Below are 121,896 nucleotides of genomic sequence, written 5' to 3' on the forward strand. Positions count from 1 at the left end.
TACCCCACACATACAATTATCTGAAGGTCCCTCAGTCGAGCAGGGAATTTCAAACACATATTCAACCACAAAGATCAGGGAGGTTTTCCAATGCCTCACAAAGGGTACCTATTGGTAGATGGTAAAACAAAAAAAAGCAGACATTGAATATCCCTTTGAGCATGGTGAAGTTATTAATTACACTTTGGATGGTGTATCAATACACTCAGTCGCTACAAAGATGTCACGCTGGTATAAATTATTCGGGAGACAGGCGCAGGAATGCGTAATCGTTTTTTTTTTTTTTTACTATGCCCCGAATTACGGCGTGCCATGTAAAGGCACAGGGACGAAGACCAAACAAACACGTAACAAAAACACAGGGTTGAAACCCAAACAAAAGAGCGAGGAGTACATAGAATAAATAACACTAACGCACAATGATTATCGCACGTGAAGAGACCCGTAGTCATCTGCGCAATCCACAAAGGCATGAAAGCCCAAAACACACAGTACAGATACTTACACGCAATAATGGACATAGTAACAATAATCGACCGGACAATGGTGAACAAAGGGCACATATATAAATACAATCAGTGGGAATAGGGGCCAGGTGTACGCAATGAAAGTTCCAGAGGGATCTGTGACAAAAGATACAAGCGTCCTTCCTAACTCAGTTGCGGCAGAGGAAGGAAATTGCTCAGGGATTTCATCATGAGGCCAATGATGACTTTAAAACAGTTACAGAGTTTAATGGCTGTGACAGGAGAAAACTGAGGATGGATCAACAACATTGTAGTTACTCCAAAATACTAACCTAATTGACAGAGTGAAAAGAAGGATCCTGTTTGCAACAAGGCACTAAAGTACTACTGCAAAAAATTTGGTAAAGTAATTCACTTTTTGTCCTAAATACAAAGTGTTATTTTGGGGGGAAATCCAACACAACCCATTACTGAGTACCGCTGTACAAACTATTGTCTCAGGGGTGTGAATACTTTTGTAAATGTTATATTTCTGTATTTCTGTTATATTTCTGTATTTCATTTTCAACAGATTTACAAACATTTCTAAAAACATGTTTTCACTTTGTCATCATGGAGTATTGTGTGTAGATGGGTGAGCACATTTTTTTATGTAATCAATTTTGAAAGGCTGTAAAACAAAATGTGGAATAGGTCAAGGAGTATGAATACTTTCTGAAGGCATTGTAGGTTGATTATGATATCATTGTGGTGGTGATAACTGTCCACAACTGTTTTACAAGTACCAGCTCTGATACCACAACTGATATCAGTATAAGTACAAGACACACATAGTGTCTGAGGGAGTAATAACACAGTCCCACCTGTGATCAAATACTAAAGATCCAACCGATGTATTCCCCCAAAACACTGCTCCGACACTATCCCAAGAAGAAACCGCAATGAAACAAAGAGAACGAGAACCTAAAGAAAAGTGCAGACGCATCCAACTCCGGAGCAATTACCCATGAAGCAACTTCTCAGCTCTCTGTGTCAGGCATGTCACAAAGTTATGGCAGGAGTAGAAAATATGCGGATTTAAACAAACGATTTTAATCAAGGCTGCAAGCGGCCGAGCCGGGCTGGGTGTCAGCCTTGATTTATTACCAGTAGACTATTAATGCACCACGAGGTGAGGGGGTCGCTGGCAGAGGAATAAAGGGATGGGGAGAGAGAGGGAGGGGTGGGGTGGGGGTAGAGGAGAGTGGGGGGAGGGAGGAAGGAGAGAAATAGAGAGCGAGGGAGCGGGAAAGAGAGAGTGCGAGGGAGCGAGGAAGAGGGGGAGAGAGAGGGAGAGATTTTCAGGTCTCAAAGAAACTATTGAACATGTAAACACCCCTGTCTTTCTTTCTTCCCTTCATTCTCTCTCTTTTCCTCCCTCCCTCCCACCACCCACGTCTTCACGGTCTGACAGGGTGAGGAAGGAGGAGAGACAGACGAGAGGGAGGGAGAGGGATGGAAATTAAGGAATGGAGTCTGTTTTATGTGTGTGTGTGATTTGTCAAGGATTATTGGTGTTCTTGTGTGAGTGTACGTGAATGTGTGTGTGTTCATCTGTCTCTACAATGAACATTAAAGGTAGACCTCCTGTATGGGATTTAATACTTTAATACAACAGTGTGTGTGTGTGTGTGTGTGTGTGTGTGTGTGTGTGTGTGTGTGTGTGTGTGTGTGTGTGTGTGTGTGTGTGTGTGTGTGTTTCTGGGAAGTGAGTGCTCGTTTAGCAGGTGTTCCTTCCTTGGTTGGATGTGTATGTTGAGCCCTCTGTGTGAGAGAGCTGAATAAGGCTGTTCTTCTCTCACCTCTTTATGGCTCTTTCACTTTATCCCCCCCCCCCCCCTCTCTCTCTTTCCTTCTCCATCTCTCTTTCATTCAGTGCACTATATAGGATTGGGTATAGGTTGCCACAGCCTCAGCCTTTGGGACATAGACACAGTGCTGAGCAGTGGTGGAAAAAGTACCCAATTGTCATACTTGAGTAAAAGTAAAGATACCTTAGTAGAAAATTACTCAAGTAAAAGGGAAAGTTACCCAGTAAAATAGTACTTAAGTAAAAGTCTAAAAGTATTTGGTTTTAAATATAAATATCAAAAGTAAATATAATTGCTAAAACATACTTAAGTATCAAATGTAAAAGTATAAAACATTTCAAATTCATATATCAAGCAAACCAGACGACATTTTCTAGTTTTTTTTAATTTACGGATAGCTAGGGGCATACTCTAACTCTCAGCAATCATTTACAAACGAACCATGTGTGTTTAGTGAATCCACCAGATCAGAGGCAGTAGGGATGACCAGGGATGTTCTCTTGAGAAGTGCGTGAATTGGACCATTTTCCTGTCCTGCTAAGCATTCAAAATGTACTTTTGGGTGTCAATGAAAATATATGGAGTAAAAGGTAGATTATTTTCAAGGAATGTAGTGAAGTAAAAGTAAAATATAAATAGTAAAGTAAAGTACAAATACCACAAAAAACTGCTTAACCTCTCTAGGGTACGTGGGACGGTAGCGTCCCACCTCGTCAACAGCCAGTAAAACTGCAGGGCGCCAAATTCAAAACAACAGAAATCCAATAATTAATATTCCTCAAACATACATGTATTTAACACCATTTTAAAGATACACTTGTTGTAAATCCAGCCACAATGTCCGATTTCAAAAAGGCTTCTTTTTTTTACGACGAAAGCAAACCAAACGATTATGTTAGGTCAGAGCCAAGTCACAGAAAAACACAGCCATTTTTCCAGCCAAAGAGAGGAGTCACAAAAATCAGAAATATAGATAAAATCAATCACTGTCCTTTGACACTCATAGGACTTCATGTTACACAATACATGTATGTTTTGTTCGGTAAAGTTCATATTTATATCCAAAAATCTCATTTTACATTGGCGCGTTATGTTCAGTAGTTACAAAACATCCGGTGATTTTGCAGAGAGCCACATCAATTTACAGAAATACTCATAATAAACATTGCTAAAAGATACAACTGTCATGCATGGAATTTTAGATCCACTTCTCCTTAATGCAACCGCTGTGTCAGATTTCAAAAAAACTTTACGGAAAAAGCACACCATGCAATAATCTGAGTACGGCGCTCAGAGATCAAAACAACCCAAACAGATATCCGCCATGTTGTGTAGTCAACAGAAGTCAGAAATAGCATTATAAATATTAACTTACCTTTGATGATCTTCATCAGAATGCACTCCCAGGAATCCCAGTTCTGAAATAAATGTTTGTTTTGTTCGATAATGTCCATCATTTATGTCCAAATACATCCTTTTTGTTAGCGCGTTCAGTACACAATCCAAACTCACGACGCGCAATCACTAGGAGCAGACGAAAAGTCTAAAAGTTCCGTTACAGTCCATAGAAACATGTCAAACAATGTATAGAATCAATCTTTAGGATGTTGTTAACATAAATCATCAATAATGTTCCAACCGGAGAATTCCTTTGTCTGTAGAATTTTCAATGGAACGCAAGCTAACTCTTATGTGAACGCGCGAGACAGCTCGTGGCTCTCTGGCAGATCTCTGACTCATTCCACTCTCATTCACCCCCACTTCACAGTAGAAGCATCAAACAAGGTTCTAAAGACTGTTGACATCTATTTGTTTTATTTGTTTTATTTAAAAAAAATCATAATACAAAAATCAACTTACATTGCTACATCAAACATGTCTAACAAACCAGACACAGGTATTAACAATACTCAAACATACAAAAAATATCAATAAAATAATACAAAAATAAACCATTTAAGTGCAATTCTATTCACTCTGAAAATATCTTATTATGATTCATGAAGATGTTATTTTTGTTGTTATTCACTAGGGTTAATGTTTTAATAAGATAATTAAATTCAATCAGAGAAATGTGTAATTTTGGTATGGAATTTTGGAATTTTTGTTTGTGTATAAGGTATTTGGCAACAAGAATTTTAAAAATTAACAATAATTTCAGTGGTTTTGTTATCATTGCAATAGTAACATATTATATCGTTCATGTCAAAAATATAGGCAGTGTTCAAAATGGTAAATAAGTACTTTGCAAGGTTTTCCCAAAATTCTGACACAAATTTACATTCAAAGAACAAGTGAGACAGATTCTCAGCTTCTTTTTGACCGAAAACACAGATATCATCAATAGCCACAAATTTGGAAATCATAGAATTACATGGATATATCTTATGTAAAATTTTGAAGTGCACTTCCTTAACTTTGTTTGGTATACAGTATTTGTAAGGCCTTAACCATGCATTTTTCCAGACAATGTCAAGAATAAGCATGTTCCAGAAAAACTTTCCTCGGTGTAAGTTGGTTTTGTGAATGAAGAATTTGTCTTATATATTTATTACAACAAGATCTCTCAAGTAAGCCCACGCCTTCCAATCTGAGTTATGGATAAACTTTGTGATCATTCCCAAAATTAAGATGAGTTTTCATAAGTGTAGTTAGACCACTGGGAATGGCTTTGATCACAGAAATAAACTCTCTGAAAGGTATTGGAAACTCTTTCAATGTTAGAAATTGTTCATATGTGACAATATTACCCTTGTTGTCAAAAATATCAAGAACAAAGTCAATATTCCTCTCATGCCAGCTGGGGTAGAACAATGACTTATTCCTTACAGTTATGTCTGAATTATTCCACAAAAGAGCTTTATGTGGGGAAAAATTGTGCAGGAAACATATTTTCCAGGCCATTAAAGCTTGTTGGTGAAACCTAGCCAATTTAGTAGGTAATCTTTCAGGAATATAATTACATTTCAGTAAAAATTGAAGACCTCCCAATTTATTAAACACATGATTTGGAATGAAATACCATATTGAATCAGTATTGATCAAACATTTTTTCAACCAGTTTATCTTGAAAATGTTATTTACGCCAACAAAATCCAACACTTCTAGACCGCCATTCAGCTCTTTTGTTAGAAAGGACAGATTTTTGTAGTTTATTTTTCCAGATGAAGTCAAGAAAGGTCTTGATCTCTTTACAAGTAGCTGGATTTACACATAACGATAATGAGGGGTACACAGAAAGAGACAGTCCTTCTGCCTTGGACAGAAGTACTCTCCCAAGTATAGAAAGATCTCTTTGTAGCCAATTATTAAATATATTTTTAGTTCTCTTAATTTTAGGAGAGAAATTCAAATGTTGTCTGACTAAGTGTTTTTTGACAGATGTATTCCTAAACATTTTTTACACAGTCCTTTACAGGAATATTTCTATTTCTTTATCATCAGAGTCAAAAAAACCCACAAGATTTCACATTCAGCATTAATTCTGATGCAATAGAAAATGCAGTTATAGCATTAAGGGCATGGGCAACCTGGTCTTTGTCTCTTAAGAAGAGAGTAGTATCATCAGCCAGTTGGGAGATTTTGATTTCTTTGTTAAAAATGGTTAAAGCCATATACATTTGCATTATTCAGAATATCTATAGATAGAAGTTGCATGCTCTTCACCCGATCGCTGCCTGCACCTGCCCGCCTGTCCAACATCACTACTCTGGACGGCTCTGACTTAGAATACGTGGACAACTACAAATACCTAGGTGTCTGGTTAGACTGTAAGCTCTCCTTCCAGACCCACATCAAACATCTCCAATCCAAAGTTAAATCTAGAATTGGCTTTCTATTTCGCAACAAAGCATCCTTCACTCATGCTGCCAAACATACCCTTGTAAAACTGACCATCCTACCAATCCTCGACTTCCGTTTTGTCACCAAAGCCCCATATCCTACCCACCATTGCGACCTGTACGCTCTCGTTGGCTGGCCCTCGCTTCATACTCGTCGCCAAACCCACTGGCTCCATGTCATCTACAAGACCCTGCTAGGTAAAGTCCCCCCTTATCTCAGCTCGCTGGTCACCATAGCATCACCCACCTGTAGCACGTGCTCCAGCAGGTATATCTCTCTGGTCACCCCCAAAACCAATTCTTTCTTTGGCCGCCTCTCCTTCCAGTTCTCTGCTGCCAATGACTGGAACGAACTACAAAAATCTCTGAAACTGGAAACACTTATCTCCCTCACTAGCTTTAAGCACCAACTGTCAGAGCAGCTCACAGATTACTGCACCTGTACATAGCCCACCTATAATTTAGCCCAAACAACTACCTCTTTCCCTACTGTATTTACTTTATTTATTTTGCTCCTTTGCACCCCATTATTTTTATTTCTACTTTGCACATTCTTCCACTGCAAATCTACCATTCCAGTGTTTTACTTGCTATATTTATGTTTACTTTGCCACCATGGCCTTTTTTTGCCTTTACCTCCCTTATCTCACCTCATTTGCTCACATTGTATATAGACTGTTTATACTGTAGTATTGACTGTATGTTTGTTTTACTCCATGTGTAACTCTGTGTCGTTGTATGTGTTGAACTGCTTTGCTTTATCTTGGCCAGGTCGCAATTGTAAATGAGAACTTGTTCTCAACTTGCCTACCTGGTTAAATAAAGGTGAAATAAATAAAATAAAAAAAGTTCCACAACCAAAATGAATAAAAATGGCGAAATTGGGCATCCCTGTCGTACACTTCTGTTGATACTAAATCTTTTGGAAATATTAAGGTTTAGTAGCACATAACTATTTATATCTTTGTAAAACATGCAAATGACTTTAATACAATTTTCACCAAATCCAAAAAGTTTAAGAGACCTAAAGAGAAATTCATGTTCAATTGTGTCAAAGGCTTCACAGAAGTCCAAAAATAGGATGACCGCATCTGAGTCAATTGCATCTGAATAATCTATAAAGCCCAAGGCTAAACGAATGTTAGAGCTTATGTGACGGCTCTTCATAAATCCTGTTTGAGTCTCATTTATAATGGTATCTATTCCTTTCTTTAATCTTTTGGCATAAACCAGAGCAATCCATTTGTAATCAACATTTAATAAAGTAATTGGTCTCCAATTGTCAATGAGAGAAGGGTCTTTATCAGGCTTCGGAATCAATTAAATAAGGCCCAGTTTCATGGTGGAGATCATTTCCCCATTTTTAATGCAATCTTGAAACATTCAAAATCGGGTCTTCTAGTAGCTCCCAAAACTGTCTATAGAATTCAACTGACAAGCCATCAGGCCAAGTGATTTCCCTTTTTTCATTGAATTCAGAGCCTCTAATTTCTTCAATTGACAGGTGAATCGCAAACTGAGTGGAAATCATCCTCAATTATAGGAACATAATTCTGAATGTGGCAAATGTAGCTTTCACAACCATCTTCCTGAAATTGAGAGCTGTAAAGGTTTTCATAAAAGGAATTGACTGATGATGATATTGTAATGGGATCTTTGCATAAAACATCGTTCATTTTGAGTGCAGTTATAGATTTTCTTCTGTAGTTTTCTCTTTTCAAGTGCAAAAAAGTAACTAGTGTTTCTTTCCCCCTCTTCAATCCATTTTGCTCTTGACCTTACAAAGGCGCCCTTTGCCAGATCCGTGTAAATCTGTTCTAATTCTAGTTGTAAAGACCTGAACACAGACTCCTCTTCTTCAGATAGATTATCTTTCTTTAGAAAACTGTCAAGCTTGCTCATCATCTCCTTTTCTCTAAGGTTCTTTAATTGCATCAGCTCTTTGGCGTGTTTAATGGCTACCACTCTGACTTTATATTTGAAGAATTCCCATCTACTTCCATGACCCAAGTCTTTTCTTGCAAAAATATCTTTAGCTAATGATTTGATGTTTTCAATGAGATCAGTATTTTTAAGAAGTGTGTTGTTAAATTTCCAATATCCTCAAGTACCTTTTGATTTTTTAGTAGCTTGTAAATTCAGGGAAATCAAGTGATGATCAGAAAAGGGAGCCAACTGAAGATCTACATCTATAACAAATTGTAACAAGAAATGAGAAATTAGGAATAAATCTATTCTAGATTTACGTGACATAGTTTTGTTGGTCCAGGTATAACCCTTAGCATCCGGATTAAAATAATGCCAGGCATCCTCAACACAGAGATCCTTGCATAATGTAATGATAATGTTACTATTTTGAGGGTTTTGACTCGTTCTAGGAGGAGCGTTCTACAATCAGCAAGGTGCATCAGGTGTTTCATTAAAATTCCCCGAAATAATTAGAAAAGCCTCCGAGTATTTGTTGCTTAAATCCTGTACTTTCCTGGTAAATTGGGTAAAAGGGGTCTTATTAGGAGCATGTGAGTTATGTCCGTATACATTACAGATTATGAAAATATAATTGTCAAGTTTAACAGTTACTATGACTCATCTGCCATCTTATGAAGATGTGGATTCTAGAATGTCACCTTTAAACTTGTGAATAAGTGTCAAAAGTGATTTGATCCATGACTGAAATGGGCCATATCTCCCCATTGTGCTTTCCAAAATGTCTAATCACTTTCACCCAAATGAGTTTCCTGAAGAAGGACAAAATCTGCGTTACTGCGTTTACAGTATAAAAATAAAGCTTTCCTTTTTGTAGGATTTCTAAAGAAATAAAAAATACTTCTCTAGCATTCAGACTAACGATATTGAGTGAATTGAAAACGAACTCCTGCATTAAATAAGAAAGAACACAAATTAGATAACAACTACTAATGTGAACAGTAAAACAATAAAAACAAACAGTGAACCTTGAGAGGATTACTCCGACGGAAAACTACACTCAGCTGAGGTAGCGGTGGTTAACAGAATAACACATCTACAGTGCCTTGCGAAAGTATTCGGCCCCCTTGAACTTTGCGACCTTTTGCCACATTTCAGGCTTCAAACATAAAGATATAAAACTGTATTTTTTTGTGAAGAATCAACAACAAGTGGGACACAATCATGAAATGGAACGACATTTATTGGATATTTCAAACTTTTTTAACAAATCAAAAACTGAAAAATTGGGCGTGCAAAATTATTCAGCCCCCTTAAGTTAATACTTTGTAGCGCCACCCATTTGCTGCGATTACAGCTGTAAGTCGCTTGGGGTATGTCTCTATCAGTTTTGCACATCGAGAGACTGAATTTTTTTCCCATTCCTCCTTGCAAAACAGCTCGAGCTCAGTGAGGTTGGATGGAGAGAATTTGTGAACAGCAGTTTTCAGTTCTTTCCACGGATTCTCGATTGGATTCAGGTCTGGACTTTGACTTGGCCATTCTAACACCTGGATATGTTTATTTTTGAACCATTCCATTGTAGATTTTGCTTTATGTTTTGGATCATTGTCTTGTTGGAAGACAAATCTCTGTCCCAGTCTCAGGTCTTTTGCAGACTCCATCAGGTTTTCTTCCAGAATGGTCCTGTATATATTATGTTTGTCTTCATTTATTTGGTCAGGCCAGGGTGTGACAAGGGTTTTTGTGGTGCGTTTTTGTCTTAGGGTTTTGTGGGGTGTCTAGCATAGTCTATGGCTGCCTGAGGCGGTTCTCAATCAGAGTCAGGTGATTCTCGTTGTCTCTGATTGGGAACCATATTTAGGTAGCCTGGGTTTCACTGTGTGTTTGTGGGTGATTGTTCCTGTCTCTGTTTGTTGTCACAAGATAGGCTGTATAGGTTTTCGCGTTACGTTTGTTGTTTTGTATTTGTTCGTTTGTTCTTCTTCATTTAAGAACATGAGTAACCACCACGCTGCATTTTGGTCCGCTCCTCTTTCAACAGACGAACGTCGTTACACCCAAACCATGATGCTGCCACCACCATGTTTGACAGTGGGGATGGTGTGTTCAGTGTGATGAGCTGTGTTGCTTTTACGTCAAACATAACGTTTTGCATTGTTGCCAAAAAGTTCAATTTTGGTTTCATCTGACCAGAGCACCTTCTTCCACATGTTTGGTGTGTCTCCCAGGTGGCTTGCTAAAAAAGTTTGAAATATCCAATAAATGTCGTTCCACTTCATGATTGTGTCCCACTTGTTGTTGATTCTTCACAAAAAAATACAGTTTTATATCTTTATGTTTGAAGCCTGAAATGTGGCAAAAGGTCGCAAAGTTCAAGGGGGCCGAATACTTTCGCAAGGCACTGTATTTACTTCCTTTTCTTTGGCAAGTGTTCATCAGTTGTAGTTCGAACGGTACATTTATATCGTGGCAGTACTCATGGTAGTACTCACAGTTCCAATTTGGTTAATGTCAACAGAGTTACCCAGTAATCATTCTTCCTTCGATAAACGCGTGTGGGACCTTCTTTCCCTCTTGTAGCGCCTTCTGTATAAGCGGCCACAGTTTCTCTCTGGCAGCCTGATCCTGCGGTATCAGAGCTTCTTTGATGCGGAGCTTCTTCTCGTCCAGAAACTTGTTCCCCTTGGCCATTTGATGTCCATATGATGTCCCTGTAATGGCGCATAGTTAAGCGCAATATGATATTGCGAGGGGGTCCATCAGATCTTCGTTTCCCAAGTCGATGTACCACATCAATCACGTCTCTTAGCCTGTCTTTGATGCACGGAGCCACTTTTCCCAGGATATTAATGACTACTTCTCTAATATCCTCTCCCTCTACCTCTTTTACACCTTGGATTTTCAGATTCCACCTGCGAGAGTACCTTTGAAGTCCAGCTACATTCTTTTTTTTTTCTCTTTTCTTTAATTTTTGTATTTATTTTACCCCTTTTTCTCCCCAATTTCGTGGTATCCAATTGTTGTAGTAGCTACTATCTTGTCTCATCGCTACAACTCCCGTACGGGCTCGGGAGAGACGAAGGTTGAAAGTCATGCGTCCTCCGATACACAACCCAACCAAGCCGCACTGCTTCTTAACACAGCACGCATCCAACCCGGAAGCCAGCCGCACCAATGCGCCGGAGGAAACACCGTGCACCTGGCCACCTTGGTTAGCGCACACTGCGCCCAGCCCGCCACAGGAGTCGCTGGTGCGCGATGAGACAAGGACACCCCTACCGACCAAGCCCTCCCTAACCCGGGCGACGCTAGGCCAATTGTGCGTCGCCCCACGGACCTCCCGGTCGCGGCCGGTTACGACAGAGCCTGGGCGCGAACCCAGGAACTCTGATGGCACAGCTGGCGCTGCAGTACAGCGCCCTTAACCACTGCGCCACCCGGGAGGCCCAGTCCAGCTACATTCTCACAAAGCTCATTATTTTTGGATTGCATTTTCTTCAACTCATTCTCTAGGAACGTTATCTTTTCCTTGTTCTCGCTCACAATTGTGTGTAGTTGAGTGACAGTTTCTGACAAATTATCGATCTTCTTTGATGTTTCTTCGGTAGCCCGCTCTATGATGGACAATTTGGAGAGTGCAGCATCTTGTTTAGTAGACAGGGACTGGATTGCAGAGAAAGGTTCCGACATGGAAATGTCTTCTTTTACTTTTTTCACCAGTGGATTTTTACTTGGGATCTGAGGTAAAGAGGTTGCAAGGATCTCATCCTGGTCAGTTTTGTTCTTTCTCTTGCTTGAGTTCCCGGCTTCTTGTGTATCCATGCTGCTCTGGTTCTCGTTGTGGCTAGCTAGCATGTCTGCCGTCTTCTGTGAGACTTGGATATTTCATCTGCTCTTGTCTTTCTGTCGTGTTCTTCCCATTCAACTTGACAAAAACTAACTCTAAACTTATCACATGTCCATAAAATATTAATTAATAGCCAATATTTGACTGTTAACCACCTAACCCTCAATGTTACTTTAAAGAGCGAGAAAACACTCCCTCTCACAGCAACGCCATCTTGGTCCCCACTGTTGACATTTAGTGGAAGCCTTAGGAAGTACAATATGACCCCATAGACACTGTGTATTCGATAGGCCAGGAGTTGAAAAACTACAAACCTCAGATTTCCCACTTCCTGGTTGGATTTTTTCTCAGGTTTTTGCCTGCCATATGAGTTCTGTTATACTCACAGACATCATTCAACCAGTTTTAGAAACGTCAGAGTGTTTTCTATCCAAATCCACAAATTATATGCATCTTCTATTCTATATGCATATTTATGGCTGAGTAGCAGGCAGTTTAATTTGGGCACGCTTTTCATCCAAAATTCCCAATGCTGCCCCCTACCCTAGAGAAGTTAATTAGTACTCTATAGTATTTTTACTTAAGTACTTTACACCACTGGTGCTGAGTGAGCGTGACTGTGACTGTGTTTCAGGCTTTGAGGAGGGAGCATGTCACTGACCTGACAGGAGGAATCAACCCTCTTTACATACACACACACACACGCATGCACGCACGCACACACACTTACACTTCTAAACATCAGGATTGGACCCTTTTTTTCAATTTTCGCCTAAAATGACATACCCAAATCTAACTGCCTGTAGCTCAGGACCTGAAGCAAGGATATGCATATTATTGATACCATTTGAAAGGAAACACTTTGAAGTTTGTGGAAAAGTGAATTGAATGTAGGAGAATATAATACATTAGATCTGGTAAAAGATGATACAAAGAAAAAAACATGTGTTTTTGAATTGCAAGAGAAAGGCCAAAATGTAATATGCCAGGTTAGGCACAATTTAGATTTTGGCCACCAGATGGTGTTTTAGATTGATTCAATGAACCATTGCATTTCTGCTCAAAATGTTGTATCAAGACTGCCCAATCCTGTAGAGGATAACCTCTGCTCTGCCTTTCTGTCTGGAATTTCTTTGCTAAAATATGTATTGAAATGAAATGTTCATATGGGGGGAATTCTGACCTGAGTTAAGGCATGTAAATGGAAAGTAATTCCCTTTTTATGCACTTTTCTCTCTATGCGTATTCACCCTCTATTCTTTAGGGGTGGAAATTAAGGTGTGGCAGAGGTGTGTCTACAGATACACCATATTCTGACCTTGATTTAATTCCTTCAGAATTCCAACACCTTTACGCACAATGAATAAGGTCAAGCAACATGTTGGTTCCATGTTGAAAAAACATCTACTTTTTTGGGGGGGGGGGGGGGGGTAGAAATAACAGCATTCTGGCTTCCCGAGTGGCGCAGTGGCGGGCAGGGCGCCTGCAGGTTGACTTCAGTCGTCAGTGCTTGAGGCGTTTCTACAGATCTGGGTTCGATCCTAGGCTCTGTCACATCCGGCTGTGACCGGGAGTCCCATAGGACGGCGCACAATTGGCCCAGCGTTGTCTAGGTTATGGGAGGGTTTGGTCGGGGGGGGCTTTACTTGGCTCATCGCGCTCTAGTGACTCCTTGAGGTGGGCCGTGCGCCTGCAGGCTGACCTCGGTCATCAATTGAACGGTGCCTTAATTTATAATGTCTCGAATGTTTTGATTATATGCCCAGACTAGACTATGTCAATCTCGACAAACAGACAATACATCCTTCCCCAGCATGTAGGCTTACCCAGTATAGAAGGCTTGGCTTGACAATCTCCGAATGTCTTTAAACTTTTTTATGTTTTGTAACATATGTCTCTTTCCATTCATCAATTGGTTGATGCACAGAATGGATTGATTGACAGATTGATTTTATTTATCAGTTAATTTATATACAGTGCCTTCGGAAAGTATTCAAACCCCTTTTCCCACTTCAAGTTATGTTACAGCCGTATTCTAAAATAGATTAAACTATTATTTTCCTCATCAATCTACACACCATACCCCATAATGACAAAGCAAAAACAGGTTTTTTGAAATTTTAACAAATGTATTAAAAGTAAAAGACAGAAATACCTTATTTACATAAATATTCAGACCCTTTGCTATGAGAGTTGTGCATCCTGTTTCTATTAACCATCATTGAAATGTTTCTACAACTTGATTAGAGTCCACCTGTGGTAAATTCAATTGACTAGACAAGATTTGGAAAGGCACACACATGTCTATATAAGGTCCCACAGTTGGCAGTGCATGTCAGAGCAAAAACCATGCTGAAGCAATTGTCCGTAGAGCTCAGAGACAAGATTATGTCAAAGCACAGATCTGGGGAAGGCTACCAAAACATTTCTGCAGCATTAAAAGTCTCCAAGAAAACAGCGGCCTCCATCATTCTTAAATGGAAGACTCTTGCTAGAGCTGGCCGCCAGGACAAACTGAGCAATCGGGGGAGAAGGGCCTTGGTCAGGGGGGTGACCAAGAACCCAATGGTCACTCTGACAGAGCTCCAGAGTTCCTCTGAGGAGATGGGAGAACCTTCTAGAAGGACAAACATCTCCGCAGCACTCCACCATCAGGCCTTAATGGCCAGACGGAAAACACTCCTCAGTAAAAGGCACATGAGTTTGTCAAAAGGCACCTAAAGACTCTCAGGCCATGAGAAACAAGATTTGCTGGTCTGATGAAACCAAGATCAAACTCTTTGGCCTCAATGCCAAGCATCACGTCTGGAGGAAACCTGGCACCATCCCTACGGTGAAGCATGGTGGTGGCTGAATCATGCGGTGGGGATGTTTTTCAGCAGCAGGGACTAGGAGACTAGTCAGGATTGAGGGAAAGATGAACGGAGAAAAGTAGTAGATATCCTTGATGAAAACCTACTCCAGAACACTCAGGACCTCAGACTGGGGCGAAGATTCATCTTCCAACAGGACAAAGACCCTAAGCACACAGCCAAGATAATTCAGGATTGGCTTCGGGACAAATCTCTGAATGTCCTTGAGTGGCCCAGCCAGAGCCCGGACTTGAACCCGGTCGAATATCTCTGGAGAGACCTGAAAATGGCTGTGCAGTGACACTCCCCATCCAACCTGACAGAGCTTGAGAGGATCTGGAGAAAAGAATAGGAGACACTCCCCAAATACAGTTGTGCCAAGCTTGTAGCATCATACCCAAGAAGACTCGAGGCTGTAATCGCTTCCAAAGGTGCTTCAACAAAGTGCTGAGTAAAGGGCCTGAATACTTATGTAAATGTGTTTTAATATTTGAAAACATTTCTAAAAACCTGTTTTTGCTTTGTCATTATGGGGTATCGTGTGTAGATTGTTGGGGGAGGACTATTTAATCCATTTTAGAATAAGGCTGTAACGTAATAAAATGTGGAAAACTGTGTACTTAAAAACACTATTCTTTGCGTTTTGATGTGTAGCATATGCATTTTTTTTTGGGGGGGGGGGGGTGTAGGCTACTTTCCTAAAACAATAATTGTCCACCTCATGGTTCAGCTGTGAGAACTAAATGTATGAGGGCATTGCGTGAAAAGACCTATAGGTGTCACACCTGCTCCCGCTCTCCATCTCCTGCTCTCGATGGTGCCAGACTGCCTATCATTACGCACACCTGTACCCTTCGCTACGCGCACCTGTGCCACGTTGGACACACCTGACGTCTATCGTTATTTAACTGTCTGTTTCCTCTGTTTGGTCCCTGTGTCTGCACTGATGTCATTAATTTGTCCCCTGTCCAGACATTGTTCCTATCCTGTTTCATGTCCATTATGTATTAAATGTTCTCCCTGTACCTGCTTCCTGTCTCCAGCGTTGATCCTTACAGAATGCAGACACCACAATTGGAAGCATCAGGATGGCCTGTGGTTTTGTTGGTGATGTCGGGTCCGGGTGCCGTTTTCGATGGAACCTGGTGTGCCTCAGCTAGCTCGTCAGGCTTCCATGCCCTAGCTGGCCCGAGAGGCTTTTCTTGCCCGGCGGGCTCGGCAGGCACCCACCCCACGTCATGCCAGCAATTAGGCTTTCACGCCTCAACCGGATCGTCAGGCACCCACGCCTCAGCCGGTTCATCCGGCTTCCACGTCTCAGCGGGATAATCAGGCATTCATGCCTCAACCGGATCGTCAGGCCCCCATGCCTCAGCTGGTTTACCAGGCTCCCACGCCTCTGCTGGTTTGTTGGGCTTTTAAGCCCCAGCAGGCTTGTCCAGTGCCCAGGCCTGGGCCGGCCCGTCAGGCTCGCCCAGTTGGGACACCGTGTGGCGCCCCTAGAGGGGGGGTACTGTCACGGCTGCTCCGGTTCTCCCTCTCCTGCGCTCAATTACGCACACCTGTCCCCTTCGTTACGCGCACCTGCACCTCATTGGACCCACCTGAACTCTATCGTTATTTGATTGCCTCCACTTTATCTGTCTGTTTCCTCTGTTTGGTCCCTGTGTCTGTACTTATGCCGTTACTTTGTCCCCTGTCCAGACGTTGTTCCTGTACTGTTTCATGTCCGTTATGTAAAATGTTCTCCCTGTACCTGCTTCCTGTGTCCAGCGTCGATCCTTACAATAGGCTTATGTATCCACTGTATGATATTCATATTTTATATATACAGTACCAGTCAAAAGTTTGGACACACGTACTCATTCCAGGGTTCTTATTTATTTTTTACTATTTTCTACATTGTAGAGTAATAGTGAAGACATCAAAACTACGAAATAACACATATGGCTCATGTAGTAACCAAAAACGTGTTAAACAAATCAAAATATATTTTATATTTGAGATTCTTCAAAGTAGCCACCCTTTGCCTTGATGACAGTTTTGCACACTCTTGGCATTCTCTCAACCAGCTTCACCTGGAATGCTTGGAACAGTCTTGAAGGAGTTCCCACATATGTTGAGCATTTGTTGGCTGCTTTTCCTTCACTCTGCGGTCCGACTCATCCTAACCAATCTCAATTTGGTTGAGGTCGGGTGATTGTGGAAGCCAGGTCGTCTGATGCAGCACTCCATCACTCTCCTTCTTGGTCAAATAGCCCTTACAGAATTAATTAAACCACCATTTTCTTAAATTCTAACTAAAAGGTTCACCGTATTTAATGTTGTCGACAATTTCGTACCACTAAACAGCTATTGATTTAGAACGACAGAGAGCAAGTCGCAAAGAAAATAGGAGTTGCCTACACTACTTCAACATCATCAAATCACCTCTGCTTAGTCCAGTCCTTTCTCAAATAGTGGGGCGCGTCCCCCTGGGGGGCTCGGAGCGATGCCAGGGGGGGCGCGTGTGACCCCGGGGAACATGCTTTCTTTTGCCACAGGGAGTAGTTTTTTTTGCACCGAACAAGAGCACACAGCACAGAGCAGGAGATATGAAGTGCAGATAACAAACCCTTAACAGACACCATGGAAAAATATTTAACAGGGATGAAAAGAAAGGTGGAGAGAGACGGAGATAATGAGACAAACGTAAGTCTCCCAAAAGCTAAGACGAGGAAATATGACGAAGCGTATGTAGCGCTTGGCTTCACTGTGACTACGGTGGGAGAGGAGGAAAGACCGGTATGTTTACTGTGTCTAAACATTTTGGCAGCGGACAGCATGAAGCCAAATAAATTAAGGCGTCACTTAAAGACATTACACCCCAATCACGCTGATAAGCTGCTTGAGTTTTTTCAGCGAAAACGTGCCGAATATTGCCAACAATCGTCCCGCTTTGTGAATGCTACTTAAGTAAACCAGCTAGCACTGTTAGCATCATATTAGGGGAGGTACCAAATTGCTCAGTGTAACAAAAAAACACTCCACAGCAGAGGAGTTGATACTGCCTGCAGCATTAGACATGGTCTCTGTCATGCTGGATGATGCATATAAACTATCCCTCTGTCCAATGATACTGTCGGCAGACGTATAAATGACATTGCTAACGATCTTAAAGAACAGCTGGTAGATAAACTCAAAGACAAACGTTTTGCCTTACAGTTCGATGAAGCAACTGACAGCAACAAAGACTGTTTGTTTATCGCTTATGTACGTTTTGACATGACAAACTCCCTGTGTGAGGATCTACTGTTTTGTAAATACTTTATGTCAGAGACAGAACCACAGCTGAAGAGCTATTCAAAATGCTGGACTGCTTCCTGACTGAGAATGGGCTAAAGTGGGAGAACTGCATTGGTGTTTGCAGTGATGGTGCACAGACCATGGCAATGATGAGAAAAGGACTTTGGGCACTCATCAAGAAGGCCTCACCTAATGCTGAGTGGACACACTGTGTTATACACAGAGAAGTACTGGCATCAAGGTACCTTTCCTCTGAATTAAGTGAGGTTATGACTGACATTGTAGGTGTAGTCAATTTTATAAAGACCAGACAACTAAAAACAAGAGTCTTCTCTGCTATTTGTGAGGAGATGGGAGCTGAACATCAAGCTGTTCTGTTTCACAGTGAACCAAGGTGGCTGTCACGAGGAAAAGTCTTATCCCGAGTTTTTGAGCTCAGAGAGCAGATAAGAATGTTTTCGGGGCAGGAGCACAAGTATGACCTTGCAGAAAAATTTTGTGATGAGAACCTCCTGGCAAAACTGGCCTACCTGAGTGACATATTTGGAAAGCTAAATTAACTAAATCTACAGCTTCAAGGGAAAGATAAACACCTCCCTCAGGTCACAGACAAGATCAGCTCTTTCACTCGAAAGCTTGCAATGTCGGGCAGGCGACTTGATGAAAGAAATACTGATTCATTCGAGAACCTGCATGAATTTGTTGACACTACTGACTATGATGCCACCTCAGTGATTCCATATATTAAGGAGCATATTTCATCACTGATGGGATTCTTTTAAAAGTATTTCCCTGAAAACAGGGATGAGATCAGAGATCCTTTCAATGCACCAGCTCCAACTGGTTTCAGCTCTGCAGAGGAGGACCAGTTCATTGATATGACGTCTGACTCCACATTGAGACTGAGGTTCACATCACAGACACTGAGTGAATTCTGGCTGAGTGTAGAGAGGCAGTATCCACTCTTAGGGCAGAGGGCCATGGGCATTCTTCTTCCTTTTGCAACATCTTATCTTTGTGAGACTGGCTTCTCTGCTGTTGCTGCACTGAAGACCAAGTACAGGTCCCAGCTAAACATTGAGCAGGAGCTGAGAGTTGCAGTATCATGCTTCAAACCCCGCTTCGAAAAACTGTGCTCTGCAAAATGTGCTCATTGTAGCCATTAATCTCGACTTCCTCATTTTGAGTTTTAAAAATCAGCACAAATCGTTTTATTTTTTTGTTGTTTTATAGGTCAAAGTGTTTCATATATTGTGCTCCTGAGTTAATGTTGCTGATCAATTTGAATTTATTTGTATTTATTTATTAGATTTTATTTTATTTTTCAGTATCAAATGCTCAAAAGATGTTTACAGTTTAAATAAGGGTTAAAAAAAATTACATTTCAGGCAAATTTATACTATTTACAGTCACGGTGGGGAGTTGGGGGGCGCGACATGTTTACTTCTTCCTAGAGGGGGCATAACAGAAAATAATTGAGAAGCACTGGCTTAGTCTAATATAGGGACAACCAAAAACGATTAGTCCAATCAACTTAAGCTTAATATGATGTGTGTGTGTGTGTGTGTGTGTGTGTGTGTGTGTGTGTGTGTGTGTGTGTGTGTGTGTGTGTGTGTGTGTGTGTATGTGTGTGTGTGTGTGTGTGTGTGTGTGTGTGTGTGTGTGTGTGTGTGTGTGTGTGTGTGTGTGTGTGTGTGTGTGCATTTGTGCAACTAAAAAAAAAGACTCACCCTACTTGTAGAGAAATGCCAATGCCATCCACCTCTCTTTCATATGTCACTCTGTCATACAGTACACACTTTTATTTTTTGTTGTCCTAGGCTACCTGGCTAAAATGCTTGCTCGCTAGCCTAACTTCCACTCATGGGCAACGTTACCTTGTTAACATTAGCCTTCTACATCTAGCTACATATTGAACTTCCATCCTCTTAGGCCAGGGGCACAACAATGTATGAGTTAATGGTTGGATCAGAATGCCCGTTATAATCATTGGCCAGTACAGAGAATTAAGTAAAACCACAAGTCCAAATCCCATCCATGGCTAATTTAGGACTATTATGGACTACTATGACTATTTTAGCTAGCTAGCTTCTTATGGCTGGGGGCAGTATTGAGTAGCTTGGATGAATAAGGTGCCCAGAGTAAACTGCCTGCTCCTCAGTCCCAGTTGCAAATATATGCATAGTATTAGTATATCTGGATAGAAAACACTCTGAAGTTTCTAAAACTGTTTGAATGATGTCTGTGAGTATAACAGAACTCATATGGCAGGCAAAAACCTGAGAAAAAAATCCAAACAGGAAGTGGGAAATCTGAGGTTGGTCGATTTTCAACTCAGCTCCTATTGACGACACTTCCTAAGGCTTCCACTAGATGTCAACCGTATTTAGAAACTTGTTTGAGGCTTCTACTATGAAAGGGGACTGAATGAGAGGGGAATGAGTCAGAGGTCTGCCAGCAGCCACGAGGTGGTCACGCGCATTCACATGAGAGGTAGCTCCCGTTCCATTCGCTTTACTGAAGACAAAGGAATTCTCCAGTTGGAACATTATTGAAGATTTATGTTAAAAACGTCCCAATGATTGATTCTATACATCGTTTGACATGTTTCTACGGACTGTAATGGAACTTTTTGACATTTCGTCTGCAACTAGTGAACGCGCTTCATGAGTTTTTATTTGTTTACCAAACGCGCTAACAAAAGTAGCTATTTGGACATAAATGATGGACATTATCGAACAAATCAAACATTTACTGTGGAACTGGGATTCCTGGGAGTGCATTCTGGTGAAGATCATCAAAGGTAAGTGAATATTTATAATGTTATTTCGGACTTCTGTTGACTGCACTATATGGTGGATATCTTTTTGGCTTGATGGGTCTCTGAGCGCCGTACTCAGATTATTGCATGGTTTGCTTTTTCTGTAAAGCTTTTTTGAAATCTGACACAGTGGTTGCATTAAGGAGAAGCTTCTCTATATTTCCATGTATAACACTTGTATTTTCATCAACATTTATAATGAGTATTTCTGTAAATTGATGTGGCTCTCTGCAAAATCACTGATGTTTTTGGAACTACTGAACATAACGCGCCAATGGATACTGAGATTTTTTTATATAAATATGAACTTTATTTATGTATTGTATAACATGAAGTCCTATGAGTGTCATCTGATGAAGATCATCAAAGGTTAGTGATTAATTCTATCTCTATTTCAGATTTTTGTGACTCCACTCTTTTGCTGGAAAAATGGCTGTGTTTTTCTGTGACAGTGGTATGCAGGGTGGTATGCTGCTGGCTATATTTGAGTCTGACGAGAAAATACAAATTAAGCTTAGATAAATGTACTGAAAACCCTATTGAATGAAAAGTCCAAGAGAAAATATTTTGGCCTGCAAGTGGGAGGGTTTTCAGAATTACATTGTTTCAGCACCCGCAAGGGAACAACGCCTGGTGGTAAGTCTGAATACCAGTGTAGGAAAGGCCTGCATAAGAAAAGCGTACATTTCCTATGTCTGAATTGGGCCCCAGGAGCATAGCAAGAACAGATGATTGGTTGTGTGTGTTTTTGCATGCTTGCGCATGTGTATGTGCTTGCGCAGGTGTGTGTGTGTATATCTGTGTCTATAGATAGTAAATATCAGTGGGTTGGTCCACTGAACGTCTTCCCTGAAACACTCTGCTGAGCAATCAGCCACAGATTCCTGTCACGACGGGAACAAGCCCGGCCCATACCGTGTCTCCATGAGACTGTCAATCATTTGGTCCCCTGTCAGGGCACCTGACACCAGCCTGACAGCCCAGAATGTCTCCATCAGCCCCTCATCCCCTCTCCCTCTCTTACCTCATCTCATCGCCTTCTTTCTCCCTCCCTCTCTCAGCCCTTGTCTGGCCAATTCCTTACTGGTCAGCAACTGTCAAGAAACATGTGCAGGGTTTCAGTAGTGTGTGTGGCATGCATGTGTGTGTGTGTGTGTGTGTGTGTGTGTGTGTGTGTGTGTGTGTGTGTGTGTGTGTGTGTGTGTGTGTGTGTGTGTGTGTGTGTGTGTGTGTGTGTGTGTGTGTGTGTGTGTGTGTGGTTTGAGCTTGTGTATTTGTGTTTGGGTCAGTGAATGAGGACTGAAGTGAGCTTGTTTTGATCCTCTCTCATCACCAGTTTGGCAGCTCGCTATGTCTGTCTGTCTCCCTCTCCTTCTTTCTTCTTCTCTCTCTCTCTCCCTCTCCATCTCTCTGTCACTTGTCTCTCAAAGACAGATGAGAAGCTGTCATCCTGTGAAGAAGTGTGTGTGTGTGTGTGTGTGTGTGTGTGTGTGTGTGTGTGTGTGTGTGTGTGTGTGTGTGTGTGTGTGTGTGTGTGTGCATGTGTGAGTGTGTTTGTGTGTATGTTTGTGTGTCTGTTCAGCTCTGTGTGGCTGAATCAATCTGAGTTCAAACAAGGTGGAAACATACATTGATAAGGCAGTTAATGAAGTAATTGACAGGATCGATGCAGACCTCTGGGGGACAATGAGCTCCATTGTGTGTGTGCATGTGTGTGTGCGTGCTGCAGGCATGTGCACAGATAGGGGTCTAGGGGTGCCTGAGCACCTGCCCGTTGGCCTTCCTATGAGAAACGCACCCTTTCAGATTGGTGGGATTGTATAATGAATACATTTTTTATTTTGCTTTTTGTCTCTTTTCTCTCCTGTTATTTTACATTTAAATAATTGGCTAACAAATATATTCAAATATATCCCTCCACGCTCCTCTACCCCCATGCGAGTGAACACTGCACTCATCCTGCTGCTGCAGGCAGAAGCTACCGTTGCTGAGCGGTAGTATGATTAGTGGCTGCTTTTTGAGTTGCATGTGGTCTTTCACAGTCAGGGACAGGGAAGGGTTTAATTCAGTAGGCCTACGAGGCAGTTGTTAGCAGCAGAACAAACTCCAATCACAGGTTAAAAAAAAGTAGCTAAATTGTTTCAACTGCATAGTTTACAGTTAGATAGCTAACAAGGTGATATACACATCATCTACATTCGCTATGATCAGTTGATAGCCCACCCTTCTTTCCCTTCTCTGTGAGCAAAAGGCTACGTACTGTTCTCTGCTCCCTCCACTCCCTCATCCATCACATTGACAGCACAATGAAACAATGATGTCATCCCACTGCATAGGGCCTTCCAACTTGTTTATGTCTTATAGTCTGAGGAATGTCAAGCAGGAATAATAGACTGTAATGCAATGATTGATTTATACTTTTTTTTAGAGTGATTGAAGACTACTACATACTACTCCGACGGTACATATCCATAAACACTCTTCAGCCAGCAATGATATCAGAGAATCATAGTCAACTCCCTGCTGTTTGGTAGGTTAAATGCTGTTTGCAGAATTGTTAGGGGACAAAACATGAATTAGTGTAACTGCAATTGCTTTCAGCAATGGCCACACACACCGTGTTCAGAATTAGGTTTGGTACTAACAAGATACCGTAGACCTTGAATCTCTTGAACTTCTCGTCTCATAAGGACACAGACACGTTATGAATATGTATCACATGTATACATAGCTAGTGGATTAACATCTATCTACCGCTCTCTCTCGACCTCCCCGGCTCTTCGCTCCTAGTCCCTCTGTCTTCCTCTCTTCCCTCTCTCCTCTCAGCTGTTCAAATATTACCCTTCTATTTATACTCTGCTTGGGGAAATATTTACCCATGGCTGTTGGAGCAGAAGGATATGAATGGGCATCATTTCAGCTTGTCAAATTAGCCGCCCCTCACTGCCTGCTAATGTCTCTGTAATTGGAATGCTGGCAGGGACGGTGGTCTGCTTGCTCTGCTCCGTGCCGCGCTGTGTTGTCATGTGGGTCACGTGTTGGTAATGCCGCTAGCTGCTGGGAGGTGGTGGTGTGTGTGTGTGTGTGCTTGTGTGTGTGTGTGGTGGAGCAGAGATTGGCTGCCTGCACCACGGGTGGTGATGTTATGCCATTGTTTTGGGCCACGTTGGTAACTGTTGTCATGTAGCTAGGCCTGTTGTGTCGTGTCGTGTTCTATGGGGCTATTTATGGATATTGAGTGGATGATAATCCGGCAAAGACTGACAATGTGTTGTCATAAAAACTTATCAGGCAGATGTTAGTGCTTATGTGATGACAAGCTGAAATGCTGGAGTGGGAAGGACAGACACGACATAATATCAAGATAGCAACACAATAGAAACACATACTGTAGCATTTCTCCTTAGGTGAGGTATAAAGTGGAGAGAGAGAGCGAGAGACAGGTGGGGAGAGAATAGGGTGAGAGAGAGGGAGGAAAGAAGAAAGGCAGCCGTGCTGATATTGATCTTCTGGCAAAGAGATTGATAGAGCAATAAAGAGCTGAAGAGAGGAGAGGAGAGACGAGAAGAGGGGAGAGGGGAGGGGAGGAGGGCGGGGATGACGGGAAGGTGAGAGGGAGGATTGGAGGGCAAGAGATGGATGGATGGACATCTGGCTCACCGGCATTAATAAGTAAGGGGAGAGAGGGAGGGAAAGAGAGATGGAGGGAGAGAAAGAGACGATACATTACTGTGAAAAATGGAGGTGCTGTTGATGAGGTGGCCAGAGAGTGACATCATTTTAGAGGTTAGAGTGCAGACGCCTCCAGTTCTTAATTGGGTCAAGGAGAGGAGAACGAGAGAACGAGGGACAGGTCTGAACGATGGATTAGTATGGGGAGGGAGTGGTAAAGGGGAAAAGAGAGAAGGGAGAAGAGAGAAGGGGCGAGGGAAAGAGCGAGAAAGAGAGGGAGAGAGAGGGCTCACTGATTGGATTTTATATCGTGCTTGGTTTTTCTTCGGGCCCATGCGTTACACAGTAGCCAGCTCAGACACCAAAGGTGACCCCCAGCTGCCTAATGGCACAATACATATTCTTTAATGAAGTCACCACCAGGGCCCCACCATGCCTGAACTGTGTATCTCCGCTGCTCTTTCTCTCTCTCAAGCACACACACATACATGCATACACACACGCACACATGCACGCACACACCCACACACACAAACCCCAGTACGCAGGGAAACACAATCCTAAATTACCTTGGGTGATGCATAAAGCTTTCACGCAACATTGAGTAGGAAATTAGTAACAGTAAGGGGGGCCCGAGACAAAGTCAAGGCAAAACGTGCCGATATATCGTCCAAAACACTGGCTTCGAGGGCATTATTCACTTTTATACAACAAAATCATTAAAATAATGATTGACATATTTTCATTAAAAAAGTTGTTTTGATTCATTTATTAATACTGTTTCAGCCTTCCACGAGATATAGTCCCAAAACACATCTCTAAGGTTACCACCCAAGCCGTCTGGTCGTTCGTTCCATCGGTTCGGTTGCTAGTTCGTTCTAAATGTTCCATTGCCATACTGGCTGGCAACGTTCTTATCCCTTGCTTGCTAGCTAGCCAACTACGGCTAACTTACAGTCACGTCAAAAAGTGCAGGCAGAATAACAGCAAAGTAGCTGCATTTGCATTTGTTTAAGCTGTTTTCTAGTGACATTTATTTGGATACATTCATAACAATGAGCTAATGATGCGTGATTTCGCCTGGCATAGAAAATGTACTCTCTAGTCAGGACACTGTTGTTCAGAGGAGCTATCCAACGACACAGCGAACACACTCACTTCAAACTGAAGCGGGAAAAACAGCAAACAAGCTGCACATTTCGTTTGATCTGTTTTCTATTGACATTTCTTTGTACATATCCATACAAATGATGCCAGGTGATTCATGATTTCGACTGGCTGAGAAAGGCTGCCTGCCTGTCTGTCTCGTCCTGACTCCAGACATGTTCATTACTATGGGACAGCTGGCGATCGAATTTCAATATTGAAAATGTTCGCGAGACAGACAGCAAGGTTTATATTGTTGAAAATCAAAGTCTAAAAGAAATGTGAGATAATGTCTAGATGCTTTTTAAAGTGGAGAACAACGTCATACATTTTCTGGCTGGGCTGGTGAGATGCACAGAGGATCAACGTCACAGCTTTAGCCAGTTGTAACCTGTGGAATAGACACCGGCTGGAATGTGATTTTAACCAATCAGCATCCAGGATTAGACCCACCCGTTGTATGAAATAGAATATGTCCTCACAGGACTCATTCAAAGAGAGGCCATTTTACATGTCCTACTTAATTCAATTAAGAGAGTTTTCTACCCCTCACTCTGTCTCTCTCTAGTTTTATCATGTGGAGCAGCAGGTATAATTTAATAAGAGGTGTGTACAGAGTGAATATGTCAGAGTGTGTGGTGTGTGTGCGCGTGTGTACGTGCGTGTGTATGAGCAGAGGACAGACAGTATCATTACAGAGAGGGTGTGGTGGTGACACATGATGCAATGCCCAGGCAGCATTGATCTGGCCTCTGCAATGGTGAGGTGTCTGGGTAAGCCTTACAGATGGAGTGTTTGTGTGTGTGTGTGTGTGTGTGTGTGTGTGTGTGTGTGTGTGTGTGCGCGTGCGTGCGTGCGTGCGCGCGTGCGTGCGTGTGTGTGAGATGTATGGGTGCGTGGCAAGGCGGCCGGGCACAGCCATCACTCAGTTACGGAGGACTAATGGAGGGGACGAGGCAGACAGCCGCTGATGGATGGCCTGTCCCAGCACACACAAACACACACACAACGCAACTCCACAGTGGCACTCATCAGATAACAGCACTAATGTCTGACCTCCTTAACTCTGCACATGCCCTTCACCTGGAGAGAGACAGTGAGAGAGGAGGGAGAGGGAGTTAGGGGGGGCATAGAGGGGGGACAGGGATATAGAGAGGGGGGGAGAGAAAGAGAAAGAGAGATACTTTTATTCATGAGAGCTTTACACAGCATCTATGGGTATTAACCCTTTTTGCCTTGTATTTTCCCCTTAGAGTGGAAGCAGTGCAACTAAAATGTGTATTGCTGCGTTGTTGGCACATCTAAAAGTCTGCCAATAGGATCTCAGTTCCCCTTTTGCATCACCACAGATTCTAAACATGATGGACTCACAAACACACACACAACTAGTATGGCACCAACAGGCATACTGTACATACATACACACGATGCATAGAACAGACAGACATACGCACATGCAAAACACACTCTCAAAAAAAGAGTCTCACACACACACACCTGCGCACACAGCGAGTGACCCACATGTGTTTCATATTGCTGTAGCCGCAATACACGGCTTCCTTCACTCTCCATTAGGTTCCATCTGAATGAAATGCTCAGAGACATTAAGGTAATGTTACAGGCCAATAAAGTATTTAAAGACCCCTGGGGCTAGTTGTGCAGGGGACTGCAGGGAGGGGAGAGTACAGGGGAATGCTGGGGGGAGAGAGGACAGGGGAGGCTGGGGGGAGAGAGGACAGGGGAGACTGGGGGGGGGGGGGCAGGGGAGGCTGGGGGGAGAGGTGGCACAATACAGACCTCCCCTCCCTCTGTTATATAGGCACAATAGGCCTTAACAACACGACACAGTAGGCCTTAACAACACAACACAGTAGGCCTTAACAACACGACACAGTAGGCCTTAACAACACGACACAGTAGGCCTTAACAACACGACACAGTAGGCCTTAACAACATGACACAGTAGGCCTTAACACACGACAGGCCATAACAATTTAAAGACCCCTGGGGCTGGCCGTGCAGGGGACTGCAGGGAGAGGAGAGGACAGGGGAGGCTGGGGGGGAGAGGACAGGGGAGGCTGGGGGGGAGAGGACAGGGGAGGCTGGGTGGGAGAGGACAGGGGAGGCTGGGGGGGAGAGGTGGCACAATACAGACCTCCCCTCCCTCTGTTATATATTCATGTCTGCTTTCTCTTAGGGCTCTATTCAACAGAACACAGTAGGTCCTACCCAACACCACACGACACAGTAGGCCTACAGAACTCGACATGGTAGGTCTACACAACAACACAACATGACAAAGTAGGCCTACACAACACAACACTACACAGTAGGCCTAAACAACACAACACAGTAGGCCTACACAACACAACACGACACAGTAGGCCTAAACAACAAAACACAGTAGGCCTACACAACACAACACGACACGGTAGGCCTAAACAACACAACCCAGTAGACCTACACAACACAACACGACACAGTAGGCCTACACAACACAACACAGTAGGCCCACACAACACAACACGATACAGTAGGCCTAAACAACACAAGCCCCCTCATAAACCACTGTATTTATTTATTTATTTTGCTATTTTGCACCCCAGTATTTCTACTTTTCACACTCATCTACTGTCAAATCTACCATTCCAGTATTTTAATTGCTATATTGTATTTACTTCGCCACCATGGCCTATTTATTGCCTTTACCTCCCTTATTTCACCTCATTTGCTCACATCGTATATAGACTTGTTTATACTGTATTATTGACTGTATGTTTGTTTTGCTCCATGTGTAACTCTGTGTCGTTGTATGTGTCGAACTGCTTTGCTTTATCTTGGCCAGGTCGCAGTTGTAAATGAGAACTGGTTCTCAACTTGCCTACCTGGTTAAATAAAGGTGAAATAAAATAAATAAACAAATAAAAACATCAACCCTCAGCGCAAGAAGGGTGCGTTTTTTACTTTAATGAGTCCAAATGCATTAAAAATGTGTTGAGGCTTGGTAGACTAGAGGAGTTGGAGGAGAAGGATGGATATTTGTCTGGTGCTATTGATTTCTCACAAGCTTTTATTGCATCTCAGCGACGGCTAATGCCCCCAGATCCTGCTACACTGTGAATTATTAAACACACTGTTTTGTTTTGTGTCAGCTGGAAAGTAATTCGAGATTTGTGACGCTGATATCTGATGATGTGGTATGGGAGTAAAGTGTTTATTCTCGGGAATTGGACTGACGTAGACGATGATGAGAGGTCAGCATCGCTGGCTGCTAATGTGGTAAGTCAATATCAAGTTTGGGAGAAGTCAGCAGGCTTGCGTCCCAAATGGCACTGTATTCCCTACAGTGCACTACTTTTTGACCAGATCCGTATAGGCCCTGGTCAAAAGTAGTGCACTAAAATAGGGAATAGGGTGTAATTTGGGACACGGCGAAGGACAGTGATCTTACTGCTTAGTGGCTGGACACGTTCCAACATTGTCCTGGTGTCGCAGGCTTCATCTATAACCTGACAGATATGAGTAACCTAAGAGAATGTGGGATGACAGATTCACCCCTCATATCATACAGTATCATGGAGCGCGCAATGGGTGTAAAAAAAAAAAGAACACAAAATGAAGCAAGAAACACAACTGAGTGAAACAGAGCGACCGTAAAAAGATATGGAGAAGAAGATAAAAGAGGTAGAGAGAGAGAGAGAGAGAGAGAGAGAACCGGAGAGGAGTTAAGATTCAGGGCCGCACGGCGGCAGAGGGAGCTATCATTACCATACATCAGGAAAATAAATGAGGCTTTCAGCGGGCCGTAATAAGAGTTTGATAAATCATCAGGCCAGAATTAACTAGACGTCAAAACAATGTGAGTAGGCTGATGGATGGGGGAGGAGGGGCTGATGGCACAGATTAGTCTGGCTGGGACTGGGCAGGACCGACCGGGCAAGGAGGGGAGTGAAGGGGTGAGAGCCTGACAAGGTCGAGTGAGGTGGGGTGAGGATGGATGGGGTGGGAGCACAAGGACATAGGGGTGTTTTTGGCAGCCATGCAAGCTTTATAGAACAGAATAGGTTGTAAGGAGAGGAATACAGAGAGGGTTCGTAGAATGAGTTCAGCAAGAAATAGAGAAAAGGAAGTTTTATTTGAAGCTCTACATTCCAGACTTTTGTCATTCCTTTGTCATCCAGACAATGTAGGTCAGATTTGAGACTCCACAGTGATTGTAGTACACAGCAGCTGATTGTATACTGTAGCACTAGACAACCCCTTGATTATTCCATACTCAATGCTGTTACGTTGTGTCCAAGTGATTTGTCACAGGACAGGAGAGTGATTTGGGGTGTGTGTGTGTGTGCGTGCGTGTGTTGGGGGTTGGTTATCAGGCTTCTGATCATGAGCCTGGTTAACACTGTAGCAGCCATTACATTAGGGCGGTGTGTCACAGCTTGTGCCATGTCCTCTCTCTCTCTCTCGTTCCCTCTCTATCCTTCCCTAGCCGACGGGGGGAGCTTTAATTGCGCAACGCTGACCTTTCCTGAGTCGCCGTGACAACCCTGTCGGCAGCAACGGGAGGTGACGGTGGCCCGATTAGTGGTGACAGTGCCGGGCGGGCGGCACCCGGGCATGGCTAATTGGGCCCCATCATCCTCAGCGCTAGTTAGAGAGGAGAGGAGACCAGAGCACTGCCAGGCTCCAGGGGAGCCATGTCCACTCTCACTCTCCTCAATTCCTGCCTGCTTGCTCTGACTGTGTGTGTGTGTGGGGAGGAGGGGAGTTTGTGTGTGTTTGTGTGTGTGTGTTGCGACGTGCGCACATCCCATCCCAATGTGTATGAAACTGTGTGTGTGGCCGTCTGTCTGAGTGTGTGTTAGTGATGCATGGGTTGACTCATAACCGCAGTCCCCGAGGTTCTATCCTCAGGGCGGGGCGGGTTTAGGGTCATGAAATACTGTGTGGATGAAGAGCGGGTGGGTAGCGGGTGGGTTGAATAAAGAGAAACAATGCAAAAAATCCATAAATGTAAAATTCTTGTGCAATTTATATCTACCATATAGGCTACATTGAGTTTTTTTCTTTCATTATTTGTCTCTGATGTTAGTGTGTAACCGAAGCCGAAGAGAAAAGCTGTGAAACGCTGCCAGTTGAAGTTGAAGTAGTCTAATGTTTGGGAAGGATTTGGTGAAGTGTTAAAAGAGGGCGATAGCAGCTCCGGCTGTGTTATATGTGATTATTGTGAGGCACTATACCCGTTGGACAGTCACAAGACTTCAAAACGACACGTCAAGGGAACTGTACTGTTCAGATGGGTTAAATGGAACAGCAGCCGAACTGAAATCTGGACACTGGTTGTAGCCTAGCATAACAAGAGCTCCCGCAGAATGAAGCATTTCTTGCAGTACAATTATACACCAAATGTACATTTTGACTCGGGAACAGGAGGGGAGAAGTATTATTTATTTATTTGAGAGAATGAATGCACGGTTAGGGACCGTAGGTAATGGTGATGGTGCTTTCTTTATCAGCATCATAAAAGCTGAAACAAAGGCCTATCAAAAAATAGATTCGCTATAGAGCTATAGATTTGACTATAGAGCGCATTTTCTATATCTGCGGGATAAGGTCGGGTGCGGGTCTCAGATTTTCTCTTCATCACATACTATAGTCGGGCGGACGCGGACAGGTTATTAGCAATTGCGGGTAGGTGCGGGTGAATCAACAGCTGACCAGCTTATCACTAGTGTGTTAGTTCAGTAGGAGAGGGCCTAACTGGAATGGAGCTAGATTGAACAGAACGAGGCACAATGACGACATGACGCTCAGAAGATAATTATGTCCCACACTCTCTCTCTCTCCCTACCCTACCGCCTGGTGACATCTCTCTGTGTGCAGCTGAGGGGGACGTGGCCTGGGGCCTGAAGCTGGGCAGGGGGATGGAGAACGAAGGATGTGTACTCAGACCTGCAGTCACTGGGCAGATGGCCCTGCCCCTACACTTTTATTTAAAAAAAAAGGTGGTACCTGGAACCAAAGAGGGTTCTCCCATGGGGACAGCCCAAGAATCCATTTGGAACCATATTTTCTAAGAGTGTAGGCCTGGATGGGCCCTCAGCCTACCCAAAACTGGAACTGTGTGCAACTGTACGATGTCTATCTTTACCATTGTATGTGTACAGCCGGTCTGCACACTGTTTCTGCAGACTGTGTGTTGTCTACAGTCTTGTACTAGGTTTTCTTGTCATGTGTGTCCATACTGTGATTTACTCTGGGTGGATGTGTTTCAGTGTAAAGCCTTCCTCAGTTTACGTACTTAATGAGCTATGATGAATAATAGTCAGATCTAGCCTGCCCATTCTGTCAGTCAGTATGTCTGTCTGACTGTCTGTCATTGCATTTGAACATTATCCAGTCAGTCAGTCAGTCAGTCAGCCAGTCAGTCAGTCAGTCAGTCTATCTGTCTGTCTGTCCATTTGAACATTATCCAGTCAGTCAGTCAGTCAGTCAGTCTGTCTATCTGTCTGTCTCTCCATTTGAACATTATCCAGTCAGTCAGTTGGTCAGTCTGTCCGTCCGTTTGAACCTTATCCAGTCAGTCAGTCTATCTGTCTGTCCGTCCATTTGAACCTTATCCAGTCAGTCAGTCTATCTGTCTGTCCGTCCATTTGAACATTATCCAGTCAGTCAGTAAGTCCACCTGAGGCCCCCATCTAGGAGAGATGTTTTCTCAAAACATATGTGTCTCCAATTCAGGCTCTTCATTTCAGGCCAAAACAAAGTGTGCTTTGCATTCTGATTTAATCCATACCAACCAACCACGCTGCTGGGGGACTAATTCCTGGAAACCATCTAAACATGTAGATTAAGGGAATTGGATAAGACCCCCACCCTTGACCTACGGTACGTCCCAAATGGCACCTAGTTCTCTATATAGTGCACTACTTCTGATCCAAGCCCGATGGGGTGAAAGTAGTGCACTATAAAATTGAATAGGGTAGCATTTGGGAGGCACCTTTATTATTAGGATAAAAAAATTAGACTTCAGTATGACGTTTAAGTGGTTGAATGACAAGCGGTGGTTCTAATGGTCCCCATCTGTTGCAGTAATGAAGCCACTCGTCTGAATGAGGTATTTTAATTAAATGTACTGTATTAGCCTTGATACGTTGCTTATCAGCAGTCACAGTCGTTATGCAAATGCAATAAAGATTGGCGTGCAGCTTTGTAATTAATAACAGAGATGTTAGCAACTGGCTCCCAGCTAAGTTCCCGTCAAGTGTTCAAATGAGAGAGAAAGAAAATGAGGTCCCCTCATCTGAAATCCTACCCCCTCTTATGGCCACTCGTCCTCTGAGGTGTTTAGGCATTCTACATGCTTTTGTACTACATCATTGTACAATCTATGTCTTCTGAGATGCAATCTAACTAATACAATTGTACAATCTATGTCTTCTGCGATATAATCTAGCTACTGTTGCCTAACCCCATTCCGTACAAATTTGCGCAACCGCTGCATTCAAACGAGGCTGCAATGAAAACGAATGGGACCGTAGCGACTGTGTTGGCATGAAAATCTGGGGTGTGAACTACGTTTCTATTCAAGCGTTGATTGACACGATGTTGGCCCGATATTATTGGCGAAAAGTTGAAGCTGTACGTTGAATTGTGACGTGTCATGACGTAACGTACAGCAGGCATAATGCAACTCTTTCTGTGTCGTACAGCCTCTCTCCACCAGGTGTAGCGCTTCTCTGCCAGATTAAAAATAAGAACGGAACAGGGAGAAGGTAAGGGGAGGATACCTAGTCAATTGTACAACTGAATGCATTCATTTTCTTTTAGCGTTATCGCTGCAAGCCAACATGACTCTCAAAAGCCCCGACAGCCGCTGTTAATGTCTGAAGATCACTTTAGCGCCGCCCTAAAACCCAGAATCAAATTCGACACAAACCTTCAAATAGGTATGTAATGACACATTATATAAACTCTTTATAGTTCTTATTTACATTTTAGAGGTGATAAGTTGGACCGATTGGGTGAAAGAAGCCATTTCCCCACACGGCTTATCTCCCCCTTTCCCTGTCGCGCAGTAGGTTTCACTTCCCCAACAGTCATTTTTAAAAAGACCCGACGGAACTCATTGCCTTCTTCAGTCATGCAAAGACGGGCAGCATGAAGGTTTTCGTCCTTGATTTTGCCAGAAAGTAGAGAAATTGAAAGTATCTTATGTCCCCTTCTCATGTCGTCTTCTATTGTTGTACTCGTCCTATGTTCAGAAGTAGCTAGTGATGTTGAGAGAAATCATAATGTGGGGGAAAAGCTGGAGTGAAGACAACACAAATCTGCCATCTCTGTTACATCTCTACTCTGACATGTCTTTCTTCAGGGGGGGGGCGGTATGTGGGCGGGGCTGTGTGCCTCTCTCTGACCCTGCGGTCATTAATCTCACTCCCTGTCAGGATAATAGACACTGATGGACGGGTCAGTGTTTGCCCACTACACACGCACACGCACACACACACACACACACACACACACACTGGCACCTCTCGCTGCTGACAGCTTCAAACCCACACACATACTCATTCAGTTACTCATTCACAGCGGCTGACAGACTTAAAAGGACCCATTCAATGAACGGTCCTGAACCTGCCCTGTGTGTGTGCGTGCGTGTGTTATACTCTCTGTAGAGGCCGCAGCACTGCCCAGTCACCTCTTACCCCCTCTGCTGTTCACTCACAGCATATCTGTCTGTTTGTCAAATGATATACTGCCAGAGACCTGTTCAAATTGGGTAAAAACAGCTCCTCTCCTCCCTCTAAGCTGTCCTTCCCTCCCTCCTCCCCCTCTTGTCCAGCCAGCTCAGGCCCTCCACATTTCCAAGCAATTACTTCATGTTGATTTAGCTGTCATTGGGGGCATGTGTTTTAACATGATTTATAGACTGCAGCCCGGTGCCAGTTGACTTGCGATAAATTTAACAATATTGAAAAAGGCTCATTTGCTTAGCATTACATTAGAGGATAGATGATTTCTACACAAAGTCATGTAAATGAGTTTAAAGAGGGCCCATCACTCATCATGTCATGTAGCCAATCCCATTATTATTTATGACTATAATTGCCTCATGTTTCCTCAGGCCAAAGCGTACAACTCGTGTGTGGTGACAGCTCCACTCTGGCACAGGCTGAGGGAGAGGGATAGTGTGTGTATGTGTGTGTGTGTTCCTTTGCAAGCAGCATGGAGCTTTCTGTTGACTGTGTGTGTATGCCAGAACAAAAAAAGAGAACCTTGCTGTGAGTTGAATGTCCACTGTGTTATCTTCAGGCACAGGCTGTCACTTACAATCTAAACAGCATGGTGACAGTTTCAACCAATTAGAAAATTAACCTCTCTCTGGAGAAAAATACCCATCGACCCAGCAGTCACTGGTGTGTCTGTGTGTTTTGGCGCATATGTGTGTGTGTGTGCATGTGTGCATGCTTGTGTGCAGGCCTATGTGTGTGTGTGTGTGTGTGTGTGTGTGCGCGCGCTTGCACGTGCGCATGCACGTGGGCGTATCTGGCTAGGCGGAAGGAGCCAGTGCTCTCTATGTTATCTAATGGAGCTCCATATCAGGAGGTGAAGCTGATTGGACCAACCTCTTTACACAGATACAACCCTTCTCACATACACTGCTGTCATACACACTTAGACCCAACACACACACTAGCAAATCTTAAAATGGTGTTGAACATAAATTCTTCAGTATACAGTAATGTACTCCATGTCTATGTACCATATACCTCATTCACTCTGAGGTCAACTCTGACTATGAGAACACAGCTGAGGCTGGCCCATTGCATCGTGCACTTGCTCAGATATGTCATAACACTGCTACTTACATGTGCCTCTGTCAAACATGTCAGCCCCAAACCATAACAAAGATAAAGGACTGCTTTCATAGCCCGGCCCAAGTGTGTGTTGACATTGCAGCTGAGGCATTATTTGATTGGCACAGTGATCTGCACGTCTATGCCAATTACATTGTAATCAGGCTTTATAGAGTCCGTGGCTCTATCATGGTCTAGAGCTGGGGGGTAGAGGGGTAGAGGGCAGGGCACAGAGATAATGAGAGAAAAGCCTAGGGGATTCAAGCACTGTCTGGCAGAGCTACTAGTCCCTAAGGCTGCCTGGTTAACTCCGTGTAAGGGCATTGTAGTTCACCAGTCTTACTAGATCCTTGTATTATTGCAGTTCGCAAGTCAAATACATAACTTTTGTATTGTACTGGATATCTGTATGCTTTCATGACAGTCCTAAGCCATTGCATTTATCAGGCTCCAAAACCAAGGGACAAATATTCACAGCACAGTCCCTGCAGAGAGAATACACTATAGGGTATATCCATGGTAAAATGTGTGCAAAACAAAAGCCATTGACTTCAAAGTTTAACTAACTATACAACTCAAGCACAAGGACTAGTTTGAATAATTTACACAGAAAATTTCACAAAAACACATTTACTGGAATAACTGTGCAGATGCAATGTTTGGTAACAGAATTATGGTAAAATCACCATCCGTTTTTTATTCGACCATGTTTCCCCAAAATTGTTAAATATCTGCTCTGAAATTAAGATGTCTGCAGAAAGAATGGGGTGTCAGCTATGACATGACACCGTGAGTTTGACATTTTTTATTTTGGCTATTGAATTGAACTATAGTAGGTGAAGTAAGGATTTTCAATGCGACCCATTGCATATGACTAAATAAAAATCTAATCTAATCTAGAGTGGAGTTCAGTACAGTAGATATGTTCAGTACATTACATTATACTGTACTCTAGTGTGCTCTATTGCAGGGTTTGCAAAGGTACTAAGGGAGGGGATATTTGGGGGGATTTTTTAAACATGAAAATCGATAGCTACAACTAGGGTTGCAAAGGGTTGGAGAATTTCCGGCAAATTTCCAGAATTTCCCAGAAATTTTCCATGTGAAGTTAAGCCCGGGAATTTGGGGAATTTTGCTTAAATTCATCCAAAAAGTTAGCTTATAACAGTGGCATATTTTGGTTAAACTATCCCCAATTCAATGGAATTGCAACCCTCTGCATGCACAGTACATTCTTCCCTCACATGTGCAGTGCACTCTTCCATGACATGAACAGCTGATTCTCAAGATCTTGCACACAAATGAGATGCTATTGAGCCCACACTACTACACCGTCTGAGCCAAGGACTACATGCTTTCTGGTAAGTTTTGATTATAATACAGGGTGGGGTGAATATATTTTATATGACATACAGTGGGGAGAACAAGTATTTGACACACTGCCGATTTTGCAGGTTTTCCTACTTACAAAGCATGTAGAGGTCTGTAATTTTTATCATAGGTACACTTCAACTGTGAGAGACGGAATCTAAAACAAAAATACAGAAAATCACATTGTATGATTTTTAAGTAATTAATTTACATGTTATTGCATGACATAAGTATTTGATACATCAGAAAAGCAGAACTTAATATTTGGTACAGAAACCTTTGTTTGCAATTACAGAGATCATACGTTTCCTGTAGTTCTTGACCAGGTTTGCACACACTGCAGCAGGGATTTTGGCCCACTCCTCCATACAGACCTTCTCCAGATCCTTCAGGTTTCGGGGCTGTCGCTGGGAAATAAGGACTTTCAGCTCCCTCCAAAGATTTTCTATTGGGTTCAGGTCTGGAGACTGGCTCGGCCACTCCAGGACATTGAGATGCTTCTTACAGAGCCACTCCTTAGTTGCCCTGGCTGTGTGTTTCGGGTCGTTGTCATGCTGGAAGACCCAGCCACGACCCATCTTCAATGCTCTTACTGAGGGCAGGAGGTTGTTGGCCAAGATCTCGCAATACATGGCCCCATCCATCCTCCCCTCAATACGGTGCAGTCGTCCTGTCCCCTTTCTACCTCCATGCTTCATGGTTGGGATGGTGTTCTTGGGGTTGTACTCATCCTTCTTCTTCCTCCAAACACGGCAAGTGGAGTTTAGACCAAAAAGCTCAATGTTTGTCTCATCAGATCACATGACCTTCTCCCATTCCTCCTCTGGATCATCCAGATGGTCATAGGCAAACTTCAGATGGGCCTGGACATGCGTTGGCTTGAGCAGGGGGACCTTGCGTGCGCTGCAGGATTTGAATCCATGACGGCGTAGTGTGTTACTAATGGTTTTCTTTGAGTCTGTGGTCCCAGCTCTCTTCAGGTCATTGACCAGGTCCTGCCGTGTAGTTCTGGGCTGATCCCTCACCTTCCTCATGATCATTGATGCCCCACGAGGTAAGATCTTGCATGGAGTCCCAGACCGAGGGTGATTGACCGTCATCTTGAACTTCTTCCATTTTCTAATAATTGCGCCAACAGTTGTTGCCTTCTCACCAAGCTGCTTGCCTATTGTCCTGTAGCCCATCCCAGCCTTGTGCAGGGCTACAATTTTATCCCTGATGTTCTTACACAGCTCTCTAGTCTTGGTTGGAGTCTGTTTGATTGAGTGTGTCTGATATATTGAGGTGTCTTTTATACAGGTAACGAGTTCAAACAGGTTCAGTTATTACAGGTAATGAGTGGAGAACAGAAGGGCTTCTTAAAGAAAAACTAACAGGTCTGTGAGAGCCGGAATTCTTACTGGTTGGAAGGTGATCAAATACTTATGTCATGCAAAAAAAATGCTAATTAATTATTTAAAAATCATACAATGTGATTTTCTGGATTTTTGTTGTTTTCGTCTCTCACAGTTGAAGTGTACCTATGATAAAAATTACAGACCTCTACATGCTTTGTAAGTAGGAAAACCTGCCAAATCAGCAGTGTATCACTTGTTCTCCTCACTGTACGCAATTTTTTGTTAACTATTAAATAGAAGCTTACAGCAAAGTGAGTTTAAATCATTTTTAACTTGTTAACAATTTCTGCTAGTTAATTTAGCTTTTTTGTCGGTTTTAGCTTGCTTGAGCTTGCTAACTGAGGAGTGTTTATTCACCCGTTTCCATACATCTTCCATTTTAAAACATTTATCTTACAAAGGAGTTGTTTAATCTAACTGCTTAACTATTTATCTGTACAGAATTGTTTTGTTTTTTTTTTACTCATTTTTTTCTAATCTTTACAGGACAAAGCCACGGGCACTATCTGATGTGTGAAGACATTTTGCTGCAGCTAATGTAGAAGGTAAAGTTGTGTACATTTGCAAATACCGTGCCAAATCATATGTGAAGAATGCAACAAAGATGCAGAATCATCTGGCCAAGTGCATAAAGTTCCCTCAGTGCTCACAACAAGCAACCTCTGACAAAAGTCCCTCTACTTCTATTCGAGGTGAAAATGATGAATCAGACACCTTATCGATAGCAACAGCTCATGGTCCTCCTGAAATCAGATTTTTTTTGGACTCAATGGAGGAACGTAGTCAGAGAAATGCTGATGAATGTCTTACTCAAGATGTGTATGCAATTGGTTCACCTCTGTTGCTCACAGGCAATGTGTATTGGAAGAGATTTCTGAATATTCTTCATACAGCATACACACCTCCAACCAGACATGCTTTAACTACTAATTTGCTGGATGCAGAGTTCAACAGAGTTCAAGTGAAGGTCAAGCAAATTATAGAGAAAGCAGACTGTATTGCAATCATCTCTGATGGGTGGTCGAATGTTTGTGGGCAAGGAATAATTAACTACATCATCTCCATCCCTCAACCAATATTACACAAGAGCACAGACACAAGGGACAACAGATACACTGGTCTCTACATTGCAGATGAGTTGAAGGCAATCATCAATGACCTTGGACCACAGAAGGTATTTGCACTGGTGACAGACAGCGCTGCAAACATGAAGGCTGCTTGGTCTAAAGTGGAGGAGTCCTACCCTCACATCACACCCATTGGCTGTGCTGCTCATTCATTGACTCTGCTCCTCAAGGACATCATGGCACTGAAAACAATGGATACATTCTACAAGAGAGCCAAGGAAATGGTTAGGAATGTGAAGGGTCAAAGTGAAAAGAATAAGAGCACCACATTGAAGCTGCCCAGCAACGCCCGTTGGGGTGGTGGTGTCATCATGTTTGATGACAACACTGGAGGGGAAGGAGGGGAAAGAGTCTCTTCAATAATTGATCATATCACTGTCTGCCAATATGGACAGCCCCATCAAGTGGATCCTTCTGGATGAGGTATTTTGGGAGAGAGTGGTAAGCAGCCTGAAACTCCTGAAACCTATAGCAATAGCCATCACACGGATTGAGGGAGACAATGCCATCCTGCCTGATGTTCAGACTCTGCTTGCAGATGTAAGAGAATAAATCCGTACTGCCCTGCCCACCTCACTGTTGCTCCAAGCAGAGGAAACTGCAGTTCTGAAATACATCAAAAAGCATAAAGACTTCTGCCTGAAGCCCATACATGTCACAACATACTGTACATGTTGGGCCCCAAGTATGGAAGAGCATCCTGTCTGGTGCAGAGATCAACAAGGCCTATGGGGTCATCACTACCTTGGCCTAGATGAGGGGAAGGTTCTTCGCAGTCTGGCAAAGTACACTTCCAAGCAAGGGCTTTGGGATGGAGATGGAATATGGCAGTCATGCCAACATCTCTCATCAGCCATCTTTTAATTTTATTTAACTAGGCAAGTCAGTTAAGAACAAATTCTTGTGTCAATGACAGCCTAGAAACAGTGGGTTAACTGCCTTGTTCATGGGTAGAACGACAAATGTTTACCTTGTCAGCTCAGGGGTTCAATCTTGCAACCTTTCAGTTACTAGTCCAACACTCTAACCACTAGGCTACCTGCCACCACCTGCTGGAAGGGACTGTGGATCTGAGGCTCTTTCCCATTTCCTCCATCATCCTCCAAATCCCACCAACATCAACCGTCTCAAAGCGCAACTGGTCCTTGTTTGGGAACACACACACCAAAGCAAACAACAAGCTGACCAATACAAGGGTTGAAAAATTGGTGGCCATACGGGTAAATTTGAGGCTTTTTGAACCTGACAATGAACCATCTTCAACAAGGTTGGAAAGTGACAGTGAAGATGAGTCCTCAGAGTCTGATGTTCCAGAGGTGGACATTGAGGAGGTCCAGGGAGAAGACATGGAAGCCTAAGAGGAAGACAACCAAAGCTTTAGTTTCTAGACTATCATTTTACATATGTATGTTGAAAACGTTTTTGGGATGTGAAGAGTCAACTCGTTTAACTAAGGTTCAATTCGTAACTAAATTGTTTTTAAATGTTCTATTAGAAGGATTTAATCATTTGCAATTATGTCTACTTATGATAAGGTAAAATGTTTATGTTTCTGTCTCCATATGATATGGTAAATATATCCAATGCAAAAAACATCTACATTTAAATGGTATTCATATTCATTTGCATATACAGTGCCTTGCGAAAGTATTCGGCCCCCTTGAACTTTGCGACCTTTTGCCACATTTCATTCTTCAAACATAAAGATATAAAACTGTATTTTTTTGTGAAGAATCAACAAGTGGGACACAATCATGAAGTGGAACGACATTTATTGGATATTTCAAACTTTTTTAACAAATCAAAAACTGAAAAATTGGGCGTGCAAAATTATTCAGCCACCTTAAGTTAATACTTTGTAGTGCCACCTTTTGCTGCGATTACAGCTGTAAGTCGCTTGGGGTATGTCTCTATCAGTTTTGCACATCGAGAGACTGACATTTTTCCCATTCCTCCTTGCAAAACAGCTCGAGCTCAGTGAGGTTGGATGGAGAGCATTTGTGAACAGCAGTTTTCAGTTCTTTCCACAGATTCTCGATTGGATTCAGGTCTGGACTTTGACTTGGCCATTCTAACACCTGGATATGTTTATTTTTGAACCATTCCATTGTAGAATTTGCTTTATGTTTTGGATCATTGTCTTGTTGGAAGACAAATCTCCGTCCCAGTCTCAGGTCTTTTGCAGACTCCATCAGGTTTTCTTTCAGAATGGTCCTGTATTTGGCTCCATCCATCTTCCCATCAATTTTAACCATCTTCCCTGTCCCTGCTGAAGAAAAGCAGGCCCAAACCATGATGCTGCCACCACCATGTTTGACAGTGGAGATGGTGTGTTCAGGGTGATGAGCTGTGTTGCTTTTACGCCAAACATAACGTTTTGCATTGTTGCCAAAAAGTTCAATTTTGGTTTCATCTGACCAGAGCACCTTCTTCCACATGTTTGGTGTGTCTCCCAGTTGGCTTATGGCAAACTTTTTATGGATATCTTTAAGAAATGTCTTTCTTCTTGCCACTATTCCATAAAGGCCAGATTTGTGCAATATACGACTGATTGTTGTCCTATGGACAGAGTCTCCCACCTCAGCTGTAGATCTCTGCAGTTCATCCAGAGTGATCATGGGCCTCTTGACTGCATCTCTGATCAGTCTTCTCCTTGTATGAGCTGAAAGTTTAGAGGGACGGCCAGGTCTTGGTAGATTTGCAGTGGTCTGATACTTCTTCCATTTCAATATTATCGCTTGCACAGTGCTCCTTGGGATGTTTAAAGCTTGGGAAATCTTTTTGTATCCAAATCCGGCTTTAAACTTCTTCACAACAGTATCTCGGACCTGCCTGGTGTGTTCCTTGTTCTTCATGATGCTCTCTGCGCTTTTAACGGACCTCTGAGACTATCACAGTGCAGGTGCATTTATACGGAGACTTGATTACACACAGGTGGATTGTATTTATCATCATTAGTCATTGAGGTCAACATTGGATCATTCAGAGATCCTCACTGAACTTCTGGAGAGAGTTTGCTGCACTGAAAGTAAAGGGGCTGAATAATTTTGCACGCCCAATTTTTCAGTTTTTGATTTGTTAAAAAAGTTTGAAATATCCAATAAATGTCATTCCACTTCATGATTGTGTCCCACTTGTTGTTGATTCTTCACACAAAAATACAGTTTTATATCTTTATGTTTGAAGCCTGAAATGTGGCAAAAGGTCGCAAAGTTCAAGGGGGCCGAATACTTTCGCAAGGCACTGTATTTCCGTTAATTCCCATATATTCCCATAATTCCTGTTAATTCCCATGGAAGGTTTCCACCTCTGAATATTCCCCAAAATGTGCAACCCTAGCAACAACAGAATACCATTGTGGAAACCATTTTCATGTGTCTGCGTCAAGTATGAAGGAAGTTAGAGGTAGTTTCATGAGCCAATGGTTATCACAATGACTGGAAGTCTACAGGAACAGTTAGCATTCTAGCTGTTCCTACTAATCCAACTCTGGGGAAGTAGATAAATGGCTTCATTGCCAAAATCTCAAACTATCTCTTTAATAAGGAATATTTTATATACACTGAGTGCACAAAACATTAGGAACACCTTCCCCTTTTTCCCCTCAGAACAGCTTCAATTTGTCGAGGCATGGACTCTACAAGGTGTCGAAAACGTTTCACAGGGATGCTGGCTCATGTTGACTCCTTCCCATAGGTGTGTCAAGTTGGCTGCATGTCCTTTGGGTATTGGACCATTCTTGATACACATGGGAAACTGTTGTGTACTGTACTCTACTTTTCTTTACTGTACTGTTCTCTACTGTACTGTACTGTCCAAACTTGTGAAACGAAGACGTCTATGACTGGTTCAGATTTGGTCCGGCCAGGCCGGACTGACCAAAATTTCATCAACATTTCAATGTCCATGGACGTCCGATGTTGGTCGGTGCTCAGTTGGTGAGGATGCAATTTACAGTAAGTGGAAAGAGGGTAGGTGGTAGGTGTCATAGTAGGTGTCAGTAAGAGTCGGAAGAGGGGCTGAACCTGTTTTTAATTCTCACATGCACTTATGTTAGTCTCATTAAGACTGAAGAAATGGCAGTGTACAAGCTTATGCTTTCATGACAGAACACAACATAATAAATTAACTGGCATGGCAATCCGTCTCATAATCTGCTGCTCGAAAATGAATGTGTTTACATCCCCTGCTATACTGTGGATCAAGAGTTACCTGTCTAACAGAACAGAAAGCATCTCTAACATAATCTAGGTAAAGTCAGGCATTCCCCACGGCAGCGGTCTAGGCTCCTTACTTTTTTCAATCTTTACTAATGACCTGCACTGACACTGAGTAAAGCCTGTCTATGTATGTTGATGACTCAACACTGTAAACGTCAGCTACCACAGCAAAACTTAACTAAACTTTTACAATACAAAACATACACATACAAACCACAACATGACAATTCAATATGAATAAAGACTTGCTAAAGTGCTGAAACTCGGCAACCTCTGTGACTTCTAGGAAAATGTTAACCCATTAACCTAAAAAAATATTCAAAGTTTTCACCATCATTATAGCCCTAGTTATTTTGTTGCTTTGACAACGTTATTTATGAAGATTATTATTTATTTCATGATTAGTGATTCATTTACGTTGGTCCCTCGTTTTAAGGTCAACTCTGTTACGTGAACGGAACTCTTGTTCTGGTGATCCTAATCCTTTAAAAATATTTATTTCAAAAGAAACATTGGACATCTAATAGTCAAAACAGTGTAAAAGCAGGTGAGCTGGTTCTACTCTTTTTGGTAATTTTCTGTTTTTTTGTGGTGAAAAACTAAGCGCGCCGAGCAGAACACGTCAACCCTGTTGACATGTCATAAATAGAAAGGCTAGAAATGTTTTAACAATTGAACAATTGCATTCAATTGCCCCTCCCTGTTGCACACAGCAAGCTTCCATTCTCCCTGTCTCAGAGAGATTAATCGGAGATTAATGGCTGATTTAACTAGTAATTACCAGTTGGAGGGCCATTCAAGTGGATTTTTCACCGATGTGGATGCACCATAAAATGTGAATGCACCATAAAACCGCTAACCATCCACTGTAGGGCCATGTAATACCACTCCTCACTGGGCGCACACACAGGTTGAATAAACGTTGTTTCCACATTATTTCAACGAAATGACATCGAACCGACGTGGAATACATTGAATTGACATCTGTGCCCAGTGGGTCCTTGGAAGCACAAGACCTAGACCTACACTTGGACATATTGTGGAGCGTTATTCGATTGATAGTTTTTGTTTAAATTGATCAAATCAAAAATACAATCCATAAAAACAGCTTAATGCCCACTCTCCCGATCTCGATTTTTGACATTATTTAATTAAGCTGAAGAGAGCCACTTACTATAGTAAAAATATATAGAGTACCAGGCAAAAATTTGGACACACCTACTTTATTTTTTACGTTGTAGAATAATAGCAAAGACATCCAAACTATGAAATAACACATATGGAATCATGTAGTAACCAAAAAAGTTTTAAACAATTCAAAATATATTTTGGATTTTTGATTCTTCAAAATAGCCACCCTTTGCCTTGATGACAGCTTTGCACACTCTTGGAATTCTCTCAACCAGCTTCATGAGGTAGTCACCTGGAATGCACTTCAATTAACAGGTGTGCCTTGTTAAAAGTTCATTTGTGGAATTGCTTTCCTTATTAATGCGTTTGAACCAATTAGTTGTGTTGTGACAAGGTAGGGGTGGTATACAGAAGATAGCCCTATTTGGTAAAATATCAAGTCCATACGATGGCAAGAGCAGCTCGAATAAGCAAAGAGAAACGACAGTCCATCATTACTTTAAGACATGTCATTAATTTAAGACATGTCAGTCAATCCAGAAGTTTTGGCTTGGTGGCCAAAGAAATTATCTCCATGGATCAATGAGTAAAAAAGTCATTCAAGAACCCACTTTGGCCACACTTTAGACTAGATGTAATAGCCATGCATTTCTGGAATATTGTCAGGCATTACATGCATTTGAGCAAAGATTAATGTGCATGCATTTTAAGGCATCATATTCATTTAGCAAAGATGCAAATGTATCTACATATATTTGAAATACATTTTACTTGACATTAAATATATTTAAATGATTTTTCTTTCCGTATGGGTGGTAAGGTAATTGGGTAACATTTTACTTGACACCCAGTTTCATAACACGTTATGACACAGTCATAACTATCATAATATGACATTGAGGTCTGCCATGAGAGGTGACTGTATAGTTCCCTTAAGATAAAGCACCTTTAGGAAATCCGTTTTCTCTGTGAGTGCTTCCCATGTCTGGAATACACTGCCATCAGACACACATAACTGCACCACATATCACACTTTCACAAAATGCTTGAAGACCTGGCTAAAGGTCAATCAGATTTGTGAACATGGTCCCTAGCTGTGTGTTGCCGCTTTCCATGTTGTCTGTTGTCTGTAGCTTGTGAGGTGTGGAAACACTGTTGCTTTTACGAATTTTGTCTTGCTGCTTTTTGTTCTATGTTGCTATGCCTGTATGCTACGTCTTGCTTGTCCTATGTTGCTCTGTCTGTATGCTACGTCTTGCTTGTCCTATGTTGCTATTGTCTATATTGTAATTGTTTTAATAACCTGCCCAGGGACTGCGGTTGAAAATGAGCCGGCTGGCTAAAACCGGCACTTTTACTGAAACGTTGATTAATGTGCAGTGTCCATGTAAAAATCAAATCAACTCAACTCAACTCAACATAACAGCTGACATAACGTGTCATAACCTGTCATAATATGGTCATAGCACTGTCACATCCCATATATTTACACCTGTTGTGACATATGTTGCTTTATTTTATGGCAGGTTATGACACCTACATAGGAGTGTTAAAAATCACATTTATTATTTTTTCCCTGCCAAGAAGTTTCCTTCGTTTTAAAGTTTGTTTCTTCAGTCCCTTGTTGTTGTTGTAATTCAGTCTTTTACAGTCGTGTTTTTTTCCATCATATTTTAAATAACTTGCAGAAAACACACTTTCTGAAACGGTCAAGAAGCATTATGACCATCATAATCATATAAACCAGAAAAGCCAATCACGTACATGCCCTTATGTCAGTCATCAGTCAAAAAGAGGGTGTCTGGTCCTGCTCCTAAAATCTGTTCCCACATTCATCCCAGTTATCAGCTACAGAGCATTGGGGTAGGTGCATGTCTGACATCAATTTGTGCATAATTACAATGATAATTTAATATAGTCAATTTAAAAATAAAAAAAAGTACATAACATAAACATACTGTGACAAGTAGTCTATGGTGTAATGGAATGTTTGGCCTTGTGTGGTAGGTTTTGTGGGTTTTGACACTCTTGTGTAGGTGTCATAACCAGCCATAAAATAACTACCATGGTAGCTTTTGTGGGTTTTCAAACTCTTACTGTATGTAGGTATCATAACCAGCCATAAAATAATGCAGTATAAATTATGTCACAACAGGCTTAAATATGTGTCATGACAGTGTTATGACCATATTATGACAGGTTTTGAAAAGTTGTGTCAGCTGTTATGACATGGTTATGACTCTGTCATAAGTGTTGACACTGGGTGTCAAGTAAAGTGTTATCCGGAATTACAAGGCACAAGGCAATGCTTCTTAAACTTACAGAATGTAAATCATTTCTCCAAAACTAAATATGTGTTGATATTAGTTGGCAGGGCTCAGCAAACTGCTGAGGGCCTAAAAGGGTGACCGTTTCTTTTTTTGCACTGAAACATGCAAAAAATCCCTGCTAGGGGGAAATGCAGGTTAACTAATTAAACAACAAAGAATATGATCTATATGACCAGTCTGTGTGTGTAAAATTAAAAAGTGGTTCATGTGAACCTAACTCACAGCTAAAAACGTAAAGAAAGCAATCCAATGTTATTTGTTGCCTAGACTTTACTGCAAATGACACTCAAGTCTTGAAAGAAAACAATACACTAATATTGCAGGTAGCCATGACAGCCTTTATAATAGAACGCTTGTGACCACACACATCTACATATTGCACTTAGGAAAACAACATCTTAAAGTAGAAATAGAATGAAACAAACAGGCATTCTATTTTTGCTCTATTATAGTGGCCACTATAGTAGACATCGATCAAGCGCACAAGGCTACATGTGTGCAAAATATATTTCACTGAGTAAAATATTAAATAATCGCCCCTCACTCACACACAGTGTTACTGTCAAGTTCAACACAACAAAAGTAATAATGTGCAGCTACACTGCACAGTATTACATTGTACACTTTCTGCCTGTGGACATCTCTTCTACAATGTGCCAGCAAAGCATGACACCCTTTGTTGGCATAATTGATCTCTTTCAGGCACCTCAAACTTTCCAAATGTCAGTTGTTTTTCAGTTACAGCTCATGAAGTACCTTCATCACCTTCTCACCCTGCCTCCGAGGTCAGGCTCTCACCTACCTCTTCATTATCCTTCTGGGGACACACTGCTGTAACTGGCAAACTGCCTTTCCACTCTCTACTGTCCAGCGCACGCGCTGATGCTGTAACTAGCAAATTGGTTGTCTCTTCAGTCGCATGCTGCATTCTGTTGTTATGTGAATGATTGGCTGAGCCTTGGATACGCAAGTATTGCTCCAAACGCATATCTCTAGTTTACTTACAGCCAGTAGTGCATCCGTGTATTGGAGTATTTCCAATAACGTAAGACTTTTTGATTTAGCCTTTATTTAACTAGGCAAGTCAGAACAAATTCATATTTACAATGATGGCCTAGGAACAGTGGGTTAACTGCCTTGTTCAGGGGCAGAACCACAGATTTTCACCTAGTCAGCTCAGGGATTCGATCTAGCAACCTTACTGGCCCAACGCTCTAACCACTAGGCTACCTGCCGCACCTTACACAACACAACATCTAAGACCTCTTTTCCATCTGACCAGAAATCAAAGCCTTGCATATTGAAAATTTTTCAGGATTGAAAATAGTAGAAAATGTTTATATGGCTTCATTTCTCAGAAGAATTGACTCTTAGCTTTCATTTGACACCCAATTTGACATGCTCCTATGAACTTCACGTTGGTGCTCGTGGGTCATTTTACATGGAAATACCCTATATCATCCCCATCTATTTTCCTTCCTCCAAATGAAATGTCTCTCTCTCCATCTCTCCACTTCACCTTTATTCTCTCTGTCTCTTTCTCCAGTTTTTCTCTCTCTTTCTCCCCTGCTCGCCTCCCTGCCGGAGCTTTTGTTTTTTAACAGATTAATTATTGACTTAAACAGGGCCAATTAATCAGCAAGTAATGGGGCTGCTGGGAGGCCCGAGAGAGAGAGACCATGCATCAGAGGTAGAGAGGAGCACTGTTAACCCACACACACAGCCCTCCTCAATCACTCCCACATTAACACCACAGAGAGAGGGAGGGCAGGGAGGGAGTGAGCGAGGGAGGGAGGGATGGTGAGGAGAGTAAAAGTAGGGTGAAAAGAGAAAGTGAGGGGTAGGGGACATAAAAAATAGAGAGCGGGATGGAGTCTGGTAAAAGTTGGAAGCTTAGTTGGTAGAGCATGGCACTTGTAAGCATGGCACACGCATGACTAAATTGCTTTAATGGCGCCGGAGAGGATGGCAGACGTTTCACAGTCTCCTGACCAATTGTGCTATTTTGTGTGAGGTTTTTTGCACTGATCCTAACTTTTTTTTTTTTTTTACATAATGTTTCGGCCATTGTTTCATATGACCGAAAAGAGCTTCTGGACATCAAAAGAGTAATTACTAACCTCGATTTGGATGAGGAGTTCCAATTTCAAAGAATCGGAGGCGAGGGACATACTGCTCATCCCAGACCAGGCCCAAATCACTGTCACTCGGAGAAGCCGGCGCTATAGGGATATCTAACGAGAATGCAACAGCGAGTGGATAAGTTGCCATTACCCTCTGTTCTATTGGTGAACGTGCAATCACTGGACGAGCTCCGATCGAGACTATCCTATCAACGTGATCTGAAGAACTCTAATATCCTATGTTTCACAGAGCTGTGGCTGAACAAGAACATGGAAAATATAAATCTAGCTGGTTTTGCTATACATCGGCAGGACAGGACAGCTCTGTCCGATAAGCAGAGGGGGGTAAATCTAGCTGGTTTTTCTATACATCGGCAGGACAGGACAGCTCTGTCCGATAAGCAGAGGGGAGGGGGGTGTCTCTCTTTGACAACAACAGTTGGTGCGCAATCACTAACATTAACCCTCTACAGTCTAAGCCCTGTCTAAGACCCTTTAAGCTACACTATACACATGGACACCCCTTCACATTATTGAATTTGGCTATTTCAGCCACACCCGTTGCTGACACCCATTGCTGACAATAAAATTGAGCATACAGCCATGCAATCTCCATAGACAAACACTGTCTGTAGAATGCCCTTACTGAAGAGCTCAGTTACTTTCAGTATGGCACTGCCATAGGATGCCACCTTTCCAACAAGCCAGTCCGTCTAATTCTGCCCTGCTAGAGCTGCCCCAGTCAACTGTAAGTGCTGTTATTGTGAAATGGACAAAACTAGGAGACACAACGGCTCAGCCAGGAAGTGGTAGGCCACACAAGCTCTCAGTATGGGACAGCCAAGTGCTGAAGTACGTAGTGCGTAAAAATCATCTGTCCTCGGTTGCAAAACTCATTACTGAGTTCCAATCTGCCTCTGGAAGTAACGTCACCACAAGAACTGTTCATCAGGAGCTTCATGAAATGGGTTTCTATGGCTGAGCAGCCGGACACAAGCCTAATATCACCATGCACAATGCCAAGTGTTGGCTGGAGTGGTGTAAAGCTCACCGCCATTGGACTCTGGAGCAGTGGAAATGCATTGTCTGGAGTGATGGATCACACTTCACCATCTGGCAGTCTGCTGGACGAATCTGGGTTTGGCGGATACCAGGAGAACGCTACCTTCCCCAATGCATAGTGACAACTGTAAAGTTTGGTGAAGGAGGAATAATGGTCTGGGGCAGTGTTTTTTCATGGTTCCGGCAAGGCCCTTTAGTTCCAGTGAAGGGAAATCTTAATGCTACAGCATACAATTACATTATAGACAATTCTGTGCTTCCAATTTTGTGGCAACAGTTTGGGGAAGGCCCTATTCCAACGTCTAGTGGAAAGCCTTCCCAGAAGAGTGGAGGCTGTTATAGCAGCAAAGGGGGGGACCAACTCCATATTAATGGCCATGATTTTGGAATGAGATGTTCGACAAGCAGGTTTCCACATACTTTTGGTCATGTGGTGTATTTACAAACGAATACGTGACTGGCTGGGGAACTAATTAAGCTTTATAATGTAAAATAATGTGACAGGTGAAATAAGAAAGGTGATCTGCTTTATCTCCTAATGCATTGCACAAGTTGACTGCTGGTATTTACTTAATAAATAGCTACAAATATTAACATATATTGGGAAAAACTTAAAAAAGTTTCAACGGTATTAAAGGTATTGAAAAACCATCCTGTGGCTATTTCCAAATACCCTGGTATACGGTATACCGCCAAATTCTAATTCAATCTCTCCATATCCCAGTCTATTGTCTCCACTTGCTTAAGATGTCCACCATTGTTCCTGTATCAAAGAAAGTGAAGGTAACTGAACTAAATGACTATTGCCGTGTAGCACTCACTTCTGTTATCATAAAGTGGTTTGAGAGGCTAGTTAAGGATCGTATCACCTACAATCACCCACTATAATTTGCATACCGCCCAAACAGATCCTTGGATGATGCAATTGCCATTGCACTGCACACTGCCCTATCCCATCTGGACAAGAGGAATACCTATGTAAGAATGTTGTTCATCGACTACAGCTCAGCCTTCAACACCAAAGTGTCTTCCAAGCTCATCAGTAAGCTCGGGCCATGGGTTTGAACCCCGCCTGTGAAACTGGGTCTTGGACTTTCTGAAGAGCCGACCCCAGGTGGCAAAGGTAGGCAGCAACACCTCGCCACGCTGATCCTCAACACAGGGGCCCAACAAGGGTCTGTGCTCAGCCCCCTCCTGTACTCCCTGTTCACCCATGACCGCGTGGCCAAACACGTCTCCAACTCAATCATCAAGTTAGCTGACAACACAACAGTGGTAGGCCTGACTACCAACAGCAATGAGACATTCTACAGGGAGGAGCCCTGGCAATGCGGTGCCAGTAAAATAACCTCTCCCTCAAAGTCAACAAAACGAAGGAACTAATTGTGGACTTCAGAAGACAGCAGAGACATTACGCCTCCATCGACATAGACTGGGCTTCAGTGGAGAGGGTGAAAAGCTATACGTTTCTCGACATGCACATCACTGACAACCTAAAATTGTCTATTCAAACAGACAGTGTGGTTCACAGGTGCAACAGCTCCAATCTCAAGAGGCTAAATAAATTCAGCTTGTCCCCTAAGACCCTCACATACTTCTACAGATGCACCATTTTTTTAAGTATGTATTTATATATTTAACCTTAACTTAATTATCTAGGCATGTCAGTTAAGAACAAATTCTTATTTACAATGACGGCCTACCGGGGAACAGTGGGTTAACTGCCTTGTTCAGGGGCAGAATGACAGATTTCTTTCCTTGTCAGCTCAGGGATTCTATCCAGAAACCTTCCGGTTACTGGCCCAACGCTCTAACCACTAGGCTACCTGCCGCCCCAAAGTTGAGAGTATTGAGAGCATCATGTCAGTCTGTATCAACAAACAACAACCTGTTCACCCCGCTACCATCTAGAAGCCAGAGACAGTAGAGGTGCATCAAAGCTGGGACCGAGAGACTGAAACACAGCTTCAACCTACAGGCCATCAGACTGTTATCAGTCCAATACACTGCACTGAAACTTAGTCACTGTTACTAGCCGGCTATCACCCGGTACTCTACCCTGCACCTTAGAGACTGCTGCCCCATGTACAGTACATAGTCATTGAACACTGGTCAGTTTAATAATGCTTCCATACTGTTTTACCCACTTCATATGCATTTGTATTCTAGTCAAGGCTCATCCTATATTACTACTGCTATACACACCAATTCTATTCATATACTGTCTGTACACACCATTATATACATACAGTGCATTTCGGAAAGTATTCGGACCCTTTGAATCTTCCACATTTTGTTACGTTATAGCCTTATACTAAAATGTATTAAATAGTTTTTTTTTCCCCCTAATCAATTTACACACAATACCCTATAATGACAGAGCAAAAACAGGTTTTTAGAATTTTTTTTGCAAATATATACCAAATTAGAAACTGAAATATCTTTGGCATCAACTACAGCCTCAAGTCTTCTTGGGTATGACGCTACAAGCTTGGCACACCTGTATTTGGGGAGTTTCTCCCATTCTTCTCTGCAGATCCTCTCAAGCTCTGTCAGGTTAGCTGGGGAGTGTCGCTGCACAGCTATTTTCAGTTCTCTCCAGAGATGTTTGACCCGGGTTCAAGTCTGGGCTCTGGCTGGGCCACTGGCTGGGAGACTTGTCCTGAAGCCACTCCTGAATTGTCTTGGCTGTTTGCTTAGGGTCGTTGTCCTGTTTGAAGGTGAACCTTTGCCCCAGTCAGAGATACTGAGCGCTCTGGAGCAGGTTTTCACCAAGGATCTCTCTGTACTTTGCTCCGTTCATCTTTCCCTTGATCCTTTTTTAATGTTTTTATTTATTTCAACTTTATTTAACCAAGAAGGCTAGTTGAGAACAAGTTCTCATTTGCAACTGCGACCTGGCCAAGATAAAGCAAAGCAGTGCGACAAAGACAACGCCACAGAGGTGGCTGAGGTGCACCCGTCACCGGCTCGGAAGCCGGATTGCACAGTGGAGTAGGTATGGTGGGATTCGAAATGGTCAGTGATCTGTTTATTAACTTGGCTTTCGAAGACTTTAGATAGGCAGGGCAGGATGGATATAGGTCTGTAACAGTTTGGGTCTAGGGTGTCACCCCCTTTGAAGAGGGGGATGACCGCGGCAGCTTTCCAATCTTTAGGGATCTCGGACGATACGAAAGAGAGGTTGAAAAGGCTGGTAATAGGGGTTCCAACAATGGTGGCGGATAGTTTTGGAAAGAGAGGGTCCAGATTGTCTAGCCCAGCTGACTTGTACTGGTCCAGGTATTGCAGCTCTGCTGTCTGGATATGGGTGAAGGAGAAGCTGGGGAGGCTTGGGCCAGTAGCTGCTGGGGGGGGGTGCAGTGGGCAGCTGGGAGGAGGTGCTCTTGTTCTCCATGGATTTTACAGCATCCCAAAACATTTTGGAGTTAGAGCTACAGGATGCGAATTTCTGCTTTGCTTTCCTGACTGACTGCGTGTATTGGTTCCTGACTTCCCTGAACAGTTGCATATCGTGGGGACTATTCGATGCTATGGCAGACCGCCACAGGATGTTTTTGTGCTGGTCAAGGGCAGTCAGGTCTGGAGTGAACCAAGGGCTATATCTGTTCTTAGTTCTGCATTTTGTGAACGGGGCATGCTTATCTAAGATGGTGAGGAAATTACTTTTAAAGAATGATCAGGCATCCCCGACTGACGGGATGAGGTCAATATCCTTCCAGGATACCCGGGCCAGGTCGATTAGAAAGGTCTGCTCGCAGAAGTGTTTTAGGAAGCGTTTGACAGTGATGAGGGGTGGTCGTTTGACCGCGTGGTGGATTTTCTTTGATCCTGACTAGTCTCCCAGTCCCTGACCCTGAAAAACATCCCCACAGCATGAAGCTGCCACCACCATGCTTCACCGTAGGGATGGTGCCAGGTTTCCTCCAGACGTGACGCTTGGCATTCAGGCCAAGGAGTTCAATCTTGGTTTCATCAGAACAGAGAATCTTGTTTCTCATGGTCTGAGAGTCCTTTAGATGCCTTTTGGCAAACTCAAAGCGGGCTGTCATGTGCCTTTTACTGAGAAGTGGCTTCTGTCTGGCCACTCTACCATAAAGGCCTGATTGGTGGAGTGCTGCAGAGTTGGTTGTCCTTCTGGTAGGTTATCCCATCTCCACAGAGGAACTCTGGAGCTCTGTCAGAGTGACCATCGGGTTCTTGGTCACCTCCCTGACCAAGGCCCTTCTCCCCCGATTGCTCAGTTTGGCCCGGGCGGCCAGCTCTAGGAAGAGTCTTGGTGGTTCCAAACTTCTTCCACTTAAGAATGATGGAATCCACTGTGTTCTTGGGGATCTTCAATGCTGCAAAAAAAAATTGTTACCCTTCCCCAGATCTGTGCCTCGACACAATCCTGTCTCGGAGCTCTACTGACAATTCCTTCGACCTCATGGCTTGTTTTTTTCTTTAACATTCACTGTCAGCTGTGGGACCTTATATAAACAGATGTGTGCCTTTCCAAATCATGTCCAATCAATTGAATTTACCACAGATGGACTCCAATCAAGTTGAAACATCTCAAGGATTGTCCCGAGCTTATGCCTACCCATACCATAACCTCACCGCCACCATGGGGCACTCTGTTCACAACATTGACATCAGCAAATCGCTCACCCACTAGATGCCATACATCTAGTGGGTGATGTGTCTGCCATCTGCTCGGTACAGTTGAAATCGGAATTCATCCGTGAAGAGCACACTTCTCCAGCATGCAAGAGGCAATCAGAGGTGAGCATCTGCCCACTGAAGTCGGTTATGATGCCGAACTGCAGTCAGTTTTAATCAGCTTCTTGATATGCCACACCTGTCAGGTAGGTGGATTATCTTGACAAAGGAGAAATGCTCACTAACAGGGATGTAAACAAATTTGTGCACAACATTTGAAAGAAATAAGCTTTTTGTGCATATGGAACATTTCTGGGATGTTTATATTTTTGTTCAGTATATTTAAATTCTGGACTCTTGACATTTCCCGTTCTGATATTTCTTAATTATTATTTTTTATTCTGGGGGGATTTGTGTGTATTGTTTTGTATTGTTAGATAATACTGCACTGTTGGAAGTAGAAACATAAGCCTTTCGCTGCATTTGCGATAACATCTGCAAAATATGTGTACGCAACCAACAACATTTGATTTGATACATAGACCACACATACAGGAAGTTAATTGAAAACTGCCCTTGTTTAATTTTCTGAGAATTTTCCAATTCACTTACTGAATTGATTGAATTGATAACTGAATTTACCGTAACCCTGATCACATCAATCACATAGGGAACACACAAGACCATGTAGACAGGGTGGCTTGTCAGATAACACTGGCAGCCTGTGGCGGAGGGAATTTGTGTGTGTGTGTGGTCTGATCTGATCTGATCTTGTCTGGTGTCCAGTGTAGACAGACAGGGTTCTCTCTCTGTGTGTCTGACTGGGTCCCAGTGTTTTGTGTCTGGGTCAGATGAGATCACACACCCGGCTGTGTCAAACACCCAAACACAGCATGCCAGATATCAGGACGACATCACAACAGCACAGATAACAACCTTTCTGAGCCCTCCACTCAGACCTACACACCAGTCAACACACAGCCCGGAGCAACACGACTTACAGATAGGCCAGCAGCTTTCCCAAACTAAGGGTTGCGCCTGGTTTGGAAATGGGGTTGCGAGAGAAACTCGCTTGGTTTATAGAACCTTCGGTAGCCGCTAGATGCGGTTGAAATAAACAGAGAGGTTTCTGTATTCTTCCAACAAATGTGGCTCTATCTTTTGAACCGTTCAAGATACAAAATGTTATGACCCCATCACTGACCCCTGAATATTATGACCCCATCTGTTTCCCTCTACAATATCCACAAGCCTCATTAGAACAGAGTGGACAAAACAAGGCACTAAATCAGACTGGGGGTAGGAAAGAACATTATCAATGATGATGTTCTTTTCTACACAGACGATCATGCAACATTATTGCCTGCTGATCTTCGGAACTTCCCAATAGCTTTCTGATGCATTTCAGTCACTTCAAAGCATACTTGAAGTCCTGTCAGACTGATTTGTAATATACTGTCAAATCAAAATTGTATTAGTCACAAGCACTGAAACCATCAGGTGTTGACCTTACAGTGAAATGCTTACTTACGAGCCCCTATCCAACAATGCAGTTTAAAAGAAAAAGAAAAGTATGAATAAGAATAAGAAATAAAATAAACAAGTAATTAAAGAGCAGCAGTAAAATAACAACAGTAAGACTATATACAGGGGGGTACCGGTACAGAGTCAATGTGCGCGGACACCGGTTAGTTGAGGTAATTGAGGTAATATGTACATGTAAGTAGAGTTATTAAAGTGACTATGCATTGATGATAACAACAGAGAGTAGCAGCGGTGTAAAACAGGGGAGGGGGGGGGGGGGGGGGGGGGCAATGCAAATAGTCTGGGTAGCCATTTGATTAGATGTTCAGGAGTCTTATGGCTTGGGAGTAGAAGCTGTTTAGAAGCCTCTTGGACCTAGACTTGGCCACTTGCTGTGCGGTAGCAGGGAGAACAGTCTATGACTTGGGTGGCTGGAGTCTTTTACCATTTTTAGGGCCTTCCTCTGACACCGCCTGGTATAGAGGTCCTGGATGGCAAGAAGCTTTGCCCCAGTAATGTACTGGGCTGTACGCACTACCCTCGGTAGTGCCTTGCGGTCGGAGGCCAAACAGTTGCCATATAAGGCAGTGATGCAACCAGTCAGGATGATCACGATGGTGCAGTTGTAGAACCTTTTGAGGATCTGAGGACCCTTGCCAAATATTTTCAGTCTCCTTAGGGGGAATAGGTTTTCTTGTGCCCTCTTCACGACTGTCTTGGTGTGCTTGAACCATGTTAGTTTGTTGGTGATGTGGACACCAAGGAACTTGAAGCTCTCAACCTGCTACACTACAGCCCTCTCAATGAGAATGGGGGCCTGCTCGTTCCTCTTTTTCCTGTAGTCCACAATCATCTATTTTGTCTTGATCACATTGAGGGAGTGGTTGTTGTCCTGGCACCACATGTCCAGGTCTCTGACCTCCTCCCTGTAGGCTGTCTCGTCGTTGTCGGTGATCAGGCCTACCACTGTTGTGTCATCTGCAAACTTAATGATGGTGTTGGAGTCGTGCCTGGCCGTGCAGTCATGAGTGAACAGGGAGACAGGAGGGGACTGAGCACACACCCCTGAGGGGCCCCTGTGTTGAGGATCAGCGTGGCGGATGTGTTGTTGCCTACCCCTACCACCTGGTGGCGGCCTGTCAGGAAGTCCAGGATCCAGTTGCAGAGGGAGGTGTTTAGTCCCAGGGTCCTTTGCTTAGTGATGAGCTTTGAGGGCACTATGGTGTTGAACGCTGAGCTGTAGTCAATTAATAGCATTCGCACATAGGTGTTCCTTTTGTCCAGGTGGGAAAGGGCAATATGGAGTGCATCATCTATGGATCTGTTCGGACAGTATGCAAATTGGAGTAGGTCTAGGGTTTCTGGGATAATGGTGTTGATGTGAGCCATGACCAGCCTTTCAAAGCACCTCATGGCTACAGACGTGAGTGCTATGGGTCGGTAGTCATTTAGGCAGGTTACCTTAGTGTTCTTGGGCACAGGGACTATGGTGGTCTGCTTAAAACATGTAGGTATTACATACTTGGACAGGGAGAGGTTGAAAATGTCAGTGAAGACACTTGCCAGTTGGTCAGCACATACTCGCAGTACACGTCTTGGTAATCCGTCTAAATGTTGACCTGTTTAAAGGTCTTACTCACATCGGCTGCGGAGAGCATGATCAACACAGTCTCCCGGAACAGCTGGTGCTCTCATGCGTGTTTCAGTGTTTTTACAGTAGTTTAGCTGGTAGGCTCGTGTCACTGGGCAGCTCTCAGCTGTGCTTCCCTTTGTGGTCTGTAATGGTTTGCAAGCCCTACCACATCTGTTGAGCGTCAGAACCAGTGTAGTACGATTCGATCTTAGTCCTGTATTGACGCTTTGCCTGTTTGATGGTTAGTCGGAGGGCATTTCTTATAAGCTTCCGGGTTAGATTCCCGCTCCTTGAACAGTCCTGTCGTTTAGCATCTGCTTCATCTGACCACTTTTTTATTGATCTAATCACTAGTGCTACTCCGGCCCCTTTTCTCCGCCTTCTCTTCACGCAAATGACGGGGATCTGGGCCTGTTCCCGTGAAAGCAGTATGTCATTCACGTCGGGCTCGTCAGACTCGTTAAAAGGAAAAAAAAGGATTCTGCCAGTTCGTGGTGAGTAATCGCAGTTCTGATGTCCAGAAGTTATGTTCGGACATAAGAGACGGTAGCAGCAACATTATGTACAAAATATGTTTTAAAAAATAAGCTACCATCAACACAAAGAAACTAACAAAAAAAACAATTGGATAGGAACACGTAAAACGTCAGCCTTCTTCTCCGGCGCCATTGATTACATAACTTTTTTTGCATGGTGTGGTCGCCCAATTTTTTTATATCAAAATGGGGTCGTGGGTCCAAAAAGTTTGGGAAACCCTGATCTAGGCCTACTTTATTGTCCCACAAAGAGAAATTGGTTTGCGACAGTTTAAAAAAGACATGACAACAGCAAATACATATCAGAGTGAGTATTTAACAGAACTCATAGCCATGAAAGAAAGCTTGAAGCGTAGTATGGCTAAAATCTTAATTTGAGCCGGTTTTCTACAGAAAGAAAATAGTCCTGCAGCAACAGAATATTTGAATTATTATGTAGATTAAAATGAATGGACATTTTTGTAGGGGTTGATAGATTTTTTAATTAGGGCAAATCAAGACTGAAATTTCAAAGTGCAAATTACAAACTTTTGAAACCTTTTCAAAACTCCTTTTGCAGGAAAATTCTGGGCAACAATAGAGTGATCAAATTAAAATCCTACATCTGTATGCTACTTTTCATGGAAGATAACTTCTAGGGTCCGTTTCCTGGAGCCAGATGAAGCCAGGCTATAGAACTGTCAATGGAGCTCCCCGTTAAGCATGCTTTTTAGTCCAGGAGTATAGGCCTAATCTCAGCATAACAAACCGGTCCCTAGTGCCTGATTGCATCTTGCATACGGAACACATGGGATTTTGGGTGAATATGTCAATAATGATCACAGTATCTCATGTATTACTGGGGAAGGGTCATACAAGATGCACCACTGCTCCTCATCTCACTTTGACTATGTCAGGCACACATTATAGTCTCATTCTGTGAGATTGACTTATCTGAGCCACGTTGGTAAAGCCTTTACAAACACCACCGACATGTGTCAATCACTGGAGCTGGACTATCAGGCAACTGCATGTCAAATAATAATCCTTCCGCCAAGATACCGTCACGCTGGAGTAAAATAGCCACTTAATATGCTGTCCATCAATCTCTATCTCCGTCTATCCTCTTCTCCTCTCATCCTCCTCTCTCCCAGACAGTCCATGGCAACTAGCAGATGAAATAGCCTCTGAAAGTTTTTTATTTTTCCTGCTGATTCAGTCTAAGGACTGCCACAGAAATACAAATAGGCCTCGCTAGTAGAGGTTCACATCACACACGTTCTCATCACTCACACTCCTAAAGCACTTCTGTCAGACTCAGCAGTAACTCTGTCTGTACAAGGGACGATCAACGCCTTGATAATCAATCAAAACCCTGAACCACAACCCAGGACAAGGAAGGGCTCTGAAAACTAGAATACTAAACTCTGTGTATTCAACTGCAGCAAAGCAAGCCTGTCGAGCATCGGCTACAGTTGATATGCAAAACACCTCCTCTCCAAAACCCAGAGATCTTTGTGTCTGGTGGAGTCTGTCTGTAGTGTTTTGTTTTGACCAGGGGCTGGAAACAAGGTTAAACTTGAGAGAGAACTTGACAGACAAAGAGACACAGAGAGAATGAATGACACAGAGCCTTCTTTCATGGAGCTATTGTCCTTGGTGCAGCTCTCGCTCATGTGCCCTTCCCACTCTCCCTCCTGGCCTCTGTGTGTGTGTGTGTGTGTGTGAAACAGAGTGAGATGTGTGTGTGGATGAGCTCTGTGGGTGATACCTTATCTGTCCTCATGCTCAATTATCCATCCGTCCTCTCTTTCTCCCCGTTCTCCCTGTCACCCACCCCCCTCACTCTGTGTTCCCTCTATTCTGAGTTATGACAGGGTTGAACGAATATACAGTAATTCTTCATACATCTTCATTAACAGACACACAAACAGTACACTTTCCTTCCCTGTCTGTTCCCCTCTCTCTGTGTGTGTGTGTGTGTGTGTGTGTGTGTGTGTCAGTCAGTTAAGTGAGTACAGACGTAGTCTAGATGTGTATATTCATTTCCCCGTTGACAGAATGCTTGACTCAGTGTACTCCTGTCCTGGCTGCCTGGGCCTCATGCCCTCTACGCTGACAGACGTAGGAGGCATATATCCCAAATGGCACCCTATTCCCTAAATAGTGACTACTTCTGGGCCCTGGTCAATAGTAGTATACTAGATAACGAATAGGGTGCCATTTGTGACGCTTCCACAGACCACAGGCAGAGACACGTCTCCTCATCTCTCTATATCTCTCCGTGTCCAGCCAGCCGTCACTCTCTGCCACACACTGTGTGTGTGTATGTGTGTGACGTGCCTATGTACACTGTGTGACTGTTTTTTGTTGTGTCACTCACTGCGGCAGTAGGAAATGGAGCTGAGAGGACTGATCCCATCCCCTGATAGGGGGCGACTGACAGGACAGGACGAGGGGGGTAGGGGAGGTGATGTGGCGCCCCTGGCAGACTGACTGGGCAGGTAGCAACATGTGGGCTTCATTCCCATAATCCACCTGGAGATCTGAGCTCTGACTGCTCCACTTACACACACACACACGCAGACAAAACCAAGGTCTTCACGTCACCGTGTCCAACCACAAAACGCTCAAACACAAAACACACTGAAAACATCCAGGCAGAGAATATCCATATAGAACACCTAGACAACATCCAATAGAACATTCACTTTAACTAAAGTCTACTAGAGGTTCCAGAGAACAGAGCACATTAATGGAATGCTAACATTAAGTATATTGCCTAGAGAACACAGAATACTCAAGAGCAGCACTTCATAAGCCAGTGTGGTTTTCTGTAAGGCAGAGAGGCCATGTCCTTCCGACTGCTCCAGTAGTGTTATAACTGAAGGTGGAAAGAATGTGTGCAGGGGAAAGGAGGGGGGAGGCAGCAGCAGGACGCAAGCTCCTCTCTAGTCCCCCTGACCAACTCCATCCCCCCTCTCACAACTGTGTGTGTGTGGGTAATGTCGAGTGACACGTGTAAGCGGGCGCTGTCAGCCCTGTGTATGTCACCCTGAGTGGCAGTGCTACTGAGGTCCAGCGACAGGCAGGCACGCACACGCACACGCACACACACACACACACACACACACACACACACACACACACACACAGAGAGAGAGACACCATTCTATACTATCGTTTCACTGGGATATACACTCTTAGGAATAAAAGGTTCTATCCATAACCTTAAAGGGTTCTTCAGCTGTCCCCATAAGAGAACCCTTCAAATAACAATTTTTGGTTCCAGGTTGAACCCTTTTGGGTTCCATGTAGAACAATTTCTACAGAGGGTTCTACTTGGAACCCAAAAGGGTTTTCCTATGGGGAAAGCCAAAGAACCTTTTTGGAATCATTTTTTCTAAGAGTATCTGCTATACATGACACACACCACCAAAACATTCACACCCACGCCACCCTGTTTTCATATTCAACATAGACACACACTCCTAGACACACTGCAAATACAAATGACCTCAAAAATGCATAGGCACACTCACAACTGAAAACCCACTGCTCACACAAACTCACATTCACGGCACTCTCCCGCAGGTACACACTTGCATGCTACATGGACCCGTAACATAGCTGGGACTGTTCTGTTGCTACATGGACCCGTAAACATAGCTGGGACTGTTCTGTTGCTACATGGACCCGTAACATAGCTGGGACTGTTCTGTTGCTACATGGACCCGTAAACATAGCTGGGACTGTTCTGTTGCTGCATGGACCCGTAACATAGCTGGGACTGTTCTGTTGCTACATGGAACCGTAACATAGCTGGGACTGTTCTGTTGCTGCATGGCTGAGCAGTGTGTGTCAAGGTTTCTTTCTGACGAGTGTGTGTTCTGGGAACAGCATCTGTGTTGTCATCAGCCACTCTCTCACACTCTTTTCTCTTTCCCTTTCATCACTGTCCAGCTCTCTCTCTCTATATATATATATCTCAGTCTCTCTGTTTCAGCACAGTACAGCCATAAAACTGTCAACAGCTCATCTAGAGCAGAGTGAGGAAAAACTCAAGCATGAAGCACTGTCAGAAATATCCCCTTTCTGGCATGGATTTGCACATCTCATTTTTCTGAGTGACAAAGTATATAAACATACTTGGAGGAGCTGGGCCTGGCTTGGCAAGTGATCCTCACTACTCTGGTTTAGTCGGGTGGAGGAGTAGGGATTTGAACATTACTGTTTGATCTACAGGGTCCACAATCTCTTCTGGTGGTGATGAACGATGAGTCAAGTCAGATGGAGGGATTTTCATTTGCAATGCTATACAGTCTATGATAATTTGGGGTTAGCCAGAGGCAGCTTTTGTCCTACATACACGTAAAGTTCTCTGAAGACTGTGTGTGTGTTTTTGCAGACAGACAGACAGGTGTGTGTGTGTTTGTGTGTGTGTGTGTGTGTGAGCCCAGACAGGAAGTGGGTCAGCCTGAGCGGAGCTGCAGACGACTGGTGTCCTTCAGCGTCTCCTTTTCTCCTCCTCCTGGGCAGGCAGGCAGGCAGGCAGTGCTGACAGGTGACTGATGGGGTGACACACACCTGTCAGTGCTTAGTCTCCCCGCACTGACAGACACTGACAGGAACGCCACCACCACAAACACACACACACACACACTGACTGGGACGCCACGAGACAAACACACACGCAAACTCAGAGACACACACAGCCCTTGAACCAACTCAAGTACAGCACAGTCTGTGTGTAGAAAAACTTGCCGCAGTTCACTGAAGTTTAATTATAGTTCTATTTTTGCATGTTGACTTAAACAAACCATAAACAAACAAACCATTGGGGCGGCAGGTAGCCTAGTGGTTAGAGCGTTGGACTAGTAACCGAAAGGTTGCAAGATCGAATTCCCGAGTTTACAAGGTAAAAATCTGTTGTTCTGTCCCTGAATAAGGCAGTTAACCCACTGTTCCTAGGCCGTCATTGAAAATAATAATTTGTTCTTAACTGACTTGCCTAGTTAAATAAAAAAAATATATATTTTTTTTAATTAAAAATAACGGTATAGGAATAATAAACCATACATGTCAACCTAAAGCTACATTATAAAAACATGTCTCTAACCCTATGCAAACAATAATAGCCAATGTCAAACACTGTCATGTCTCCTACTGTACGGCATTGATATTCATAACCAGTACAGTATAGAAGAAACACTCACAATACAGGTTGTAAATCATCTCTCTCCTAAACTACCACCATTGTGCCCTTGAGCAAGGCACTCCCAGTGTGTCGTGTGCTTGCCTGCGCGTGTGCTTTGCTGTGGTTGGGTACTGTGTCAGCAAAAAGAAGAAGTTCCATTCAAAGATGTATAAAGACTTTCTAAAGAGATTTACGTAAATCAAATTGATAGTGTTCCGTTTGGAGTCATTCATCTTGTGGTGTCCAAACAGAGGGCGGGGGTGTAGGGGAGGTTCATAGGCGGTGACTGATGGTCTTGGCTCTCCTCAGGGTGAGCAGGTGACTCTGGTGGAAGGGTACAGAGCAGAAGACTCTGTCTGAAGGCAACAACGGGAGCTCTGCTGACGGGTTGGTGATTACAAACCTGCAGAGAGAGTGGTACAGTAAGTGTGTGCCAACAGCAGAGGGAAGAGCAGCAGCATAGGTAGTGTACCTCTTCATGGAGGGGTTAGGTGGGTCCAGCAGGCGATACAGCCCAAAACACAGGATCTCCAACGAGTCCAGAGCCTGGCAGAACAACTCCTTGAAGTCCTCACACTGCAGAGGATATGGATGATAGGGAATCACTAGGACGTGTGTGTAGGTGGGCCTGTTTCTAGAACCGATGCACTGTGGGTTAGTGTGTGTGTGTGTCTATATACACTGAGTGTACAAAGCATTAGGAACACCTTCCTAATTTTGAGTTGCCCCCCCCCCCCCCCCCCGGTTGAGCCCTCTACTACTAAACCCCAGTTCAAAGGCACTATTTTGTCTTAGCCATTTTAAAATATGTATTTAACTAGGCAAGTCATTCCCCCTCTGAGTGGCCCACATGCAAAATCCATGTCTCCATTGTCTCAAAGCTTACAAAATACTACTCTAACCTGTCTCCACTCCTTAATCGACACTGATTGAAGTGGATTTAAGTGACATCAATAAGGAATCATAGCTTTCACCTGGATTTACCTGGTCAATCTATGTCAGAGAAAGAGCAACTCTTCCTAATGTTTTGTACACTCAGTGTAGATGTGTGTCCATATAGGTGTATACTGCATGACCAAAAGTATGTGGACCCCTGCTCGTTGAACATCTCATTCCAAAGTCATGGGCATTAATATGGAGTTGGCCCCCCCTTTGCCGCTATAACAGCCTCCACTCTTCTAGGAAGGCTTTCCACTAGATGTAGGAACATTGCTGCGGGGGCTTGCTTCCATTCAGCCACAAGAACATTAGTCGGGCACTAATGTTGGGCGATTAGGCTTGGTTCACAGTTAGCGTTCCAATTCATCCCAAAGGTGTTCGATGGGGTTGAGGTCAGGGCTCTGTGAAGGCCAGTCAAGTTCTTCCAAACCAATCTCGACAAACCATTTCTGTATGGACCTTGCTTTGTGCACAGGGCTATTGTCATGCTGAAACAGTAAAGGGCCTTCCCTAAACTGTTGCCACAAAGTTGGAAGCACAGATTCGTCTAGAATGTCATTGTATGCTGAAGCGTTAAGATTTTCCTTCACTGGAACTAAGGGGCCTCATCACGACTCAGGATAAGACCCAGATGTGGATAGTACGATTCTCAGAATATTTATTATAACAAAGGGGGCCGGCAAAAGGCAGGTCGTTGGCAGGCAGAGGTTTGTAAACCAGGTCAGAGTCAGGCAGGTACAGGATGGCAGGCAGGCACAGGGTCAGGACAGGCAGAAGGTCAGAACCGGGAAGACTAAAAAACAAAAACTTGAGAACAGGAAAAACAGGAAACACGCTGGTATGACCTGACAAGACAAGACGAACTGCCAACAGACAAACAGAAAATGCAGGTATAAATACACTGGAGACAATGGGGAAAAATGGAGGGTACCTGGTGGGGGGTGGATACAAGCACAAGACAGATGAAACAGATCAGGGGGTGACAGGCCTAGCAAAACCATGAACCGAAGCAGTCCCGTTCTCGTGTGAGCTTGTCTGACCTACCACTTCGTTCCTGAGCCGTTGTTGCTCCTAAACATTTCCACTTCACAATGACAGTACTTACAGTTGACCACGGCAGGGCACAAATTTAACAGACTGATTGTTGGAAAGTCATTGACTTCTTCAGTATGGGCCATTCTACTTCCAATGTTTGGCTATGGATATTACATGGCTGTGTGCTCGATTTTATACACCTGTCAGCAATGGGTGCAGTTAAAATCACCAAATACACTCATTTGAAGTGTCCACATACTTTTGTATACATAGTGTATGTCTGTGTGTGTTAGTAGTAGAAACTCACAGCGAGGCTGCAGAGAGGCTCATCCTGCAGTGCCAGCTGTGCCAGTTTGGAGCGTTGGCGCAGCGCCCACATCTTCACGGACATCTCCCCTCCCCGCAGCTGGTTGTCCTCTGCCAGCTGGGCCTCCAGTAAGGGGGTGTCGCCACCCGTCACCAGCGTACAGATCAGACCAGGCACGTTGGCGTTGAAGTACGTCTACACACCACAGACAGATCACAAGGTTAGATCAAGTTAGTTATTGGTTCTTTTAGCTAACCCTCAGCTCACAGTGACACTGTGTGTTCTACCTAAGGCCAATAACTAGAAATAGAGTTCCCCCGCCCTGTTAAAATATACAGGCAGTTTTTCAGGTTAGTTGACTGGTTAGCTAGCTATCTTGGGGAGGCTATCAATCGTCCACCATCTTTGGTGCTTCAAATGCATGATCTTATAGCATTGAGAAAAGTAAAACATAAGTGGTATCATGCGCCCAAATGGTAATAATACTTTCAAGCCATGAATTATAGCACTATTATAAGCAACTAAGTAGTACAACTATTGATGAATAACTATTGCTATGGATCGAATGCTTTCCAAATTGCTATGGCTATGCCTATGGATAGCTGGTCAAAAATAGTGCCCTATATAGGAAATAGGGTGCAACTTAGTACTCGGCCGTTGTGTCCTGTTCTGTCTACTCACGGCTGCCATGAGAGAGTCCAGTAGGTCGACAGAGAAGACGGAGCCTACAGAGAAGGCCTGGCTCAGGGTCAGGCTGGAGGAGTCCTCTTGGCTGTCCGCCTCGTTCACAAAGCACACGTTAGAGCTGTTCACTGGGGGAGAAAGGGACTGGTTAGTAGCCTAATTACAGTACAGTCATTATAGAGGTCAGTGAAAGTTTCTAATACTGTACTTTTTTTAATTTTTAGAATCAATTGTCACCATTCATCTATAACTACATGGTATTTACTGGTTTTCTCTGACCATGTGACCAGACCAGGAACGTCCAGTCCCTGTTTCAATGTAACAAAGCACTAGGGAGTGAAATAGTCACAATACCCAGCTCTACCAGCAGAGGGACAGTGGTGCCGGCGCTGTGAGCAGGGGTGGCCTCAGCCTTCTCGGGTATCGTAGGGATGTGGGAAAAGTCTAGTGTGTCTGCACAACACAACACATGTTACAATGGCACACACTGAACACAACAACTACAGAAGTATAAATCAGTGATACACATCTATACCATTTTTACTTTACATTTTGGTCATTTTAGCAGACGCTCTTATAGTCAGTCAGTGTAATCAAGGCAAAACCTTCAAACGAATGGGATTCCCAAAAGCATTTGCATAACATGATTGGTAAAACAGTGATTATTTTGTCACTAAACACGTGAACATTTCCGGTATTAGTGTGTATTACTAGGACATTATGCACCAATGTCCCTTACAAAACAATAACCCAACCTCAACACACACACACACACACACACACACACACACACACACACACACACACACACACACACACACACACACACACACACACACACACACACACACACACACACACACACACACACACACACACACACACACACACACACACACACACACACACACTCCTGTAGTACAGATAAACAGTCATTGATTGGCAGCCCAGGCGGGTCGGTCCAGCCACTGTATGGCTCCAGTGAGACAGCATGCCTTAATTATGGATTAATTGTGTCATTAGCACATTCTGCTGTTGGCGACACATTGAGCCTGTCAAGGTTAATTACTGGAACATGTTTATTTTCTGTCAGCTTCTGTGGCAGGCTGTCGCGTACACACACACACACACACACACACAACACACAACACACAGAAACACTGAGGTTCACACACATACATACACACACACATTCGCTCACACAATTCCCGGAACATTTCTGCTCAGCCTTCAGGACTTTCCCTCAGCCCCTGTCTGTCTGTCTGTCTGACCACAATCTGTATGGCGCTCATACCACGGACATGACACACACACTCTTCACAGACAATATAAACACACACACACAATCTCTCCTCTCACACTGAGAGTCCAGGCTTGAGCCAAGCCAACTAATCGAATATTAAAGCAGCCAACAAACATTTAACAGTAATATTCTCCCAGCCCCCTTGAACATTCTCCATGATTCTCTCTGGTCCCTCTCACTGACCGTGGCTCAGACCATGGTTATGACCACCAAACCCATGACCAAGCTCCAACCCCTGTCCGTGGCCGTGACTTTGAGTGTGACTGAGTGTGCAGCGTGGGCCTGGTTCGGGGCTGAAGCGGATGTGGTAGAGGTTGACACAGAAGTGGATGGTCTCCTTATCCTGCATGGAAGGCTCGATGTCGCTGGAGCTGGATAGAGAGCTGAGGACCACCACCATGGCACAGCGCTCCACCCTCAACGCACGCAGGTCTGCCCCACACAGAGGAGAGCCCTGGGGGAGAGAGTGGGGAGGGGGGAGACGGAATGAGAATAGGGTTATGGGGTGAGGGGACAGGGGGAGTCAGGCAAGGCTAGAGGACTGATACGTTCTATAGTCCCTAGACACCTCTTCTACCTAGTTAGTCTCTTTACTAGGCATTCTAGCGAATAGAGTATCCTGACCAGTGGAGGCTGGTGGGAGAAGCTACAGGACGGGCTCATTGTAATAACTGGAATGGAATCAAGCACATCAAACATATGGACCCCCCCCCCCCCCGTTCCATTTATTCCATTCCAGCCATTGCAATAAGTCTGTCCTCCTATAGCTCGTACCACCAGCCTCCTCTAATCCTGACCTATGCCTGTCGTGTATGTCAGCAAAAAGTCACGTTTCTGTAGAATAATGGATAGATTTCAGATCTATTATAGAGTATTCCCACATGTCCAGAGACTCACAGGCAGGAAGTAGATGTGGGGGAAGTATTGTATGTTGGGCCACTCCCTGCTGAAGTAGTGTGGGTCTCCCAGGAAGACGACCGTCCTCAGCTCTGGGGCCGTTAGGCTGCTGGCCCTCAGCGGCATCATGAAGTCCCCCAAGCCCAGCAGGCTGGATCCCCCATCCCCAAAGACACACACCACCACGTGGTCCTGCAGTGCCAGGGTACTGGCACTCTGTCTGGTCTGAGGAGGATACACACAGACACACACAAATGCATGACTGGAGATGTTTATTATGTTATTATTACATGCATGTACTCGAGCTGGCTAGGTACAAGTAAGCTAGTGCCAGTGTGTGAGACAGTGAGTGTGTACCTAATAGTGCTGAGAAATTAGTACTTTTTGAGGACGGTTTGGGTTCGGTTTGGGTTCGATTCTTAGAAAATGATCACGGTTTTTGACTTCAGCTTTAAAAAAAAAAGTTTTTTTGAAAAATGTCAATTCCAAAGCCAAATATAGTGAACATTCAATTGCCAAAACATTGAAAACATTCCATTGTCTCCGTCAGGTCCACATTGGGTAGACATCAACAGAAAAATATTACATTATTTTATTTAAATTACTATTTTATTTGATGACTTTATTTTTAAAGTGATCATCTCTGTTCAGTCAGAGGCAGCCAGTCAGCCAGCCAGACAACATTATCTCTGTGCACCCCAAACTGTACTGTCTTTAGTCCTCCTATTTAGCTCGTCTAGACTGCCTAAATATGCTGCAGAGCTGTCTGATTAAATCATTTAGCTAGTTCTTCAAAGTAGATAACACACACTTTCAGGAATCAATCAAATCAAATGTATTTATAAAGCCCTTTTTACATCAGCCAATGTCACAAAGTCCTATACAGAAACCCAGCCTAAAACCCCAAACCGCAAGCAATGCAGGTGTAGAAGCACTGTTTCTATCCCTCTCTCTCTTCTTGTTGTGTTGTGTACGTTCCTCTCTCATGCAGTCTAGGCGGTCTGTGTGTATCTTACCAAACATAGCAAGCGTAAAAGTGTCCGAGACAGAAATAACAGGCGCAATGGATTATGGTCATTGTAGTTAATTAAGGCGTTTCTGCACTGAACTAGGTTGAATATTTGCTTAATGAAAACTACAACTCCCTTCAGCCCAGAGTCGCACATAGTTCTTGACTTGATTTCTCTCGTGAATTATTTGATTTCTCTCTAGAGAAACGACACGTTGGGCTCACACAAAAAATAAACTAGATGGAATTCAAGTAATTGAACCGACGTCGGTCAATTAGTTGTTTAATACCCGGAATAAAAAATACATGTTAATCGCTCACCATTAGTGCCTAATTGCCTATCTGTCCATGTCCCAGTCTTACCAGTGAGATGTCCTTCAGGGGAACAGGTGGGCACCAGTGGAACAGTCCTGTAGAGTCCAGCCCCACCTCCTGCGGCTCCTCCTGCTGCTGCTGCTCCCACACACACTCCCTCTCTCGAAGAGTCTCTCCCTCTGGGCTACAGCAGAGGACACACACACAAACACAAGCCTCAGAGAGTGTAGGGAAGGAAGAAAGGGTGGAGGGAGAGAAGACAGGAGAGGCACACAGACTCATGCATGCAGACATATTACATATACACTGTCCAACCACTGGATGTCAAGAGCACAAAAGGGAAAATTAAAGGTATCCAATTGGGTAGAGGAATCACAGATAAAAAATGGTGGTGACCAGACCGGATAGACGGAGAGAGATAAAGAAAGAGAGGGAGACAGGAGTGAGAGGGATGGGGGGTGGGAAGAGAGAGAGGAAAGAGAGACACGGAGATAGAAAGAGAGAGAGAGCAGGGAACTACAATTTATTTAATCTGTATTCTGCTCACTAACTTACCTTCTGACCGTGCTCTCTCCTCCCCCCTCTCTCCTCCTCCCTCTCTGTCCTCTGACAGGATCTCCCAATATTAATGCCCAGAATGGGTTGAGTGAGGCGGCTGGGGAGCCAGCCCATTAATCAGCCTGTCAATCCCAGCCTGCTATTCCACTGTGCTCAGCTGTCCAGGACATAGCCTGCCCGCCCGCCCGCACCAGGTAGCCTACACTAATGACAGTGCAATATATCATGGTGAGTTTTAAATTAAGTATTTGTCTCAGCATGTTCAAAACAAACATATTCCTGTGTAGAAGGCTGTGATTTCTCACCTGAAGGGCAGAACTCCCAGTGATGGACGTCTGAAGCCTAGACTCATGGCGGAGGTGTTAGATGAGACTGATGGGACACACACACACGCACGCACATGTCACACACACACACACACAGATGAGAAACACACGGGTGAGAGACAGTCTTGCGGGTCAGACACACCCATAGGTGACAGACAGGCACATAAGAGACATAGAAGGGTGACAGACAGCCATTCTGAGTCTCTGCTCTGTGTGAAAATGTGTAATGAGGCGAACAGGACAGACAGAGGCGCTTGGTGCTTTCTACTAATATAGGTCCTAAAGAAAAGCCTGATTTTTCAGCCCAGTGGAGAAAAGTGGGATGAGGACTCCCCCTAGTGGAGGAGTTAGAGACTGCACCATCTCTGCACCTCTCAACATGACGTATCAGTTGCTTTGCTTCTTGTGAAACTGAGGTTAGTACTAAAAAGGTCTGCGAGTGTAAAAAGGCTTGTCTTGGTCATTGCATTGTTGCCGTACCATCTTTCTGCTCAGTGCACCTGCAGGGTCTCATCCTGGGCAAATCCTTAATGTCTCTGTGACACACAGAGCAGTACATACTCGCCCTGACAAACACACAGGTACGCAAAAATGACTAACATGAATACTCCCACTCCCTACATACAGAAGTATTTGAGTCAAGGCTCTAGTTTATGAACTAATATTAGAGTGGCACAGTACCTTCTGGCATCACTGGCATTGCTGGCTATGAGGAAACCCAGAGTCCACAGCTTTATTTTGATGTGACTGGGAGGATTCACCAACACACTGAGAAACAACAAAACAACTTTAACAGGCAGGAAGCAGCCCATCCACAAAACTACAGTTAATGTGGGGCGGCAGGGTAGCCTAGTGGTTAGAGCATTGGACTAGTAACCGAAAGGTTGCAAGTTCATATCCCCGAGCTGACAAGTCTGTCGTTCTGCCAGTTAACCCACTGTTCCTAGGCCGTCATTGAAAAAAAGAATATGTTCTTCTTGGCAACTGACTTGCCTAGTAAACTAAATAAATAAATGTGTAAAATAATTGAATACCTGTAATAGCATTATAAAAATGACTGCTACAACGACCACATAAATGTGAAGCATCTGCTTGGCATTTCCACTCACTACCAAAGATGGATTTTAACAGACATTTTGCAAGCAACCTCAGCTTTAGAAAACATAGCCGATTAAACATTTGATTTCAATACAGTTTTCTATTCTATCATCAAAGTCTCTTAGTTTCTATTCTATTGATTGGACTAAGATTTGTAGACTTTACCCTTTACAAAAGTTTTTTAAATCGCGTTGTTTAGAAGGACTGCAAAGGAAAATGTAGTTATTGCACACGCGCACTTCACTAAGTACGTGTTCCCTAACGGAAATATGCAGATAATGCTAGAACGCGCCAATAGGATCTCTCTAGCTCGTGCTTGGCTCTACCCCCCTCCTTGCATGTTCTGCCCACTATGGCTCATTTGCTCCCATTGGAAACAACTGGCTGTGGTCGATCTTGGTTTAGTTCTAAAAATCTTTGCTGCTACTACTACTACTACTACTGCTCCTGCTACTACAAGAAGAGTGGGGATCCTTAATAAATACTAATACTACTGCTGCTGCTACAACTACTATTACTACTACTGTTACTACTGCTGCTACTACTACTGTTACTACTACTACTACTACAGGAAGAGTGGGGATCCTTAATAAATACAAATACTACTGCTACTACTACAGGAAGAGTGGGGATCCTTAATAAATACAAATACTACTACTGCTACTACAGGAAGAGTGGGGATCCTTAATAAATACTAATACTACTACTGCTACTACAGGAAGAGTGGGGATCCTTAATAAATACAAATACTACTACTGCTACTACAGGAAGAGTGGGGATCCTTAATAAATACTAATACTACTGCTGCTGCTACAACTACTATTACTACTGCTGCTACTACTACTGTTACTACTACTACTACTACAGGAAGAGTGGGGATCCTTAATAAATACAAATACTACTACTGCTACTACAGGAAGAGTGGGGATCCTTAATAAATACTAATACTACTGCTGCTACTACAGGAAGAATGGGGATCCTTAATAAATACAAATACTACTACTGCTACTGATACTACTACTACTTCTACTGCTCCTGCTACTACAGGAAGAGTGGGGATCCTTAATAAATAGAAATACTACTACTACTACTACTACTACTACTACTACTACTACTACTACTACTACGATGCTACGACTACTGCTGCTACTACAGGAAGAGTGGGATCCTTAATAAATACAAATACTACTGCTGCTGCTACGACTACTACTACTACTGTTACTACTCCTACTACTACTACTACTACAGGAAGAGTGGAGATCCTTAATAAATACAAATACTACTGCTGCTGCTGCTACTACTACTACTGTTACTACTGTTTCTACTACTACTACTACTACTACAGGAAGAGTGGAGATCCTTAATAAATACAAATACTACTGCTACTACTACAGGAAGAGTGGGGATCCTTAATTAATACAAATACTACTACTGCTACTGCTACTAGTTACTTACTTGAAATCTTGGTCTCCGCTCTGATACTCAATCCCAATCAACAGCAACCTCAGCTTTAGGAAACATAGCCTGACACACAGATAGGCAGACAGGCACATAAGCAGACAGGCAGGCACACAGGCAGACAGGCAGGCAGACATGCACACAGGCAGGCAGACAGAGAGAGATCATGTTTGTTTGTAGTAATAGAACACTGATATGTCTCTCTGTAGCAGACTGACAAACTGACTTGCTGGCCTGAGTGAAGGACATCCCTATGAAGGAGGGGGACAGGTGCTCTGTGTAGATCTCATTGTAGAGGCCCTCTCTGTACAGGTTCTGCCAGGTGTCTCCGTCCTGCTGTGAAACAAAATGGCAACAGAGATTCAGTAGCAACAGAGATACCTGATAAAAAAGTACAGCACTGTGATGGAGTCTAGTATAACAGTTAAAGCTCCTGACTTTGGACCACATACTGTACCCCCTGGCGACAGGGGTTGGAGCCATGTCTCTCGGGTAAGCCTGACTGTGCCCCCATCTCCCTCTCTGCTCTCCCACCCTGCTTTCAAAAATACATCCAAATACTTAGTAAGGGATCAGAATAGTGCACTTTATTGTTGACATACCTCGATCTCACTCTGCATGGTGAACAGGTTGGTCAACAGCGTGGAGAGGCCAGGCACCAGGCAGCTCTGAGACATGAAACCCAGTTTGAGCTCTGCCAGGCAGATCACTGCATCACCTCGACTCCAGTCCCAGTTAGGCACGTTCTGTAGGAACGCCTTGGGAGCACACACACACACACCCACACACACACACACACACACACACACACACGACACATCATCTAGCAACAGTAGCCATACTTGTTTGTAAGATGTATATAGGCATCGGGGACAGGCAGCCTACCTTACTGTTGTGCTTCAACATCTGAACTATAATCCTGGTGTTGGGACAATACTGTTTGATGGAGATCACCCTGACAGAGGACAAACACACTTTTAAAACATGTTGCTTTATCTTATTATTTATCTTTAGCTGTGTGTCAGAAAGGATAACAAGGTAGAGAGCAGGTGAACGAGTGTGTGCGCGCGCGCGCGTGTGCCTGTCTAGCTATGTTTGCATGCACCTGAGCCCTCCCTACCTCATGAGATTGGCAGCGTCCTCCTTATGCTGGTCTGAGGTGAACCTGTCACAGATGATCAGGCAAGCTCCTGCTTTATGCATCTACACACAGAGGATAGCATCAAGCCAGTGTTACCATGTACCACAGTCACTAAACCGTCATTACTCTACATCCCTGTGTCCCTCCTGTACCCTTCCCAGTGTACGCGTCTCCCTCTCTGTGTTGGCGGCCTAGTTGTACGTGGTAAGCAGAGGCTAGCCAGTAACTTCTAGCCACTGTGGTGACGTGTTACCTTCCGGAGATCTAAGAGCCGACAGTAGCTCCAGGAGGAACAAGCTAGCTTCTTGCTCTAGATTCCACAACTGTGTACAGTTGGCTCGGTGTACAAATGCTAATGTTAGCATCCGACTGCTAGATGGTAGTATGTTCAGTAGCACGCTCAGTCAAGTCGAAGAGTTTGTCTGGACAAAAATGATTACAAAACCATTGTGTGGTGTCCCCACAACTGGTGTGTGTTATAATATTTGTGTGCAGACTAACTTGTATCAAAACAGTTGTGTCAAATGTGTTGTATGTCCGTTATCCAAACTGAGTGTGTACTTGGCTCCAGTACCTTAACTCTCTCCATGTCTCTCCTCTGCATCACTGAGCCCTGGTAGAAGGTGACCTTCAGGAACCACCTCAGGAAGAAAGCCTCCAGCTCCTGGTTAGGACGGAAGCTGGCAAAGGCAAAGATAGCAGTGTCTGAAACGGGACCCTAATCCCTATGTAGTGCACAACATTTGACGAGGGCCCAGGTTGGGCTCAAAGGTAACGCTGTGACTCACTTTCCCAGGAAGAGCACCTTGACGTCGACCTCTCCCCTGTCCTCGTGTAGAAAATCTTTCATGAAGGCAGAGGCGCTGCTCAGAGTGATGTGACCACACACCACCACATGGCTAGCGCGCACGCACGCACGCACGCACGCACGCACGCACGCACGCACGCACGCACGCACGCACGCACGCACGCACGCACGCACGCACGCACGCACGCACGCACGCACGCACGCACGCACGCACACACACACACACACACACACACACACACACACACACACACACACACACACACACACACACACACACACACGGAGGAACATTAACATGGATGGGTGGAGATAGAATGTTATAGTCTTTCTCTCGTTCTAAGAAGCATTATATCAGATATACTGAGGATTTAGTCGTTTTTGTTTAGGTCCAGTGTATATTATCATGTTGTGTGACATAAGAATGTACCTTGTAGCTGATACTACACCAACTGTTTTATTTTGGTCATCTCCGATAAACTGTAGTAAGATGACTCACGTCTTGCCTGAGACACCCGTGAAGCTTCCATCAAACCTCTTCCTGTTGATGATGATCTGAACCACCTCTGGGACAAAGTTGGCAAACAGACCCTGAGAGAGAAAGAGAGAGACATGATGTGTATCTAAATCACATCCACAATGGACCACTGACAGTGACTGCATCCCAAATGGCACCATATTCCCTATGAAGTGCACTACTTTTGACTAGAACCCTATGGGCCCTGTTCAAAAGTAGTGCAGGGATAGGCAACTTTGAAAGAAATCTGTAGTTTGCGGGCCTGCATACCCACATCCATACCCAGATATGTAGTCAGAGCCAGTCCTAGCCTTTTGGGTGCCCTAAGCAAAATCCCAAAAATGTTAGCTGACATGGGCTAATTTGTTTATTTTTGGAAATGTATCCACAGGCCTACAATATGGGGGGCCACGGGCCGCATCCCTGATATAGGGGGGATTGGGTGCCATTCGGGAAGCAGACAGTAGCTTTCATGGATTGGATTTTAATAGCACTTTCCTATGCTGAAAGACTCTTTACATTGTATGGGGGGAGTCAATACTGTCTTATGAGATGTACCAGTCCAATAAAGATGAAGATGATGACGAAGAGGCGTCCCAGGGTCGTCCTCAACTCCACGTCACCATAGCCCACCGTTGACATGGTAACAACCAGGAAGTAAACACACTCAAAGTAGTGGAGAGGTTGGGGGTTGGAGAGGTCCAGCCAGGGGTCACCTGAGTTCTCCAGCTGCAGCAAGACCAGGTCTCATGAGAGAGAGTGGTTAAAGTTGAGATCTGCATAAGGTGAAACAGTGCCACTGGTCGCCCCAGGCCTTTTGTTATTGTTTTGTTTATGAAACAGAGGAGATGAGCATCCAGCATTGTGGTAAAAAAAAAAAATCTGAGTACACACTCTACTATTCTATCGCGCGTTCAATGATGTCCAACATCATTTTTGTTGTTGAAGTATTGTCTTTGTTGTTATAATATCGCAAACAGACATTGCAGTTTTACCGCTACGGATTCCAGCTTTAACGTTAGCAGAATTACTCATTTTAGTATTAGTTGAATTACTCATAAACACACATTTACAACATTAGTGCAATAGTGCCTCAACTGTCTATCAAAATGGTTTGCTTATTTCTCTATGAATGTAAAGAGTGTGGAGCGAACCAAGACATGAATGGAAATGACACAAACACACCAGGTGGATGAAACCAGCTGAGGTCAGCAGTGTGCCTGTAAGGATGGCAACCAGGCGGGAGAGTTTCAGAGTGGTGCTGGGAATACAGAGTGACAGAAAATGTGAGTGGGACTGAGAGAACGTGTGAGAGAGAACGTGTGAGAGAGTGAGAAAGTTCCATTGTATTAACAGGCAGACATGCATTTAAAACAAGTCACATTGCTTGTATCTCATACATGCTGAAAATGTGAAAGTCAATGGAATCATCATCCTACTTTTCATCCCTGTTCCGGCCTCTATTTGATGCACATTTGATGGAAATTGCACATTGTAATTGGACCCTGTATATAGTATTCTTACTTACTTTATCATTTTCTTCTTATTTATAGATTGTGTGTGTTTTTGTTATATCGTATTTTTAGTATTACATCGTTATTGATTACTGCATTGTTGGGGTTAGAGCTTGCAAGAAAGACATTTCACTGTACTTGTGCATGTGACATTTAAACTTGAAACTTGATGTAGATGTACCGTATGTGTTGCTGTGTTACCTGTTGCTGTTGAAAACGTTGAGAATCTGCAGAACGACTGGTAACTCCAGTATGTGCAGAGCTCTGATGAACCTCAGACCTGGGCCAGATATACAAAATAAGGCATTAGCTTATAGGGTTGCAAAATTCCAGTAAATTACTGTAAATCTTCCAATTGGTGTTTCTTGAAAACCTGGGAATTGTAGGAAAGTTACCAAAATCTTGCAACACTAAACAACACTAACTTTTAGGAAAGTTACCAAAATATTGCAACACTCAGTTTGAAGAAGAAAAAATACAATAATAATAATAATAATAATAATGAAAAACTTATATTGGTTATTAAAACCAATATTGGGAGAGATTTTGAACATCCCATCCCATGTTGCTTTAAATGACCCATAACTTTGATGGCGTATAAGTGTGTAGGCCAACTGTATGTGGGTCGTTCCACCAATTCGGTGCCTTTAGAGAAGTGTAACTTGGTAAAAAAAAAAAAAAATGTACGTTTGATTTCACCTAATTTTAACATTTTGTCATAATGCCTATATTCAACAAGTTTTCCCATCTCAAGAGGTTAAATTTAAATAGTATAGTAAGTGCCAAATAAAGTTACAGGGTTGACTGTAACCGGTTGACGATTTCATCTTTAATCAGCCATAAATCCCATTGTGACAGGGCGAATGGAAGCTTGTTGTGTGCAACAGGGAGTGGAAATTGAATGCAAGCTTCACAAAAAACTAAAAATAAATCTAGCCTATGGGTAACTGGATTGACATGTTATGCTCGACCAACTCATTATTTGACCACAAATTGGCCAAAAAGAGTAGAACCAGCTCACCTGCTTTTACACAGTGTTTTGACTATTATATGTTCAATGTTTCTTTTGATAGAAATATTGTAAAAGGAATTATTTCACCAAATTAAAATGAGAGTTCAGGTCACGTAACAGGGTTGACCTTAAAATGAGGGGCCAACGTAAATGAATCACGAATGACATTAAATAAATAATAATCTTCGGAAATGACTTTGTCAAAGCAAACAAAATAACTAGGGCTTTACGGCAGTGAAACTTGGGAGAAATGTTGGGGTTAAGTGGGTTAGAATCTTCCTAGAAGTGACAGAGGGCGCACAGCGGGAATGGTCAAAATGCTGAATTTTGGCACTTTAGCAAGTATGTCAGAGGAGGCTGGTGGGAGGAGCTATAGGAGGAAAAGCTAATGGTGATGGCTGGAATGGAATAATGGAAATGTATCAAACATAGAGAAACAATATGTTTGATTCTATTCCATTATTCCTTTCCAGCCATTACAATGAGCCTGTCCTCATATAGCTCATCCCACCAGCCTCCTCTGGTCTTTATTCATATAAAACAATCTGATTAATTGAATTCTCCATGTGGTCTATTTTAAAGGGCACTTTATTTAATGTACAGTAACAGGCTTTCAAAATGCAATATTGGTTAAATACAATTTATAGTTAAAATATCAGAGGCGCAAAAGGCACTCTTTGTGGAATGACCCATGTATGAGTGTCTTACCCAGCCAGGCTCGACGGGAAAACAGGGTAACAAAGGAAGGAGCAATGGTGAAAAAATCCACCAGGGATCTCAAGTCAACCCAAACCATCAGCTTATCCTGGGCCGCCAAAAACTGGTGAACAATGACACACAGGAAAGACAGAGTAATGCACACTGCATTGTCTAAACCCAAAATGTGTGACATTATTTTGTATGTGTCCTATTAGCTAACTGCCTCACCCTGAGCCCAAAATACAGAAGGTGGCAGATGTTGAAGCCCAAATCAATGAGGAAAGCTATGCTGTATTCTTTCATGCAGGACTCTACTGGGCTGAGAGGAGCGGGAGAAGACATTTTAGTTTCCCTCTGGCTCTTTGTCTTGGACCTTTCTTGTGAACAAACAAAACTTTGTTTTGATCCCATCACCATGGTATCATGATGCAACTCACTCAGTAGAGAGGATGATATAGGTCACGATGGAGCCGATGTTGAAACAGAATATCAGCACCATCTGTTGAGGAAGGAAAGTGTGAGAAATACAATAGCGGGACTGAAGAAGAAAAACATAAGAGTACTCTTCCTGCATGTCTTGTGACTTACTAGGACTTTGCCAGGCAGATGTTGAGCCGATATCACAGAGAACGCCCATTCCTTCAAGGCATTCCTCAGATTGAAATCTGTCTGCACACTAATGCTCTGCAACATCACAATAACAAGACTCTACCTGTTCATAGGCCGGCACAGTACACACCAGATTGACATGTGGTCACACTGTAGGTGTAGGCTTACATAACTCTCCCTTTGTCACCCCCTACTCTCTCTCCATCTTATCTTTCTACCTTCTCCCCTCACCTGTCTGTGTGCCCAGCGCTGTCGTCGGGGTCTGAAAATCCCAATGCTATTGAACCCTCTGTGAGCAACCTTCCAGAGCAGCAGGGCCAGCAGCCCCCCCAGGAAGACAGACAGGGAGGAGAGGAGGAAGGCCCACCACAGCCTGTGCCCCCGGTAGAGGCAGTGGGTGTGGGAAATGGGAGGGTAAGTGTGGGGGATCTTCATGGCCATGGGGATGTGTCAATAAATGTGTGGAGCAAAGGTGGGCGGGGTGGTGTAGGTGTAAATGGAGGCAGTCACCATCAGTTTTACATTTCCTTTTGAGGCCAAGAAAAATGTGTTAGTCTAACTTGGCCTGTGTTTTAGTGGATTGAATGGTTGTTCCATCTACTAGCTAGCTGTCAGTTACATTGTGGTATCCCTATGATGGCATATCATTGGTAAAGAAAATAAACCATTACATTACATACAAGTGTCAGTAAACTCCCTAATCAGCAGATGCCAATTTGTATGTTTTTGTGAACGACATAATGGCTAACTAACGTAACGGTAGGCTAAAAACGTTAGCTAGTTAGCTAACGATAGTTAGCTGGCTATTATACAGAAATAGCTAATTTAGCTAGCTCGAATAGGATTATGTGGCTAAAATACTCATTTTAAGGTCCCACATCACTACAAGATATGAAGTATTTAGCTACAAACTCTGATTACTCTACATTGACAAGAATTGTAATTCCATTTGTGATCATCATCAGATAGCTAGCTACCTGAAAGGCAAGGCTCGTCTTCATCAAATCAGCGCGCGAGGATCGGTGGGCGTGGTTCATAAAACAAGGGTTCCGGATGATGATTGGTGGACAGTACAACCAAAAATTAATCATAGCGGGCAGAACAAGCAACGTGGTGGGCAGAGCCAAGACCGAGCTAGTGAGATTCTATTGGCGTGTTCTAGCATGTACTTGCACACGCTTACATTGTGAAGTGCGTGTGTGAAATAACTCGTTATTGCGCTACAAACCGTTGACAGGGTAAAGTCTACAAAACGTAGTCCACTCTGCCAAAGTTTACTAGAGCAAGAACGACAACGAGTTATTTCACATAACATATTTTAGTTTTGGGTAAGAGAAAACTGTATTGAGATAAGAGAACATTAGCACAATGTCGCCCAAAATCTCTCGCGTTACACTAGTTACCATGGCCACAAAGGGTGTGTTCGTAAATTCAGAATTTGTCAAGATTGTCCGTTCGTACATTCAGGGCGTTTCGCTCTCGGAGCGCACACTGGACGCTCTGGCCAATGAGTATGGTTGATCCGATGAGAGAACTCACTATTTTGCTCGCCATAGCAGAGCTGGTTAGGCTATTACCATGTTGTAACTTTGCTGTTGGCAACAATGTAATAACATGTTATTTGCCGACGTTTACTGACACTGGTTATATTCGATAGGTGTCGCGTGTGTCGGTGTTTGTATATTCATCAGTAATTTACAAAGCTATTTACAAAGTCTGTCGCTATATCCTAAAAATGTATTTTAACAAAAATGAGCCGTTGTCTTCATTTAGGCTTCGGTTAGTCATAAGGTTAGCAGTGTGGCTAAGGTTCGGTTTAAAATCACATTTTATGAAGATAAAGTGTAGAAATATTTTCCAATCGTCAATGAATCACAATGGGCACAGAAAATGGTATATTATATGCACATCAGCCTTTTAATTGGACAAAACAAGAACAAATATAGTAGCAGAAACATTACCAAACCCCCAGTGGAGAACACTTTTCAAAACTAAAAAAAGGTCAGAAATTGTCTGTAGACACTGCCTAATCTGAATGATATTGTGTCCGTTCAATTCTAAGGCAACACAATGGGTCTGGTATTAAAACATGTCTAAATTCACATTTCTGATTAGCATTTCTGGTTCAGGTTTTTCCATAAAAAATACTGATCTTACTTCATAGAAAATGCAGAAAACTCCATTATGTACAGAATTAGTATTCAAAGTCAAAATTGAGTGAATTTATGCACTGCATAGCAATGCCCTTTTCCCTTTCCAGAAGTCCATGCATCACTGTGCCAGTTACCATGGGTATGCACTTGATAGTGTTGCTACTAACAATGTTGAATTTCTCCAGTTATCAAAACAAAAAGCACCAAACTCCCATTGTGAACGTTTGCATTTTCCTTTATACAGTTTGAAATATATGTATGGTTATTTACACATGAAGCAAATTGAGGCCTCCCAAACGAAATACAGGGGAAAAATTGAATGAAAAAAGAAATCCTCTTGGAATAATAAAAAAAAATAATAATAGAATACTGTGCAATGTGTCTGCCCTTACAGAAAAAAAGCAGTGGCATCTATCCCTGCAATTGGTTTAATTGAAATCAAAATGAGAAGAAAAAAAACAATTTAGATTACTTCCATTACTTTTTACATGATTCATTGCATCAAACTCAAAATGGATTATTCATCTTTAAAAAATAGAAAATCACAACCACATTATGTTGACTGTTCAAGAGTCCTTATGAAAATGGTAGCAGTTCGAGACACTAAACAAATCAACAAATGCACAAATCCAAGTGTCTCCTTAACAATTATATTACATTTACAGTTCACTTAAAATGGTACCATCCTGCCCATGTAGTCTGTCTAACACAAAGGCAGCATGATACCTGTGTAGTTTATTCCAGTTCTCCATGGCTCCCCTTAACCTCCCATGAAATCAGTTTAATTGGCTTTAGTAGAGGTCAACTTCCACTTCAAATTCCATGTACCAACAAGTCAGTCTGACACAAGTGGATGGGATATAACACAGATCCCGGTGATGCTCCAGTAGCCAGTAAAAGAGTTGACTATCCCCCTATCAGTGTGTGGGGTATCCAGTGGCTCCCATACCGGCCTGGTTTGCTAACATACTCCCATTCAATCCCTGTGTAGCTTCCATAACCCCACCGTTACTGAGGGCACTCACACCTGTCCACCCAGCACTGGCCGGTAAGTGACTGCAAAACGGGAAAGAGAGAAAATGCCAGCAGGTTAGAAAAGAGGCGGCGACAGGGGCAAGACAGAGGCTTCGTCTCAAATGGTACCCTATTCCCTTTATAGTGCATAACTTTTGTCCAGGGACCAGGTAAAATGTAGTGGACTTATATAGGGGATATGGTGCCATTTGGGACACAACCAGAGAACACACCAAACTGAGCAAGAGCCAGCTGAGGAGAGGATGAGAGAACAAAGGTCAGGGTGTGTCGGAGGATAAACCAAAATCTAAGACAGCAGAGAATATGGTAGGAATTGAAAATGGTAACAGGGCGAAGATATGGTACTTGTGGGAGTGGGTATGCGGACAGAGCATAGGCTCAGTGTATAAAATTAGTCACAATCCACTGCGGTGGAGATTTACTTAAAATAAATAAATCTTTTGACTCCTCGCATCAAACAAAGCTGCTGAAATTGGTCAATGTTGCAGAGCGCGGCTGAAGCAGGACCAGCTGCATTTAAATTTGGCCGTGGAGTTGAATTTCACACTTTTTCCCTGAATCCTGTACCACTACAAAGGGAAACATGTTTATCATTTCATGCCTAAACCCCATTCGTAACTTTTGTTATTCCTAGTCAAATCTTTAGCAACATCCATTATGCAACAAATACCTGAATGGAAAAGTTAACATTTGGTCAGTCAGCACATTGTGTATTGAAAACAGTCACAGATAAGCTCAATATAGTAACAAGTAGGAGAACATGTAGCTCAGGCTGAGAATTATTTTAGGATTAAAAACTTCAACTATTGTTCTAGGTAGTCTACTATATCATCAATATTTTCATGGGCGCTCAAACAAATCAGACATTTACATACAAATAAAATGTAAGTACAGTGCCTTTGTAAAATATTCACATTCCTTGATTTATTTCACGTTGTTACAACCCGAATTAAAAATTGATTAAATTGATTACTTTTTTTACCCATCTACACACAATAATGACAAGTTGAAAACATGTTTTTAGAATTTTTTGCAAATGTATAGAAAATATTGCATTTACATAAGTATTCACACCCCTTTGCTATGGCACTCCAAATAGATAGAATTGTGATGAGGCATATATCTGGGGAAGGGTATAAAGCCATTTCTACAGTGTTGAAAGTTTCCAAGAGCACAGTGGTGTCCATTATTGGGAAATGGAAAAAAACAGACTCTGGCTAGAGTTGGCCGTCCAACCAAACGGTCAAGAAGGACCTTAGTCCGGGGGGTAACCAAGAACGCAATGATGACTGACAGAACTACAGAGCTCCTTGGCTGAGATGGAAGAACCTGCCACGACAATGGTCTCTACAGCACTTCCCCAATCTGGGCTTAACGGGAGTAACCCGACAGAAGCCAGTCCTGAGAAAAAGGCACAACTGGAGTTTGCAAAAAGGCATGTGAAGAGAGATCATAAACGCAAAAGACTGGTCTGAAGAGACAAGAATTAGCCTGTATGCAAAGCGCCATGTCTGGAGAAAACGAGGCAGAGCTCATTACCCGTCTCGCACCATCAATACCGTGAAGGATGGTGGTGGCAGCATCATGCAATGGGGGACACTTTTCAGCGGCAGGGCCTGGGAGGGAGCCATGTTCCCTCAAAGATTTCAGCACTGAGCAAATTTCAGGTCTGTTGTGAAAATTCTGGCGCACGTTTAATGTGAACAGGCTGTATGTAGCCTCTTTAAGTTAAAACTAAGTGGTCAAGTAGGCTTCCGTGGCTATTTGATTATAATGTAAGCCTACCATATACAATGGAAAATGCATCCCATAACATTTTAACATGGAAATAGCTGTTCTATTGTTCAGCCTAAAGTAGCAGCCAATTTGTGGTGTTCAATGTAGACCTACATTCCATAACTTTGGAAAAAAAAACATGCACGACTAGACATTAAACCTGTTCATCCACTATTCCTTCAGACAAGGTGACTGAAAATGTGTTTGATGCAAGAAACCCCTTTACAAAATAAAACGCATCATTATTTCCATACCATTATTACAGAGAATCAGACAAATTATAACATCCTCTGCCTATTGGCAACTTAGCTTATTCAAGCCGGTCTCAAAATACAACACTGCCCCTTTAAGACAAAAGAAAAGCCCTTTACCGGACTCATTTTTCAAAGATGACTAGAAACGCACACGTTGTGTGCTCTCGTAGGAAGCAATCACTCTCCCATTGCTGACTACATATTATCTAGAACTTGGCTAATAACTCACTAACTAGCAAAGGATATGAACAAATGTGCATGTCGCTACATGTAGCTCTCGCTTTGATCTCAAAAAAGGGCATTTACTCACGACCGCTCATTCTGTTAACAGTCCAGTTCCAATAGAAAGGCACAGATCCATATATGGCAATGATCTATTTTCATATAGCCCTACTGCAGCTGATTGGTTATGGCGCAGCGGTCTGTGTAGATTACAGGCCTGAGTTGTGCCTGTCAATGCAATAGAATCCTACTCCAATGCGTTCGGCCAACAACAAAATAGCTTGCATAGTTTATTTTGTTTCAGGATGTTGCATTGAAAGTGGCTAATAGCGTTGATTCGATCACAATTCCCACAGTAAAGGGAAATGTTGAGTGTTAACAGGGAAAACTCCATAAAGTTGAGTGAATCTAGTGCTTTTTTTGCGCAGGCAGATATTTTTTCTGTGCATCAGTCCTGGGGGAGGGAACATCAACTGGAAAGGATAGAGGGAACAATTAATGGAGCCAAATACAGGCAAATCGTCAATGAGAACCTGCTTCAGAGTGCAAACAACTTAACTGTGGCGAAAATGTATGTTCCAACAGGACAATGACCCTAAGCATATAGCCAAAGCAACTCTGGAATGGCTTCAGAACAAGAATGTTATCGAGTGGCCCAGCCAAAGCTCAGACTTGAATCCCATTGAAAATCTGTTGAATGACTTGAAGATTGCTGTTCACCGCAGCTCCCCATCTAACTTAAGAGCTTGAGAAAATCTGCAAGGAATGGGGAAAAAATTCCCAAATACAGATGGGTATGTTTTTCACCTTTGCACAAGACAACTCAGCTGTAATTGATGGCAAAGGCGTTTCTACAAAGTATAGACTCAGGGGTGTGAACACTTATGTAAATTCGATTTCTGTATTTCAATGAATTAGCTTTATTTTTTAATTTTTTAAATGAGCACAAACATTATGGGGTATTGTGTGTAGATGGTTGAGAGAAAAAGCGTACTCCATTATGAATTCAGGCTTTAACACAACGTGGAATAAGTGAAGGGATATGAATACTTCATGAAGGCAATATATAATTGCAATTTCTATACAAGGACATCTATTTCTAAAACTAAAACTTTCAACAAATGATTCCAAGTTACTGCATTCTTTGGTTCATTAGATTAGATTTTTTTTTAAAACAAGTGAACAAAACAATCATATTACATAACTGCTGTGATATACTCTGTTTCTGTTGCTATACAAGCAGTTAAAACAGGATTTAGTCTTATGCAGCACTCAAACCTCATTATCAATTTGAGACAAGAAAATGACTCGTGATATTTCAAATGTAGCTATAATCTAAACAAATTCATACAACACCCCATTTCAAGTAGCAATGTACTTAAACTCTTCAGGAGAAAAAATTATATTCAAATTTTGGATGGCAAATGAAAGTTCATACAGCAACAAAACAAAAAATGTCACAACAAAAAAATGAATACAGTGGATGTAACACGTGCACAATAAAATGATGTATCCCTCTGCACTGGGAGAAGCTTCAGAGGGCAGGAGGTCCCGTTTGTGTTTCAACAATCCCACTTTACTCACTGTCTGGGACTATTTAGTTCATTGAGTAGACACTCATATCAGGGACAAGTCCAATTCGACCCAGAACTGTGGCCAATTTGAAAGGCCAAAAAGGGCATTCATTAGTGCTCATTTAATTTTAAAAAAATTAAAAATTTAATGGATGAAAATGATGTTATCTATATTTTTTTTATGTGTTTTGTCATTGTCCTCGTAAGCTGGATACGGTGGAGAGGGGAGGTTGAAGGACATTATGGCTCCTTCTCCTGGCCAAAGCTGCAGGCAACTGAGCTAGAGCCTAGCTGCCCTTGGGAAGCCCAAGGAAACTCAAAACACTCAGCTGCAGCCCTGGTTGCTGGAAGAAAAGGGAGCCCTGCTGATGTCCTTATGTACTTACTTAAAACCCTGCTGGTTCCAGGCCTGGGCCTGGCCGTACACCCCATAAGTGGGTACCTGCCACCCGTTGGGGACGTACTGGCCAATTTGCTGGGCATTGCCGTACCACTGGGCATACTGGCCGTAGGGCTGGGCCGCAAAGCCCACTTTGTTCTGTCGTAGGGGAGAGATGACAACAGTGTAAGAGTGTGTGTTTAAGTGGTGTCGATGAGGGGGAAGCCTCTGGCTGTGGTTTCATACCTGGGGAACTTGTTGCACCTGCTGCATAGGACTCATCATGTCTGTGGTCTCTTTACCCCAATAACACTTCACCATATGGCCCTCTATCGAAGTCCCATTCACAGACACAATGGCATGGGCTGCTCCCTCGTGAGAGGTAAAACTGCACAAAGGAGAGGCGTAAAAAATAATGATTGCAAGGTACTGAGAAACAGGCATTGTAGGGAGGTCATACAGGCACTTGGCGGCCACACACACCACTGAGCCTAATTTTGACTTGTTTTAAGGACATTACATCAAAGTTGGATCAGCCTGTAGTGTGGTTTTCCACATTAATTTTGAGTGCGACTCCAAATCCAGAAATTTGATTTCCATTGACAATTTTTGTGTGATTTTGTTGTCAGGACATTCAACTATGTAAAGAAAAAAGTATTTAATAAGAATATTTCATTCATTCAGATCTAGGATGTGTTATTTTAGTGTTCCCTTTATTTTTTTGAGCAGTGTATTTCAAGGATACTAAATGTTTGTCAGGGGTCTGTTTAGTGATTTGATCATGACATACCGCACAAAAGAGTATCCTTTGTCTGGGAACACACGGATTTCCATGATTTGTCCAAAGGGGGAGAAGGTCTGTCTCATCAATTGTTCTAGAAAACAGGAGGGAGACATGTCAAAGACCTGTGTTAGTTTCTCTCACACACACTGGAAGTGACCACTTCAATAACAGACTACTGACCTGTTAGACCAGTGCCGACTCCTCCACAGTACACAGTGCAGTTACTGGGGCTGGACTGGTTCACTACCTCATCAAAGGACAGGTGCTTCGTGTTTGCTTTTGGAAACAGGGTAGTGTGTAGGCATTTAGAGTGAATAAATGCATTGCCATTCAACAAAAGAGGATCAGAGGGACATCAAATATAATAAAATGTATACAATTTTTATCTGCACTTAACCAGTTTTTGAGGACAAAATAGATGTAAAAAAATTATGGTAAGATAAAACCAACCATTTCTGCTCAATAGCAAATTGGCTGGAAAGCCTATCTTGTCTGGACTCACTTTCATAGGTGGTTTTAGGAGCTGGGGGCTTTCTAGTGGCCCAGTTGGTCCTGATCTGTCTGCCGCCTAGCCATTGACCACCCATCTGCTGAATGGCGTTTTCTGCATCCTGTTGGTAGCAACAGATTTTACCGTAATTTCCGGACTATAAGCCGCTACTTTATTCCCACGCTTTGAACCTCGCGGTTTATACAATGACGCGGCTAATTTATGGATTTTTCCCGCTTTCACAAGATTCATGCCGCCAAAAAACTGAGCACCGTCACATAATGCGATGTAAATCGAGCGCGCTCAAACTTCCCATCATTCTGATTACAGTAGTCATTTTGTCACCCTCATCATGGCAAAGACACGGAGAAATGCATATGATGCAGCTTTCAAAGTGGAAGGCGATCGATCTGGCTGTTGGAAAAGGAAATAGACCTGCTGCACGGGAGCTTGGCCTTAATGAGTCGATGAGAAGACGTTGGAAAGCAGCGTGAGGAACTGACTCAGTGCAAAAAGACAATAAAAGCTTTCAGAGGGAAGAAAAGCAGATGGCCCAAAGTATTTGCAGCCACTCGACATCAGTGTAAATCGTGCATTTAAGGTGGCGCTCCGTGTTCAGTGGGAGGCTTGGATGACAAGTGGGGAGAAATCCTTCACTAAAACGGGCCGCATGCGAAGAGCAACTTATGGTCAAGTCTGCCAGTGGGTCCTGACAGCGTGGAGCATTGTCAAAAAATCCACTATCATCAACGGGTTTCGAAAGACTGGACTGCTGCATGTTGAAGAGGGCAGCATGAGCTCAGCGGGGAATTTGCCTCCGGATGAAAGTGATGAGAGCGACAATGAAAACGATCCAACATCGGATGAAGCAATTCTGAGGCTATTCAACTCCGACAACGAAGGAGATGACTTCAGTGGTTTCAGTGCACAGGAGGAGGAAGATAGTGACCAATGACTTTCTTGGTAGGCTACTGTGTACTGCTATTTTTTATTTTTTTGTTACAAGCCGTGTTTCGTTAAAGCCTATTTATTTTTGTTACAAGCCGTGTTTCGTTTAAAGGCTGTGTAAAGTTAATTTGTTTCAATGTACCGGTAGGCACCTGCGGCTTATAGACATGTGCAGCTTATTTATGTACAAAATACATATTTTTTAATAATTCAGTGGGTGCGGCTTATATTTAGGTGCGCTTAATAGTCCAGAAATTACGGTAAATCACATGACCCATCGACACACCCAATACCAAAGGATAATGTTATGACTACATATACAGGAACCCCTTCAGTTATGACTAAATCCTCTATGTAAGTGATTTCATCCAGCTATAACGCTTACCCACTTGTTGAAGAAAGAGACAAAGCCATAGCCTTTAGACTTCCCCGTCGCCACATCTTTGACCACACGCGCATCCCTGAGGAGAAACACACTTTACTCAATACGAAGGAGTAAGGTGATCATACAAACAAACTACTGTCTGATATGTCCTAAAGAGTCATGTGTGATATCAAACTCATGAGTGACTTACTAATCTTGTGAGATCGACAGAGCACAAACATTGAGGTACTTACGATATCCTCCCAAATGGTCCAAAGGCCACTTTTACATCATCTGTGGTGATTTCTGGGCTGAGGTCTCCAACAAAGACATGGAAATGATCTGTTGAAGGACAGGAGATACGACTACTGTGACTCCTTGCTGAATAGCACTTTCTGAAGAAATCAAGAATGGGCTTGTTTTTATTTCGGGGGGGGGGGGACTACCACAGCTCTATGGTCTTCCACACCATAGAAATATGGAAGTCTCCGGATAACAGCATCTGCTAATTGACTAAAATGTCAATTTAAAATTACCACATTCTCAGAGGAACCCTCACTAAGGTTTTCTATGGAACTGACTGAAAAGGTAGCTAGGGACTTACTGCTTGTGTCTTTTTTCTGACTGCTTGGTGTTGTGGCCCAGTTGACTTTAACCTCCTAAAGAGAGAAGGGAAGAGAGAAAACAAGCCAGGTAGGGTACATTTATGTCATTTAGATACAGTATTACTACCTCAGTGTGGTGCTTTGTGTGTGAAAGAAATGAGCCAGCCATGACCAAACACAGTGTGAATCTCTGAGTGCAGTGATGAGCAGAGAACAGAACACAGAACACCTGAGCACTCAAACTGGAACATAAACAACGGAATAAAAGGTCCAAGTAACAAAGGACTTACAAACCAGTGACATTATCAACTTGTATTACTCTTCAAATGGTCCTTCATTACCTGTTGAGGATAACATAATTTGCACTGAATATATTTCTGCTGAGGTTAGGACCGATATTTGTTGTGAAGCTGTGGGTCTAGAAAAAGTACAGAAATTGTTTTAGTTGGCTATTGCCAAGGACAATGTAATACACAGTTACTGTGGATTCCTTTGGATAAGGAAAGGGCCCATTTCCCTTGAAAAGATAGTGGTTTCCAAAATAAAACTGATCGGTCAAGAACATATTTTAAATCTCTAAGCTATAGTCAAATCAACCACTAAGAGAGAATGCATTTGATGTCCATACAACAGACCTAGCGCACTCCATATCTGAAGAAACGGAATCAGACATTATACATGGACATGTCAGGTAATCAGCATTGGAACCAACTTTGCAGGTTAAGTCATTATTTTAAATCAGATCACATCTATTAGTCTCATTTATATAAATCGAAATAAGCCATCGTCACTTCACAAAGCAATTCAGAAATGTGTCATTTCAACGTCGGTGAGATAGCATTATCTGAGTGGGGCAGCGACTCTCATAATTTAGGCCTACTGGTTGGTCAAACTTCTGCGACAACAACCCACCCATCCCAACTCACCCTTTAGATACGATAACTTACCTTACCCATAATTTTCCGTCCATTCATGGCAGCCAGTGATGCAGCAGCATGCCTGTGCTCATAGAACTCCACAAAACAGTATGGGTCATTGCCTGCAGTCTGTAAGAGGACAACAAGAGTTAGGCTACAAAGAGTCCAAAGCATTGTCTGTCAACCACATGTACTTGTCAGACAGTTACCATTACCATAAACATCTTCCGATTAAGAGTGAACATTTTAACTAAATTGGGATAGTTAACAAAAAATCCCTAACCAAAAACAAATGCTGTAATGTTAGATATACATCTTTCAAATTATTTCTCACAAATATAAAGCACTCTGCACGTCCGATGTTAAGTTGGAAAAATGTCCTGTACGGCAATACATTTAGGTGGTGAAATGTAAACGTTGACGTGGAACAGAGGCACAGTAATGCTAGTACAGATGCAATATTTAACCATCTGAAAAGGGTGGAAGCCAAACCGTTGCTGGCAGCAACACAGGCCCCCAACAGACAAGACAGCATCGCACAAAATAAGTGCGATAAGGGACAGCGTGAGAATACCACAGCTCTGACTACATAAATTATTGCAGTTTAAATGCAGCCATTGTCAATGGTTGAGGGTGTTGGCTTCAATACCCGATGGCATATCTAGAACAAGATTACAACATGGAATGTGGAAAAACCATGATGGCCTGGGTAAAGAAATCACATCACGATTGCTCTGCAAGAACAAAGCGTGAGCTCTCAAACCCCATAGGTGGCGTTAAGAAGAGATTGTTGGACATCTGAAAATGCTATCATACATCATTGCAATGAGTCATTATTACATTGATGAGAAGTGGGACATGAAGTCTATTGTACTGACCACTGAGAACATTGAGAAACACACAGCCATAGAGATTAAGGACTAATCTGTGCCATTATAGCATTTGTAAAACCATGGGCAGTGCCATTGAGGCTATAGCCCATAGGAAACACCACCCAGTTGACTACTTTGCAGGGGTCTTTCTAGGGAGTTTTTCCTAGCCACCGTGCTTCTACACCTGCATTGCTTGCTGTTTGGGATTTTTGGCTGGGTTTCTGTACAGTATTTTGAGATATCAGCTGATGTAAGAAGGGCTATATAAATCAATTTGATTTGAAAAAAACATGTTCAATAAATATCTCACTTGTTAGCTGGTGGTCAACTGTGGCCATTGAAGATAGCAGTGTCGATCAGATGGAAATTATCTCATACAAATTGGTGGTTTTTAAGAGCGCATGCCACAAAGCTGTTTATCATATCCACCTTTATGCAGTGCCCCCATTTTGCAATTATAGTCAAGCATATTGTCTGGTTTGATCTTTCGCTCTCCCATCAGGTGGTCCACCTTCCCTGTGGCTCCCTCTTCCCCTGTAGCGCCACGGCCTAGCGATTGGTGTCCTCCACTATGTCCCTGTCAGAAACAGCTTGAAGCACTCTGCCTCAGAGGGAGATGGCAAGGGGCTTTGCACTCCAGACTGGGACTCAACGCCAACAGCAGGGCCAGGAGGGGTGAAATGGCTTCACTACCAGCATCTTAAGAGGGACCTGGGACTTTGTCGGTGGTCTGGGTTCTCAATGGCCACAAGGTTGGGGGCAGCTCCTCACTGTCAGGATCTGATACCTCAGAATAACTGTCAGGGTCTGATACCTCAGAATAACTGTCAGAATTTACAAAAATCTCCTGAATTTCCACATTTGTGAGTTGTCTCCATTTGAAAGGCATTGCTAATGCTACAGCTTAGCCCACTAGGTACATACATAACATAACATACATTGGGGCGGCAGCGTAGCCTAGTGGTTAGAGCGTTGGACTAGTAACCGGAAGGTTGCGAGTTCAAACCCCCGAGCTGACAAGGTACAAATCTGTCGTTCTGCCCCTGAACAGGCAGTTAACCCACTGTTCCCAGGCCGTCATTGAAAATAAGAATTTGTTCTTAACTGACTTGCCTGGTTAAATAAAGGTAAAAAAAAAAAAAAAAAAATAACACTGAATGGTGCCACGTTGAGTGTCGGGGGGTGATGTTATTGGTTGCCAGTGTGGTGAAACTGATTACTTATTTCCACAGATTGATTGTTTACATTATATGGTTAGAATTATTAATATGGCAAGTTAGAACTAACGCAGCAGGTTATGAGAATTAATGTAGGAAGTTAAGAGAACAAGGTTAAGGAAAGAGTTAGGCTTAGTTACAGTCATCAACAACTGTTGCCCCCGATGCGACCACAAGACACGACCACTAGTAGTTAGGGCGACAAACTTCTATCTAGCCACAGAGGTAGAAACGTAAACAAACCATCTGTGGCAACAAGTCACCACTATCATAATACAGGTACAGACCATTTTAATAAATAAATCACTATGAGAAAATGGTTTGTGTGGTAATATTTGAATTATTTACTGTTTTATTCACATTTTGAAGTACTGGTGACAAATCATAGACTATACAAGAATCGGAATGCAATGACACATACTCACTGGTCAGTTTATTAGGTACACCCATTAGTAAGGGGTCAGACCCCCATTTGGTAGTCTGCTGCAATAGCCTATCAGTGACAAGGATCGACGATTTGTGCGTTCCGAGATGCTTTTTCTGCATCGTTCCTTGTCTGTTCGTGGCCCACCTGTTAGCTCGTACGATTCTTGCCATTCTCCTGCGACCGATCATCAACGAGTTGTTTTCACCCACAGGACCCACATGTTTTGTTCGTCACACCATTCTCAGTAAACTATCGACACTGTCGTTTGTGAAAAGACCAGTAGAGGGCATACGTTTCTGAGATACTGAACCCAGCGCGTCTGGTACAGACAATCAAACCACGCTTAGGGCACTAAGGGTTTTTCCCCATTCTAACATTCAATTGAACAGTAACTGAATGCCTCTCTGCCTGCTTTAGGCAAGCCATGGCCATGTGACTATCTGCAGGAGCGATCCGTTTTCGTGAACGGGGTGGCTAATAAACGGTCCAGTGAGTGTATGAAGTGAGCAAAATATTTCTTGGAAGGTTGAACTGATTATGATGAGCTAATGTTAAACTATTTGCTGGCTATGTGTGGAACAATGTTTGTTTACATCATTCAATCCATTCGGGGTGTCACAAACATCTGTCAGACCAAAGATGCTACAGTAACGGAAGTAACTGATGGTAGTCACCACCCCCCCTTCAATATGCATACAGAAAACAGACCCAACTCATCACCTCATCTTTGGTTGATGCAGAAAAAACAAACACTGTGGCACACACAAACTACCCGCGCCGTCAGATTACTTTCGACGTTTAGAAAGTGTTTCACTCAATTATTTCAATCACTGGTGAGCTCACCCGTGATGTGATGAATTGTAAATAGTAACTGGTTTCTATCAGCCGAAAGCTGCTAAATATGACCGCTTGTGTTAGCTCACTACTCAGAGATAGGGCTACATTTCCAGATTTGGATGAGAATTTTGTTATGCTGCTTCTTCTGTGAATGTCTGAACATTGCATCCAAAAATAATCTGCTCACATTGAGGACATAATGTTGTAAAGACTGTTTGTGCTAAATATTTTGGTGAGAAAAACATTATGGCCCGCTCGAACACTAACTGTTGAGTCAATCGTAACTAACTATCTAATGAAGTGTTTTAATTACACTGGTTTGAGTATATGCTGCAGGGACTACTGTAGAATGATCACACCTGTGTGTTCATACACATCAAAGGGGTAACTACAATCGTTACTGAGTGGGTGGGGGACAGCAGTAAGGGGAGCGCCATTGTCAAGTAGATATAACTTCATTGCCTCCATAGAGGTCATATGGAATGGTACGGAATCTGACCATATCTTGCATTGTTAATTCACATGGAATTTAATACATTTCTCATATCATTTTAATGAAAAAAAAAGTAAAAATGGCAGTTTAAACATTAAGCAAACATTTACATGTGTCACATCCCTAATATCAATATCATACAAATCGCAATCTCTCACTTGGGTCCAGGACCCTGGGATACTCACATCAACAATCATTTTACAGCTCTTGCAGGGTCCGATCTGTGTGAAAACCTGTAGGATGAGGGGCTCAGTGACATCCCTGGACAAGTTCCCTACATACCTGGAGTAGAGGGGAAAAGACAAGCACTTGTGACCAGAAAGTTACAACTTCCAGGAAGTTTACTTTGTCCAGGGAAGCAAACGTTTAGGGTGATATTCAGTGGTGTACAGTACTTAAGTAAAAGTACTTTCAAAAGTACTACTTAAGTAACTTTAGGAATCTGCACTTTACCATTTGACAACTTTTACTCCATAACATTCCTAAAGACAAATAATGTACTTTTTACTCCTTACATTCTCTCTGACACCCAAAAGTACTTGTTACATTTTGCATGCTCAGCAGGATACGAAAATTGTCTAATTCACTCACTTAACAAGACAACATCCCTGGTTATCCCTACTGCCTCTGATCTGGCAGATTCACCAAACACAAATGCTTCATTTGTAAATGATGTCTGACTTGTTGGCTATCCGTAAATTTAAAAAAATAAAAAATTGTGCCGTCTGGGTTGCTTAATATAAGGAACTTGAAATGATTAACACAAGTGTATTTAGAACCAAATACTTTGAACTTTACTGAAGTACTATTTTACTGGGTGACTTACTTGAGTAAAAGTATAAATACCTTAATAGAAAGTTACTCAAGTATGACAATTAGGTACTTTGTCTGGTGGTATGGCTGCACTCAGCTACACTACTAGCTAGACAGATACACTGAGTTATACAAGTTAACCTTCTCTAACACTTGTGTTTGAAGCATGGTTTTTAAAGTTCTGGCCTTCCCACTAAACTGAAAGCAACTTGTCTGACTGTCGTTGACGTGGCCATCTTCCTCCCCAGAGACTGGTAGAAAGGCATACATTTTCATTTATTTTTTAATAACAGTGGCGGCCACGATTTAGCAACGGCAGTACACCACTGCTAAATGCATTTAGGGGAAACACTTCGCTAGTTAGGCCACCTAGCTAGCCATCATATTAAACTAATAAACAGTCCATAACATACGGACAATGCTTGCTTCTCTGCCAAACCGGTACATGTAACTAGTAACACAGTACAGTTAGTAGCTAGCTAGAATTTCTGAAATGGACAAGTGAACCATGGCTACACTTAACTCACTACCACGTTATTTTTATGATCAAGTAATGCACTAACTAGTTAAAACGATATCTAGCTAACCAATGTATTTGGTGAGACAACGTAACGTTAGCTAGCGAGCTAGTAGCTAACGTTACCTAGCTATGTGTTCTGAGAAGGCTCGAGACTGACATGATTGATTTGCACCATCAACTTTCTTTTCGTTAATGGTCACACCGTGACAGTCGACAAGACATGAGTACATGGACGTTTTTAAATGCTGGAGTATACTTTCTTTGTAGCCAGCCCCATTTGAAGTAGCTAGCTAACGTTACTGGATTGATATATGGCTAACTAGCCCGTGTTAGCTACTTACAGGGTTTTGGGCTGTTCGTCGTCCATCATCATCATCATGTTTTTGTAGGTCGTGCCCTGAGTGAGTAATCCGTGTAGCTATGGTATTTTGAGTAATGCACACACACTTTCTAAATATGTGATCTTTTGGATAATGCTCATGTAGACTTAAACAAGTTGTTATAAAAAGGCGCACAAATCAACCCAGTCGCTGACAGCAAACCAACAATTTGCTTGTATGAACAATGGTTGAACAACCGAAGAGGAAGATGGCGGAAAATCAGGGGATGTCCACCACCGTCGCATGCGCAATGAATGGACCATAATTAAATAATTTGTTTCGCATTTCAGCAGCAGCAGGCGTCAGTAAACCACGAATACTTATCACATTTCAAAACAATCTCTGCGATTCATCTTTAGTTTTAGAATAATGACGACTTTTTAATGAACAAAAAGAACACACGTCTGGGAAACCCACGTGACTGATCACAATTTGGCAACGTTTAGCTCGGACCTTTGGAAATGTTTGCTTTGCTTTCGTGCGGAATAAAAACAAACACGGTAACGGTGGACAAATTACTCAATCCATACCGTTTTCAAAATTATTTTGATAAGGAGTTTGGCCAGAGAAAAAAAACGTGCGCCGCCCGGGAATCGAACCCGGGTCGAAAGAATGGGAATCTTCCATGATACCATTACACCAGCGGCGCAGATGATTTAAGTTGGAAATCGAAGGATCATAGTGATGAGATACATATGATGAGATACATGATTTCATAATTCAAATGATTACACATGCGTTTGTTGCATATTAGCTTTTATTCTTTGTAAAACATTTTAGAAAAAACAAATAGGAAGGAATATACCTATGCATAACATTAGATAGGCCTATACTTCAGAATAAATAGGCCTACCCCATGTAAAAATGTACAGAATGGTGGTTACCTGGAGGGTCATGCTATTTCAATTTTAGTCCAGGGTGGGGGGGTCATGTAATTTATTATTGATGCCATTTCAATATTTCTCAGTGTTAGAATGAGTTGCTTATTAGCAGTGGTGGAAAAAAGTACGCAAGTGTCATACTTGAGTAAAATTAAAGATATCTTAATAGAAAATGACTCAAGTAAAAGTGAAAGTCACCCAGTAAAATACTACTTGGGTTAAAGTCTAAAGGTATTTGGTTTTAAATATACTTAAGTATCTCAGGTAAATGTAATGGCTAAAATATACTTAAGTATGAAAAAAGTGTAAATTATTTCAAATTCCTTATATGAATTAACCAAACCAGATGGCACCATTTTCTTTATTTACGGATAGCCAGGGGCACACTCCAACATTGAGAATTAATTTACAAACGAAGCATTTGTGTTTAGTGACTCCGCCAGATCAGAGGCAGTAGAGATGACCGTGGAAATTCTCTTGATCCAGGCTGTATCACATCTGGCTGTGATTGGGAGTCCCATAGGGCGGGGCACAATTGGCAAGGCGTCATTCAGGTTTGGCCAGGGTAGGCGGTCATTGTAGATAAGAATTTGTTCTTAACTGACTTGTCTAGTTAAATAAAGGTTAAATAAAAAAAATAATTGATAAGTGTGTGAATTGGACAATTCTCCTGTCCTGTTAAGCATAAAAAATGTAACGAATACTTTTGGGTGTCATGGAAAATGTATGGAGTAAAAAGTTAAAAGTAAATTATTTTCCTTAGGAATGTAGTGAAGTAGAAGTTGTCAAAAATATAAATAGTAAAGTAAAGTACAGCTGCTATCACGTTTGAAGGTAAGACCCAGGTGCAGACAATGTCAAAGTAACAAAAGTTTATTAATTAGAACACGGGCAGGCAAAGGTCAGGCAGAGGTCAGTAATCCAGAGTAATGGGGAAAAGGTACCGGAAGGCAGGCAGAGGTCAGTATTTCAGAGTAGAGGGTAAAGGTACTGGACGGCAGGCAGGCAGGCAGAAAGGACAAATATATATTTAGGGGATAATGGGGAAGATGGGCGATACCTGGAGGAGGGTGGAAACAATCACAAAGACAGGTGAAACAGGGCGTGACAGATGTCCCTGGCGGAGACCCAGCACCTCTCCTCCGGGCCATAACCCTCCCAGTCAACCAGGTACTGGAATCCCCTGCCCCGGGGTCGAACCTTCAGGAGACTCCTTACCATGTACGCCGGTTGGCCGTCGAAGAGACTTACTGAACCCTTCCCAGAGGTCCTGGTACTTCGTGGGATTGGCGGAGAGGTCCGGGGCAATTTCCAAGCCCCCAGGAAGACGTCCCAAGGCAGGCAGAGCTAACTTCAGGCAATGAGTGTGGCAGAACGGACTCCAGCCCACGATGGCACCAGTAGACCAGTCAGAGGGATTGTGTCACCGGAGCCAAAAGAATCCCAATACCGCGGGAACCTGTGGAGACTCAACCAGCAGGAATTGGATCGTCTCGCTGTGGTTCCCCGACACTCCTAGGTTGACATGGTGGTCTGGTGGGTGACCCGGCCTATAGAACGCCTGTCCAGTGCTTTAACACCCATGGGAATGGAGAAAGGTTGAGTGGGGATGCCCAGCTCGGATGCCAAAGTAACGTCAATAAGACTCACATCGGCCCCCGAGTCGATAAATACCTAGAGAGACTTGGACTGGTTGCCCCACCGCAGGATGGCACAGAGAGGGGGGCAAGCAAGGGGAGACGAAAAATTATCTTTAAGACCCACAAGAGTACTCACTCCAACAAATGAGCTAGGTCTCTTGAAGGGACATTTAGACACAATGACCGGCAGTACCGCAATACAGACAACTCTGGGTCTCAAGTCTGCGTACACTTTTGTCTGGAGACAACCTAGCCCTGCCGAGCTGCATCGGCTTGGGAAGAGGTGAATTGGCAGTCTCTGGAGGGTCTTGGAGGGACTCGGGTAAGCTCGGGGTCTTCCAGAGTTCATCAGATACAAGGTGGGATCCTTGAGTGAGTGATTGGGACCGCAATCGGACCTCTTCTTCCTCCTACGTTCCCGTAGCCAACCATCGATTCAGATGGTTAAACCGACGAGTGAGTTGAGATCCGTCCGTAGTTCTCGGGCTGCAAGCTCATCCGTTAGCTCCTCCGATAATCCATGCAGGAACGTGTCAAACAGCGCTTCCGGGTTCCAGATACCCTCCGCTCCTAGTGTGCGTAACTCCACCGCATAGTCTGCCACACTGAAGGAGTCCTGCGAAGCTGGAGTAACTTCCGGGCAGCCTCCCTCCCGGACCACGGAGCCTCAAACATTTTCACTTCCGCCACGAATCCCTCCAGACTGAAGCATACTGTTGTTCCCAAATGGCCGTAGCCCAAGTGAGGGCCCTCCCAGACATCAGCACGATAAGGTACACTATCTTAGAGCGGTCTGAGGGAAAAGAGGAAGGACGCAGCTCCATGAAGAGGGAACACTGAGCGAGAAACTTTCAACAGGAGCCCGACTCTCCATCGAAGCGCTCCGGGGGAAGTAAGCGGGGTTCCCGGGAAACCGGGGTGACGGTGCTGCTACCAGCTGGGTTACTGAGGGGCTGGGACTTTACCGTCGTGGTAGGCTGCCTAATAGACAACCCACAGACTTGCTCCCGCAATGTATCCAATGCTTGGTTATGACGTTCGGCCACGGCCTGGAACCCTTCCATCAGTCCACGAAGGAACTCCTCTTGCCTTCCAATGACTCCTTGGGAGGCGATGGCATTGTGCAGCTAGTCCGAGTCTGCTGGGTCAGTCATGGCCAGTTTGTACTATCATGTTTGAAGGTAAGACCCAGGTGCAGACAATGTCGAAGTAACAAAAGTTTATTAATTCGAACACGGGCAGGCAAAAGTACAGGACGGTAGGTAGGCTCAGGGTCAGGTCAGGCAGAGGTCAGTAATCCAGAGTAGTGGGGCAAATTCACCAGACGACAGGCAGGCTCAGGGTCAGGGCAGAAAGGACAAAACTAGAAAACAGAAATATAGACAAGGGGGGGAAACGCTGGTAGGTTAGAGGAACAAAACGATCTGGCAACAGACAAATAGAGAATACAGGTATAAATACACAGGTGATAATGGGGAAGATGGCCGACACCTGGTGGAGGGTGGAGACAATCACAAAGACGGGAAACAGATCAGGGTGTGACAGATATCCAAAAAAATGACTTAAGTAGTACTTTAAAGTAGTTTTACTTAAGTACTTTACACCACTGCTTAATAGATTATACAGTGCCTTCGGAAACTATTCAGACCCCTTGACTTTTTCCACATTTTGTTACGTTACAGCCTTATTCTAAAATAGATTCCTCAGCATTCTACTTATATTTCCCTCACTAACTTTAAACATCAGCTATCTGAGCAGCTAACCAATCACTGCAGCTGTACATAGTCCATCTGTAAATAGCCCACCCAATCTACCTACCTCATCCCCATATTGTTTTTATTTACTTTTATGCTCTTTTGCACACCAGTATTTATTATTGCACATCACCATCTGCTCATTTATCAATCCAGTGTTAATTTGCTAAATTGTAATTATTTCGCTACTATGGCCTATTTATTGCCTTACCTCCTCACGCCATTTGCACACACTGTATATATAGACTTTCTTTTTTTGTATTGTGTTATTGACTGTACATTTGTTTATTCCATGTGTAACTATGTGTTGTTGTTTGTGTCGCACTGCTTTGCTTTATCTTGACCAGGTCGCAGTTGTAAATGAGAACTTGTTCTCAACTAGCTTATCTGGTTAAATAAAGGTGACATTTAAAAATATATATATATTTGAAACACACAATACCCCATAATGACAAGCCGAAAACAGTTTAGACATTTTTGCAACGGTATTAAAAATCAAAAACAGAAATACCTTATTTACATAAGTTTTCAGACCACTTGCTATGAGACTAGAAATTGAGCTCAGGTAAATCCTGTTTCCATTGATCATCCTTATTTCTAGAACTTGATTAGAGTCCACCTGTGATAATTTCAATTGACTGGACATGATTTGGAAAGGCACACACCCGTCTATATTAGGTCTCACAGCTGACAGTGCATGTCAGAGCAAAAGCCATACCATAAGGTCGTAGGAATTGTCTGTAGAGCTCCGAGACAGGATTGTGTCCAGGCACAGATATGGGGAAGGGTACCAAAACATTTCTGCAGCATTGAAGGTTCCCAAGAACACAGTGGTCTCCATCATTCTAAGTGGAAGAAGTTTGGAACCAGCAAGACTCTTCCTAAAGCTGGACGCCTGGCCAAACTGAGCAATCGGGGGAGAAGGGCCTTGGTCAGGAGGTTGACAAAGAACTCGATGGTCACTCTGACACGAGCTCTAGAGTTTCTCTGTGGAGATGAGAGAACCTTCCAGATGGACAACCATCTCTGCAGCACTCCACCAATCAGGCCATACGGAAGCCACTCCTCAGTAAAAGGCACATGACAGCCTGCTTGGATTTTGCCAAAAGGCACCTCTCAGACCATGAGAAACAAGATGGTCTGATGAAACCAATATTAAACTCTAGGCAATAGGCTATGAAGTGCATGCTTGGATAAGCACAGAGCAAAGTTATATTTCTAAGACAGCTGTTGGGATGTTGTAAATTAAACTAAGCTGCATTACACACTACAATGGATATTCCAACCCCGGGCCTGCTCTGCTCTTGCAAATCCAAAACGTTTTTTTGTGATGCCGAACCAATGGCTGTGCTGTGTTGGCCTACTGTGGCTGTTTCAAGAGGAGAGTCAGGGGCTTCGTCCGAACATCATTTTGGATTACTTGCTATTTGTTATTGACAATAAGACCGATTTTAGTCATTTACACTGTGGTGCTGAAAAGCAGAAGCCTCTGCACAATCAATCAGAAATGGACAGCTCATGGTGCTGAAAGTAGGCAAATTGGAGTAGGCATAATTAATTTTAATGTTTTCATTTTAATGAGACTTTATTAACAATAAGATGGCTTTGTTTTGGAGCCTATTTCTTCCTATTTAAGAAATAAGAGGTAGACCTACCTGTTTGACAGATAAAATTAGTATATAGGTTGCTAGTGTACTGTATCAGCGTTGGGCGCTGATTGTACAAAATTATAATTTGGAGATCCGCCACAAAAAGGGTTCAGATAATGTGTTGGCAGATGCTTTGTCTCGTGTGTAATGATTTTTGTATGTTTTGGTTGACTTTGTTATTGTTGTGAGTATTCATGGTAATACTGTGGTCGCAACCACCAGGGTTGCTCTTTTAAGGGTGGGAGTGTTACGGATACAGTTATCCTGTGTGTGTATCCTGTGTGTGTGTGTTTCTTTTCTCTCATTCTCCCCTCACAGGTGAAAATCATCACTCCCCAATCAGTCAACAATCAATCATCAATCAGAAGACACACCTCCTCCTGTTTCCTACCCTATCACAGTTCCTTCCCCATGGTTTAAAAACCCCATCATTTGTTTGCTCTGGAGCTCAATCTCTTTGTAAATGCCATGTTGGTAGATTGCTGTTCTTCATAGATTTCAGTAGTTCAATCTCTTTGTAAATGCCATGTTGGTAGATCTCTGTTCTTCATAGATTTCAGTAGCTCAATCTCTTTGTAAATGCCATGTATGTAGATCTCTGTTTCACTCTCTCGTTGTGTCTTAACCTCTTTTGTTTGAGCACCTCCATATCACTTTGTCATCTCCTGTGAGTATTGTTTTTGCTTATGGTGTTTGCTGGTGGGAAAAGGGGAAACCAAGACAAGTCGCCCATGGGCATACACTACCCGTAGGTGAACTTTGTTAAATACACTAGTTAGAACTGGGCGGACCACCCACTGTATTTTTGGTTAGTTAGTTAGCTGTTGTTAAAGTAGGCTAGTCTAGCTTAGGGGTGTTTTTGCATATTTGTTTTTTTCCTTGGGTCCAGCTCAGCCCCTTTTCCTGCTCCCCCCATTACCGTGTGTTTATCAAATAAACCTTGAGTTTGACGGTAGATTTCAGTTGTCCTGGTTATTACGTTCCCACTTTTACTTTGTCACAATTATAATTTGCATGAGTTATGTTACGCGTCTCATTACTTATGTTACGAATCCCTTTTGGCCTGACAGTCTAGGGGGGATGGTAGTGAGACCCGTAACATAACTCATGTAAATTATAATTGTGACAAAGTAAGTGTGAACGAAATAACCACGACAACCGAAATAATACTGTCAAACTCAGGGTTTATTTATAAACACACGGTAATGGGGGGAGCAGGAAAAGGGGCTGAGCTGGACCCAAGGAAAGAAACAATAAGTATTCAAAACACCCCTAAGCTAGACTAGCCTATTTCAACAACAGCTAACTAACCAAAAATACAGTGGGTGGTCCGCCCAGTTCTAACTAGTGTATTTAACAAAGTTCACCTACGGGTAGTGTATGCCCATGGGCGACTTGTCTTGGTTTCCCCCTTTTCCCACCAGCAACAAACAAACACCATAACCAAAACAATGACAAAGTGATTTGGAGGTGCTCAAACAAAAGAAGAGGTTAAGACGCAAAGAGAGAGATCTACATACATGGCATTTACAAAGAGATTTACAAAGAGATTGAGCTTGGATAGGAAATTGGTACCTTGATCGCTTTGTACCACCTTAGGTAACCCAAATGTCGTGAAGAATTTTATTAAGGCTTTACTCACTACCGGGGCTGTAATCCTTCTCAGAGGAATAGCCTCGGGGTATCTTGTAGCCATACATTTGTCTGTCAATTCCTCCACTGCACCATGCACTCTTTATAGGCTACCTCCGTGTCAGTGAAGGGCTCTTAAGTTAAATCCAAAACCGGTCTTCTAGCCATCATTGATCCATTTTCTAATTGGTCTAGTCTTCCTACACACCTGGGAACATTCATTACCTGTTGTGTATTTAACCCTCTGTTTCCCCTCATGTCTTTTTGTCAGGGATTGTTTTATGTTCAGTATTCGTGTTTTGTGTTTGGTGCACAACGGGTCCTCGTACCCACTTTTGTTTCATTGTATTTTTATGGTTTTGAAGTTGTGTTTTAAATGATTAAACTACTCCATTCCACCAAGTTTTGATTCTCCTGCGCCTGACTTCCCTGCCACCTATACACACGACTGCGACAGAATCTCTGGCCCAACATGAAGTTAGCAGGGGAAGGTACCCCTGCATACGGCGATGATTTCCAAACTGAGCATCGCCATGGATCTTGTTGTCCAAAATATGGACCGCTGGGAGACACTGAGTTTTTCCAGCGCCTCTACCAGCACAACTGGGGTCTCCCCTGAACGCCCCTTTTCCACCTGAACCTAGCAGGATCCATATATCCATACCACAGGGATACGACCGAGATGCTGCCGGCTGCCAGGGTTTCCTCCTCAAACTAAGCCTGTACCTGGACACGGTCCACCCAGCTCCATCAGACCGTGAGTAGAGTTTCGCCTTGGAGTGGGCCAGCGCTGTGTGTGGAGGGGGAGATGCGGCCGTTGGACGATTTTGAGGAGTTCACCCGCTGTTTCCGGACAGTATTCAACCACCCACCCGAGGGCAGAGCGGCAGGTGAATGCCTCTACCATCGGAGGCAGGAGACGAGGAGCGCCCAGGAGTTTGCACTGGAGTTTAGGACCCTGGCTGCCGGCGCTGGATGGAGCAACAGGGCCCTGATAGACCATTACCACTGTAGTCTACGTGAGGACGTCCGTTGGGAGCTGGCCTGCAAAGACACCACCCTCACCTTCGACCAGCTGGTGGACCTGTCCATTCGGCTGGACAACCTGCTGCCTACTCGCGGATATCCAGATCGGGGTCTGGTTGTTCCATCCTCACGCACACCCTCTCCGATACCCATGGAGCTGGGAGGTGCGGTACGCAGGGAGACCCGAGGGGGTTCCCGCTCATGCACCATATGTAGCCGCAGAGGTCACACTGCTGGTCGGTGCCGGGTTGGTTCCTCTGGGAATTGAGGTAGCAGGCAGGCCACTCTGGCGTCACCCCAGGTGAGTAGGCACCATTCTCATTCAGAGCCCTCTGTTGCACATATGTTTGTCTCTGTTACTTTTCCTGAATTTTCCCCGCATAAGGCGCTAGTAGATTCAGGCGCGGCTGGGAATTTAATTAATGAAGGATTAGCTCATAGTTTATGGATCCCCATTGTTCCTGTGGATATGCCTTTCCCTGTTCATGCCTTAGATAGTCGACCATTAGGGTCAGGGTTTATCAGGGAGGCCACTGCTCCTTTGAATATGGTAACGCGGGGGGTCACAGGGAAAAGATTAGTCTTTTTCTTATTGATTCTCCTGCGTATTCTGTGGTGCTGGGCCTACACTGGTTAGCTTACCATAACCCCACTGTTTCTTGGCCACAGAGGGCTCTCACGGGGTGGTCGTGAGAGTGCTCATGTAGGTGTTTAGGGGTTTCCATTGGTGCTACTACGGTGGAAAGTCCAGACCAGGTCTCCACCGTGCTCATTCCCCCAGAATATGCCGATTTGGCTCTCGCCTTCTGTAAAAAGAAGGCGACTCAATTACCACCCCATCAACGGGGTGATTGTGCGATAGATCTCCTGGTAGACGCTGCACTTCCCAGGAGTCATGTGTATCCCCTGTCGCAAGCGGAAACGGTGGCTATGGAGACATATATCTCAGAATCCCTGCATCAGGGGTACATTCAGCCCTCCATTTCACCAATCTCCTCGAGTTTCTTTTTTGTTAAGACGGATGGAGGTTCGCTCGCACCCATGCATTGATTATCGAGGTTTCAATAAAATCGTGGTGAGGTATAGTTACCCGCTTATCTCTTATCGCTACGGCGATTGAGTCAATGCACAGGGCGCGCTTCTTCACTAAACTGGATCTCAGGAGTGCGTACAATCTGGTGCGTATTCGGAAGGGAGACGAGTGGAAGACTGCATTTAGTACCACCTCAGGGCATTATGAGTACCTCGTCGTCATGCCGTGCGTAATTGGCCAACTCCCACCACGATAAAGGAGGTGCAGCGATTTTTAGGGTTTGCCAACTACTACCAGAGATTTATCCAGGGTTTTGGTCAGGTGGCTGCTCCCATTACCTCACCGCTGAAGGGGGGTCCTGTACGTCTGCACTGGTCAGTTGAGGCGGACAGGGCTTTTGGACAACTACGGGCTCTGTTTACCTCGGCTCCCGTGCTGGCCCATCCGGATCCCTCTTTGGCGTTCGTAGTGGAGGTGGACGCGTCCGAGGCTGGGATAGGAGCGGTGCTCTCTCAGCGCTCGGGTACACCACCGACGCTGCGCCCCTGTGCCTTCTCAAAGAAGCTCAGCCCGGCAGAGCAAAACTAGGACGTGGGGGACCGGGAGCTGTTGACTGTAGTCAAGGCCTTGAAGGCGTAGAAACATTGGCTTGAGGGGGCTAAACACCCTTTTCTCATCTGGACTGACCACCGCAATCTGGAGTACATCTGGGCAGCGAGGAGACTGAACCCTCGCCAGGCAAGGTGGCCATTGTTTTTCACCCGTTTTGTTTTCACCCTTTCGTACAGACCAGGTTACCAGAACGTTCAGCCAGACGCACTGTCCCGGCAGTATGACACAGAGGAGTTGTCCATGGATCCCACTCCCATACTCCCCACCTCTTGCTTGGTGGCGCCGGTAGTGTGGGAGCTGGAAGTGGACATTGAGCCGGGGTTACGTGCAGAGCCCGCTCCCCCTCCTGCTCGGTTTGCGCCCAGTGTAAAGCTTTTAGGCACCTGCCCAGAGGTAATTTACAGCCCTTACCCGTTCCACAACGGCCGTGGTCACACCTGTAGGTGGATTTCATAACCGATCTACCACCTTCACAGGGAAACACCACGATCCTGGTTGTTGTGGATCGTTTTTCTAAGTCCTGTCGTCTCCTCCCTTTGCCCGGTCTCCCTACAGACTGCGGAGGCCCTGTTTACTCACGTCTTCCGGCACTATGGGGTGCCTGAGGATATAGTGTCTGATCGGGGTCCCCAGTTCACGTCGAGGGTCTGGAGGGCGTTCATGGAACGGCTGGGGGTCTCGGTCAGCCTTACCTCAGGTTTTCACCCCAAGAGTAACGGGCAGGGGGAGAGAGTTAACCAGGATGTGGGTAGGTTTCTGAGGTCTTATTGCCAGGACCGGCCGGGGGAGTGGGCAGCGTTCGTGCTCTGGGCAGAGATGGCTCAGAACTCGCTCTCGCTCTCCTCCACTAACCTCTCTCCTTTCCAGTGTGTGTTGGGGTATCAGCCGGTTCTGGCTCCTTGGCATCAGAGTCAGACCGAAGCTCCTGCGGTGGATGACTGGTTCCAGCGCACAGAGGAGACATGGGACACTGCCCATGTCCATCTTCAGCGCGCCGTGCTGCGCCAGAAAGTTGGCACAGACCACCATCGCAGTGAGGCCCCGGTGTTCGCACTGGGGGACTGCGTCTGGCTCTCGACCCGGAACCTGCCCCTCCGCCTGCCCTGTCAGAAGCTGTGTCCACGGTTTGTGGGGCCATTTAAAGTCCTGAGGAGCGTGAACGAGGTATGTTATAGGTTACAGCTTCCCTCTGATTACCGCATTATCCCCTCGTTCCATGTGTCTCTCCTCAGGCCGGTGGTGGCTGGCCCACTCCAGGAAGCTAAGGTGCGGGAGGTTCCTCCGCCCCCTCTGGACATCGAGGCGTACTCTGTCCGCTCCATCCTGGATTCGAGACATCGGGCGAGGGGCCTTCAGTACCTCGTGGTCCGGAGGAGAGATGCTGGGTTCCGGAGGACATGTTGGACCCTTCTATGCTGCGGGATTTCCACCATCTCCGTCCGGATCGCGCTGCGCCTCGCCCTCCGAGTCGTCCCTGAGGGCGTCCCGGTGTCGGCGCGCTGCTGGAGCCGCGCATCAAGGGGGGGTACTGTCACGACTTCTGCCGAAGTCGGTTCCTCTTCTTCTTTGGCCGGTGTTCGGCGGTCAACATCACCAATCTTCTAGCCATCGCCAATCCATTTTTCATGTTCCATTTGTTTTGTCTTGTTTTCACACAAACCTGGTTTCAATTCCCTAATTACATATTGTATATGTTCCCTGTGTTTCACCCATGTCCTTGTCAGGAATTGTTTATTGTAAGTACGTGTGCTGTGTGTGACTGGTGCGCTACGGGTTTTGTGCCCATGTGTGTGTTGTTTTTGTATGCCGGTAGTTATGTATATTAAACGGCTCCGGCTATTTACCAAGTTCTGCTCTCCTGTGTTTGACTTCCCTGCCATCAGTTACGCACCCCTTACACAGAATGCATTCTTCATGCAGAGAGAGACAAAAACCTAGAGATTAAGACAAGTACAGACAGAGAGAGAGAGCGAGCGAAAGAGAGGTGAGTTACATGCTCAGATTGATTAGACAAGAGATTGAAAAAGGGAGAGAGAGGGAGATCAGATGACATGTGGTATGTTTGGGATATAGTAATAGGGAAATCTCTCACCCGTGGATCAATCACATTGAGATAGACTGCTGTATACACGTTGTCCAGAGACACAGCAAGTCAATGGCAATCCAGGACCTCGTATAAGATCTATAAATCTTATAAGTACAGTTAGCGTCAAATATCAAGTTGGTCTAGTTTAATTATATTGTTCTCCATGGAAAGTACTGTGCATTGAAAAGTTATATAATATAGGCTTATGTTTTGTGTCCTGTATGTAGGCTACTGTACATGTACATTGACAGCTATTGTATAGAGATGATAATTAACCAATCCATCAGTGCAGTATGTTACTTGTCATGTCACTTGCTCAATGTACCCTCTTTAAAACCAAACAAATGGGATATCCTTACATCTATTGACACCCTACCAGCATGACATTATCGAGAACATTCCTCTGTCTTAAGAATCATGGCATTGGAACAACTGTCCATTACACCTAACTATTGCATAAGCTTTGGGAAGGGGTTATCTTTAGAGAAAAGTTGTCTCTTATGACTGCCTTAAGTGATTTGGTTCTGGGTAGTGAGATTAGAGAAAAGGGAAGAGCATGCAGAAGCAACTAACCAATATTCATATTGTATTGTATATGGTATCAGAATGTAATACTCAGAGGCAGCAACATGGTGTCTGAAATACTTCCTGTGTACGACTTTTGTTGTGTTTATAATAATATTGAGGCCCTGTACGTTAACGCCATCACAAGTTTGTAAAGTTTGTGTGGAAGAGGAGGAAACATGGTTGTTATCCATCCATAATGATAAGCCACCAAGTTTAGATAACCTAGATAGGAAACTATTGAGAATAGTAGCAGACTGTATTAGCACCCCTATTTACCATGTCTTTAACCAAAGCCTAAAGGAGTGTGTGTGTCCACAGGCGTGGAAGGAAGCTAAAGTAATTCCACTGCCTAAAAATAGTAAAGCACTCTTTGCTGGCTCTTACAGACGTCAAATCAGATTGCTCTTATTAAACTGATGGAGTGAATTAAGTTTGAACAAATGCAATGCTATTTTTTAAAGAATGAGTTAACTACTGACTTTCAGCATGCATATAGGGAAGGGCACTCAACTTGTACTGCACTGACTCAGATAACGAATGATTGGCTAAGATAATGGATAATAAGATGATAGCTGGAGCTGTACTGTTTCAGTGTAGCCTTGCTGTTATTGATCATGATTAGTTATTGAAAACACTCACTTGTTATGGCTTTACATCACCTGCCATCACATGGTTGGAGAGTTACTTATCCAATATAACTCAGAGAGTATTCTTGAATGGAAGCTTTTCTAACATCAGATATGTATAGTGCAGTATTCCTCAGTACGGTTTCCTTGGGCTGTAACTCTTCTCTATTTTTACAAATGATTTGCCACCAAAAATTTAAATTACTATGTATGCTGATGATTGCACACTCTACACATCAGCACCAACAGCCGGTGAGCTCACTGAGACTCTTAGCAAGGAGTTACAGTCAGTGTCAGAATGGGTAATTAACAATAAACTGGTCTTAAATACAGTACCAGTCAAAAGTTTGGATGCACCTACTCATTCCAGGGTTTTTCTTTATTTTTAATATTTCCTACATTGTATAATAATAGTGAAGACATCAAAACTACGACATAACACATATGGAATCATGTAGTAACCAAAAAAAGTGTTAAACAAATCAAAATATATTTTAGATTTTAGATTCTATATCGTGCACTACTTTTAAAGCCCTATCAACATTTGTGACTGTAAAGGAAATAGGGTGCCATTTGGGATGCATCCTAATTGTAAGGTAGTTCCCCGTCAAGTGCATAGTAGAGAACAGTGAGAGTACAAAGGAAAATAATGTAATATTGGTTAGTCTTACGTTTCCCACAATGTAAGGGATTTGGTTGTGGAGTGTGACTTGTCTGGCTCAAACTTTTCAGGGTTTTGTCTACATTAACATAGTGTGAGAGAAATGAGCTGTTAATAGATGGATCATCATATTCAAATAATCACATTTAAGGCTGTTAAAAACAGTTAATGCAATTTAATATTGGCACTATAATAAGGAATTGAAAACCTGATTTTGTTCTTGAATCTGTGCCTGAAATTCACTACTCGATTAAGGTACCTTACAGATAATTGTATGTGTATGGGTACAGAGATTGGATAGTCATTACAGAATTCTGTCTATAAAAAAATGTCTATAAACCAAATTCCCAATTTGACATTATGGGGTATTGTGTGTAGATCAGTGACACAAAATCTAAATTTAGTCGATTTTAAATTCAGGCTGTAACACAACAAAATATGGAAAAGGTTAAGGGGTGTGAATACTTTCTGAAGGCACTGTACCTGACCAACATTGAAAACTCAATGCCCCTTTTGCAAAAAATATTTGCTGAATACTCAAAAAAGTCAGGAAGTAAAATTATCATGAATAATAATAATAGGAAAAATACAAAAATAACTTACGGATCTACAGCAATCCTTTAAGTGAACCAATAAAAATATTGGAAACTTAGGATGCTTAATAAGTGACAAAACAACAAATAGATAAATAACTCCCTGATAAAATAAAGGTTAAATAAAAAAATTAAAACATTTAAAAGTACAGTATATTGTTCATTGTCCTACGGTTCTTCAATAAAAAAACATACTGTATATTGTTTATTGTGCTATGGTTCTTCGAGACTTACTGTATATTGTTCGTTGTGCTATGGTTCTTCAATAGAAACTCACAGTATATTGTTCCTTGTGCTTTGGTTCCAAGTGTCACGGCAGATTTCCTCCTCTTCCTCTGAAGAGGTGTAACAAGGATCGGACCAATACGCGACGTGGTAAGTGTCCATGGTTTTTAATGTGAAAAACTGAACATCAACACATATACAAAATAACAAAGTGAACTGGCAACGAAACAGTCCCGTGTGGCACAGACACAGGAAACAATCACCCACAGATCACCCAAAGAATATGGCTACCTAAATATGGTTCCCAATCAGAGACAACGATAAACACCTGCCTCTAATTGAGAACCAATCTAGGCAACCATAAACTTACATAAACACCTAGAAAGGACACAGCCCCATAAACTTACAAAAATCCCTAGACAAGTCAAAAAACATAAATCCCCCATGTCACACCCTGACCTATCCAAAATAATAAAGAAAACAAAGATAACTAAGGCCAGGGCGTGACAGAAGCCCCTCCCCCCCAAAGGTGCGGACTCTCGGCCGCACACCTAAATCCATAGGGGAGGGTCTGGGTGGGAGTCTGTCCACGGTGGCGGCTCTGGTGCGGGACGTGGACCCCACTCCACCATAGTCTTAGTCCGCTTCAGTCTCTTCCTAGGAACGGCGACCCTCGCCGCCGACCTAGGATTGGCAACCCTACTAAATGGCCCCACTGGACTGAGGGGCAGCTCCGGACTGAGGTAGCTCAGGACTAAGGGGTAGCTCAGGACTGAGGGGTAGCTCAGGCTGGTTGACGGCTCTGGCAGCTTCTGACTGACTGACGGCTCTGGCAGCTTCTGACTGACTGACGGCTCTGGCGGATCCTGGCTGACTGGCGATTCTGGCAGCTTCTGACTGACTGACGGCTCTGGCGGATCCTGGCTGAATGGCGGCTCTGGCGGATCCTGGCTGACTGGCGACTCTGGCGGATCCTGGCTGACTGGCGGCTCTGGCGGATCCTGGCGGCTCTGGCGGATCCTGGCTGAATGGCGGCTCTGGCGGATCCTGGCTGAATGGCGGCTCTGGCGGCTCCTGGCTGAATGGCGGCTCTGGCGGCTCCTGGATGAATGGCGGCTCTGGCGGTTCCTGGATGAATGGCGGCTCCTTGCAGACTGGCGGCTCTGGCGGTTCCTTGCAGACTGGCGGCTCTGGCGGCTCCTTGCAGACTGGCGGCTCCTTGCAGACTGGCGGCTCTGGCGGCTCCTTGCAGACTGGCAGCTCTGGCGGCTCAGGACAGACGGGAGACTAGCAGTTCTGGACAGGCGGGAGACTCTAGCAGCTTTGGACAGGCGAGGAGCACTGTAGGCCTGGTGTGTGGTGCCGGCACTGGTGGTACTGGGCCGAGGACACGCACCTCCGGGCGAGTGCGGGGAGGAGGAACAGGGAGTACTGGGCTCTGGACACGCATAGGAAGTCTGGTGCGGGGTGAATTTTTTTTATCATATTACTCCAGTGCTAGCCTCTCTACACTGGCTTCCTGTCAAAGCAAGGGCTGATTTCAAGGTTTTACTGCTAACCTACAAAGCATTACATGGGCTTGCTCCTACCTATCTCTCTGATTTGGTCCTGCCGTACATACCTACACGTACGCTACGGTCACAAGACGCAGGCCTCCTAATTGTCCCTAGAATTTTTAAGCAAACAGCTGGAGGCAGGGCTTTCTCCTATAGAGCTCCATTTTTATGGAACGGTCTGCCTACCCATGTCAGAGACGCAAACTCGGTCTCAACCTTTAAGTCTCTACTGAAGACTCATCTCTTCAGTGGGTCATATGATTGAGTGTAGTCTGGCCCAGGAGTGGGAGGGTGAACGGAAAGGCTCTGGAGCAACGAACCGCCCTTGCTGTCTCTGCCTGGCCGGTTCCCCTCTTTCCACTGGGATTCTCTGCCTCTAACCCTATTACAGGGGCTGAGTCACTGGCTTTACTGGGGCTCTCTCATGCCGTCCCTGGAGGGGGTGCGTCACCTGAGTGGGTTGAGTCACTGATGTGGTCATCCTGTCTGGGTTGGCGCCCCCCCCTTGGGTTGTGCCGTGGCGGAGGTCTTTGTGGGCTATACTCAGCCTTGTCTCAGGATGGTAAGTTGGTGGTTGAAGATATCCCTCTAGTGGTGTGGGGGCTGTGCTTTGGCAAAGTGGGTGGGGTTATATCCTTCCTGTTTGGCCCTGTCCGGGGTTGTCCTCGGAGTGGGCCACAGTGTCTCCTGACCCCTCCTGTCTCAGCCTCCAGTATTTATGCTGCAGTAGTTTATGTGTCGGGGGCTAGGGTCAGTTTGTTATATCTGGAGTACTTCTCCTGTCCTATTCGGTGTCCTGTGTAAATCTAAGTGTGCGTTCTCTAATTCTCTCCTTCTCTCTTTCTCTCTCTCGGAGGACCTGAGCCCTAGGACCATGCCCCAGGACTACCTGACATGATGACTCCTTGCTGTCCCCAGTCCACCTGGCTGTGCTGCTGCTCCAGTTTCAACTGTTCTGCCTTATTATTATTCGACCATGCTGGTCATTTATGAACATTTAAACATCTTGGCCATGTTCTGTTATAATCTCCACCCGGCACAGCCAGAAGAGGACTGGCCATCCCACATATGCTCTCTCTAATTCTCTCTTTCTTTCTCTCTCTCGGCGGACCTGAGCCCTAGGACCATGCCCCAGGAATACCTGACATGATGACTCCTTGCTGTCCCCAGTCCACCTGACTGTGCTGCTGCTCCAGTTTCAACTATTCTGCCTTATTATTATTCGACCATGCTGGTCATCTATGAACATTTGAACATCTTGACCATGTTTTGTTATAATCTCCACCCGGCACAGCCAGAAGAGGACTGGCCACCCCACATAGCCTGGTTCCTCTCTAGGTTTCTTCCTAGGTTTTGGCCTTTCTAGGGAGTTTTTCCTAGCCACCGTGCTTCTACACCTGCATTGCTTGCTGTTTGGGGTTTTAGGCTGGGTTTCTGTACAGCACTTTGAGATATCAGCTGATGTACGAAGGGCTATATAAATAAATTTGATTTGATTTGATTTGATTTGATTTGATTTGCTGCCACCGGAGGGCTGGTGCGTGGAGGTGGCACTGGATAGAACGGACCGTGCAAGCGCACCGGAGCTCTTGAGCACCGAGCCTGCCCAACCTTACCTGGTTGAATGCTCCCGGTCGCCCTGCCAGTGTGGCGAGGTGGAATATCCCGCACTGGGCTGTGCAGGCGAACCGGGGAACCGCGTAAGGCTGGTGCCAAGTAAACCGGCCCAAGGATACGCACTGGAGACCAGATGCGTAGAGCCAGCTTCATGGCACCTGGCTCGATGCCCACTCTAGCCCGGCCGATACGAGGAGCTGGTACAGTGCCTTGCGAAAGTATTCGGCCCCCTTGAACTTTGCGACCTTTTGCCACATTTCAGGCTTCAAACATATAGATATAAAACTGTATTTTTTTGTGAAGAATCAACAACAAGTGGGACACAATCATGAAGTGGAACGACATTTATTGGATATTTCAAACTTTTTTAACAAATCAAAAACTGAAAAATTGGGCGTGCAAAATTATTCAGCCCCCTTAAGTTAATACTTTGTAGCGCCACCTTTTGCTGCGATTACAGCTGTAAGTCGCTTGGGGTATGTCTCTATCAGTTTTGCACATCGAGAGACTGACATTTTTTCCCATTCCTCCTTGCAAAACAGCTCGAGCTCAGTGAGGTTGGATGGAGAGCATTTGTGAACAGCAGTTTTCAGTTCTTTCCACAGATTCTCGATTGGATTCAGGTCTGGACTTTGACTTGGCCATTCTAACACCTGGATATATTTATTTTTGAACCATTCCATTGTAGATTTTGCTTTATGTTTTGGATCATTGTCTTGTTGGAAGACAAATCTCCGTCCCAGTCTCAGGTCTTTTGCAGACTCCATCAGGTTTTCTTCCAGAATGGTCCTGTATTTGGCTCCATCCATCTTCCCATCAATTTTAACCATCTTCCCTGTCCCTGCTGAAGAAAAGCAGGCCCAAACCATGATGCTGCCACCACCATGTTTGACAGTGGGGATGGTGTGTTCAGCTGTGTTGCTTTTACGCCAAACATAACGTTTTGCATTGTTGCCAAAAAGTTCAATTTTGGTCTGATGACCAGAGCACCTTCTTCCACATGTTTGGTGTGTCTCCCAGGTGGCTTGTGGCAAACTTTAAACGACACTTTTTATGGATATCTTTAAGAAATTTCTTTCTTTATGCCACTCTTCCATAAAGGCCAGATTTGTGCAATATACGACTGATTGTTGTCCTATGGACAGAGTCTCCCACCTCAGCTGTAGATCTCTGCAGTTCATCCAGAGTGATCATGGGCCTCTTGGCTGCATCTCTGATCAGTCTTCTCCTTGTATGAGCTGAAAGTTTAGAGGGACGGCCAGGTCTTGGTAGATTTGCAGTGGTCTGATACTCCTTCCATTTCAATATTATCGCTTGCACAGTGCTCCTTGGGATGTTTAAAGCTTGGGAAATCTTTTTGTATCCAAATCCGGCTTTAAACTTCTTCACAACAGTATCTCGGACCTGCCTGGTGTGTTCCTTGTTCTTCATGATGCTCTCTGCGCTTTTAACGGACCTCTGAGACTATCACAGTGCAGGTACATTTATACGGAGACTTGATTACACACAGGTGGATTGTATTTATCATCATTAGTCATTTAGGTCAACATTGGATCATTCAGAGATCCTCACTGAACTTCTGGAGAGAGTTTGCTGCACTGAAAGTAAATGGGCTGAATAATTTTGCACGCCCAATTTTTCAGTTTTTGATTTGTTAAAAAAGTTTGAAATATCCAATAAATGTCGTTCCACTTCATGATTGTGTCCCACTTGTTGTTGATTCTTCACAAAAAAAATACAGTTTTATATCTTTATGTTTGAAGCCTGAAATGTGGCAAAAGGTCGCAAAGTTCAAGGGGGCCGAATACTTTCGCAAGGCACTGTATGTACCGCACCGGGCTATGCACCCGCACTGGGGACACTGTGCGCTCCACAGCATAACAGTGCCTGCCCGGTCTCTCTCGCCCTCCGGTAAGCACAGGAAGTTGGCGCAGGTCTCCTACCTGGCTTCGCCACACTTCCTGTGTTCCCCCCCCCAATACATTTTTGGGGCTGACTCTCGGGCTTCCATCCGCGCCGCCGTGCTGCCTCCTCATACCAGCGCCTCTCCGCTTTTGCTGCCTCCAGCTCTTCTTTGGGGCGGCGATTTTCTCATGGCTGTGCCCAGGGTCCTTTCCCGTCTAGGATCTCCTCCCAAGTCCAGAAGTCCTGATTGCGCTGCTCCTCCTGCCGCTGCTTGGTCCTGTTTTGGTGGGTGATTCTGTCACGGCAGATTTCCTCTTCCTCTGAAGAGGTGTAACAAGGATCGGACCAATACGCGACGTGGTAAGTGTCCATGGTTTTTAATGTGAAAAACTGAACATCAACACATATACAAAATAACAAAGTGAACTGGCACCGAAACAGTCCCGTGTGCCACAGACACAGGAAACAATCACCCACAAAATACCCAAAGAATATGGCTGCCTAAATATGGTTCCAAATCAGAGACAACAATAAACACCTGCCTCTAATTGAGATCCAATCTAGGCAACCATAAACTTACATAAACACCTAGAAAGGGAACAGCCCCATAAACTTACAAAAAAACCCTAGACAAGACAAAACACATAAATCCCCCATGTCACACCCTGACCTAACCAAAATAATAAAGAAAACAAAGATAACTAAGACCAGGGCGTGACACCAAGCTGTTTAAAGGTACAGTCAACTTAGTGTATGTAAACTCCTGACCCACTGGAATTGTGAGACAGTGAATTATAAGTGAAATAATCTGTTAACAATTGTTGGAAAAATTACTTGTGTCATGCACAAAGTAGATGTCCTAACTGACTTGCCAAAACTATAGTTTGTTTACAAGACATTTGTGGAGTGGTCGAAAAACACGTTTTAGTGACTCCAACTTAAGTGTATGTAAACTTCCGACTTCAACTGTATCAACCCTTCAAGCTGCTACTAGCTTTCACGGTTCCTAAGGCCAAAACTGAAATAGGATAAATATAATTTTCCTATAACGCTCCTTGGTCTGGGAACGAGCTGCAAAAGACTAAAACTGGAGGAGAGGGTATCAATTGTTGAGTTTAAAGCTCTGATAGAGAAATGTTTTTTTAATTGTATTTTGCTCTTTGTATATACACTGTACACGCTGACTACTTCCTGCAGACCTCTTGGCCAGGTCCCTCTCGCAAAAGAGGTTTCTAACCACAAATGGTATTTTCCTGGTTAAATTAAGGTAAACAAATACAAAATAACACACACAGATTTGCTGCTCCTATACATTATATACCAGCAGTAATTGCCCATCGTAGTTGAAGTTCAGCAAGCCCCGCCTGCCATTGTCAGGTATTATTTCAAGCCATTTAGGTTAACTGACCAATTCCGAGCACTCTGATTGAATCCATCCAAGAACTACAATAAATGAGAGAAGCACACAGGCACATAAATAACGGTCACAGGCAGTATAGTTCATTCAATGCCAATATACTGTAATCAAAGATAGGCTACAGTAGTAACAGTGCATTAGGGGGATTTTATTTGTTTTAACAGGAAACAAAATGAAATATGACAATGTCAAATTGAGCAACACTTTGCTAGCATTGAGAAAGTCCTCCAGATCAAATTGCTGCTCCATGCGCATGCTAGGGAACAATGACTCTTGTACAGCCACTGAAACAAAGAGCACAGACAAGGAGGTATGCATGAGTAAACCCAGAAACAGTGTACAAAAGCTGTAATCCAGTTTAAAGGGCTGAGACTCCTTGTGATTGTGACGGAACATCATTGTGGAATGTGGGGGCAGTAAAACAGAAAGGTACAGATGCTCTTAGAGCAGCAATGGAGAGGTCAATGGTATATTGCTGGGGTGCTGGGCTGAATTTAGTGGGTATTAAAGCTGGTCTCTTCAACTGCTGTTGAAGTTTTGACTGATGTTGAGGCTGCTGAAAATATCCTTCTTCTGTGATAGAAACAACAGCAGGGGACAGAATCATATGAATTAGTTGGGATGTGTATTTATTATTTTACCTATGGGTAAATAGGTTTTTACAATAGCCAAGTACCTAAAGATTCCCTATGCACAGATATTTCCCAGTCGCCATCACTCACCTCAAAGTTCTGTACATGGGTCTAGCTCTGGTAGCCCAGGGTGTGGGCCTTCCCCCCCATAAAACAACCAGGCTGATGAAGGGCCAGCAGAACACAAAGTTCCCCACCACAGCACTGTGGAATGATGTCAGAAAACAGCATCAGTCAATACTGTCAGGAGATGTAATGAAATACAGGGCCATGTCAGAAGAGGACAGGATATGTAACCTGTGGGAAGATGCAGAACAGGGCCCGTATTCCTAAAGCATCTCATATTAGGAATGCTGACCTAGGATCAGTTTTTCATTTTACATCACAATGAATATGATTACATGGACGTGGGAATTAATCCAAGATCAGCTCTCCTGCTTTTTGGCGCTTTATGAATACGCGCCCTGATTTTCTAAACCAGTTATACTTCACTTATGCTTTGAACAGGCCAATTGCTGTGTGTTCCAGTTGAGCATCTGGGCACGTGGAGTAAATGGTAGGGTAGAAGATCGCATTCCCAGAGAGTGAGCAGCCACCATCAGAAGCACCATGACCAGCATCACCATGCTGTGTCACCACCACTGCCCACCTGCAGAGCACGCCAGAGAGCACACAGACGTCAATCCACATCATTGATCTGTCGCAAAATGTATGTCAACGTCATTATTTTATAAGTGATGGAAAAATGTGTGTGCCACTATAGGGAAAGACAAGGGAGACAGTGTTTACCCACAGACTTCTGTATACATCTATCATAATTGTATTTGTTTGTTTAAGTGACACTCATGAAAAAGTGCTACTGAATTACTAGGCTACTCATCACTACAACACAAAAACTGTTGGTTTTACTACTTGATTGCTATTGAGATGTGTAGTAAACCAGTAGTGATTTATGTAGTAATTTAAGTAGTAATAAGTGATAAATTGGGAGGTTTCACTACTGGTGAACACTACACTATTTCCTATTCAAATTACTACATAATTCTCCCTTAAATGACTACTGTGTAACTACTGAGCTTTTGGGTATATACACCACATAAAACCTACATACCTAGACAATTCTTACATGTTCACGATTGAATTACTACACAATGCTTACCCATTACTGCTGTATGCCTACTCAGTCCCTATTGAATTACTACTGTAGTGTTCTGTCGCGACTGAATTGCTCCTGATCCTTTTTCAATTTCATACATAAACCCCTTTGAATTACTATTGGAAACTGAAACATTGAGGAAAATGTCCTTTTCCTTGATCAGTCTCCGGCATATCCTTGGTTTTCGACAGACACGAAAACTAGATTAGAGAAAGAGACCTGGCCTGTCCCCCAATGGCACCCTATGCCCTAAAAGGGTTATTTGGCTGTCCCCATAGGAGGACCCTTTGAAGAACCATTTTAGGTTCCAGGTAGAACTGTTTTGGGTTCCATGTAGAACCTTTTCCACAGAGGGCTCTACATGGAACGCAAATGGGTTCTACCTGAAACCAAAATAAGGTTATACTTGGAACCAAAAATGGTTCTCATATGGGGACAGCCGAAGAACCCATAGGAGAACCCTTTTTTTCTATGAATGTAGGGTCAGGACTTCACAGGTGGGGCACTTTCCCAGAATCGTCAATCAGCTCTGTAGCTCCTGGAGGCTTTTCTGCATCATTGTGTGATTGGCCTGCAAGTCTGTCTGGTCGCCTGATACAACTGCAAGTTCTCAATGGTTCTAATAGCATCTGTGGCCAGACAGAGAGACATGGGCCCATGTGGAAGAAAATGGAAGTCAACGAGATTCATCCACACTTGCATAAAACATTATAAACAACTGAAAGGCTGTGTATGTGTAATCCTATATATACACACTAACGATCAAAGGTTTGGGGTCACTTAGAAATGTCCTTGTTACTGAAAGAAAAGCACATTTCTGTCCATTAAAATAACATCAAATTGATCAGAAATACAGTGTAGACATTGTTAATGTTGGAAATTACTATTGTAGCTGGAAACGGCAGATTTTTTTATGGAATATCTACATAGGCGTACAAATCAAATCAAATCAAATTGATTTATATAGCCCTTCGTACATCAGCTGATATCTCAAAGTGCTGTACAGAAACCCAGCCTAAAACCCCAAACAGCAAGCAATGCAGGTGTAGAAGCACAGTGGCTAGCAAAACCTCCCTAGAAAGGCCAAAACCTAGGAAGAAACCTAGAGAGGGACCAGGCTATGTGGGGTGGCCAGTCCTCTTCTGGCTGTGCCGGGTGGAGATTATAACAGAACATGGCCAAGATGTTCAAATGTTCATAAATGACCAGCATGGTCCAATAATAATAAGGCAGAACAGTTGAAACTGCACGGCCAGGTGGACTGGGGACAGCAAGGAGTCATCATGTCAGGTAGTCCTGAGGCATGGTCCTAGGGCTCAGGTCCTCCGAGAGAGAGAGAAAGAAAGAGAGAATTTGAAAGAGCACACTTAAATTCACACAGGACACCGAATAGGACAGGAGACGTACTCCAGATATAACAAACTGACCCTAGCCCCCCGACACATAAACTACTGCAGCATAAATACTGGAGGCTGAGACAGGAGGGGTCAGGAG

The 121,896-nt window shown here is 43.6% G+C and overlaps 2 protein-coding genes and 1 non-coding gene across 3 annotated transcripts; all 3 read right to left on the minus strand.

Moving 5' to 3' along the window:
- Positions 1–63,997: 63,997 nt before the first annotated feature.
- Positions 63,998–80,078, minus strand: LOC139412365 (calcium-activated potassium channel subunit alpha-1a-like). Its single transcript, XM_071159179.1, has 25 exons — positions 80,054–80,078; positions 79,903–79,964; positions 79,694–79,784; positions 79,475–79,586; positions 77,956–78,034; positions 77,426–77,501; positions 76,799–76,969; positions 76,223–76,314; positions 75,704–75,814; positions 75,490–75,595; positions 74,895–74,977; positions 74,660–74,729; positions 74,377–74,532; positions 74,001–74,110; positions 73,772–73,840; positions 71,900–71,965; positions 71,699–71,784; positions 70,383–70,651; positions 69,011–69,235; positions 68,297–68,567; positions 67,165–67,263; positions 66,808–66,938; positions 66,127–66,321; positions 64,318–64,421; positions 63,998–64,248 (listed from the first exon to the last, which is right to left on the minus strand). The coding sequence occupies exons 2-25, from the start codon at positions 79,962–79,964 to the stop codon at positions 64,119–64,121; spliced, it is 2,964 nt and encodes a 987-aa protein (XP_071015280.1). The 5' UTR covers positions 80,054–80,078; the 3' UTR covers positions 63,998–64,118.
- Positions 80,079–81,965: 1,887 nt separating this feature from the next.
- LOC139411082 (cytotoxic granule associated RNA binding protein TIA1-like) lies at positions 81,966–97,557 on the minus strand. Its single transcript, XM_071156921.1, has 12 exons — positions 97,096–97,557; positions 95,607–95,703; positions 91,606–91,704; positions 90,658–90,712; positions 90,308–90,395; positions 90,075–90,150; positions 88,754–88,862; positions 88,432–88,527; positions 88,258–88,342; positions 87,714–87,855; positions 87,475–87,626; positions 81,966–83,283 (listed from the first exon to the last, which is right to left on the minus strand). Exons 1-12 carry the CDS (start codon positions 97,131–97,133, stop codon positions 83,145–83,147), a joined length of 1,176 nt encoding a protein of 391 aa, XP_071013022.1. The 5' UTR covers positions 97,134–97,557; the 3' UTR covers positions 81,966–83,144.
- A 155-nt stretch (positions 97,558–97,712) lies between these two features.
- On the minus strand, positions 97,713–97,783 carry trnag-ccc (transfer RNA glycine (anticodon CCC)). The gene has a single exon. It is a non-coding gene; the product is annotated as a tRNA-Gly (tRNA).
- Positions 97,784–121,896: the final 24,113 nt, after the last annotated feature.

Source organism: Oncorhynchus clarkii, chromosome 6 (assembly GCF_045791955.1).
Source record: "Oncorhynchus clarkii lewisi isolate Uvic-CL-2024 chromosome 6, UVic_Ocla_1.0, whole genome shotgun sequence".
Lineage (NCBI taxonomy): Eukaryota > Metazoa > Chordata > Actinopteri > Salmoniformes > Salmonidae > Oncorhynchus > Oncorhynchus clarkii.

Bases quoted from the DNA above. Each gene is read 5' to 3' on its own strand.
- LOC139412365 (XM_071159179.1), bottom strand. From the start codon at position 79,964: ATGGTGCTGATATTCTGTTTCAACATCGGCTCCATCGTGACCTATATC. The intron at 79,785-79,902 runs GTGAGTTGCATC...CGCTCCTCTCAG, and splicing joins TATATCATCCTCTCTACTGA to CCCAGTAGAGTCCTGCATGA. The intron at 66,939-67,164 runs GTATTGTGACTA...TTTCTCCCCCAG, and splicing joins CCCTCTGCTGGTAGAGCTGG to TGAACAGCTCTAACGTGTGC.
- LOC139411082 (XM_071156921.1), bottom strand. From the start codon at position 97,133: ATGATGATGATGATGGACGACGAACAGCCCAAAACCCT. The intron at 90,396-90,657 runs GTAAGTCCCTAG...GTCCTTCAACAG, and splicing joins TCAGAAAAAAGACACAAGCA to ATCATTTCCATGTCTTTGTT. The intron at 87,856-88,257 runs GTATGTCATGAT...TCCTTTGTGCAG, and splicing joins AAAGGATACTCTTTTGTGCG to TTTTACCTCTCACGAGGGAG.